Here is a 144,179-nt window from a genome sequence, read left to right as displayed (position 1 = left end):
GTGGTTGAGAGTCTGCCTGCCGATGCAGGGGACACGGGTTCGAGCCCTGGTCCGGGAAGATCCCACATGCCGCGGAGCGACTGGGCCCGTGAGCCACAACTACTGAGCCTGCGCGTCTGGAGCCTGTGCTCCGCAACAAGAGAGGCCGCGATGGTGAGAGGCCCGCGCACCGCGATGAGGAGTGGCCCCCGCTTGCCGCAACTAGAGAAAGCCCTCGCACAGAAACGAAGACCCAACACAGCCAAAAATAAATAAATTAATTAATAAAAAAAAAAAAAAGTGGTTTCTATTTTTCTGACTAGAGCCTCACTGATACAAACACTGTGGAGCTTCTTGCAGTATATTATGCTAAGCTTTCAGGTATGTGTCATTAGTCCAATCTGTAGACTAACATGTCAGTTTTATCTATGACCAGACATAAGTCATATTTTCTACCTACAGCAGCTATCCCCCCCAATGTTTATTATCCTGATCTGATGCCAAAGAATCCCATTTTGCAAACTTGTTGTGAGTTACCTATACTGCCTTCCTTTTAAAATTTCTTGGGAAGACAAAAGTTTAGTATTTGGTCATAAACCTGTATTTCAGCTAAATTAGAATACGATTCAGGAATTAAAATAGGTTTTTTGGCTTCACCCTGTGGCTTTCGGGATCTTAGTTCCCCGATCCCTTGACAGTGAAAGAAAGCGCAGAGTCCTAACCACTGGACTGCCAGGGAATTCCCTAAAATAGGTTTTATTTAGCCTGTAAACGTCATGGGGGAACTTCCCTGGTGGTCCAGTGGGTAAGAATCCACACTCCCAATGCAGGGGGCCCAGGTTCGATTCCTGTTCAGGGAACTAGATCCCATATGCATGCCGCAACTACAAGACCACATGCTGCAACTAAGAGCCCACATGCTGCAACTAAACATGCTGCAACAAAGATCCCATGTGCTGCAACTAAGACCTGGTGCAGCCTAAATAAATAAATAAATAAAATAAATAAATATTAAAAAAAAAATAAATAAAAGCCATGGGTATTGCTTCTTTACAAAAGGCTTCAAAGGGAAAAACCCTCTTATAGGCTTCAAAAACTTTTTTGTTTACATTTTCCCCCAACTTTTTATTTCAAATCTACAGAAAAAAAGGAAATAATAGTATAATAAATCTACATATATTCTTTGCCTGGATTCACCACTTGCTAGCATTTTACCAATTTGTTTTTTTCTCTCTCTCGCTTTCTGAACCATTTGAAAATAAGTTGCAGGCACCGTGACATTTCACTACTAAATAGTTCAGCATGTATTCTCCTACATGACCACAATGCCATATTTATGCCCAAGAAATGTAACAATATAGTCCATTCTAGTTTCCTGAATTGTCCAAAACATGCTGTTGATAGCATTTTTCTCCCAATAAATCTTTTAAAAAGGAAGTATTATGCTAATATAGCCAACCAACTGGATGACATAAAAAATGATGAACAAATGTGGGTGTTAGTCAGTTCTTGCTTATTTCATTACTTATTTGTATATCCAATGAGCAGACAGATAAAAATTAAATCTGCTCATTTTGCTTCTCTTAAGTAATTTTGACTACAAGTCTAAAAGTGAAGGTGTAGTTGATTATTCATTTAACACAGATTTGGAGATAATCTACTCATATGTACATACTACAAATCTGATCTAAACACTTTCAAAATAAAAACAAAAAAATGATTATGCTTTTCTTTCAGTTTATTACCTCCCTGATCCTTTCTATTTAGAATATTGAGCTAACATTGATTGGTTTATTAAATATAAATTTATTAGTAATGTTTTTTTTGCATCAGTGAACAAGGTTTCTTTTCTTCAGGGACATTAGATTTTTTTATCCCTTGTACATGACTCAGTATTAATTTCCCATCCCCTTATCTGTATGCCTGCTAAAAAATGGAGACCACAGAGATTGGAAATATTTTTTGAGCTCCTGCTTGAATTCCTTGAACTATTTGCTTTTTCCTGAGGAACAGTGTCCTAGAAGGCTAAAAGAAGCAGCCAAACACTCATCTAATTCAAACCAGTGGTGCTCGTCTTTGCCCAAGGACAGCTCTCTAGATTATGTGTTAGAGTGTATCTTAGACACAGCCTAACCTTGCTCTGTCCACATTTTCTAGTTCATGGGCTGTGCCTGACAGTTTCATTTATACTTCCAGCCTTTCCTATAAAATTCTATGAAATATAATTTTAAGCAGCGAATGCCAAATTTTGAGCTTAAATAGTAAATACAATCTTCAAAAAAATGAATTCAAAATCTAGCACCAAAGACATGCAAATTTTAGTTCTCATTTTCTTTCTACTATTTACTCTCACATCTTTTTTTTTTTTTTTTTAATAATGGAAAGGAACACAGCATGTAAATAAACGTAAAACCCTAAGTTATTTGACTTTTTAGTTTTCTAAGGCAATGGTCTCCAAAGTCTCGTGTGTGTCCTTCAGGGCTACACAAGACAATCCACTAGATATGGGAAGAAACAATTAAATAAATGTCGATTTATATTTTTATTTCACCCTTAAAAATGTCTATGTATTGCATAATATACATTATATATTAGTACAGTAATAACATATTTAATGTAGAAATAAATAATATGCAAAAAAGTTTGGAGACCACTTTTTAAAAATTATTACACTTTGATTTAATACATTTTGTTCATATTTTGAGAAAGCTCTGGAATAAACTTTCTTTTTCAAAAGAAATAAACAAATGCACAGCTACGTATAGAAGGTTAAATTATTGCATTTGGACTGCTAACCTTTACAACAGTCATTACATACTAGAAATCACCATACAGTTATATGAATATGTTAAAACAATGTCTTATTTAATTTCTGCAAATTGTAAAGATAATTATTGAGAATTTGAAAATGACATGAAAATAAAATGAAGGAAAAACACAAGGGACAATCGTTATCATTTTACATATTTTCTTCTAATCTTTTTTGTATACTTTACATAGATGAAATCATATGTATAGATAAATCTCCTGCATTTTTCATTTGTTGTAAAATACATAAATTCATAAGTATATAAAAATATTTGAATATACAAGATTCATAAATTCGTAAGTATAAATTTCAATGATTGTGTAAGAGCCCAGGTTGACATATATGGCCTCATAAACATTGAAATGAAACTAATGTGCAGAAAGAATTGTGGTGCTGATGACATTTCTAATAAATCCACCCCAGATGGTTTTATGAGACAAGTCTTTCTTTAACATGCTACTTAGATAGACATGATATTCTGTTGTGGGCTGGCACTAATTTGATTTGTGTGCTTTGTTGTGTGAAGATCTTATTTCACATCTATATTTCTGTTTTTATGATATATATATATATATTTGTATGTGGTATATACATGTAGACATATGTAGAGAGGTACATACATACACACACACACACACACACACACACACACGCCAAAGAGAGATTCTTTAGTTCTTTAGGGTCTCTTAGACCAGAGGCATTTACCAAAGGAACCTCTTTCCAGGAGGTCTGAAGGCACAATGATTGTAACCATGGAGTCATTGCAACTATATTTCTTCCACCAGTGCCCTCAAGCTGTTAGCTAGAATTTCTATTAAAAAAAAAAAAAATTTAGCTTTCCTGTGTGAGCAACAGAAAAAAGGATACATCAAAAGCCAGGTGGAGGTTAAAGGTAAGGAAAAGTTGGAATTATAAGAGAAATTAAACCAACAAAGTCTGAAAGAAAATAAAAGCAGATATCCAAAACAAAGAGGTGTTATCAACAGCAGTCGCTGAAAAAACATGTCAAACGAAATAAGCAGCTTAAGTTGTAAAGAATAAAAGAGGTTGAAAACACTCTTTGAAACATGAAACAACCATTTCTACCACCCTAATCCTTCTTTAAGCCATGTATTCCTTTCTTCGGTCATCTGCCCTACATTACTGAAAACAAATACTTGACAAGAGGTAGCTGAAGTGAATTAATCTTTTAGCTTTTGTCTAAACTGAGAGGAGGCTAGCAAGTTTATCAGCATTTAATTGATAAATCTTTGAATAGGTATGAGATTCAGCCCAACTATATTTAATATGCACAGTGACAGTCTTACTCCAATAAACATTAGGTTCATTGAACAAGCATTACTTTAAAAAATGATTCTTTTCAATCCACTAGAAGCAATATTCACTGGTCGGAGACACAACTAATATTTTCATCCTTTATAATTTCCAACATTTTCAATACCTGGATATTCCAATAATAACCTAAAATTTCCAATTTATAATGTTCAACACATGTGAAATACTAATGGAAAACCTTTAAAGTTATGACTAACTTTCAACTAGAATGTGACTGTATGTAACTAAAGGGGTAAAAGTAAAAGGAACACTTCACTTGTCAAGGTTCTTTTGTTAATGGCATCAGGAATGTTTCTAAAACTTTTTTTATAATAGATTCAGAATCATAAGAATATTGCAGTAAAATCTGGCACCTTTAGCAGCATATCTGTTTAAATTTACAGACAAAAAAGCATAAACATAGTGTAATATAGACTTGGGGCAGTATTTCTCAACTTAAAAGCACTTATCAATTCAATACAGAAAGTTTATCACACAGGTACCATATTCATGCACAACTCCAATTAAAAATATTCTTTAGTGTGGTAATAAAATATTTACAATTTTTATGTTTCCTTTCTTTTCATAATATCCCTTTCTTCACCTTTTTTCTTTTTCATAAAAATGTCGTGAAACACACTGCAACAATGATAAGGAAATCCAACCTAGGGTTCCTGTAAGTTTCTAAACTTTCACAGTTATGGTGGTCTATGTATTTTATAGTCAGATTGTCTCTTCTTGTATCGTATACTTAATAACCACCAATTTTAAATACCAACTCTAAACAAAACTGACTCGACAAATTCATTTTACTCTCTAAATCAGTTTTTCTTCAAGTGAGGTACTGCGTTATTTCAGGATCTTTCATTGTAGAAAGAAATTTCGTTTCAGTGACCAAAAGGTAGGAAACTAGAATAAAGGATAGGAGGAAATAGAAAACTTCAAAGCTACAATGAATACTTCAAAGGAAAAAAAATAGCAATTTTAGCACCTTGTAAAGAGAAGAGGATCAACAATAAGAACTACAATTTATTAAATGTTTCCTATATGCCGGGGAATGTGTTAAACTTTTTTCATAAATAACCTCATTTATTCTTTGCAAAATTCCTACGAGGTAAGCACTGTGATCTATTCCAAGACTACACAGCCAGCAAGTAACAGAGTTAGGAATTAAGCTTACTTTTACTTGTCTCTAAAGTTGATCTCCTAACCACCACACATACTGCCTTCAACACAACACACGTTGGACATCAAATTCTGCAAACATGATGAAATGGCTCTGACAACATGGGAGGTAGAGAATAAGAGTTTAATAGCTAACGAAGCAAAATGGAAAGCGGGAAGAAAACTGGGGAGGCAATGGACAAAACTGTCTCTAAATGAGTTCCAAAATCTAGTCAGAAATTCTTAGCACTTGTCTGGTATCTTGGGCAACAATACCTGCTTTAGACAAAGTAAAATAATTAGTCCATGAGCAAGCAATTAAGCCAAGAGAAAAGCTATTGGCATTGACGGTGTGGGGCCATTGGTTAAGATAATTTGTGAATCATTTTGCATAATTCATAAAATGTCACATTATGTATTGCTGTAATACATGACCTTCTTGAGAAATTCTAGAACTATAGAATTTTAATTTTAGGATAGAGCTAATCCTTGAACTATAATATTGTTGGATACTTGCCAGATCCATGTACTGAAATGGTTCATATACCATAAGAAGGATGATAATTTTTTGGAGTTGATTCCAAAGTTTAAGAATTTGAGACAGGAGTGCCTATTGAGGATCTGAAATTATTCTTGTGAGCAACAAACACATGATGCTGGACATGACAGGCCACCTTAGTATTGCCAGAGAATTATGATAGTTAGTCTTTTCTACCCAGTAGACATTTCCTCCCTGCTTTCTTGTGGGGACTCCATTTCTTGTGGGGCTGATTTCCTACCCCTCTCCATCAGGGGTACACTTCTGCATATACCACCACCACCACCATCACCTTAGGAAATAAACAGATGGTGCAGACCTAGCTAGATACTGCACATCTGTGGCAGCAGAGATTGATCACGTGGAGGGACCAAGCAGGGGTAATCACAGCCCTCTTTGGGACATTTGTGCTGAAGAAAAGGCATTCTTCTGCTGCTGTGAGGAAAATAAGTCTATAGTGGCAGATGGCCATCATTGCCACCATTTGGAGGAAGCTTGTAAGAGCATAAAGCCAAAAGCAGCGAGAAGAAAATGCTGAGAATTGTGGGTTTGTGACATTATTCCAATGACATCATCTGAGACTCTGAATCTAGCTGTAGTTGAAGCTGGAAGCAATCTTGCATTTCTCGGTTACACAGCCGATAGATACCCTTTTGTGTTTAAATTAATGTGAGTTTAGTTTCTGCCACTTGCAAATAAAAGTGAACCTTGACCAAAGGTACACTATAAATGTATGCTATAAGTACAGTAATACCCAGATATTGCTATAATCTCAGGTGCCTGTGTATTGGCCGTAATTTAAAAATTTTTGTTTTCATTCCTTTTTTTGAAAGGTATCTGCGCAGTTTAGAGAATCCTAATAAAAGGATCATCCACCCCAATTCAGAAATAGAAAGTCACTGGTACCTTAGAAGCTACTTCATGACCTTTCCCCATTGCCCAAGAGGTAACAACTATATATTACTGGGTCTGTGTTTCTTTGGTCTCTGTATAAATGAAATCATACTGTGTTTTTCCTCTGTGACTTGAAGTTTTCTCTCAACAATTTGTTCTTGAGAATCATCTATGTTGATATGTAGTGATGAAATAAAATTTATATTTTAAGGCAGGACAAGAAAAAATTAAACACAAAATTCTCTGTGTGTGTTTGTTTGGGCCTCTTCCCTCCCTAATGTGCACTGTGCATCTGCATTACACATTAACCAGAGCTCCTCAAAGATGCGAGTGCCTGCCCAACTGTAAAAATCAATTTTTTTTCTCTTTCTTCTATCTCTAGCATGTAACTTCTTAAAAGAATAGTGTTCCTTTCAACATTCATTTATGATAAAAATTCTCCAGAAAGTGGATATAGAGGGAACTTACCTCAACATAATAAATAAAGGCCATATATGACAAACCCACAGGTAACATCTTTCTCAATGGTGAAAAGCTGAAAATATTCCCTCTAAGACCAGGAACAAGACAAGGATGTCCACTGTCACCACTTTTATTCAAAATTGTTTTGGAAGTCCTAGCCACGGCAATGAGAGAAGAAAAAGAAATAAAAGGAATCCAAATTGAAAGAGAAGAAGTAAAACTGTCACTGTTTGCAGATGACATAATACTATACATAGAAAATCCTAAAGATGCTACCAGAAAACTACTAGAGCTCATCAATGAATTCGGTAAAGTTGCAGGATACAAAATTAATACATAGAAATCTCTTGCATTCCTATACACTACCAATGAAAGATCAGAAAGAGAAATTAAGGAAATGATCCCATTTACCACTGCATCAAAAAGAGTAAAATACCTAGGAATAAACCTACCTCAGGAGGCAAAAGACCTGTACTCTGAAAACTATAAGACACTGATGAAAGAAATTGAAGATGACACAAACAGATGGAAAGATATACCATGTACTTGGACTGGTAGAATCAATATTGTCAAAATGACTATACTACCTAAGGCAATCTACAGATTCAATGTAATCCTTCTCAAATTAACAGTGGCATTTTTCACAGAACTAGAACAAAAATTTTTAAAATTTGTATGAAAACACCAAAGACCCCCAAATAGCCAAAGCAATCCTGAGAAAGAAAAACAGAGCTGGAGGAATCAGGCTCCCTGACTTTAGACTACACTACAAAGCTACAGTAGTCAGAACAGTATGGTACTGGCACAAAAACAGAAATATAGAGCAGTGGAACTGGATAGAAAGTCCAGAGATAAACCCACGCACCTATGGTCAATTAATCTATGATAAAGGAGGCAAGAATATACAATGGAGAAAAGACAGTCTCTTCAATAAGTGGTGTTGGGAAAACTGGACAGCTACATGTAAAACAATGAAATTAGAACATTCTCTAACATCATACACAAAAATAAACTCAAAATGGATTAAAGACCTAAATGTAGAGACTTCCCTGGTGGCGCAGTGGTTAAGAATCCACCTGCCAGTGCAGGGACATGGGTTTGATCCCTGGTCTGGGAAGATCCCACATGCCACAGAGCAACTAAGCCTGTGCACCACAACTACTGAGCCTGCACCCTAGACCCCATGAGCCACAATTACTGAGCCTAACTTCCACAACTACTGAAGCCTGCATACCTAAAGGTCAAGCTCCGCAACAAGAGAAGCCACCACAGTAAGAAGCCCACGCACTGCAATGTAGAGTAGCCCCCTCTCGATGCAACTAGAGAAAGCCCACATGCAGCAACGAAGACCCAATGCAACCAAAAATAAATAAATAAAAATTAAAATTAAAAATAATAAAAATAAAAAAATAAAAATAAAAATAAAAATAAAATAAAATTTAAAAAGACCAAAATGTAAGGCTGGACACTATAAACTCTTAGAGGAGAACATAGGCAGAACACTCTCTGACATAAATTGTAGCAATATCTTTTTGGATCCACCTCCTAGAGTAATGAAAATAAAAACAAAAATAAACAAATGGGACCTAATGAAACTTAAACCTTTTTGCACAGCAAAGGAAACCATAAATAATATGAAAAGACAACCCTCAGAATGGGAGAAAGTATTTTCAAATGAAGCGACCGACAAGGGATTAATCTCCAAGATATACAAACAGCTCATGCAGCTCTATGTCAGAAAAACAAAAAACCCAATCAAAAAATGGGCAGAAGAGCTAAATAGACATTGCTCCAAAGAAGACATACAGATGGGCAAAAAGCACATGAAAAGATGCTCAATATCACTAATTATTAGAGAAATGCTAATCAAAACTATAATGAGGTATCACCTCACACCAGTCAGAATGGCCATCATCAAAAAATCTACAAACAATAAATGCTGGAGAGGGTGTGGAGAAAAGGGAACCCTCCTACACTATTGGTGGGAATGTAAATTGGTATAGCCACTATAGAGAACAGTATGGCGGTTCCTTAAAAACCTAAAAATAGAGCTACCATATGATCTAGCAATCCCACTCCTGGGCATATATCTGGAGAAAACCATAATTTGAAAAGATACATGCACCCCAATGTTCAGTGCAGCATTATTTACAATAGCCAGGACATGGAAGCAACCTAAAAGTCCATCAACAGATGAATGGATAAAGAATATGTGGTACATATATACAGTGGAATATTACTCAGCCATAAAAAAGAACAAAATAATGCCATCTGCAGCAACATGGATGGACCGAGAGATTGTCATACTGACTGAAGTAAGTCAGACAGAGAAAGACAAATGTCATATGATATTGCTTATATGTGGAATCTAAAAAAAGGTACAAATAAACTTATCTACAAAACAGAAATAGGGTTACAGATGTAGAAAACAAACTTATGGTTACCAGGGTGTAAGGGTGGAGGAAGAGATAAATTGGGAGATTGGGATTGACATATACACACTACTATATATAAAATAGGTAACTAATTAGGACCTACTGCATAGCACAGGGAACTCTACTCAATACTCTGTAATGACCTATATGGGGAAAGAATCTAAAAAAAGAGTTGATACATGTATATGTATAACTGATTCACTTTGCTGTACATCAGAAACTAACACAACACTGTAAATCAACTATTCCAAAAAATAGAAATAAAAAAAATTTTTTTGGAGGAGACCTTCAAGATGGCAGAAGAGTAAGACATGGAGATCATCTTCCTCCCCACAAATACATCAAAAATACATCTACATGTGGAATAACTCCTACAGAACACCTACTGAACTCTGGCAGAAGACCTCAGACTTCCCAAAAGTCAAGAAAATCCCCACGTACTTGGGTAGGGCAAAAGAAAAAAGAAAAAACAGAGACAAAAGAATAGGGACGGGACCTGCACTTCTGGGAGGGAGCTGTGAAGGAGGAAAACTTTCCACACACTAGGAAGCCCCTTCACTGGTGGGGACAGGTGGTGGGCAGGGGGGAAGCTTCAGAGCTATGGAGGAGAGCACAGCAACAGGGGTGCAGAAGGCAAAGCGGAGAGATTCCTGCACAGAGGATCGGTGCCCACCAGCACTCACCAGCCCAAGAGGCTTGTCTGCTCTCCTGCCGGGACGGGCGGGGGCTGGGAGCTGAGGCTCTGGCTTCGGAGGTCAGACCCCAGGGAGAGGACTGGGGTTGGCTGCATTGGCCCCTGATCCTGCAGGGGGCTAGTGCACAACAGCTAGCCAGTAGAGAGTCCGGGAAAAACTCTGGACCTGTCGGAGAGGCAAGAGACCATTGTTTCGGGGTGTGTGAGGAGAGGGGATTCCTGCTCCATGTGCCCACAGAAGGCAGAGCACTGCCTAAGTGAGCTCCAGAGATGGGTGCAAGCTGCGGCTATCAGCTCAGACCCCAGAGATGGGCATGAACCGCTAACACTGGTGACGCTGCCACCAAGAATCCTGTGTGCAAGTGCAGGTCACTACCCCCACCCCCACCCCGGAGGCTGTGCAGCCCACCACTGCCAGGGTCCCATGATCCAGGGACAACTTCCCCAGGAGAACACACAGCACACCTCAGGCTGTAGTAATGTCATGCCAGACTCTGACACCACAGGGTCGCCCTGCATTCCAATTATGACTGCCGTACCCATTCTCCTCCCTGGCCTGAGTGAGCAAGAGAGCCCTAATCAGCTGCTGCTTTAACCCCCTCCTGTCTGGGTGGGGAACAGATGCCTAAGGGTGGCCTACACGCAAAGGTGGGGCCAAAACCAAAGCTGAACCCCAGGAGCTGTGCGAACAAAGAAGAGAAAGGGAAATCTCTCCCAGCAGCCTCAGGAGCAGTGGATTAAATCCCCATAATCAACTTGATAAACCCTGCATCTGTAGAATACCCGAATAGACAACAAATGTTCCCAAATTTGAGGTGGACTTTGGGAGAAACTGAGATTTGGGGTTTGCTTTCTGTGTCTGATTTGTTTTTGGTTTTATGTTTATCTTACTTTAGTTTTTAGTGCTTGTTATCATTGGTGGATTTGTTTATTGATTTGGTTGTTCTCTTCCTTATTTTTTATTTTATTATTGTTTAAAATTTTATATTTTAATTTTTTTTTCCTTTTTTCTCTTTTTCTGAGTGTGTATGTGTATGTTTCTTTGTGTGATTTTACCTGTTTAGTTTTGCTTTTACCATTTGGATTGGGGTTCTATCTGTTTTTTGGTTTTTTTCTTCCTTTTCTTCTGAGCCATGTGGCTAGCAGGGTCTTGGTGCACAGTGGGTGTCGGGCCGGAGCCTCTGAGGTGGGAGAGTGGAGTGCAGGCCATTGGACTACCAGAGACTTCCTGGCCCCATGTAATATCAGTCAGCGAGAGCTCTCCCAGAGATATCCGTCTCAACACTAAGACCCAGATCCACCCAACGGCCAGCAAGCTCCAGTGCTGGATGCCCCATGCCAAACAACTAGCAAGACAGGAACACAAACCCACGCATTAGCAGAGAGGCTGCCTAAAGTCACACTAAGTTCACAGGCACCCCAAAACACACCACCGGATGTGGCCCTGCCCACCAGAAGGACAAGATCCAGCTCCACCCACCAGAGCACAGGCATCAGTCCCCTCCACCAGGAAGCCTACAGAAGTCACTGAATCAACCTTAACCACTGGGGGCAGACACCAAAAATAACAGGAATTACAAACCTGCAGCCTGCGAAAAGGAGACCCCAAACACAGTAAGTTAAGCAAAATGAGCAAAATGAGAAGACAGAGAAATATGCAACAGATGAAGAAGCAAGGTAAAAACCCAACAGACGAAACAAATGAAGAGGAAATAGGCAGCCTACCTGAGAAAGAATTCAGAGTAATGGTAGTAAAGATGATCCAAAATCTCAGAAATAGAATGGAGAAAATACAAGAAACATTTAACAAGGACCTAGAAGAAAGAGCAAACAAACAATGACGAACAACACAATAAATGAAATTAAAAATACTCTAGAAGGAATCAATAGCAGAATAACTGAGGCAGAAAAATGGATGTTACCTGGAAGATAAAATAGTAGAAATAAATGCCACAGAGCAGAATAAAGAAAAAAGAATGAAAAGAATTGAGGACAGTCTCAGAGACCTCTGGGACAAGGTTAAACGTACCAACATTCGAATTATAGGGGCCCCAGAGGAAGAAGAGAAAAAGAAAGGGTCTGAGAAAATATTTGAAGAGATTATAGTCAAAAACTTCCCTAACACGGGAAAGGAAATAGTCAGCCAAGTCCAGGAAGTGCAGAGAGTCCCATACAGGATAAATCCAAGGAGAAACATGACAAGACACATATTAATCAAACTATCAAAAATTAAATGCAAAGAAAAAATATTAAAAGCAGCAAGGGAAAAGCAACAAATAACATACAAGGGAATCCCCGTAAGCTTAACAGCTGATCTTTCAGCAGAAACTCTGCAAGCCAGAAGGGAGTGGCAGGACATATTTAAAGTGATGAAAGGGAAAAACCTACAACCAAGATTACTCTATCCAGCAAGGATCTCATTCAGATTTGATGGAGAAATTAAAACCTTTACAGACAAGCAAAAGTTAACAGAATTCAGCATCACCAAACTGCCTTTACAACAAATGCTAAAGGAACTTCTCTAGGTAGGAAACACAAGAGAAGGAAAAGACTTACAAAAACGAAGCCAAAACAATAAAGAAAATGGTAATAGGAACATACATATCGATAATTACCTTAAATGTGAATGGATTAAATGTTCCCACCAAAAGACACAGACTGGCTGAATGGATACAAACACAAGACCCATATATATGCTGTCTATAAGAGACCCACTTCAGACCTAGGGACACATACAGACTGAAAGGAGGGGATGGAAACAGATATTCCATGCAAATGGAAATCAAAAGAAAGCTGGAGTACCAATACACATATCAGACAAAGTAGACTTTAAAATAAAAACAAGAGACAAAGAAGGACACTACATAATGATCAAGGGATCAATCCAAGAAGAAGATATAACAATTGTAAATATTTATGCACCCAACATAGGAGCACCTCAATACATAAGGCAAATGCTAACAGCCATAAAAGGGGAAATCAACAGTAACAATTATAGTAGGGGACTTTAACACCCCACTTTCACCAATGGACAGATCATCCAAAATGAAAATAAATAAGGAAACAAAAGCTTTAAATGACACATTAGACCAGATGGACTTAACTGATATTTATAGGACATTCCATTAAAAAACAACAGAATACACTTTCTTTTCAAGTGCTCATGGAACATTCTCCAGGATAGATCATATCTTGTGTCACAAATCAAGACTTGGTAAATTTAAGAAAATTGAAATTGTGTCAAGTATCTTTTCCGACCACAACACTATGAGACTAGATATCAATTACAGGAAAAAACCTGTAAAAAATACAAACAAATGAGGTTAAACAATATGCTACTAAATAACAAAGAGATCACTGAAGAAATCAAAGAGGAAATCAAAAAATACCTAGAAACAAGTGACAATGAAAACACAATGCCCCAAAACCTATGGGATGCAGCAAAAGCAGTTCTAAGAGGGAAGTTTATAGCAATACAATCCTACCTCAAGAAACAAGAAACATCTCAAATAAACAACCTAATCTTATACCTAAAGCAATTAGAGAAAGAAGAACAAAAAAAAACCCAAAGTTAGCAGAAGGAAAGAAATCATAAAGATCAGATCAGAAATAAATAAAAAGAAATGAAGAAAACAATAACAAAGATCAATAAAACTAAAAGTTGGTTCTTTGAGAAGATAAACAAAATTGATAAACCACTAGCCAGACTCATCAAGAAAAAAAGGGAGAAGACTCATATCAACAGAATTAGAAAAGATAAAGGAGAAGTAACAACTGACACTGTAGAAATACAAAGGATCATGAGAGATTACTACAAGCAACTATAGGCCAATAAAATAGACAACCTGGAAGAAATGGACTAATTCTTAGAAAAGTAGAACCTTCCAAGACTGAACCAGGAAGAAATAGAAAATATGAACAGACCAGTCACAAGCACTGAAATTGAAACTGTGATTTAAAAATCTTCCAGCAGGGACTTCCCTGGTGGCACAGTGGTTAAGAATCCTCCTGCCAGTGCAGGGGACAAGGATTTGAGCCCTGGTCTGGGAAGATCCCACAAGCCACAGAGCAACTAAGCCTGTGCATCACAGCTACTGAGCCTGCGCTCTAGAGACCATGAGCCACAACTACTGAGCCCAAGTTACAACTACTGAGCCCGCCTGCCACTATTGAAGCCTGTGCGCCTAGAGCCTGTGCTATGCAACAAGAGAAGCCACTGCAATGAAGAGTAGCCCCCATTCGCCACAACTAGAGAAAGCCCGTGCGCAGCAACGAAGACCCAACGCAGTCAAAAACTTAAAAAAAAAGATAAATAAATAAATAAATGTATTTATTTTTTAAAGAAAGGGGGGCTTCCCTGGTGGCACAGTGGTTAAGAATCTGCCTGCCAATGCAGGGGACATGGATTCGACCCCTGGTCCAGGAAGATCCCACATGCTGTGGAGCCACTAAGCCCGTGTGCCACAGCTACTGAGCCTGCACTCTAGAGCCCACGAGCCACAACTACTGAGCCCATTTGCTGCCACTAGTGAAGCCCACGTGCCACAGCCCATGCTCCGCAACAAGAGAAGTCACTGCAATGAGAAGCTGCACACTGCATCGAAGAGTAGCCCCTGCTTGCCGCAACTAGAGAAAGCCAACACGCAGCAATGAAGACCCAATGCAGCCAAAAATAAATAAATAAAATAAATTTTTAAAAAAACCTGTCAGTTAAAAAAAAAAAATCTTCTAACAAACAAAAGCCCAGGACCAGATGGCTTCACAGGTGAATGCTATCAAACATTTAGAGAAGAGCTAACACCTATCCTTCTCAAACTATTCCAAAATATAGCAGAGGGAGGAACACTCCCAAACTCATTCTACGAGGTCACCATCACCCTAATACCAAAACCAGACAAAGATGTCACAGAAAAAGAAAACTACAGGCCAACATCACTGATGAACATAGATGCAAAAATCCTCAACAAGATACTAGCAAACAGAATCCAACAACACATTAAAAGGATCATACACCATGATCAAGTGGTGTTTATCCCAGGAATGCAAGGATTCTTCAATATACACAAATCAATGAATGTGATACACCATATTAACAAATTGAAGGATAAAAGCTATATGATAAGCTCAATAGATGCAGAAAAATCTTTTGATAAAATTCAACACCCATTTATGATAAAAACTCTCCAGAAAGTGGGCATAGAGGGAACCTACCTCAACATAATAAAGGCCATATATGACAAACCCACAGCCAACATCATTCTCAATGGTGAAAAACTGAAACCATTTCTTCTAAGGTCAGGAACAGGACAAGGTTGCCCACTCTCGCCACTATTATTCAACATAGTTTTGGAACTTTTAGCCATGGCAATCAGAGAAGAAAAAGAAATGAAAGGAATCCAAATCGGAAAAGAAGTAAAACTGTCACTGTTTGTAGATGACATGATACTATACATAGAGCATCCTAAAGATGCTACCAGAAAACTACTAGAGCTCATCAATGAATTTGGTAAAGTAGCAGGATACAAAATTAATGCACAGAAATCTTTTGCATTCCTATACACTAATGGTGAAAAATCTGAAAGAGAAATTAAGGAAACACTCCCATTTACCAATGCAACAAAAAGAATAAAATACCTAGGAATAAACCTACCTAAGGAGAGAAAAGACCTGTATGCAGAAAATTATAAGACACTGATGAAAGAAATTAAAGAGGATACAAACAGATCGAGAGATATACCATGTTCTTGGATTGGAAGAATTAACATGGTGAAAATGACTATACTATCCAAAGCAATCTACAGATTCAATGAAATCCCTATCAAACTACCAATGGCATTTTTCACAGAACTAGAACAAAAAATTTCACAATTTGTATGGAAACACAAAAGACCCCAAATAGCCAAAGCAATCTTGAGAAAGAAAATGGAGCTGGAGGAATCAGGCTCCCTGGCTTTCTGACTATACTACAAAGCTACAGTAATCAAGACAGTATGGTACTGGCACAAAAACAGAAATATAGATCAACGGAACAGGATAGAAAGCCCAGAGATAAACCCACACACATATGGTCACCTTATCCTTGATAAAGGAGCCAAGAATATACAATGGAGAAAAGACAGCCTCTTCAATAAGTGGTGCTGGGAAAACTGGACAGCTACATGCAAAAGAATGAAATTAGAACACTTCCTAACACCATACACAAAAATAAACTCAAAATGGATTAAAGACCTAAATGTAAGGCCAGACACTATAAAACTCTTAGTGGAAAACATAGGCAGAACACTCTATGACAAACATCACAGCAAGATCCTTCTTGACCCACCTCCTAGAGAAATGGAAATAAAAACAAAAATAAACAAATGGGACCTAATGAAACTTAAAAGCTTTTGCACAGCAAAGGAAACCATAATCAAGACGAAAAGACAACCCTCAGAATGGGAGAAAATATTTGCAAATGAAGCAACTGACAAAGGATTAATCTCCAAAATATACAAGCAGCTCATGCAGCTCAATATCAAAAAAACACACAACCCAATCCAAAAATGGGCTGAAGACCTAAATAGACATTTCTCCAAAGAAGATATACAGATCGCCAACAAACACATGAAAGGATGATCAACATCACTAATCATTAGAGAAATGCAAATCAAAACCACAATGAGGTATCACCTCACACCAGTCAGAATGGCTATCATCAAAAAATCTACAAACAATAAATGCTGGAGAGGGTGTGGAGAAAAGGGAACCTTCTTGCACTATTGGTGGGAATGTAAATTGATACAGCCACTATGGAGAATGGTATGGAGGTTCCTTAAAAAACTAAAAATAGAACTACCATATGACCCAATAATCCCACTCCTGGGCACATATCCAGAGAAAAACGTGGTTCGAAAGGATACATGCACCTCAATGTTCATTGCTGTGCTGTTTACAGTAACCAAGATATGGAAGCAACCTAAGTGTCCATCAATAGATGAATGGATAAAGAAGATGTGGTACATTTATACAATGGAATATTACTCAGCCATAAAAAGGAATGAATTTGAGTTATTTGCAGTGAGGTGGATGGACGTCAAGTCTGTCATACAGAGTGAAGTAAGTCAGAAAGAGAAAAACAAATACGTATGCTAACACATATATATATGGAATAAAAAAAAATGCTTCTAATGAACCTAGGGGCAGGACAGGAATAATGACACAGATGTAGAGAATGGACTTGAGGACAAGGGGTGGGGAAGGGTAAGCTGGGACGAAGTGAGAGAGTAGCATTGACATATATACTCTACCAAATGTAAAATAGATAGCTAGTGGGAAGCAGCTGCATAGCACAGGAAGATCAGCTCGGTGCTTTGTGACCACCTAGAGGGGTGGGATAGGGAGGGTGGGAGGGAGACGCAAGAGGGAGGGGATATGGGGATATATGTATACATATAGCTGATTCACTTTGTTTTACAGCAGAAAGTAACACAACATTGTAAAGCAATTATACTCCAATAAAGATGTTTAAAAAATATTTTTTAAATGCCTGAAAACATTTGCCAAAAATAAAAATGTGATATATATATACAATGGAATATTATTCAGGGATAAAAATGAATGAAATAATGCCATTTGCAGCAACATGGATGGACCTAGAGATTATCATACGAAGTGAAGTAAGTCAGAGAAAGACAAATATCATATGCTATCACTTATATGTGGAATCTAATTTTTAAAAAATGATACAAATGAATTTATTTACAAAACAGGAACAGACTCATAGATTTTAAAAACAAATTTATGGTTACCAAAGGGGAAACTTGTGGTGGGAGGGATAGATTAGGAGCTTGGGATTAACATACACACACTACTATATATAAAATAGATAACCAAGAAGACCTCCTGTACAGCACAGGGAACTCTATTCAGTATTCTGTAATAACCAATATGGGAAAAGAATCTGAAAGAGAATGAATATGTATATGTAAAACTGAATAACTTTGCTGTACACCTGAAACCAACAAAACATTGCAAATCAACTATATTCCAATAAAATTAAAAAATAAAATAAAATAAAACTCTTCAACTATTAAAAAAAAAAATAGTGTTCTTAGGACTTCCCTGCTGGCCCAGTGGTTTAGAATCCTCCTTCCAATGCAGGGGACGCAGGTTTCATCCCCAGTCCGGGAACTAAGACGCCCTGTGCTGCAACTACTGAGCACGCGTGCTCTGGAGCCCACGAGCCACAACTAGAGAGAAGCCCACACGCTGCAATGAAAGATCCCGAATGCCTCAAAGAAGATCCCATGTGCTGTAACTAAGACCCCATGAAGCCAAATAATTAATCAATTAAAAAATAAATAAGCAAAATAAATAAAATTAGCACAATCCAAATAAGATCTGTACCTGAGTTTATTAAAAAAAAAAAATATTGTTCTTTCCCATCTCTGTAGGGGGTCATGGTCGCTGTATGTGTTTACCTGGACTATGTATCCTTGGCGAATTTTGTATATCATTTTGATGTATAATCCTTTGTTTCAAAAATGTATATGACTATTCCTTCAACTTATAACAGGTGGAACAGATCTCAGAGCTTTCTGAGAATCTACTTTCGGGGTTATAATCCTCAGTTTGGCTCAAATAAAATTCCCTTTTTTCTTCTTAACTTGATAGTTAATTGAATTTTCATTGACAGTAGAAAAAAAGTTAATTTATTTTCACTGCTGTGTAGAGTATTCCATTGTGGGAACCTACAACAACTTATTTGTCTACTCTTCTGTTGGAGGACATTTGGGTTTCCCATTTTTTGCTATCACAAACATTGCTTCTATGAACATTCTTACATGTTCCTAAGTCACATGTGCAAGAGATGCCTTAAAGTGTACCTAGGATTGGAAACAGTGGGATGTTGGGTATGCTTGTGTTCTTTTTTTCCAGGAAATGCCAAATTATTTTCCGAAGTGGTTGTAGCAATTTCAGCTTCTACCAGCAATGTATCAGAGTTCTGATTACTCCACATATTCTTACCAATATCTGGTATTAATGCACTTTAAATTTTTGCCAGTCTGGTTGTCATGAAATAGTATCTCTGTTTGGTTTAAATTTTCATTTTACTGATTACTAAAGAGGTTGAGCATATTTTTATATGGTTATGAACCATTTGATTTCTTCTTTGGTGAAATGCCTGTGTCTTGCATGTATTTTTTTGTATTAGTTTGTCTTATTCTTATTAACTAACAGTCTTAGAATTATTCTGGATGCTAATCTTTTGTTAGTTTTATGTGTCACAGTATCTTCTCAGTTTATTACTCTTTTTGGTGTCTTGATGAATAGAAGTTCTTAATTTAAGTGTATTGAATTCATCCATATTTTCTTTCATGGTTTGTGGGTTTTGTGCTCAATTTAAGAATCGTTTCTCTACTCCTAATATAATAAAGATACCTTCCTACATATCATTTACGAGGTTTGAAGTTTTGCCTTTCACATTTACATCTCAATCCACCTGGAATTTTCTTTTGTATATTGTATGAGGAACGATCTGTTGCTTTCCCATAGGGATCCATAATGGCCTCGGCATTGTTTATTGAATGCTCACTCTTTCCTCCATGATCTGCAATGGTCATTATGCTGGTAGGTTGTTCTGCTTGTTTGTTTGGTCTTTGTTATGCTCTGTTGGTCTTTGCATACAAGTCCATGTCAATTACACTTTGCTTTCCTTACTATAGTTCTTTAATGTCTTGTTATCTGGTAGATCAAGTCCTCTCACCCTGTTCTCCTTCTTCAGGAGTTCTTCTTCTTGGTTAACCTTAGTCCTTTTTCTCGCATATGAATTTTAGAATTAGCTATCAGGTTCCACTAAAAATGTAAAAATCTGTCTAGTTTTAAATTATAACTTAATTGAATCTGTAGTTAAATTTAGGGAGAACTAAAACTATCAAATAGAGTCTTATCTAATAACCTGACATATTTATGTACTTAGGATTTTAATGTATTATATTGTATTTTCATAACATTTTATCATTTCCATCAAAAAGCGATATCTATTTTATTAAATTTATTACTGAGTACTTTTGGTTTTTCTGTTGCCATTGAAAATAGCATCTTTGGGGCTTCCCTGGTGGCACAGTGGTTAAGAATCCGCCTGCCAATGCAGGGGACATGTGTTCGAGCCCTGGGCCAGGAAGATCCCACATGCCGCGGAGCAACTAAGCCCGTGCACCACAACTACTGCGCCTGCGCTCTAGAGCCTGTGAGTCACAACTACTGAAGCCTGTGTGCCACAACTACTGAAGCCTGTGTGCCTAGAGCCCATGCTCCGCAACAAGAGAAGCCACCACAATGAGAAGCCCGCACACTGCAATGAAGAGTAGCACCCACGTGCCACAACTAGAGAAAGCCCGCGTGCAGCAACAAAGACCCAATGCAGCCAAAAATAAAAATAAATAAATAAATTTATAAAAAAAAGAAGAAAAGAAAATAGCATCTTTTAAAAAAATTACATCTTCTGGACTTCCCTGGTGGCGCAGTGGTTAAGAATCCGCCTACCAATGCAGGGAACATGGGTTCAAGCCCTGGTCTGGGAAGATCCCACATGCCTCGGAACAACTAAGCCCATGCACCACAACTACTGAGCTTGTGCTCTAGAGCCTGCGAGCCACAACTACTGAGCCCACGCGCTGCAACTACTGTAGCCGGCATGCCTAGAGCCCATGCTCCGCAACAAGAGAAGCCACCGCAATGAGAAGCCTGCGCACCGCAATGAAGAGTAGCTTCCAATCGTTGCAACACAGAAAGCCTGTGTGCAGCAACAAAGACCGAACACAGCCAAAAATTAATAAATAAATAAATTAATTAATTTTAAAAAATCATAAAAAAAATAAAAATTACGTCTTCTAATTGACATTTGCTGTTGATGTTTTACTGTTGAATTGCAGTTGACTTTTGCATATTGATTTTTAAAAACTATTTATTTATTTATTTATTTGGCTGTGCTGGGTCTTAGTTGCGGCACGTGGGATCTTTGTTGCAGCATGCAGGATCTTTAGTTGTGGCATGCAAACTCTTAGTTGTGGCATGTGGGATCTAGTTCCCTGACCAGGGATTGAACCCAGGCCCCCTGCATTGGGAGCACGGAGTCTTAGCCACTGGACCACCAGGGAAGTCCCTGTATATTGGTTTTTATACATTCTTGCCAGTTTCTCTTATCGATTTTAATAATTAATTTCTAGATTTTTAAATTTTATCATCTACAAATAATGACAGTTTTGTTTCTTCCATCCCTATCTTTGTCTTATTGAAGCAACTAAGATTTCCAATACAAGAAGAGAAGTGGTAATAATGGATATCTTTTACTTGCTCCTGATCTTAAAGACATGTTTAGTATTTTACTATTAAATAAAATATTTGGTATAGGTTTTTTGCAGATAACTTTTATCAAGTTAAGTAAGTTCCATTATAGTCCTAATTAAAAAAAAAGATTTTGTTGTGAATGGATGTTGAATTTTATTTAATGTTTTTCCTTCATCTATTGAGAAGATCATATGTTTTTCTCCTTAGATCTGTTAATGTGGTAAATTACATTAATCAATTGTCTACTATTAAACCAACCTTGTGTTCCCAGGATAAATCCGATATGCTAGCATTTTTAATGCATTGTTTGGTTTGATTTGCTAATGTTTTGTTTAGAATATCCACATCTTATTTCATGAGTGCAAGTAGCCAGCAATTTTCCTTTCTTGTTTTGTCCTTTTCTGGTTTTGGTTATCAAGGCCATGTTAGTCTGATTAAATATTACCCTATGCAACGGTACATCTAGAAACTATATCAGCTCTGGAATCCCCCAAATAATATATATAATATATATATTTAATAAATTAAGTTTTAGCATATAGCCTCAAACATTCATTCAATCATTTCCATTAATATACTTAAAAACTGTTCAGGAGTGCCATTTATCCATAGAAGAGAAATATATACATCTGTAGATACAAATATTATGCCTCTGTAAATGGCGATTTCTGAATTATGTTGAAGATGAACCAGTTAAAGAATGCAGGTAAGACAGATATATTCAAACTAAATGCTTTCATCTACACTATCATTCCTTTTAATTTAATCTTCTTTCACTCCTACATAGAATATTTCTCTGGCTATGTATTGTATAGGGCAGTGTAGTAAAAAGAAGACAGTATTCCACCAATACCCAGCAGACTTAATTCTCATTCCAGCTCTGCCACATTCTAAGTTGTCTCAACTATAGACTGGTGATAATAATTTATTATAGTATCACTGTTAGGGTCAAATGAAATAATGAAGCATCATTATTCTTTTGATATTCTGGTATTCTTGATAACTCAATGTATAAGAGTATTCCATTTAAATTCTTTTTCAGTTGAGTATATTTTTGGATGAAAATACCTATTTTTGAAAATCTAAAGCGGCTAAATTTAGTTGCAGAGTTAATATAAAAAGATTTTAAAAATGGAAATTATGAAGTCGAAAGATTGTTTTGTTCTCCTCAGACAGTAAGTGGGAGTGATATGGATTTATATACTCATAATTTATACATGAAACGAAATAATTTTGTGCACCAGACAATCAAAACAATATGAAAAAGAATAAAGTAACAGGGACCTGCTTCTGAAGTGATAGCCTACTTCTGGATATATATGTGAACTTGACCTTGTCAAAAAAATGTTCATGACATTTTTAAAGAGAGTAAGGAAGATTTCATTCAAGACAAACTACTGCAGCGAGGATTTTGCAGTAGGGCAGGTTGTGTGGGCTCAACTCTGAATACCGTAAGGACAAGTGGGGATTTACAGCCAAGGAGCAGGGTGGAGGTCAGTGAATAGAATATTACTAAGAGAAAACATCAGGGGTAAGGGAGATTCTTGCTGAAGGCTGGCCCACGGTAATAAGATATCTAAGATATCGAGAGTGCAGTATGAGGAATTTGATCTGATATTAAAGGTGATCAGATACCAAAGGTGGGGGATTTTCACTAAACCCACTCAGCAGGATTCTTGCTAAAACTAGACTAAGCGGCCAAGGACTGAGCCCAAGGCTGATTTAGGCTTGGTCAAGGGGAGTCTTTGTCAGAGGCTGTGATGTCTGCCTCTTGACTGGATGGTTGAAATGTCAGCTTTTTCTAGCCTCACATTGAGATAATCTAAGGTTGCTTCATGTCAACTCGCCTTGTTATCCTGAACTAGCAACAATTAAAACTACAGTGTTCAAATTACAGGTTTGAAGCCTAGGATCCAACGTTTGGACTTTACCTTTCAACAATAATTTTAGTATCTGGCAACCATTTCTGTTCTTAGTGACTAGCACTAAACTGTAATAAGAACAAGTTTGAAAACAGTGGAATGATTAAGCTCCAGATAAATTTTATAATACTGGAGTCTTTGTCCTGTTACTAGATGTGGGTGTGTTAGAATGAATGAGTATGCCTAGGTGTTGAAATGAAACTCAAACAGGTTTGAACTTGACATCCAAAGAATACTAACACTTTTGCTCCTCAACAGGAATCTGAGTATAAAGTAATGTCTTCTTATTTTATTTGACAACGTTGACCTTTATCTGAAGGTTAAGCAGTCCCCTCACCCTTCTTCCCCATAGGACTTGGATAAGATGCTTGCCTCGTTTGTCTATGACAGTGGCACACACAGACCCTCTAAATCCCCGTTCTTTGCCTCATAAATGATTAGCTGAACTGTTTTGTCCCCACTGATCAACAGGAACAAAATGACATTAACCAAACTTTGGTTAAGCTTCTTTCCTTCCCCCAGGACCCTGAACTCGGACCCACCCTGAGCCTGAGGCAGCATACAGCCCCTCCTTAAGGGCAGCTCTCTGAGAAGAGGCTGGCCTTGGGGTAAAACATGCCTGATTTACTCTCCCATCACACCACCCTTGCATCCCACATCCCCTCACCTGGTCCTTTCTAGCCTTGTTCACTCCTCTCTATAAACGAAAACCCCTTTTTGCACAACTGCTGAGATACTTGCACGTCTTCTGGTCACAGGTTCCCCCTTATTGCAACAGTCCCCCCACTTCCCCTGAACAATGCTTTCAGATTTGACATAGTCTGTCCTTGAATATGACACTTATTAAACTGATTTCATACTATTTCATCCTAAGTAGACATATTTTCTGAATATCTTACATCTGCCATCTTCTTTCCACAGCTACTGCTCTCATTCAGGCCCTTATTAACTTCATCCTTGCCCATTATTAACTGGTATCCTTAGCCTCCAATTTTATTTGATTTCTCACATGGCTAGCAAATTAATCTCCCTCAAGATCACTACTCCAGCCTCAGCATTCTTTGCACTCTTTTGGCTCTTTTTTGGCTCTCTGTTGCCTAAGAATAAAGTCCAAATTCCTTAGTGAAGCTTTTACATCTTTCCAAGAGGTCTAACCTCATCTCTTCTTCCTCCCGTTGAAAGCTTTCAGCTGTTTGTAAAACCTTTCTTGATATTTCCAGTCTTGTTGTGTTTGCCCATTTTATCTCCTGCGCCTTGAATGTTTTCCCTCCAAAATTCCCCCCTCTGAATTTCTATCCAACACACATGCTATTCTTTCCCTGTTTGGGAATTAATCTCTTCCACTATTATTCCTCTGACACTGTGTCTGTACCTGCATTAAAGTATTTAACAGTCATCTTTTACTACAGTAACTTTACATCTTTTCTCTCTCCTTCCAGATTATAAACTTCTTGAGGGCATGATTGTGCCCATTCCTCTGTGTATCTTCTTTGGCTCTTACTCTAATGCCTTGCATTTGGTAAACAACATTTGCTCTTGTAATTAAAATGAATGGAGATAAAATATGAGAGTTCAGGACTCAGAAGTCAATTGAATGTTGTTTACAATAAGGCAGAAGATGGAATTTCTTGACTAATAATGGTAATAAGAGAATAGCAAAGATTGAACTGGTTGTTTTACGACCTCCTGGGAGGCAATATAGATAATGTGTTAAGACTGCGGGCTCTGGTTTCAGGTGTTCAAAGCAGGCTCTACTACTTACCAACTCTGTGACCTCAGGCATATTCTTTAATGTTTCTATGCCTCAATTTTTCATGTGTAGAATGAAGATAGAAAGATTTACCTTACAGGGTTGTTGTGACGATTAAATTAGTTACTATTTGTAAAGCATATCAAATAGTACACATCATATAACAAGATCCAATAAATATTAACTTTAATATCAAAATTGGGTATCCAAAAAGGAAAAGCTTCACTTTACTGTTCCCTCTCGTGATCATTTAAGTCAAATAATTCCAAGGAATTTGTTACCAAATAGTTACTGGACACACTGGTTTGAACAGACCTGTGTCATCTCTAAGCATCATCAGGTCTCTCAAAGATTTGTATAGGAACAGACAAGGGAATGACCTCTTACAACCTACAGCTGTGCTGGGAATGAGCGAAAGCCAAATAATCAAGTTCATATACGTTTTAACAAACTCTTTAGGCTTCAGGATCTTTCTAGGAGAGTTCTGTAGGAATGGATTTCTAAAGCTCATTCACTCGTATATATATTCATTCAGTTATTCAGTAAACACTGTGGAAGGAAAATCAAAATAGAGTTGGTATTGCTAGGAGAGCTCTCTAAAATGGAGCCAGGAGACCACTGAGGAAATGTGACTTATGCATGTCTCTGCCTGGATGGAATCTGACCTTTTGACCACTTATTGTGCTGACAAAGGCATCTACAAAATCTGCCCAGAAGCTCAAAGTAATTGTTGGACCCTAACCTTAAAAAAAGTTGGGACAGCCTACCCCTTGAGGACAAATATTTCCTTTCTTATGTCAGAGTACAGCCTCATGGCTTTTGCCTTTATAAGCTCCTGACTCCTTCCCTTCCCCGAAACACTCTTTTGGTTTTACCCGAATCTGTATCTTCTGAATTGCAATTCTTAAGACCCCCAATACACCTTTTTCTTATTTGCAGCCTTCTATATTTTATTATACATACACACACACACACACATATATATATTTTTGGTTGACAACATTTAGGTGCTAGGTATATAGAAATCAAGGATATTATTCCTGTCTTCAACTAATTCATGTTCTCGTGTAGGAAACAGTCTTGAAGGACTCAGCCAGGTGAGAGATGGAAGGAAGTGAGTTCAAGACAGAAATAACATAAACTGACACAGAGAACGGACACAGAGCACTGACACAGAGGCACAAGGGAGAATGAAATATTCAGAGCAATTCATTTCAGAATAACTAAATATAGAGTGAGGGTGTCAGGGCAGTGGTAAGAGGAAGAGGCAGGAGCAGGATGACGACGACCTTGTATATGAGGCCTGAATAGCACCTGGCTTCCCTCACTCTGCCTGTTAACGTCCCCGTAGCTTGCATACCTCATGGGGGGAGAGGAGAAGACAACAAAAAGTCTGGTAGTAGCCAAACAGCCTCTGTAAAACCAAAGCTCTGGATAGACTAGACCTCAATCACCTGTTTTTCCTCTTGCATCCTGAGAGGTCTAACTTTAGCCCTTCGGGAATGCCAAAGTAAAATTTGAATTTTATCCTGAAGGCCATGGGGAAACACGGAAGGATTTTAAGCAGGATAGAACTGTGATCCAGTTTGCCTTTCAAAAAGCAGTTTTTGGGCTTCCCTGGTGGCGCAGTGGTTGAGAATCTGCCTGCCAATGCAGGGGACACAGGTTCGAGCCCTGGTCTGGGAAGATCCCACATGCCACGGAGCAGCTGGGCCCGTGAGCCACAATTACTGAGCCTGCGTGTCTGGAGCCTGTTCTCCGCAACAAGAGAGGCCGCGATAGTGAGAGGCCCGCGCACCGCGATGAAGAGTGAGTGGCCCCCGCTTGCCGCAACTAGAGAAAGCCCTCGCACAGAAACGAAGACCCAACACAGTCATAAATAAATAAATAAACAAATAAAATTTAAAAAAAAAAAAAAGCAGTTTTTAAAGCAGGGAAGAGATTTGAGGGGGTGGTGAATGGAGCCAGAGGTATGAAGAAGACAATGATTCTAACTGAATATGCTGAGTTTGAGATAATGATGGATATTTGTACGGTGATGTTAAAATGATAATATACCAGATTCAGTTCTTTAAATAAAATTTCCAAGGTATATTCTGTGATTAACTCACTTTAGAGTTAAAAAATTTCTTACCTATATAATGTCATTTTAGCCTTTCCATAATCCTATAAGGCTCTTGTTCTCTCCACTTTGCAATGAGGATTTGTACCTCTGAGGTTGTAAGTGATTTATTTGCCTAGGATCTTAGAATCTTAGAGGAAGTCAGTGGCAGATCCAAGCCCCAAATCTAGCTCTTCCGAATCAAGATAGTGTTCTTTGCATAACTGCATACGTTTATAGTAACTCATTAACTCTTTATTCAGTGTCAATTTTGCTCCCAGCATTTTGTTACAGGAAATAAAAAGGAATTAGAAGCTCAGCACAGGGCCTTGCCTCTGGGGGACAGCAAGAGGTTCTGCAGCAACAAAAAATTGTCAGCAAAGCTGTAGATTAGCAATCAGATCTGACTTCTAACTCTGCCTCTAACTACCTGCCTGATTATATTTGATTTGAAAATTGGAAAACCTACCTCAAACAAATTTAAATAGAAAGGGGAATTTATTGGCTCATGAAATCCAAGGAAGAACTGAACAGTCAAGCATGAAGAAAGGCAGGGCAGCAAAGGTAGCCTGAGGAACAACTGGGATGAGGGGCTCAAACCTTGGCAGGAGTCTTTGAAACCTTTTGTTTCTGCTGCTATCTGTGTCAGTTTCACTTTCTCTCACATGAACCTTGAATATGGGGCATGATATTGGTAGGTAGAAGGAAAGAAAGCCAGTGTTCCAGGTAGGCAAAGGAGGCTCTGAGTTAGTGATGTAGGTGGTCTATGAATGAAAGACAAGCCTGACTGGAATGGAGGCTTCATCCTTGTTCCTTGGAAATAACATTGGATTGCTAAGGTAGAAACTGATTATGTTGAACCTAAAAGATAAACACAGAATTTGTTATGGTTGAAGCAACCATTATAGATTTCCTGTAGAGTCAGCTGTGACTCTGAAACCCCACTTTACAATGTAAATCTTCAACCACTTCCTAGAATGCTCCTTCCTTCCCTGTCAACTGCACTTGGCTTAAGAATAAAGAATGGGTGAGAGAATTCAGAGAAGGAAACTCAAGACAACACCTAGTCATCTAATCTGCCAGCCCAAAAGAAGGATGATAGCACTCTCAGTGACTATATGAACATATGCATCTTTAAAGCAGGAGCTGTGTTTTAATAACATTGCATCTCTGGGAATCTAGCACAGTTGGTGCTTCATTTACCAGATGAATAGACTGAATGACTCTCAAAAATGAGGAAATTAATAAGGTGGCTTCTAAACCCCTTCCAGCTCTTCAATTCTATAAGTCCACCTCTAATCCTGATCTTAAAAGTCTTCAAAGTCCTCAAATAACCACACACAAAAAAGATAGGTTGTTAAAAAAGGTTAAGATAGTAAATTTTGTTGTGTATTATTGATCACAATAAAAAAATGCAAAAATACCCAGGTTGTTCTTTCTACTGTACTTTCAAAAATATAACAAACACATTTAATAAATATTGTCACCATGAGCAAAAGTTTATTAAAAAGTTTACCTTCTTTAGAAATTTAACCGGAATATTCCATTGGATATTTATTGGAGAATTTAATACATTACAAACATCAAAATATTAGGGACAAATTAACACCTACCAAAATGTCTGGAATGGTGAATGGCCAGATGTGGTTGGAGGTTTCATGTACTGAACTTAAAAAAAAAAACCTCTGAGTTGGTTGTACACCTGTATTTCCAATCATTTCTGGGAAGGTGGAGGTGGGGTGGGGGTGAGCCAGGAATCAGGTTTTGAGAATAAGAAAAGTACAGCTGCAAAGAGAGATGTTAACAAACAAACAAGAAAAATATTAGGGAGAAAAAAATGATTTAAAAAAAGTACTACAGAGTTGAGGTAAAATAAACCTGAGTGTAAACGGTCTGCACAGTAAGGAAAAAAATTCCATGGTGATCTCAGCCTATGTGCACCAGAAACAAAGTGGGTGAGAGGCCATTTATTTTGTTGACTGAGATATACTCAGACCATTTTTCTATAAGGTTTTTTTCCCGTAGAATCTTTCTTTGGGAGAAAGTGATTGAAAGGTTGTGGCATAGAAAATGTAGAGGATAAAAATTTCAACTGTTACTTATAAAATTTTATCTATATTTGTCATACATTTTCTTTACCTTTGTGGTATGATAGGTATCTTTTTGAGAATTCAAAGGAAATCCTATTTTTGAGAAATATAAAACTAATCAAAGATGCAGGATAAAACCATTAGGTTATATGTAAAGAAGTTAATAAACATGGGTTTAATCTTGCAAAAATATTCATAATGACCACTTATTGATGCCATAAGTGCTATGTAATGACATCTACATGTCAAAAATATTCTAGTAATAGTAATAATTTACGGTAAATAGTTTGCAACATATAAATTTTGTAGTTTAACGAATAAGAAATTAAGTTGAAACAGAAACAGGCTCACAGACATAGAAAACAAACTTATGGTTACAAAAGGGGTAAGGGCAGGGGGAGGGATAAATTAGGAGTTTGGGATTAACATATACACACTACTATATATGAAATAAACAACAAGGACCTACTGTATAGCACAGGGAACTAGACTCACTATCTTGTAATAACCTATAATGGAAAAGAATCTGAAAAAGAACATATATATAGACACACACACACATATATATGTAAATTATATATATATATGAAATCAGTTATATATATATATATATATATATATATATATATATATATAAACTGAATCACTTTGCTGTACACCTGAAACTAACACAACATTGTAAATCAACTATACTTCAATAAAGATTAAAAAAAAATTCTAAACAAAAAAAAAGAACGAAATTAATTTGGGTTCCTGGTAGACAAAAGAAAATAAATTAATTATAATGAATATTCAGTTTAAAATGAATATTATCATTTTCTTATTAAGTAACATAGTTTCCCCCACCCCCAGGGGGTTTTATGGAGATATAATTCACATTGAACATTGTATTAGTTTAAGGTGTACAACATAATGATTTGATATATGTATATATTGCAAAATCGTTACCACAATTTTAGTTAACATCCATCACTTGACATAGTTACAATTTTTTTTCTTGTGATGAGAACTTTTAAGATCTACTCTTTTAGCAACTTTCAAATATACAATACAGTATAACATAGTTTTGAACATAAATTACTTAGAAGGTGCATTTCTAATGATAAAGTTCTTTGAACTCATTGTAAAAGTAGCTGAATCAATGATTTATCGCAACTCAATATGATAAATTACCTGTTGAAGGTAAAATGACCAAGGCTAAGACTGTCTATTGTGTTTTCCCACTACTTTTAGGAAACTTCCATTAGAAATGACAGCAACATTTACCTTTATAGAACATGAGTCTTAAGAATGTTTCAGAGGAGGAACCAAGATAGCGGAGTAGAAGGACGTGCTCTCACTCCCTCTTGCGAGAACACCAGAATCACAACTAGCTGCTGGACAATCATCGACAGGAAGACACTGGAACTCACCAAAAAAGATACCCCACATCCAAAGACAAAGGAGAAGCCACAATGTGATGGTAGGAGGGGCACAATCACAATAAAATCAAATCCCATAACTGCTGGGTGGGTGACTCACAAACTGGAGAACACTTATACCACAGAATTCCACCCACTCAAGTGAAGGTTCTGAGCCCCACTTCAGTCTTCCCAAACTGGGGGTCCGGCAACAGGAGGAGGAATTCCTAGAGAATCAGACTTTGAAGGCTAGTGGGATTTGATTGCAGGACTTCGACAGGACTGGGGGAAACAGAGACTGCACTCTTGAAGGGCACACACAAAGTAGTGTGCGCATCGGGACCCAGGGGAAGGAGCAGTGACCCCAGGGGAGACTGAACCAGACCTACCTGCTAGTGTTGGAGGGTCTCCTGCAGAGGCGGGGGATGGCTGTGGCTCACCGTGTGGACACGGACACTGGCAGCAGAAGTTCTGGGAAGTACTCCTTGGTGTGAGCCCTCCCAGAGTCCACCATTAGCCCCACCAAAGAGCCCAGGTAGGCTCCAGTGTTGGGTCGCCTCAGGCCAAACAACCAACAGGGAGGGAACCCAGCCCCACCCATCAGCAGTCAAGCGGATTAAAGTTTTACTGAGATCTTCCCACCAGAGAAACAGTCACCTCTACCCACCTCCAATCCCTCCCATCAGGGAACTTGCACAAGCCTCTCAGATAGGCTCATCCATCAGAGGGCAGACAGCAGAAGCAAAAAGAACTACAATCCTGCAGCCTGTGGAACAAAAACCACATTCGCAGTAAGATAGACAAGATGAAAAGGCAGAGGGCTACGTACCAGATGAAGGAACAAGATAAAACCCCAGATAAACAACTAAATAAAGTGGAGATAGGCAACCTTCCAGAAAAAGAATTCAGAATAATGATAGTGAAGATGATCCAGGACCTCGGAAAAAGAATGGAGGCAAAGATCGAGAAGATGCAAGAAAGGTTTAACAATGACCTGGAAGAATTAAAGAACAAACAAATAGAGATGAACAATACAATAACTGAAATGAAAACCACACTAGAAGGAATCAATAGCAGAATAACTGAGGCAGAAGAACGGATAAGTGACCTGGAAGACAGAATGGTGGAATTCACTGCTGCAGAAGAGAATAAAGAAAAAAGAATGAAAAGAAATGAAGACAGCCTAAGAGACCTCTGGGACAACATTAAACGCAACAACATTCGCATTATAGGGGTCCCAGAAGGAGAAGAGAGAGAGAAAGGACCAGAGAAAATATTTGAAGAGATTATAGTCGAAAACTTCCCTAACATGGGAAAGGAAATAGCCACCCAAGTCCAGGAAGGGCAGGGAGTCCCATACAGGATAAACCCAAGGAGAAAAGAGCCGAGACACATAGTAATCAAACTGGCAAAAATTAAAGACAAAGAAAAATTATTGAAAGCAGCAAGGAAAAAATGACAAATAACATACAAGGGAACCCCCATAAGGTTAACAGCTGATTTCTCAGCAGAAACTCTACAAGCCAGAAGGGAGTGGCATGATATACTTAAAGTGATGAAAGGGAAAAAGCTACACCCAAGATTACTCTACCTGGCAAGGATCTCATTCAGATTCGATGGAGAAATCAAAAGCTTTACAGACAAGCAAAAGCTAAGAGAATTCAGCACCACCAAACCAGCTCTTCAACAAATGCTAAAGGAACTTCTCTAAGTGAGAAACACAAGAGAAGAAAAGGACCTACAAAAACAAACCCAAAACAATTAAGAAAATGGTCATAGGAACATACATATCGATAATTACCTTAAACGTGAATGGATTAAATGCTCCAACCAAAAGACACAGGCTTGCTGAATGGATACAAAAACAAGACCCACATATATGCTGTCTACAAGAGACCCACTTCAGACCTAGGGACACATAGAGACAAAGTGAGGGATGGAAAAAGATATTCCATGCAAATGGAAATCAAAAGAAAGCTGGAGTACCAATACTCATATCAGATAAAATAGACTTTAAAATAAAGAATGTTACAAGAGACAAGGAAGGACACTATATAATGATCAAGGGATCAATCCAAGAAGAAGATATAACAATTATAAATATATATGCACCTAACATAGGAGCACCTCAATACATAAGGCAATTGCTAACAGCTCTAAAAGAGGAAATTGACAGTAACACAATAATAGTGGGGGACTTCGACACCTCACGTACACCAATGGACAGATCATCCAAAATGAAAATAAATAAGAAAACAGAAGCTTTAAATGACACAGTAGACCAGATAGATTTAATTGATATTTATAGGATATTCCATCCAGAAACAGCAGATTACACTTTCTTCTCAACTGCGCATGGAACATTCTCCAGGATAGATCACATCCTGGGTCACAAATCAAGCCACAGTAAATTTAAGAAAACTGAAATCATATCAAGCATCTTTTCTGACCACGACACTATGAGATTAGAAATGAATTACAGGGAAAAAAACGTGAATAACACAAACACATGGAGGCTAAACAATACGTTACTAAACAACCAAGAGATCACTGAAGAAATCAAAGAGGAAATCAAAAAATACCTAGAGACAAATGACAATGAAAACACAACAATCCAAAACCTATGGGATAGAGCAAAAGCAGTTCTAAGAGGGAAGTTTATAGCTATACAAGCTTACCTCAAGAAACAAGAAAAATCTCAAATAAACAATCTAACCTTAAACCTAGAGGAACTAGAGAAAGCAGAACAAACAAAACCAAAGTTAGCAGAAGGAAAGAAATCATAAAGATCAGAGCAGAGATAAATGAAATAGAAAAAAAGAAAACAATAGCAAGGATCAATAAAACTAAAAGCTGGTTCTTTGAGAAGATAAACAAAATTGATAAACCATTAGCCAGACTCATCAAGAAACAGAGGGAGAGGACTCAAATCAATAAAATTAGAAATGAAAAAGGAGAAGTTACAACAGACACCGCAGAAATACAAAGCATCCTAAGAGACTACTACAAGCAACTCTATGCCAATAAAATGGACAACTTGGAAGAAATGGACAAATTCTTAGAAACATATAACCTTCCAAGACGGAACGAGGAAGAAATAGAAAATATGAACAGACCAATCACAAGTAATGAAATTGAAACTGTGATTAAAAATCTTCCAACAAACAAAAGTCCAGGACCAGATGGCTTCGCAGGTGAATTCTATCAAACATTTCGAGAAGAGCTAACACCCATCCTTCTCAAACTCTTCCAAAAAATTGCAGAGGAAGGAACATTCCCAAACTCATTCTATGAGGCCACCATCACCCTGATACCAAAACCAGACAAAGATACTACAATAAAAGAAAATTACCGACCAATATTACTTATGAATATAGATGCAAAAATCCTCAACAAAATACTAGCAAACAGAATCCAACAACACATTAAAAGGATCATACACCATGATCAAGTTGGATTTATCCCAGGGATGCAAGGATTCTTCAATATACGTAAATCAATCAATGTGATACACCATATTAAAAAAATTGAAGAATAAAAACCATATGATCATCTCAATAGATGCAGAAAAAGCTTTTGACAAAATTCAACACCCATTTATGATAAAAAACTCTCCAGAAAGTGGGCATAGAGGGAACCTACCTCAACATAATAAAGGCCATATACAACAAACCCACAGGAAACATCATTCTCAATGGTGAAAAACTGAAAGCATTTCCTCTAAGATCAGGAACAAGACAAGGATGTCCACTCTCACCACTATTATTCAATGTAGTTTTGGACGTCCTAGCCACGGCAATCAGAGAAGAAAAAGAAATAAAAGGAATACAAATTGGAAAAGAAGAAGTAAAACTGTCAGTGTTTGCAGATGACATGATACTATACACAGAGAATCCTAAAGATGCCACCAGAAAACTACTAGAGCTAATCAATGAATTTGGTAAAGTTGCAGGATACAAAATTAATGCACAGAAATCTCTTGCATTCCTATATACTAATGATGAAAAATCTGAAAGAGAAATTACGGAAACACTCCCATTTACCATTGCAGCAAAAAGAATAAAATACCTAGGAATAAACCTACCTAGGGAGACAAAAGAACTGTATGCAGAAAACTATAAGACACTGATGAAGGAAATTAAAGATGATACCAACAGATGGAGAGACATATCATCTTCTTGGATTGGAAGAATCAATATTGTGAAAATGATTCTACTACCCAAAGCAATCTACAGATTCAATGCAATCCCTATCAAATTACCAATGGCATTTTTTACAGAACTAGAACAAAAAATCTTAAAATTTGTATGGAGACACAAAAGACCCCGAATAGCCAAAGCAGTCTTGAGGGGAAAAAACAGAGCTGGAGGAATCATACTCCCTGACTTCAGACTATACTACAAAGTTACAGTAATCGAGACAATATGGTACTGGCACAAAAACAGAAACATAGATCAACGGAACAAGATAGAAAGCCCAGAGATAAACCCACGCACCTATGGTCAACTAATCTATGACAAAGGAGACAAAGATATACAGTGGAGAAAAGACAGTCTCTTCAATAAGTGGTGCTGGGAAAACTGGACAGCTACATGTAAAAGAATGAAATTAGAACACTCCCTAACACCATACACAAAAATAAACTCAAACTGGATTAGAGACCTAAATGTAAGACCTGACACTATAAAACTCTTAGAGGAAAACATAGGAAGAACACTCTTTGACATAAATCACAGCAAGATCTTTTTTGATTCACCTCTTAGAGTAATGGAAATAAAAACCAAAATAAACAAATGGGACCTAATGAAACTTCAAAGCTTTTGCACAGCAAAGGAAACCATAAACAAGACGAAAAGACAACCCTCAGAATGGGAGAAAATATTTGCAAACGAATCAACGGACGAAGGATTAATCTCCAAAATATATAAACAGCTCATGCAGCTCAATATCAAAAAAACAAACAACCCAATCCAAAAATGGGCAGAAGACCTAAATAGACATTTCTCCAAAGAAGACATACAGATGGCCAAGAAGCACATGAAAAGCTGCTCAACATCACTAATTATTTGAGAAATGCAAATCAAAACTACAATGAGGTATCACCTCACACCACTTAGAATGGGCATCATCAGAAAATCTACAAACAACAAATGCTGAGAGGGTTTGGAGAAAAGGGAACCCTCTTGCACTGTTGGTGGGAATGTAAATTGATACAGCCACTATGGAGAACAGTATGGAGGTTCCTTAAAAAACTAAAAATAGAATTACCGTATGATTCAGCAATCCCACTACTGGGCATATACCCTGAGAAAACCATAATTCAAAGAGACACATGCACCCCAATGTTCATTGCAGCACTATTTACAATAGCCAGGTCATGGAAGCAACCTAAATGCCCATCGACAGACGAATGGATAAAGAAGATGTGGTACATATATACAATGGAATATTACTCAGCCATAAAAAGGAATGAAATTGGGTCATATGTAGAGACGTGGATGGATCTAGAGACTGTCATACAGAGTGAAGTAAGTCAGAAAGAGAAAAACAAATATCGTATATTAATGCATATATGTGGAACCTAGAAAAATGGTACAGATGAACCGGTTTGCAGGGCAGAAATTGAGACACAGATGTAGAGAACAAACGTATGGACACCAAGGGGGGAAAGCGGCAGGCGGTGGTGGTGGTGGTGTGATGAATTGGGCAATTGGGATTGACATGTATACACTGATGTGTATAAAATTGATGACTAATAAGGATCTGCTGTATAAAAAAATAAATAAAATTAAATTTAAAAATGTTTCAATATTACATAAAGTTAAACTTAACTACAGAGAGAGGGATATAACAAAAGTTGTTTAACATGTCAATTGTGGGACATGGATTAAGACATTTTTGGCTTTGCAGGCAAGACACTGAATCACACCCATATAGTCATATCCTTACTTGGCAGCAATATTTTTTTCTTTTAAAAAATGTTTATGCTTTATTATAAAAATGCTTGCCACAGAATGTTTAAATTTGAATCTTTTGATATAGTTAAATTTCTGTTAAGTTTTAAGATATTCTATTATAAAAAGTTCAGAGTGAATGTGAATAGAATCCACCAAAACTACTGTTCTTTCCACTGTGGTGTTTTGGTTTACAGCTAAGGCTTTGTCCTTATCATTAACAGATTTATTGCACCAGCAGGACAGTGTTAGCCTCTTTAAGTTTGGTCAACTTGCATTCTTTTTCCTCTTTAGTGCAGTCATAGCCCAAATCCCCATTTCCCCATCATTTTTGTCTCCATTGCCTTTAAAGGGAATATTGCATTCTGGTAAAATCTGCCAGTGCTGAAGGAGTCATAATGTAGCCATGATTACACAGACAGTCCCCAGTATGTGATGGTTCGATTTAAGATTTTTTGACTTTATGATGGTGCAAAATATTACACATTCAGTAGACATCATATCTCAAATTTGAATTTGATCTTTTCCAGGGCTAGGGATATGCAGTACAAAAGGCTGGGCAGGGCAGGGAGCCGCAGCTCCCAGTCAGCCACTAGATCATAAGGGTAAACAGCTGAGACACTTATAACCATTCTGTATCCATACAGCCATTCTGTTTTTCACTTTCACTACAGTATACAATAAATTACATGAGATATTCAACACTTTATTATAAGATAGGCTTTGTGTTAGATGATTTTGGCCAACTGTAGGCTAATGTAAGTGTTCTGAGCACGTTTAAAGGTAGGCTAGGCTAAGCTAAGATGATGGGTAGGTTAGGTGTATTAAATGCATTTTTGACTTACGATATTTTCAATTTATGATGGGTTTATCAGGACCCCCACTGCAAATAGAGGCACATCTGTAAAGATCACCTTCTACTTTGTTTTATATATTTTCCTCTTTTTCTGCTATTTTTAGACTAATCCACAGAATAAAAATTTCTTGGATAAATCTGAATAATTCCCCTACAAACAAATTATTTTCACAGAAAAGCATGTGTAAAGTGCCTCACTGAGACTGTTCGACATTTCTTTCTACGAACAAAGTTGCTCCGTGACTTCATATGCCAGCTAACCATCTGTTTCACAGAACCAGTCACAGCTAACCCAATGCCACCTCTCTGCCTCTCACTCCACATAGTGATTGCTTGTATCGCACTTCCTAGAACTGTTTATTATGCCTGGCTTTACATCTTTGAATATACTTGCATGTTTTCTCATGTTTTGTCTTCCTCACTAGATTAGAAATGTCTCAATATTAGACACAATAATTTCCAATCAGGGATGGACTATTATTTGCCTGCAGATCTCTGAATTCAAATGAAATCCTTTCAAATCCCTTCCTGCCAATTCCCAGAACCCGATTCTAGTTCAGGCACTCATTCTCTCTCGCCTGATTACTGTAATCATCTTCTAATGATTTACCTGGCCTTTGGTCTCTAACCTCTGGCAATTCATCGCTGATTTCCTTCCTAGTCATCTTTCTAAAGCACAGTTCTGCTGGTGTCATTGCCTAGCTTAAAGGCCTTCGATGGCTCCCCACTGCTTACAAAATAAAATCCCCAGCCTTTACAATCTGGTCCTATCTTCCGTTTCTAACCCCATTCCAGCCACTTACCCTTCCTACTCTGTATTCTATGAGCTATTAATTGTCTACCAAATACATCTTTGCACATTTCCATCCCCTGTCTTTATTCATTTTCTCTCTTCCTCAGATGGACTTCTCCACTTATTCATATCTTGCTCTTCAATTATGATCCAGCTCAATTGGATCACCTCTTAACACCTTTCTTGCTGTCCCTAGTCAACTTGTTTCTTCTTTCCAGAGCATGTTGTTTATGACTCAGTTTTAGCACTTACCATCTGCTCTGTACTCCAGAGGTGGATCTATCTCTGTCTCCCATTTATACTGTGAGCAACTTGAGCGCACGGTTGATGATTTATTCATCTTTCCATGGCCACGGCCTGGCAAGTGGAGTGGGAGAAGGAGAATAATTCTCCCTGGGAAAGAAGAAAATATTTCTAATGACATAAGGGAGGGGAATTTTCCAGCCTGTTTCTTGGAAGAAGTTCAAATTTTAAAATTATAGACATTCACCGTACCTGAAATAACTTCCTGGAATTAGAGTTCAGAGCCCTTCTGATAAAAAACCATTCTTTCTAGAAGTCAAGTTTGTAACTTGTGAAACATGAAAGTTAAGTCTCTCAACCAGCCTTATCAAACTCAAAAATCTACACCCTGCATTCAGCCACCAATTGTGTATCATCTGTGCAACCCTGCTAGCTATTAGAATTTATTAAAAGTAAATTCTATATGTAAGTCAATAATAACTGTGATCTCTTAAAACCAAATAAAGGCCAGTCTTGAAAATTCCCTGGGCAGACAGAACCAATTTAGTCATTTCTTGCTTATGCCTTGGGAAATTATAAACAAAACTTGAACCGTTTCTCAAGGTTGATATGAGGTAACCACTGAAAATTCTACTATTTTAACCAATCACTATGAAGAAGAAACAGTCACTGCCTTCTCACTATATAAGCTGCTTTATAACAATATATCCCTGAGCCTCACTCCATGTTTTGGTTTGGGTGATTCCAGTTTGCAAACTGTTTTTCGGTGTGTGCACAATACCCTTTCACTAATTACTACTTCAGTGATTTATTGGTTTTACTTCGGCTATTTGTGAACTTTTGACAATCAATGACACGCTATTGTCCTGGGATCTATATCTACTCTTGTCACCACTAGTCAACTGGCACGTGGCTTTCAGGACACCAATCATCAGGGACAGCTCCGTAATTACTTGTTATTCCTTGAGTCCAGGCGCATGGTGGTTACTTAGCCTTCATTCACCATTTGATTCTGTGCCAGCAGGTCGTCCGGGTGCTTGGCCACTGCCACCGCCGAACCTGGCACCGGGATCGTGGCCTCTTCCAGTCAACGCTAGAGCGAGAGAAGCCAGCAACCCCAGCTGGCGGGGAACGAGGGCTGAAGTTGGAGAAGGAGGACGCGCAAAGTCCCGCTCGCCGAGCGCCGCGACGCCTGTTGGGTATTAATAAGAAGAACCTCAAGGCCGCGGCCCCGCCGAGCCTCAGGCGCCCTGACGCCGCCCGTGTGAGCTCGGGGCGGACCCAAGCGGCCGGGCCCCCTTCCATAGTGGCCATGGGGGCGGGGCGGGGCGCGGCGCGCGCCGGCGCGTGGAGGCCGCGGGCGGTGGAGGAGCGCTCGGCGAGGGAGGAGCGCGCGGGGCGGGGGCGCGCGGGGCGGGGGCGCGCGGGGCGGGGGCGCGCGGCGGCCGCTGAGGCCTGTGGCGCCGTCACCCGGCAGACCCGAGCGGGTGGAGGGAGGCGCTGCCGGCGAGGCGCGCGGAGACAGATCGGGGCTGCACCGTCGGCCGGTCCACCCTCCCGCCGCCGTCCTCCGGCCCGCGGACCGCGCGGTCCCGTTATCATGTCGTTGAGGCAGCGGCTGGTCCAGCTGATCGGCAGTTTGCAGGACCCGCAGAAAGTGGCTCGTTTCCAACGGCTGTGCGGGGTGGAAGCGCCGGTGAGCCGCACCGCCACAGCTGCCGCCGACCCGAGGGAGGATGAGAAGGCGGAGGCGCCCCTCGCCGGAGAATCCAGGCGCCGAGAGCGGCAGCTGGGGGCGTCCGGAGGCCCCCCGCCGCCCGAGAGCGACCGCAATCAGTGCCCAGCCAAGCCGGGCGGCGGCGGCGCCCCCAACGGCGTGCGGAACGGGCGGGCGACCGAGCTGGGCCCGGCCTCGCAGCGCCGCGCGGGGGTCCTGCGCCGCAACTCGCTGACGGGCGAGGAGGGCCAGCTGGCCCACGTGAGCAACATGCCTCTCTACTACCTGTTCTGCTTCGGCACGGAGCTGGGCAATGAACTCTTTTACATCCTGTTCTTCCCCTTCTGGATCTGGAACCTGGACGCCCTAGTGGGCCGGAGGCTCGTGGTCATCTGGGTGCTGGCCATGTACCTGGGCCAGTGCACCAAGGACATCATCCGCTGGCCGCGGCCCGCCTCGCCGCCCGTGGTCAAGCTGGAGGTTTTCTACAACTCAGAGTACAGCATGCCCTCCACCCATGCCATGTCCGGCACTGCCATCCCCATCTCCATGATCCTCCTCACCTATGGCCGCTGGCAGGTAAGGGTCCCTGTCCTCGCCCGGCTCAGCCTAGGGGAGTTAAAGGACTCCGAGCCGTTGTTGCTGTCTGCAGTTATTTGAATTTGGCCGTTCCCCTCCCAAACCTCTCTTCCCACAGGTTTTCACAGTACCCGCAAACAGGCCCTTTCTAGCTTTAAAAAAAATAATGAAACGATGGGGGGAACCTTCAGACTTAGTCGTCAAACTCTATTTTAATAGTAATACCTTTCTTGGAACCTAAAGTAAACACTATTCGTGGAGTAATACATTATCATCGGGCTTTGGTTGAGTTTCTAAGCGGTTTTAATTCTTGTGATGCACAGAATGTAATTATGATTACTTAATGTAATGTAATGTCCTTATAATTAATAGTTGGGTGACTAAGATTCACCCGTTTTATATGGTGCCTTTCCCCAGACTGATTTCTGTTTCAGGCGTAGGTAAAGTCATTGGCTTTATCCCGAGACAATGTTTATGAAACAAACATGGTTGTTCAGGCAATGAAGTAATGAATTTTAAATGAAAGCCACGCTTTGTGGAAGTTAATGGAGCACCGCCTGACTGCTCTTTTTAAGGGGTGTGGTTGCTAATTTGCTGATAGACACAGTTTAATTAGCTTTTGGATCACTGATCTGAACTATCACTTTGAGCTACAGTATTATTGTTGAATTAGCTTTACAAATGGTTTTAAAGTTATTCTTAAAGTTAGGGTTCTTGGTCAGACTAGTGGGTTTGTAAAAATGGTAAATATGACAGCAAGATCAGCCTGACAGCTGGGGATGAGTTTTTAACAGTAAACTTTTATATTTTGCCTACTTCTTCCGCCCTCCCATTTTTCAGTTTTTCATGGTCTGTAAATGTTACTTAGAATTAAAAGCTAATTCTTTTTTTTTATAGAAGAAAAATTTATTCTTAGACTGATTTTTTATGTCTTTCTAAAATTCTTATTTTAAAAAGTATAGTTGGTTTACAATGTTGTGTTAGTTATCTGCCTTTTAAATTGTAAGGAGGTTTGTTCATTCTGCAGACCAGTCTCTTAATTTAAGAATAAAGTTAATAACTATGAAGAATCTAAGGAATCAGACTTCCTTGATTTTTTTTCCATTACAGCACAAAGTCATCTCACACTGAGAAATACACATTCTGTATAAAACTCCATTATGGTAAGCTTACTTATCTCAGACTTAATTTCAGTATAGATAAACCCTTGTCCTCATGGACACTTCTGTGCAGTGCATCTCTCTTACAGGAACATGGAAAGTATGTAATGTGTATAGTAAGAATGGCAGAATTATGAGGGAAGAGTACCATCAGCAGTTTTTTTTTTTCCTGTTTAACCTAAGGAGATACACAGTAATATTCAGATTGTAAAGTAGTGCTGCCTGTTTTGCATAATAGATAAATATCTCAAGTTTATTTAATCTAAATGCTTCAGAATTTAAGATTGTCATTGACTTATAATATTAACTGGTTAGCTAATGATGTTTCTCTTATTTTTATGAGATTTTCCGGATTCCATAATGATAGAGCCTTTTGTAACTCCTCGTTGAGTAGCTATGTTGCAAGCTATTAATATTAGCAGTCCAAGAAAGAGAAAGTAGTTGTTGCTCATCATTCATTCAGAACACATGCTAACAGGAAGTCTGAAAACAGTACTGCTGGATTGTTTATGGGATGCAGCTATCAATATTTTGACACTTCAGGGTTATTTGAATTATCAGAATATGCTTACATTACAGTTTTTGAACAACCTAGTATATTTAATTCAAAGTTTGAGGAATTTATATATCATACAGTTTTAGAATTTGAGCTAGACAGGACTTTAAAAATCATCTAGTCTCAAACTGTCATTTTACAGATGTGGAAACTGACCAGTTACATTAGAATTAATCTTGGAAAATTAAGTTTCTTCTTTTACGTGTCCACTCTAAGTTTGAATAAACTTCCAAAATTTGAATGATTGTCTTTGGTTAGTTGTTTTGAAAGAAAGACTCCCGTACATGAAAGTTCTGTGTTCATAAATGTTTGGTTGTAATAATGCAGTACAAAAAACCAAAATGACTTTTTTAATTTTTTACTTTTTAAAAAAATCCTTGTTATGATTGAAAACAAAAGTACCTTCCTTTGCTTAAGGTGTTTTGGTCCTCTTCTCTGCCAATTAGTATTATAGTACTTAGGAGGCTTATATTTCCAGAGTGGGTAATGAAAAAAATATATATTGGAAAGTGGGATAAGAATTAAACAATGCAAGCCTAGTGTTTTTCTAATTAATAGCAGTTTTGGTTGACAGTTGTTTCCATCTGCTTGTGCTCCTACTGCTTATTCAGGACAGGTGTGTTTATTTCTAGTGCCTAGGATGCTGAAACTTCTCTGGAAACTGAGTTATCTCACATGCCATCCCTTTGGCTTGGAACAACTACTTCACTCACTCCTCACTTCATGTTCTTAACTTGAAATCTGGACAAGGTTCACTTACATGGAGCCTTTTCAATAAACCTTTTCTGTTTCATTATTCATTTGTTCTTAAAATGACAGTAAGCCAGAAAAATTACTTGGGGCTTCTGTAAAGTGCAGTTTCTGCACCTTACTCCCAGAGATTCTGATCCATTAGATAAGTGAGGGGTATTGCATTTTACTGAAATTCCCCAAATATTTTTGAGGAAAAAATGTACTTTCTTCAATCCCTTCAAAAATATCAAGGAAGGCTGATTCCTTAGATTCTTTTTTTTTTTTAATTTTATTTATTTATTTATTTTTGGCTGCATAGGGTCTTCAGTGCTGCGGGTGGGCTTTCTCTGGTTGGAGCGAGCAGGGGCTACTCTTCGTTGCGGTACGCGGGCTTCTCATTGCGGTGGCTTCTCTTGTTGCAGAGCACGGGCTCTAGGCATGCGGGCTTCAGTAGTTGTGGTGCGAGGGCTCAGTAGTGGTGGCTCGCAGGCTCTAGAGCACAGGCTCAGTAGTTGTGGCACATGGGCCTAGTTGCTCTGTGGCATGTGGGATCTTCCTGGACCAGGGATCGAACCTGTGTCCCCTGAACTGGCAGGCGGATTCCTAACCACTGCGCCACCAGGGAAGTCCCCTTAGATTCTTCATAGTTATTAACTTTTTTCTTTAATTAAGGGACTGGTCCGCAGAACGAACAAACCAACCTCCAGCCAGTAAAATCAACTCTTGATCCTTAGAATATATTTTATATTTCTCCAACATTGCTGTCTCAGTTCTTTTGCAGTTCGAGTCTTTGAATCTTTTAAAGATATGTTAATAATACAAAAAGGGAGATTGAAACAGTATGGCTCCAAACAATTATTTGATATGCTGGAAGAATTTTTTCCAGTAATGCAAGATAGAAAGTGTTATGGCATTTCTCCAGGTATTAAATAGCTTGATCCATTGGCCAAGATAATGATTATTGCTCTCATATTATTTGTTGGAATTTTTTGTAGCCTGAATTGGGAAAAAATAAGAAGTAAGGGACATCAGATATTAAGAACATAGTCTTTTGAAGAATAATCTAAAATAAAAAATAAAGCACTCCTTTTGTATTTATGTCTGCATGTTCTTTCCAGAAATAAAAAGTCTTAATTTTTAAATAATATGGCATATAATGAGTTCTAATTATATACTTAATTTAATAACATTAAACAAGTTTTAGATGAATTTCATTTTTAAAAAATTAGTGACATCTCACACTTTATAGGCTAACCCATTCCCAACTAGGGCATATGCTTTCACTACTTTTAATAATAATAATAGTTATATTATTATCTTTATTAACATTTATTAAGGTCTTACTATGGGTCAGACATTGTTTGAAATGTTTATTACCTCATTTAGTCTGCTCTTAAAACATCCCAATGTTTGGTCCTACTATTAATACAAGTTTACAGATTAGGAAACTGACATAGAGGAAGGATAAATGACTTACTCAGAGTAACATAGCTTGTGAGGCACGGGCTGTCTTTTTTTTTTTTAATAAATTTATTTATTTATTTATTTTTGGCTGCACTGGGTCTTCGTTGCTGCACGCGGGGTTCCTCTAGTTGCAGCGAGCGGGGGCTACTCATCATTGCGGTGTGCGGGCTTCTCTTGTTGTGGAGCATGGGCTCTAGGCGTGCGGGCTTCAGTAGTTGTGGCGCGAGGGCTCAGTAGTTGTGGCTCCTGGTCTCTAGAGCGCAGGCTCAGTAGTTGTGGCGCTCGGGCTTAGTTGTTCCGCGGCATGTGGGATCTTCCCGGACAAGGGCTCGAACCCGTGTCCCCTGCATTGGCAGGCGGATTCTTAACCACTGCTCCACCAGGGAAGTCCCACAAGCTGTCTTTAAACTTGTAGACAAACTCCAGAGCTTACAGAGAAAACTCTTTTCATATCATACTTTGTGATTTTTAAATGATCTTTGCAATAATAAAATTTTTGAAATAGATATGTGTGTTCTTAAAATACAAAAACAGCTTTTATATGCCTTGAGAATATAATGTGTACATACATGTGCAATAGTGACAAATATTTCTTTTAAACATTAAGTTGTTGACTGAAATCAAATGCTGATTTGATCACCTTTCCTTTCCTCTGTCTTCCTAATATAAATAAAAAATTAAGCATAATGAAGTCTTTGGGGAAAAAAAGAACATAAGATATTCCATCATAATGTAGTTTATTGTAGATTAAAAAGGAAGATATCTGTGAGATCATGAAACAATAAAAGAAAGGCAAGAAGTAAGAGTTAGAAAACTAGGTCACAAATGAGAGAGACCAGAAAAGGCTTCCAGAGCCAAGGAAACTGATCATTATAGTAATTCTCGGAAGAAACACAGTTTATTAAAAAATCAAATTGGTTTGCTACTTTATTTCTTTTTACCTAGTATGATACTTGTGTTTGAAATGCACATTTTCCTGATTTTATAAGTACTTATTATTAAATCTTCATTTTAAATTAATTTATTTGAATAGGTAATAGATTGTAGAAAATTCAATATTTACATAAAAATATGAAGAGGAGAGTACAGTTTGTCTTCTTTTTCTGTTCCACAGCTATGAGAATCTCATTTCCAGAGGGATTCATTGTTAGAAGCTTCTTATTTAGTCTTCTAGAGATAGTCTTTACTTTTGTAGGCATATATTTATATAGCTTATTTTTCATACAAATGGCAACATACCGTTCTGGACCTTGCTTTTTTAATGTAGAAATATATTGTGGAGATTTTCCTTTTCTTTTACCCAAAAATTAATGAATACTAAGTTTGTGCTTGCGATTGTCTAAATGCCTTACATGACTTTTAATCTCCATAAAATCCCATGAGTATTGTCACTGGTTTGCAGAAGAAACTGAGGCAGAGGGAAGATAAGTAACTAGCCCAAAATGACTCTGCAAGTACCTAACAGAGCCTGGATTCAGACCCAGGCTGTTCTGCTGTGAAGTGACACTATACTACTGTTATATTGCCTTTCCGTATTAGCATTTTCCATGTTTTATACAGAGAGCTATCTGATTTTTTTCACATGTGCATGATGTTCCAGTATATTAACAGCGTAATTTATTTAAAAGTTGACTATTCCAGTACTGCCAATTCAAAGACTTTCTCTATTTTTTTCCTATCAGATTGTTGGTATTTTACTAATTTTAAAAAACTATACCTCTTTGGTTTTCTTTTTTTTTTCTTTAAGTCCTTGCTCTACCTTCAAATAATGTTATACCATTTCAAGTATAGCAACAATATACTTCATTTTTCCCTTTTCCCTCCTTTGTATTATTGTTGTTGTACATTTTACATCTACATATGTTATAATACTCAGAATACATTATTATTTCTGTATAGTGTTCCAGCATTATTTCTAGAAGTATTTTTTTCTCCCTTCTTCTCTCACATCTGGAACTTCAATCTCATGTACGTTAGATTTGTTTAACACTGGTCACTTGTAAATCACTAATGCTATGATGATGATGATGATGATGAAGAAGATGATGATGATGATTGCAGTGTTTCTGCTCTCTGTGCTTCATTTTGGATAGTTTCTATTGCTACAACTTCAAATTCACTGGTCTTCTGCAATGTCTAGTTTTCTGGTAAACTCATGAAGTAGAATGAGATATGATTTTAGATACTATATAGTTTATATCTGGAAGTTCCTATTGGGTCTTTGGTCTAGTGTACAATTAAATTACTTGTCAGTTTAATCTTTTTAGGCTTGCTAGAGTGGGTCTAGGATAACCATAGTCTAGAGCTAATTTAGCCTCACTACTAAGGTGATAACCTTCCAAAGACTACCCAATTCCCTCAGCACTCTGCCTGGTGGGAAAGCAATTACAGGCCTGTGTAAGCTTTGGGAATTATTTGGCCTACTGCTTTCCAATAGTTTTTCCCCCAGCCTGGTGGATTTTCATCCCATGTGTGCACAGGTTAGAACTCAGCCAATGATTTGCAGAGACCCCTCCACCCCCATGGGGCTCTTTCTCTGTGCAGAGTCGTCTCTCCAGTACTCTCTTGAAAATTATTGCTGCTTTGACCTCTGGGAACTCCTGTTTCTCTCCCCTCAACTCAGTGAGACCGTTGGACTTTGTTTTGCTTCCTCCTCCTGCGCTACAGCCTGGAGACAGCCTCTAGCAGCAAGCCAGGGCAGTCATAGGGCTCATCTCATTTGTTTTCCCTTTTCTCATGAATCACAGTCCTGTGCTATTTGTTTTCCAGTATCTGAAAACAGTTCTTTCATATAATTTGTCTAGTTTTCTGGTTGCTTACAGTGGAACAGCTTTTTTTTTTTTTTACAACAGTTAATCATTTATGGGCAGAAACAGAAATTCTCTTACCTCTACTGTTTTTTTTTTTTTTTAAACATACAACAGCTTACTGAGATGTAATTCATATACCATACAATTCACCCATTAAAAATGTACAATTCAGTGGCTTTCAATGTATTCATAGTAGTATACAACCATCACCACAATCAACTTTGGAACATTTTCATCATCCCCCAGAGGAACCCCATACCCATAGCAGTTGTTCTCTATTTTCCCCCAATCCCTAGGCACCCCTAGGCAACCACTAATCCACTCTAGAGATTTGCCTACTGTTGTCATCTCATGCAAATGGAAGCATACATATGTAGTCTATTGTGAATAGCTTCTTTCACTTAGCATAATGTGTTAAGGTTCATCCATATTTATAGCATGTATCTTCATTCCTTTTTATTGCGGAGTAATATTCCATTGGATGGATATACCACATTTTATTTATGCTTTCATCTATTGTTGGACATTTGAGTTCACTTTTTAGTTATTCTCAACAATGTTGCCATGGATATTTTTGCGTAAGTTTTTGTGTGGACATATTTTTTTCCCCTCTTGGGTTACTTACTAGTTTTTGAAGCCTTTTATGTTGTGGTGAAATTTGCCTTTTGACTGTGGTGTGATTTGGAAGTATGTTTCCCTAATCATTACTTCTCTTCTGACTTTTTTTCCAAGGAGAAATTTTTCTTTTTATGTATCAATCTTTTATTTCATAGTTTCGCGGTTTTGTGTAATATTAGGATGGCTTTCTACCATGGTTTCTTTTTTTTTTTTTTTAATTAATTAATTAATTAATTAATTTTTGGCTGTGTTGGGTCTTTGTTTCTGTGAGAGGGCTTTCTCTAGTTGTGGCGAGCGGGGGCCACTCTTCATCGCGGTGCGCGGGCCTCTCACTATCACAGCCTCTCTTGTTGCGGAGCACAGGCTCCAAACGCGCAGGCTCAGTAGTTGTGGCGCACGGGCCCAGCTGCTCCGCGGCATGTGGGATCTTCCCAGACCAGGGCTCGAACCCGTGTCCCCTGCATTGGCAGGCAGATTCTCAACCACTGCGCCACCAGGGAAGCCCCCTCTACCATGGTTTCTTATAGTACTTTTATGGTTTCATTTTTTATGCTTAAATTTTTGAATCATCTCTTGTTTTGAGAAAGGAATCCAACTTGATATTTCCCAATGGCACCATTTATTGAATAATCCATTTTTCCCTACTGACTTGAACTGTCACTTTTATCATATATTAAGTATAGGTATATATTTGGGTCTATGTCCATAATTTGATTTAGAATTGATATATCTAATATTTTGTGCAAGTACTATACTATTATATTTATTGTAGTTTTATAAATATTTTTTCAGAATTCTTGCTGTTTTTATTTATCTGTCTTCGTGTACTTTCGATTTTGTCTAGTTCTAAAAGAAAAATCCTTTTGTGGTTTTTTTTTAATTGGAAAGATAAAGTTGTCCTTTCACATTTAAGTTTTTGATCCACCTTCAGTTGCCTTGTATGTGCTGTGAGGTATGGATCTGATGTAATGTTTTATATAAATAATTAACTGACCTTGTGCCATTTTTGAATAGTTTATCCTTTCTCCACTTATCTATAATGCCACTTATGTTACATATCAAGTTCCCGTATATGTATGGGTCTAATTCTGGGTTCTCTGTTTTGTTTCACTGGCCTGTTTGTCTATCTCCTTAGCAATATTATCGCCTTTCTTAATTGGTATAGTTGCTTTAGAATAAGTCTTGGTATCTGTTTATGAAAGTTCTCTATCATATTCTTCAAGACTGTGTTGGCTATTTTTGAATATTTGTTTTCAATATACAATTTAGAATCAGCCCTTTAATTTCCATGTAAAAACCTGTCTGGACTTTCACTGAAGTTGCAATGAATTTATAAATTAATACGGAGAGAATTGATAGCCTGACAATATTGAATTTTCTTATGTTTGAATATGGTAAATCTTATTTATTTATGTTTTCTTAAATGCATTTCAGTGAAGTTTTATAATTTTCTCCATATGGATCAAGCATATCTTTTGTTGGATTTATTTCTAGTTACTTTATTTATTTATTTTTGTTACTGTTGTAAATGATATCTTGTTAAAATTCAAATATTCTAACTTTTTGTAGCTGGAATATAGAAATACCCTTGGTTTTTATACATTGATCACATATAAACTTTGTTCAACTCTCCATTAATTTAATAATTTGTAGGATAATCTCATCTGTTCTCTATAGGGAAAATCATCTCAGCTGAGAATAATGACAAGTATATTTGTTCTGTTGTAGTTGTACACCTTTTTTCCTTCTCATTGACTGAAAAGCTTTAATCAAGGTAATGACATTCAATTCCACAAATATGATCTCTTCACATTTCTAATAAGTACTAGGCAATAACATAAGCCCTCCAGATATCAGAGTGACTAAAACAAATATGGTCTGTTTGCTCAAGGAGATTAGATTGGTGTTTTAGAAATACTCTTGTGTCTGTAGGATGGAAAATGGACTGGAGAGAAGCAAGACTGGAGGCAGGTAAGCCAGGCCTAGTAAGATGTTACTCTGCCAGTGTAAGGGAGAGATGATAGGGACCTAGATCAAGAGACTGCAGACAGGCCTGCTGCCTGATTTTATATGACTTGTGAACTGTGAATGGTTTTCACATTTTTAAATAGTTGAATAAAGTTGAAAGAAGAATGATATTTTGTGACACGTGTACATTATATTATTCAAAATTTTAGGGGCTATACAGTAAAGCTTTATTGGAACACAGCCGTGTTCATTCATTGCATAATTGTCTGTGGTGCTTCTGTGCTACAATAGCAGAGTTGAGTAATTGTGACCCTGATTGTATAGTCCACAAAGCCCAAGATAGTTACTTTCTGGCTCTTTACAGAAAAAGACTTTGCTGGCCCCTGACCTTTAGGTGGCAGTAGAGAGAAATGGTGAATTTGAGAGTTATTAGGAGGTAGACTGACAAGGCATGGTGATTAACTGGGTGTGGCTGTAAAGAGGAAAAAGTGGAATAAAGGATTATTCCCAAATTTCCAGATATTTGGAAAGGTGAGAACTATTAGTTTGATTTATAGAGATAGAAAATATTGAAATTAGGTCAGATTTGTGGAAAGGAGCAGGAGCATGGCGGAGATGAATTCTGTTTTAGATATGTTGAATTTGACGTGTAAGACAGCCATTTGGAACTATCTAGGAGGCAGCTGTATACATGAAAGAGACCTGGACAGGTTTGGTGTCAACAACATAGACGTGCAGAACAAAGTGATTAGAGTGGATGATATTGCCCTCAGTGAGGATACAGAATAAGAAGAACAGAGGGTCTATAGGAAAAAAAAATTTAAAGACATCAATATTTAAGGAATGGATAGAGTAAAAAGAACCTGGAACAGAATCTGACAAGTAGCAGTTCAAGAGGTTAAGAGGATATCTTAGGGATTGTCTAACTAAGGCAGCGTGTGTGTGAGTGTGAGTGTGTGTGTGTGTGTGTGTGTGTGTGTGTGTGTGTTGGGGGGGTGCAGTGTTCTAGTAACCCATTTGAACTAGCTTAAGCAAACAAACAAACAAACAAAAAAAACAGAAAACGTTATTTGAAGGCTAGAGGTGGGGTGTCTCGTGGAAGTCAAGGATAAGAAAGTGCTACCAGGCCTCCTGAGGGATTGGAGCTAGGCTCTGGAACGCTATCAGAACTAAAGGCATGCCATCCATCTTTGTTTCTTGAGGTTGCATGGTCTCTCATTTCTGCTTCTTTCTTTTCTATCTCTGCTTTGGCATGTGTATGTCAGCCCCTCCCCTAGTTCTATGTCATTTCCAAATTCAAGCACGTAACAGAGACTGACTGACTTTCTGACTTTATTACTATTAGGAAAAAGAATCTAATCGGCTCAGCCCAGTCAATGGATTTGCTTCCCTAGAGCCAAGTGTCCGTGTCTGATTCAGGGGCTGTGGCCAAGAGAGCAGGATCACACAGTATGAGCATGTCTCCAGGGCCACACTGCTGGGTCTAAGTGGGGATGTTTGCAGAAGAGAGGGATATAGATTGGACAGTATCATAAAAAGAATATACTATAAACTACAAGTGAAAGAAAGAGAGGGTATTCTGGAAAAGGAAAGTAGTTAATATTGTTAAATGCTACTAAGAGGATAAGCAGGATAAGTACTGAACCTTATAGAAGGCTTGGAAAATACAAGAGTAGGAAAAAGCTAGCGTTAACTTTATTTCCTTACAATTTTGAAATAATTGGGACCATATTGTATACGGACTTTATTCTTTTTTTATTTAATATAAAGTGTGATGGTAAATTTTATGAGTCAACTTGGCTAGGCCACAGTACCCAGATTTTTGGTCAAACACTATTCTAGATGTTTCTGTGAGGATATTTTTAGATGACACTAACATTTAAATCAGTAGATTTTGGATAAAGTAGATTACCTTCCATAATGTGGGTGGAGCTTTATCCAATCAGTTGAAGGCCTTAAGACAAAAAAGACTGTCCTCCCCCAAGGAAGAGGGGATTCTGCCAGCAGACTGCCTTTGGACTTGAGCTACATCAAGTCTTCCCTGGGTGTCCAGGCTGCTTTCCTACCCTGAAGATTTTGGATTTGCCAACCTCCATAATCTTTAAAATAAATCCAATAATAAAGCCAATTCTTTATAATAAATCTCTCAATATATATGTATACATATACATCCTATTGGTTCTTTTTCTCTAAAGAATTCTGACTAATACATTATGTCATAAATTTTCTATCAGTAAAAATTCCTAGAAAACATTATTAATGAATGAAATATTTTCATATTCCTGCAAAATACTTTTTATACTATAGGGTTGTCCTTACTGTTGATATTATTATCTTTATAAACGAGGAAACTGCATTGCAAAGAGACTATAAAACAAGCCCACGGTCCCACACCTGAAGAAGTAGGCACCTTTTGGAGAGTCTGCCTAGTTCCCAACCCTCTAAAGGTTCCCTCACCTATAGGGCTGCCATATTTTCTCTACGTGTTCTTGCCTATCGGGAACTGAGAAGAGTACTGTTTGGGCAGGTTCCTCAATGAAGAAGTAGTGAATTCAGAAATCTTTATCTACCATGTGGACTGAAGAACAGAGAAACTAGTCTGCAGAAAAAGAAGAATGAAGTGGATATGTAAAGAGAAGAGATGGTCCTGTGACTGTCCAGTTTATAATTCCAGTTTCTTCTTGAAGCTTAGCCTCATTCTGCCCTAGGGTTCTGTGAGATGCTCTGTATCTTTAGAGATACATCTCTTTTTTTCCCCTCAAGATAATTTAATATCTGTTATTTACATTTTTAGAGTCCCAATAAATGCATGTAGTAAGTGGCTAGATCCAGGTCTGTGTAGCTCCAAAAACTGATATTTTATTTTATTTTTTTGGCTTCACTGCATGGCTTATGGGATCTTAGTTCCCCGACCAGGGATTGAACCAGGCCCTCGGCAGTGAAAGTGCCGAGTCCTAACCACTGGACTGCCAGGGAATTCCAAAAACTGATATTTTTAAGCATTACTTTATTATCAATAAATGTTGATTTATTCATTGTTGTATGGTATATATAATTTTATGATAAACATATTTATATATAATCCTTGCCCTCATTTCTATTTCTTTAGTGAAGAATTCTAGGAGAGAGGTTACTGATTCAATGTATATGAACATTTACAGCTCTTTTATGTATTGACAAAATGCTTTCCAGACAGGTTGCCTCAATTTTTACTCCACTAGCAGTGTATGAGAACAGTGCAAGATATATCATTAATGTGTTCTTCCTGTCCTTTGTTGTTCATATGAACACTGTCCATTCCTCAAATTGAAAATATAATTTTTTTTCTTGGTGCTTGCCTTTGTCCCATGCTTAAGTTACTTTAAAAATTTTTGAATTCTACTAAGGACAGTCTTTGTAACTGCTTTTTAAAAAAAAAATTTTTTTTTTTTGGCTGCGTTGGGTCTTTGGTGCTGCACAGGGTCTCCCCCTACCTGCGGCGAGTGGGGGCTACTCTTTGTTGCGGTGCGCGGGATTTTCACCGCGGTGGCTTCTCCTGTCGCGGAGCATGGGCTCTGGGCGCGTGGGCCTCAGCAGTTGTGGCTCGCAGGCTCAGTAGTTGTGGCTCACAGGCTCTAGAGCGCAGGCTAAGTAGTTGTGGTGCACGGGCTTAGTTGCTCCGCGGCATGTGGGAATCTTCCCAGACCACGGTTCGAACCCGTGTCCCCTGCAATGGCAGGCGCATTCTTAACCACTGTGCCAGCAGGGCAGTCCTGTAACTGCTTTATTTGTAAGTAATTTTATTGACTTACTGACTTAAGTGAGTGTGAATGGAAAATGTCCTAATATAAAAAATAATTCCAATTATGAGTGATAAATATTTAAGGAAAGCATATCAGTAGGAGTAAAAACATTTGGTAGAATAACTGAAGGAAATGTTTAGATAAGTGTTCTGTGATAGGATTCGCAATGAAAAGATTAGATAGTGGCATGAAATTAAAAACATCTAGGAGGTCATATAATCTGTTTTGGGTTTGGTAATTTTTTATTGATTTGAAAACAGGAAGGATTTGTACATTTTTCTTTCATCTTTTTGCTGTTGTTGTTGTCATTTTGCTTTTTTCTTTGGCTGCCCAGCTTGCAGGATCCCCAACCAGGGATCGAACCCGCACTCTCCGCAGTGAAAGTGAGGAGTCCTAACCACTAGACTGCCAGGGAATTCCCTCTTTCATCTCTTTTGATAAGATCTAAAGACTTAAGTAAAAACATTCTTTTTAGAGGAAATAACATAAATTCAGCAGATAAAGCTCAACATTCTCTAAGAAAAAGAAAATAGAAGCTAGCAACCCCTACCAAACTCAAAATTATAACCTATTTGTGTAGTGATAAAAGTGTAAAGTAATAAGCATGGTAAATTGGAAAAGTCATCAGAATAGGCCACTAGAATATAATACTAAATGTTATTTAGCATTGCTGGGTCTGTTTCTTATTTTGTAAAGAGAGGGGAGAGGAATTAGTGTAAGATCCTTTGTACTTGTAATTAAGTGAAATTTGTGCCTAGCCTCCATTCTAAGAAAAACTAAGTAAAATGTATCTGTGGTATTTTTGATCCTAGGGATACAAGGAATTAAACAAACAATACACTTTATACAGCTTAGTATAGTGGTTAAGAGCTCAGACTTGTGAATCAGACTTCCAGTGTTTGAATCTCATCTCTGTAACTTAATACCTGTTTGATTTTGGGCCTCTCTCTGCCTGTTTCATTTAAATTAGAACACCTACCCCTTAGGGTTGTTCTGATGATTAAATGAGCTAATATTTGTAAAGCTGTTAGAATAGTGCCTGGTACATGGTAAATTGTACGTTAAATTATTTAATCTATTAACATCTCAGTAAAAAACAAACCCACACACATTTCTTCTAACATCTGCCTAGAATTGAATTTGGGGTATAAAAAAATCCAGTTTGAGTTTTCTATTGCAATGCCTTTTGCATTTTGAAAATTACTGTACTTAATTGCCTTTATTCCACTTACTCTCCCAAGTGCTGAGGCAGCTCCAGAAGAGCTGTCGTCATCCCAGACTAGATTTGCTCCCAACCCTAGAGATTTGAGTTAGGAATTAAAAAAAAAAAAATCTCTACAGAATCTGTACTAGACACTGGAGAAATTTTCTGGGACCTTGTGAGCAAATAAGCTATATTATCCAAGAGACAATTAGATTAAAAATTATTTGACAGGTTAAAATCATAATGAATTAATGAACTGGATACTGCCTGGAAGACGGGATTTACTAAATTTCTTTTGTTTCTACTCTGGTTTCTGCAGAGGGAATTAAGAATTTGTTGTTCATCTTAACTATCTGGAAAGCTGTGGGCTTTAGAGCTTCCTTTAGCAGCTCTAAAATGATGCAATCTATATAATATTACATGTAGCCCTTATCTTTTTTCGTCACAAATCCCTTCCCTATAATAGGAATTGGGAAATGGACTTATTTTGTTAACATAAGGCCACATCAACTAGTTTGCTAATAAATAGTATTTCCTTATTGTGGTTTGTAATATAAAAGACATTTAAAATTATAATTAAGTTCTATTGATGAGTTCTTTTGCTAAATTGTGATATAAAAGTTTGACAGTGAAACAGTAACTAAGATGACAACAAATGTGTATAGGTCAAAACAGTAGATTGAGTTGAAAATATTTTAGTACACATTTTTATTAATATGTACATTAAATGACTGTATATGGGTCAGATTTTGTTTTACCTTTTTGAACCAACATATTACTCTACATTAGTCTACCAGTGTGGAAAGTACCATGAAGGAAAACATGCTATTTTGATTAAATTTTTTTGATTATTTATTTTTGCTTTTAGTATAGAAAATATAGTTCATATTGTGTTGTTGAATGAAGTGGCTTTTATATTTCTATGCAACTTGAGTTACTTTGTTTTAGAAAGTGTATATTACTTTTAAAAGCTTAAGCTACAGAATCCTTACCTAATAATGTGTATTCTAAAACAAGTATTGGAAGTTCCCTTTCCTAATTTACTCAACAGGATTTTCAGATTGCAGTTTATCATGGTGAATTCTAGAGATGCTCTTAGAACTAAAGTTTAACATAGCCCAAGTTTGAGGCCAGGAATTGAATGATACCGTGGCTTTTGACCCCAAGTTATCTTGAATGAGATACTGTAAGACGGATGTTCTTAGTGGCTAAAGGCTTACATTTACTTCATTCAACAAGTATTTATTGACTGCCTACTATATGCAGACACTAGACAATAATTAAAATAAATACTATCATTTTAAGGACATATAAGTATTTGTAATATATATGTATACATAGAATATACATAAAATATATCCTAATGCATAAATATATCCTGTCAAAGATAAGGGTGTTTAATTTCTTTTATTAATGTTTTGTAGTTTTCAGTATACCGTTCTTTTATTTATCTGGCTAAATTTTTTCCTAGGTATTTTATTCTTTTGGGTGCTATTGTAAATTGAATTGTTTTCTTAATTTCCTTTTCAGATTACTCATCACTGGTGTATAGAAACAAAACTTATTTTTGTGCATTGATCCTGTACCCTGCAACTTGCTGAATTCATTTCTTAACTCTAGTAGTTTTTTGTGGATTCTTTGGGATTTTCTGTTTTTAAGATCATGTCATCTGTGAATAGAGATAGTTTTACTTCCTAATTTAGATGTTTTTTATTTCTTTTCCTTGCCTAATTGCTCTGGCTAGAACTTACAATACAGTGTTAGATAGCAATGGTAAGAGGTAGACATCCTTGTCTTGTTCCTAATCTTGGCAGGCAGGGTGGGAGGGACCTTTCAATCTTTCAACCATTGAACATAATAGTATCTGTAGATATTTCATAAATGCCCTTTATCACGTTAAGGAAGTTCCCTTCTATTCCAAGGTTTTGAGGGCTTTTATTAGGAAGGAGTGTTGGATTTTGTCAAATGCTTTTTCTGCACCAATTGAGATGATCATGTGTTTTTTGTTTTGTTTTTACTTCATTCTATTAATGTGGTGTATTACATTGATTGATTTTTCTTTGTTGAACCACCCTTGTATTCCTGGGATAAATACCACTTGATCGTGGTGTATAATACTTTTAATGTGCTGTTGGATTTTGTTTGCTAATACTTTGTAGAAGATTTTTGCATCAGTATTCACAAGGGATATTGGCCTATAGTTTTCTTGTGATGTCTTTGTCTGGTTTTGATATCAGGGTAATAACGGCCTCACAGAATGAGTTAGGAAGTGTTCCCTCTGCTTCTGTTTTTTGGAAGAGCTTGGGAAATACTGACATTAAATCTTCCTTAAATGTTTGGTGGAATTCACCAGTGAAGCTGTCTGTACTCAGGTTTTTCTTTGGAGGTTTTTGATTACTTATTCACTTTCTTTACTTGTTGTAAGTCTGTTTAGACTATATTTCTTCTTGAGTCAGTTTTGGTAATTTGTGTTTTTCCAGGAATTTGTGTATTTCATCTAGGTTATCTAATTTGTTAGCATATAATTGTTCATAGTTTTCTCTTATAATCCTTTTCTTAAAAAATAAATTTATTTATTTATTTTTGGCTGCGTTGGGTTTTCGTTGCTGCGTGCGGGCTTTCTCTAGTTGTGGCGAGCAGGGGCTACTCTTCATTGTGGTGCCTGGCCTTCTCATTGCGGTGGCTTCTCTTGTTGTGGAGCACAGGCTCTAGGCGTGAGGGCTTCAATAGTTGTGGCACGTGGGTTCAGTAGTTGTGGCTTGCGGGCTCTAGAGCGCAAGCTCAGTAGTTGTGGCGAACGGGCTTAGTTGCTCCGCAGCATGTGGGATCTTCCCGGACCAGGGCTCGAACCTGTGTCCCCTGCATTGGCAGGCGGATTCTTAACCACTGCACCACCAGGGAAGTCCGTCTTATAATCCTTTTTATTTCTGTAAGATCAATAGTAATCTTTCCACTTTCATTTCTGGTTTTAGTTATTTGCATCTTCTTCTTTTTTTGTCAGCCAGGCTATAGATTTATTAGTCTTGTTGTTCTTTTTAAAGAAATAACTTTTAGTTGTGTTGCTTCTCTTGTTTTTCTATTCTGTATTTCATTTTTCTCTACTCTTATCATTTTATTATTTCCCTCAGTTGCTAGCTTTGCATTTAGTTTGCTCTTCTTTTTCTGGTCCTCAAGGTGCAGAGTTGTGACTGATTTCCTTCTTTTTAATGTAGGGCTCCACTGCTATACACTTCCCTCTGAGTGCTGCTTTTATTGTATTACATGATTTTTAGTATGTTGTGTTTAGTTTTTATTTGTCTCTATTTTATAACTTCCCTGTGATTTCATCTTTGGCCTATGGTTATTTAAGGGTAGTTTAATTTCAGGACCTCCCTGGTGGTCCAGTGGTTAAGAATCTGTCTTCTGATGCAGGGGACACGGGTTCGATCCCTGGTCAGGGAACTAAGATCCCACATGCCATGGGGCAGCGAAGGCTGCACCACAACTACTGAACCCTTCCACTCTAGAGCCTGCAGGCCACAACTAGAGAGAAGCCCGTGGGCTGCAACTAGAGAAGCCCCTGCACCGCAAGAAAGAGCCCTTGAGTTGCAACGCATGCCGCAACTAAGACCCAACACAGCCAAACAACAATTAAAAAAAAAAAGAGTAGTTTAATTTCTACATACAATTGATCCTCATTATTCATGGATTGCTTGTTTGTAAGTTTACCTACGCAGTAGAATTTGTTACTCGAGAATCAGTACATTCAGACCTGTGCAGAGTGGTGAAAAATTTGAGTCACCTGGCGTACATGTTCCCAGCCAAGGCTGAACAAGGCAATAAACTGCTTTCTTGTTTCAGCTGTTATACTGTAAACAAGAGTCCTTTTTGCAGTCTGTTCAGTACCACGTTTGTCATGTCTTTGTGCTTTTTTTTGATGGCTTTGCTGTTTAAAATGGTCCCCAAGCTGCAGTGTTGTTTAGTGTTCCTACATACAAGAAGGCTGTGATATGCTTTACAAAGGAAATATACATGTGTGAGGTAAGATTCATTCAGGCACCAGTTATAGTTCTTTTGGCCATGAGTTCAATATTAATGCATCATCAATATAGTACATCCAGAAAAGGGAAGAGGAAATGCACTGATGTGTATGTAAGGCCACTCTGGAAATGCTGAAGTAGTATCTGTAGTGCCTGATGAAGCTATGGAAAAGATGGAAAAGTGGCTGACTTTGTGGATTCATGAGGTGATAACGAATTAAAAAAAAGAAAGCATAGTGGACAGCATCGTTATGAAGCTGAAAGCCAATGAAATCATGTTACCCAGAGTAAGGAAAATATTAAATTCTTCTCTTGTAGTACTGACTGGCCTGCACATTTCAAAAGACTATACAGCATGAAAAATGTTAAACTTGCAATAATCCTGAGTCAAGATCAAGAGGCTGTGGGAGAATCTTTAGATTGTCTGCTAAGTGTTATTTAGGAAAAAGGCTATGTGGAAAAGCAGGTTTTCAATGCTGATGAGACTGGCTTGTAGAACTATTTCTCCAATTCTGTCAATGTTTGCTTCAGTTATTTTGGGGCTTTGTTTGGTGCAAATGTGTTTACAATCATTATATCTTCTTAATGAATTGATCCTTTTATCAATAAATATTGTCCTTTGTCTTTGGTAACAGTTTTTTTTTCCACACACACACACACACACACACACACACACTGTATTTTATTTTTACAAGAGATAAATAGACTGACACCAAGCATTGTATATGGATGACCACAACAAAAGCAACAATGATTGTAATTTTTGGTAACAATTTTTGACCTGAAGTCTGTTTTGTCTTATTTTAGTAGTGCCACATAGTTCTCTCTTTTGGTTACTATTTGCATGAAATATGTTTTTCCATTTGTTCACATTCAACCTATTTGTGTCTTTGGATCCAAAGTGAGTCTCTTTAGGCAGCATATAGTTGGATCGTGTTTTCTTATCCATTCTACCAATCTCTGCCTTTCATTGGAGAGTTTAAACCATTTCCATCTAAAGTAACTACTGATAAGGAATGACTTTAGACATTTTGCTGTTTGTTTTCTGTGTGTCTTACGCCATTTTTTACTTCTAATTTCCTACATTACTGTTTTCTTTTGTGTTTGAGTTTTTTATAGCGTACCTTTTTTTTTTTTTACCTTGTTTTAAACTAGTCCACATGCTATATAGCAGACACTATGAGCACAGCTTCAGTACTACTATTCCTCCTTTTATGACCACCGAGACCAGGGTTCAAATCCAATGGGAAAGGGAACTGGAGGGTTATAGTGTACCATTTTGATTCCCTTCTTATTTCCTTTTGTGTATATTTTTTAGATACTTTCTTTGTGGTTACCATGGGGATTATAATTAATAACTAGATATATTTTGAAGGTATAACTGACACTTTTAATGGATTGGATGATAGGTATGAATGAGGAAGTCAATGTTAACAACAAGGTATTTGGCCTGAGGAATGGAACAGTGGAGAAGTCATTTATTAGGAAGGAGATAACCATAGGAATTTAAGCTGGTCAGATGTGGAGATGGCAGAGAAATCAGGAGTTCAGATTTAGTCATGTTACATTTGAGATGCCTGTTAGACATTGATCACGTAGGCAGTTGGATATAAAAGTCTGAGATTCAGGAGAGGTGTCCTGGCTAGAGATGGAAATTTGAGTCATGAACATGTGGATTGTATATAAATCCGTGGGACTGGATGAGATCACTAAGGGAGTGAGTGTAGATTGGGAAATGGGCACACTAATACTAAAGAGCTGTGAATAAAGGGGGGAACTAACAAAAATGACTGAAAAGGAGTAGTCTATGTATATTTTATATATTTGTAATAGATTCTGTCATTTCTTAGGAAAGGATAATTCCACATAAATCTGTTTTCTTTCCAGCAATATCTAAATGAGAACAGTGGTCCTAAATATTAGTGGTCCTAAATTTTAGAGACAGATTAACATAAAATAAAAAGGTAGTTATAATTTGGATATTCTTAAATATAAAATAAGTGTGCCAGATGAATTGGTTATTATGCATAATCTTCCTCCCCCAACATGATCCCACTTTAGGAATATTACTTTATCTAGTTTTTCTAGGTGGTTTTACTTTTTATAGTCATTAAGATCTGTGATCTTTTTTATCTGCTTAAAAGATTGCTTGATAAAATACTTCTTTGTTGATACTGTAATTATACTGAATTCTGTTCTGTGGGGAGCAAATGTGAAAGTTATGTAGTCAGAACTGAATCAGGTCTTCCCCCAAATGTGTTTCTTTCCACAAAAAAAATCTAGGGAAAATATTGTGAAGGTAGAGACTAATAGCTTAAAAAAATCAACCATCAGTGAAAAAAAAAGTGACTTGTTCTTTTCCCAAGTAGTCATCTTACCCCAGTGAGGTCTAAAGGTGCTCTGGAATAGGGGAAAAGCCTCCGCATCTAGCTTGTTTGCATTCCTAACTCTCCCATTTAAACACCTTGGAGTTAGTAAGCCTGAATAAAGGTGGATTAAGTTAAGTTAAATTCAGTTAACTTAAAATGCTTCTTTTTGCCTGCCTTTAGTCCTAGCTTTTGAGACTTAATAAATAAATTTTTCTTCTATCTATTGTGTAAGAGAATTCCCACCAATAACTTTGTACTTTTTTACTTCCTTATGGGGTCTAAGTGAAAAAAGAGAAAGAAGAAAGACGCATAGGAGACTTTTTTGGTGGTGTTGGTAGTTTTTACTTCTTTGCCTCTCCCTTGCTATTAACAGTTTAAAAAAAAAATTAACAGAAAAATTGAAAAAACCTGAGTGCCTGCTACAGCGACAAAAGCCACTGTTATCATCTCTCACCTAGATTGTAACAGCAGCCTCCTAACTGGTCTTCCTGCTTCCACCCTTGCTCCCTTGTTGTCTAATCCCACGACACTGCTGTGCTCAAAACCCTGCAATGGCTCCCCATTTGATTCCCCCCAAAATCAGATTTCTTACAGAGGGCTCTCAGGCTCTGGTTGCCATGACCTCTCTCACCTCTCTTCCTACCTGCTCTCTCTGTTCCAGCCACACTAGCTTCCTTGCCAGTCGCATTTCCTCAAGACTTTGCTCTACCTGATCCCACTCCCTCGTATATGTTCTTTCCTCAGATACCTGGTTGGCTAATTCTCTCACTTCCATCCAGTCTTGCCTTAAATCTCAGCTTGTCAATATAAAGCCTACACTGACTATCTTTTAATACTTTAACCTGCCCCACTCACACTCCCATACTCCTGATCCTATTTCTGTTACAGTTTTAATTATGATAGGTGTGGTTATGCTCTGGTAATGACAACCCTGAGAACAGCTTAACAACAAAAGCTTATTTCTCATTTGTGTTTCACATCCATTACGGGTTAGCAAACAACTCTGTTCCACTTAGAACCTCAGGGACCCAGGCTGATGGAAGTTTGCCCATCTTGTGATGCATCTCAACATGCAGCTTCCAGCATCACATCTGTAGGGAAGAGAGAGTTCATAGAATGATTGAAAGGGGCAGAAGTCACCTTTTTCCCAGTTCATTGTCAAAACCAGTCACATGGCCCCAATCTAACTGCAAAAGGAGCACAAGGAATATTTGGTGAACATTACTGTTTCAACACCTGTTCTCTTTTTATTTCTCCATAGTACTTATCATGTTTTATTGTATAATTTGTATATTTTATATAAAATGTCATTTATATATTTACATATTGTATAATTTGCATATTTTGTGTTTATTATTTAGTGCCTTTCCTCAGCAAGAATTTAAAACTTATTCTCCTAGAAAACCTCACTACTTACAGCTTCTTGGACACAAGCATTTCTTCATTTGCTCCTGCTGTTTGTAATGTCCTCTATCTTTTTTGCCCTGTGCTCCTTTTTCCTCTAAAGAGTAAATCCTCCTTATCTTTTGGGACAATTTGAATCTTAATCTGGGAGACTCAACTAACATCCTTAAACTAAGTTAAAAGCCCATCCCTTAGACTCCCTCTGAATTTTTATTATACTCCTATCATAGCCCTTAACCTCCTTATAGGGTTACATGTCTGTCTGCCCCATTAAGCAAGTTCCTCATGCATATGGAAGAATGCCTGAAGAAATACATGGAGCCTAGAAAAGAAACTATGAGGATCTGAATAAGGACAGTGTAAGTAGGGTGAAGAGATGACAGAATCAAGAAATATTTAGAAAGTAAAATCAGCAAGACTTGCTTATTGGTTGAATATGAGGGATAAGGGAGAAATCAAGGATAATTCATACTTCTCATTTAGATTATGATACTTCCAAATGAAATAGGGAATATGAGAGGAGGAACAAGTCTAGGTGGTAGGATGATGAGTTGGGTTTGAGGTATAGTAGGTTTAACTCCATAAGGATCTCAAGATTGGAGATATGTGCAGGGGTTGGCTAAATGGTTCTTAATCCAAGGGCATGGATAGGTCTTCAGCATGCTAAGTAGTAGTTAAAAAATAAGAAAAGGTGAGACTGCCAGTAACTACTAAGGGCAGAACCCTTAGTTAAACTAACGTTTAAGGAACAATTAGAGGAATACATGCTCTTGTGCAGAAAACACAGAAAAAAATAGGTGGTGAAAGGGGAACCACGAGAGTGTGATGCTGTAGAAATCAAGGTATTTAGACTTTCAGGAAGAAATGTGTGGGCCATGTTAAAAGCAGTAGAGAAGTCAAATCAAAACAACAGTGAACTAAATCTTGACCACTCTTCTTGCAACCTTACTTAACTCTTTCAACTCCACTTCTTATTGAACCACCTTGAATTCTTATTGAATTGAACTATCTTGGCTTCAATTTCACTGAGAAATTTGAAGTTATCAGGCACATGCCCATCCATCAGTCATTTCCTCCTTCCCTTTAATATCAGGAGCTTCAAAGCCAAGTCTAATACCAGTGCCATTAATACTAAGAGTTGTCTACATTTTAAGTTTTTTCCCAATTTATGGCTTTCTGCTCCCAGTATCCCACCAAAATTTTTTGCAATAAGGTTGCCATTTGAAATTTTAGTGGAGGGGCAAAAATGGGCAACAAATTACGTGATGCTGAATATCAAAAGGAAGATGGGGAAATGGCAAATAGCAGTCAGTCACTGATGGAAGTGAGAGGGAGGTAATGCCTCCTCCCCAAGGGAGCAATGATATTCACCTGGACCAGATTCAGGCGTTATTCCAGAGGCACTTTCATTTTGAAGCTACAGTAAAAGTATGTCTCTTACCTGTTTTTCTTCTGTAGCATACCAGTGATTGAATCTTTACTGTAGAAGCAAAAATGAGCCAATTCCCACAACGAAGACTGTAGAAACATTCCATTTGATTCATTTGTTCATTCATGTAAAAGGATTTCCTGAATGTTTGCTATGTGCCATGCTTAGGGTTAGGTGCTGGGAATACAACGGAGAGTAAAAAACACATAGTTCTTGTTCTCCTGGAGTTTTGTAGTATAGTGATTTTTTATTTGCTTGTTTATATTTAACCTAATTTATTTAACTAATTTTACTTTTTTTTCCCTTTAGTATCCTCTTATATATGGACTGATTCTTATTCCCTGCTGGTGTTCTCTAGTTTGCCTAAGTAGAATTTACATGGGCATGCACTCCATTCTGGTAAGGAAAACATTGTATTCATAGAGCTTTATTTTTTTCTAAAATCGACAGGCAATTGTATAATTTTTAATCATTTTCAAACTTACTGGAAACCTAAATGAGAAAATATAGTTAGTTACTGTAAATCTTCTTTGTTTTGCAAAAATAGAAACAGGATGCTTTGTAAAGTTTTAATGTAGTTATCACGTATTTCGTACAAACAGTTCCCACAATAACCAAGTATTATACTCAGGATAACATTTCTCCCTCCTTCCAGTTTCACTTTTATTTTCTCATTCTCTTCTATGCCTTTCCTACCACTGAGTCAAAACCAACAATGTAAATACAGACACCAAGGAGCTCTACTTATAAGTGAGGACCCCGTGACTAGAAGCTAAATGAACTTAAACTGTCCTGGTGCCACTTGTATTTGAATATTAAACTCTAGTTTTCTCCTCTTTCCTGACAGTATTTTAGAGCTTACATCAGGTATTTTATTTTGAGAATGCAATTCAGTTTCAAAAGCAGCAGCACAGAGACCCTGTACTCTTTCAGCCAGACACACCTACTCGCTTCCCTTCCCCTCTATCCCACTGACATTTCCTAGTTCTGGCCTGCACCATCTCTTAACCGGATTACTGCAGCAGCTTCTTAATTAGCAGCCCCACTTCCAATAAGACACTGCTCCGAACAGTGTTTAGCCTCCTGTTGTAGTTTACTGCCCAACACACAAGTATGATGCCATACTGAATGACTTATGTTTCCTCAAATGCAAAGGGTGTTTCATATCCCAACACCATTAGGAATGCCTTAACCTCCACATGGAATGCCCTTTTCCTTTTCTTTGCCTAACGGACTATCCTCTCCTGTTCTTCACGACTCACAAAAAAACATTATCTCCTAAAGCCTCATTACCTTCCCCATCTTTCCTTTCTCAAGACTGGTTAGGTAGCCTTTCTCCCAGAGCATCTTGAACATAATTCTGGCATAACACTTATGCTAAATTGCTATTGCTTTTTTCTTTATCTCTCATCCCCACTAGATAATAAGCAACATGAGAAAAGTAACTCTCTATCCCTTGCATTTAGTGTGGTGTCTCTTAGGACACTGTGAATGTATTATGTATTATCTTGTAGATAAAGGATCAGAAGAAAGGTGGAGAGATAGAAATGAATTCATGGAATCCAAAAGTTTATAATGGGTTAAATAAAATTTTTCTTGTCCTTAAGAAGTTCACATTTTTAGACTTTTCGACTCATAAAAGTGTCTCATTAGCTTATCTCGTAGCTGTAGAAGTACTGGGTTTCTACTTCTTCCTCAGATTGCTTGCTTCCAGCAGCTGCCCCTTCACTAGTAAATTTCCAGAAGTCCCAAATGCTATGTTAAGAAGCAAACTATTTGTGTTTTATTTTTTATAATTATTTATATTAATGCAAATTATGAATTGGCATATAATTCTATCTTTCTGACTAATCTCTACTAATTTTATAATAGACTAAGTATCACATTTTTATATCAAATCTAATATTAGTCACAAGAAAATGTTTTCCATCTCTGTGCCATGTTACAGTTATTCCCTTCCACTACCAATTAGCAATATCACACCTAAAAAACTAACAAAAGGTTATGCATCTATGAATGATAATATTATCCCTAGATTCATTATCATCATAAAAGAGGAATAAGAATCTTAATATATTGAATATGTAATCTCAACCATGCTGTTCTTAATAAAAAGGAAATGTATAGTGAATTGATTAAATATTCAAGCTGAGTTCAGTTCATGTTTAGATACTGGATAACATCTGTTCTTGAATCAGCTGAAGTAAAAACAATATTGATGTATTCTTTTTCATATCATGAGTCTGACAACCAAATCGTGAGTCCGATAACCCTTGGTCTTTTTTTTTGGCTGCACTGTGAGGCTTGTGGGATCTTAGTTCCCAGACCAGGGATTGAACCCGGGCCCCAGCAGTGAGAACACCAAGTCCTAACCACTGGACCACCAGGGAATTCCCCAGCCCGTCTTTTAATTATTCAAAAATGATCTTGTCCCATAAAATGTCTTTATCAGTTTTATTCTGACTAGCTACTGAATTTTATTATGTATAGCATTGCAAGTTGTTTTTCTTTTAAAAGTAAAATCACAGATGACTTGCCAGCATTGTAAATTATGTTTCTGTGTTATAAGCACAATTATTCCTAATCAATGTTATATTGGTTTTATCATTTGATAATTGATATATGAAATTATAGTCCTAATGAACCCCCCCTTTTTACATTATGGATCTAATATATTCCCACAATTTTCACTTTTTCCTATAGTTTAATGCTTCAGTAATTACCCGCATTTTGAACTATTTTCTTAATCATAATTTGTATCTTCATTGTTTATTGTGAAATTACTATGGAACTATAGGCAGAGTATGGCCTAGAAGTTACTAATAGGTGCTTAGATGCCATATTATCTAGGCAGATGTCTTTATTAACATTAAGAAGAAAGTTCTAATAATGTAGTCTAAATAATTTATAATGAGCACTTTGTTGAGTATTTTCCATATGCTTTGTTTTTATTGTTATAACACAAAGAGCAACACTTAAGTTTATTTTTAACATTTGCCTACCTTCCTAAATAGATTTTCTTAATCCCCAGAAAAGTAGAGGAGTTACTACATCCATTTCTCCTCTATTTATGTATGTATGTATGTATGTATGTATGTATGTATTTATGTATTTGTTTGTTTGTTTATTTTTTTGGCCGTGCCATGCGGCATGCGGGATCTTAGTTCCCCAACCGGGATCGAACCCATTGGGAGTGCAGAGTCTTAACTTAATGGGGAAGTCCCCATTTTTCCTTTATTCATTATCAAACCTAGCTCTAAAAATTTCTTGAAACACAAGCCATTTTTAAATAACTAGATTAAGTACTTGACAAATTACTATTTTGTTTCTACATTAGTAAAATTATGAATATGTTATAATTACATTTACCCAAAATTGTACTAAAAGTTTATTTTTCTATATGTGGAAAGTCTTTTTCGAAAGGTATTATGAGATCATAAAGTAGAATGTACTTCTCAAACCCATTTTTATAACAAGACATAAAAATCAAACTAACCAAACAACAGGAAAAATCCTGAAAACATGTTATAGAGAAAGATCCAGAACAGTAAACACTAAGAGTTTTAATAGTAGTTATTTCTGGGTAATAATTACTTGTTATTGTTTATCCCTATTTTCTAGTTTTTCTGTACTGAACATGTATTAAATTTGAATTTTAATTAAAGATAAAAATTTCAAAATCCATCCCTAATAATGCCTTTATAATCAAGGATTGCATTCCAATAATACATTTTGTTGTTAGAAACCCTGTTGGCATCAACTGACATGTTGAATTAGAAGCAGAACACCTGAAATATGTTACAATTAAAAAAAAAACAAACCCCTAGGAGCCAGCAGAAGTCTTGAATTCTAGCCTCAGTGAATCACCAGCCTCTCTAGTTTTATTTACTGATTGGAAGAAATGAAAAGGAGACAATTTCAAATTTAATACATAATAAATCTTTATTGAATTTATGGTATTTGATATCTTCTACTGTAAATTTGATAACCAGGAACATTCCATTCAAATGTGTAATTATTAACTTTTACAGCATATATGTTATCTATAATTAATAAGTATCTAAAATTATTTGCTAAGCTTCTTTTTGGAAAATTTCCTACTTTGAGTTCTTTATGCTACCTTTAACATCAGCTTTTCTTTATTGAATACTTTGTGCTGTAATGCTTAAAACCACTTTGTTACACATTTTAATATTGTACATTAAATTGATATTACAATGATAGCCACCATGTTTATGTCCTGAATTCAATCATTCTTCCTTCTGGTTCTGTAGCATGGAAATTAAATGTGCCTTTTTATCCAGGATAATATTATAAGTAATTAATAATTCAATCAGAAAAGGAGGCAGATTTGTATAGAGACTTGTAGCAATCTAAGTTTATTGTTCATAGAGCTATAAAAGAAAAGCAGAGGACAACAAATATTGGATGTTTTATGTCATACTGAAATATACATCTAAAAATATAATTGATGTGTTATCATATATATGTATATAATCATGTAAATCAGCAAGTAAAAGAAAATCCAAAGGAATAGTTGCCCTAAAGACACAAATATACATTGTATAGAAAAGGAATAGTCCATAAACATATGAAATAATGCTTAATTAATTATCAGGGAAATGCAAATTAAACATCAAGAAATACCAACAACTGATGGGATGTAAATTTCTATAAACATTTTGGAAATTTTTTATTGTCTTGTAAAATTGAACATGCACATATACTATGATTCTGCCATTGCATTCCTAGGCATATGTCCTGGAGAAACTTTCATAGACCCATACAGGGAACATAAAAAGAAAGAACATAGAGGCATTGTTTATAATGCTGGTTGGTTTAAGAATATATACCAATTAAGAAAGCATTCAAGCTCAACCATAACCAATGAACTAATCCAAAAGCTGAAAACATCCTAAGTGACCATCAGTGGGAAAATAGTTAAATTGTATAACCACACAATAAAATATTATATAGTTGTGGGAGTGAATGACCTATAACTAACTACATATGATGAATGAATCTTAAAAACTTAATGTTAAGTGTAAAAAGCAAATCAAAGGAGACTGCATACTGCCTAACATTTTTATAAAGCTCAGAAAGAAGCAAAACTAGGTAATGTTTTATTTGGAGATATGTGATAAAACAGTTTTTAAAAGCAGGTATTTATTCAGCTAATACTCAGGCTTATGCAGAGTGATAGAACTAGGAAACAGCATACCAATAGATTCAAAGTACTGGTAATATTATAGTTCTTTTTTGGGGCAGTGATTTCATAGATACTCTTTTTGTAATTTCACATGTACTTTACGTATCTTATTCTATGTACTAACTATTACATAATAAAAATCTTAGGACAGAAAAACATTAAGCAACTACTCTGTTGCTTAACTGTATTGAATGCTGTTGAGAAGTAACCATTGTTTTGGGCAGCATAAAGGTCACTAGTATCCATGAAAAGAGTGGTTTCAATGCAGTGATGAGTTTAGGAAAAAATAGGAAGTGAGAAAGTGGAGGCAGTGAATATAAGCAACTCTTCTGATAAATTTTTCAGTGATACTAGATCCCAGGATTTCGTTTTGTTTGTTTTAAGGTGGAAATTCTGAAACAGTTTTGTTCATGTCAGGAATGATTCAGAAAGGAAAGTTCTTTAATAATAGTGTTATTTCCTCCAATAAACCATCTTCTATTTTCTACCCGGTTGTTTGTACCTAAAAGGAGGAGTCATTTTTGACCCCTTTTTCTTTTGCTTCTCTCTTACATTCAGATCATCACCAGGCTGAAGTTCGTCACCTCTAATTTTAAAATATTTTACTAAATCCATCTATGTACGTCTCTTTATATGGACCATATCTAGAGTGAACCACTACAGTAGCCTCCCACTAGTGTCTCCTGTCTTCCGTACTTTACCCCTATAATATATTCTCTACACAGCAGATGGAGTGTTCTTCTATAAATATCCATCAGATTTTATTACACTCCTACTTGGGAATCTTTCAGGCTCCCTATCACTTTTGAAATAAAATCTGAACTTCTTACTTAGCCTACAGGGGCCCTCTCTACATGATTTGACATGTGTCTGTCTCTTGGATCTCATATCACATCACTCTTCTCACTATTTGAGCCACACGGAATTTCTCTCAGTTCCTTGAACTCACTAGGTTCTTTTCTGCCTCAAGGCCTTGGCACTTGGTATTCCCTCTACCTGGGACACTTCTCCTTAGATCTAAAGATAGGGCTGACTCTTTTTTGGAATCAGATTTCTGCTCAAGGGTCACCTCCTCAGACAGGTTTCCCTAATCACTCTAATAGGGTCTTTCATCATTCTATCCCATTGTCTTGTTTTAATTTCTTTATAACAATCTGAAATTGTAATATTTATCTATTTTTTACTCACATGGTTATTGTCAGTCATCCCCACTAAAATGTAGGCTCTATGGCAGTAGGAATCTTTTCATTTATTAAGCAGTGTATCCTCAGCCCCTAAAATAGTGTCAGGCACATGTAGGTACTCAATAAGTATTTGTTCAGTGAATAAATGAATGAATGGGAAAAGGAAAAATAGGCTTTGTATCCTCTTTAGTCATGGAAATAATTATGTATTTAAATGTGTGATTATTATAGTAAATGCATGAAGATGAAGTCTTTGAAAAATAAGTACAGTTGATCCTTGGACAACGTGGAGGTCAGCACAATCAAAAATCCACCTATAATTACAGAGTGCCCTTCATAAACTTGGTTCCTCTGTATCTGCAGTTCCTTTGTATCAGGGGTTCTGCATCCTCAGATTCAACCAACTGGGGATCATGTAGTACTGTACTACTGTTTACTATTGAAAAAAATCAGCCGTTAAGTGGATCCACACAATTCAAACTCATGTTGTTTAAGGGTCAGCTGTATATTGTTTTTCCCAGAAATCACAACTACGTACGTTAAGCATAGTTTATTGTTCATTTGAATATACATTTGTGTATAGCATATATGTATTAATTTGTAAAAGGGCAGAACTATAAAAGTATAATCATTTTATTATCATCAATGAATCTTTTTAGTATTATTAAAACAGCTTTTAGTACCTATTATATAAAGTTTACTTTAAGAATGTGACATATTTAAAAAATGTACATTTATTAACATTGAAATGTGAAATATATATATATACATATTTCCTTAAATGCCAAAAAATTATTATACTAAACAACTCTACCTTCTTCTTTTCTCAGGATGTTATTGCTGGATTCGTATATACCATTTTAATCTTAGCTATCTTCTATCCATTTGTGGACCTGATTGACAACTTCAACCAAACTCACAAATATGCTCCATTAATCATCATCGGGCTTCATTTAGCCTTGGGGATCTTTTCTTTCACTCTAGACACTTGGAGTACATCCCGGGGAGACACAGCTGAGATTCTAGGAAGTGGTGCTGGGATTGCATGTGGATCTCATTTTACCTATAAAATGGGTCTAATATTAGATCCTCCTCTGGATATATTACCTTTACCTAGGCACCCCATTTCAGTGACTCTGTTTGGAAAAGCCATATTGCGGATTCTCGTAGGGATGTTGTTTGTACTAGTAGTCAGAGATATAATGAAAAGGATCACTATTCCTTTAGCCTGTAAAATCTTCAATATACCGTGTGATGATGTTCGAAAAGCAAGACAGCACATGGAAGTTGAACTTCCTTATCGGTATCTTACCTATGGAATGGTTGGTTTCTCTATCACATTTTTTGTTCCTTACGTATTTTTCTTTATTGGTATCTCTTGATGGAGAAATATTATTTACAATAAGAAAGGAGGGTATCAGTTACTGATATCTAAAACCATATTCTAGTTAAAAGCCAAATCAGAGTTAGGCTTTTGCAGGAATTTAACTTAAATAATTATTTAAGTAAATTCATAAGAGTCAGGGCATTTTATCATTGCACATCCAGTTATTGTTTTAGGTGAGCTGAGCTATTTCAACATTGAGAAAATGATAAGTATCCATTTGGAATGTTCATGTAATATTTGGAGAGTTTTGTGCTGTTATGGATTCAAGTTATATATAATATATATTAAGGAACATAATATACAATTATGTATCTAATATATGTTATATATAAAATAATATACCTAAGTTTTTTTTTAAACCATGGGGGTGTATTATAAAATCAATAATAATATGCAAACAGTTGTGCCTGTGTATTTGGACTTAATACAGGTATGTTGTTATTAACAGATATATTTAATGTTTATTTACTATGGGAGCCATTTCCTGATCAAATTGCATAATTACTAGACCAGAATTCGTATGCTACCACATATTGATTTACTGCCTCTTTTTATACTGCCATCACCTTTCATGTTACTCATGATGTTGAACATAGGAGGCATTTTTAATGGACCAAATTTTCAGAAAAATTAGTTTTTGGATTCCTTTTTTTGTTTCCCAGTTCTGTACACTGTGTTGAATGTACTTTATTTGCACTTGTTCTGGACATTAGTTTAATAATTCAGGTACTGAATTTTATTGCTTGCTAATTGTGCCTTTCTGTTGCTGAATTAAGAAATGCCATGTATACTGTGATATAAAAATAAGACTAACTTTATCTTAAGTTACATATAATCAGACAAATATTTTAAAAAATATCTGTCAAGCTAACAGGGCTAGCAGTAAACCACCTTCAGTTCTTTAGCCTTTGTTTAGAAAGAAATGTGGAATGGACTAAACTTTCTCACTAATTTATTGGGAACCTAAATGGATAAATATTTCCATTTTTGTAGGTATTTTTCTGTGCATTGTAAGTTATAGGAACAAGATATATTTTTTGTACATTGTCTTGATCGTTTATACTACAGGTAGATATTTCCAATGAATGGAACTGTAATTGAACTTTATAGATGGGACAATGCACGTTTCATATGTAAACAAACCATGTTTCTAAATTATTTGGAAATGATTGGGTTTAGCAGTGTTAACTTTTAATACCATTTATTAGCTACTACGGTAAATTATAAAATTTTAAAGTATCAGTATTTTAGGCCCTATTTTTTTTTTCAACCTTTTATTATTTCCATGGTGGAATATTTGAGTATAAATATTAAACTATTCTTTATTCTGTTCGTGCCTTTATATTTTGAAGTGTAATTGTAATTAGGTTAACATTAAGTTTATTTGTAGTAAGTTTTTCATAAAGAAGAGAATTAACTTTCCATGTAAATGAGCATCAGGTATGGAATTACTGACTTAGTGCAATATCTGTCTGATTATCCAGAGGTATCAACTTAAGATGTTTCTATTTTGGGCAGCAAAACTATTTGAGCTCATATTTTTATAATTCTGATTGAGAATTTAGGGACATGGTAATTTTTGCCAATAGTGAATCTGATAATTGTAAGTAAAGCAACTAAATTTTCGACATTTACCTATTAACAGAAAACCAAGGCACTTAGGAACATATCGGTACGTTGGAAAATGTGCAAAGAACTTTTCTTTCAAAATGTGTTCACTGAATCAAATTTTAGGGACTGTTTCCCATAATTTGAGTATATGCTGTCTTATTAATTTTTATATCTAGCTTAAAAGGTGTTTGAAAATATTCCATTTCTTTGTGATTTATTATTTTCTGTCCTATGATAGTTCCATGCTAAATGTATTTTAAAATAAAAGCCAAATTCAAGATTGGAGGGTGTTTTGTTTGCCTTCTATGCATTTGTTTCTGTATTGTCTGGTAGAGATTTGTAAAATCTATCTAGTATTTTCATTCTAGCAGTCTTTTCCTGTGAAGCATTTTATTCAATATAAGTACTGTTTTTAGAAATAGAAGACATTGAAGAAATTCTTTAAGGTTCAAACTGCTTTGGGCTCTATATATGATCATTCTGACACTGTACTTTTAGTGAAAAGTTTCATAACTTTATTTTTAAAACTTATGCATAAAACATGTTTCAGTAAAATCCACGACTAAGTATTGTAGGTAGTTGACTGTTAATCCATTAATTCAGGAACTAATTATAATACAAGGAACAGGTACTTTTACAAGCAAAATAAACATATGGACATTTCATTTTGTAATTATAAAGTGCCATGACATGTGAACTGCAAAAACTAGGGCTTCCCGAAAGTCATTATAAGACCTAATATAAAGCAATGCCACTATAGTAGACTTATGTAATTTAATTTTATCTACTAGCTTTCTTTACAAGTAATGTTTATTAAATGTGTCTTTCAAAGACAACAAAAATTAATTCAGTGATATGAGTATAATTTAAAGGCAGATTTTCATAAAATGTTTGATAAAGATGCGTAAATGTTAAAATGTTTTTATTTTGAGTAAAGTTGTATATAATCACACAATTTTATACGGCAAAGATTTTTTATTGCCAAAGCAATTTCATTCTTGTTAATGAAGAATGTTTACTCTAGATTTAAAACCAAACTGTTTAATCTGGACATCAATAAGGCCCAGTTTTTAAAATGCAACTTTATAGCTGAATTAGTTTTTCTGAAGGGAGTTTTTGTTGCTTGCTGTGGAGATTATTTTGAGAAAGGGAAGAGGCAATAGTTTGAGAAAGTAGTTTTGATGTAGTGGATGTTACTATGCTATTATTTTGTCAAATTTTGGTCATGTTCTTCCAGCTTTTGCTGTTATATACATAAGTTAAAAAGAAAACTTTTAAACTTGAATGTTAAATAACTTTTACACTTGGATTTTAATGGTGGTTACATAGGCTATAAATAGCACAATAAAAATAAGTTTTAACATGCGAATTACAAAGGACATTTTAGAAAGCTCTTCATTTTTAAGCACACCAGACCACTACAAATCTTTATGAACAAAGCATGCCGCGCCTTCCTTGTGAGACACACAGGAGGGAAAATTCAAAGCAAAATAAGTATTTTTTTAAAATAAAAATGTTTACAGAAATAAACACTAGCTTTTTAACCTCAACTATCTGGTATCTGCTAATTTGTCCTTCTTTTTTCCTTTCATCATGCTTAGTCTTGGTGCACTTTCCATGGATGTCTAAAAAGCCTAGCTCCTAGTACTGTAAGCAACAGGATATGACAGAAATCTAAAGTGTGTTTTTAAAGGGTATTTTCCTGTCATTTTCTAAAAGCCAAGTGAATTTTAAAATAGCTTTATGACCTATACTAACAGCTTGTATCATGATGTCTACAACATCATTGGGTCTATTTCAACCTTAAATGTCATAAAGTCCATTATCTCAGGTTTTAAAAGTTCATACACTTACCTATTATGCTGTTTGCAATATTTGTTTGATTTAATACATATTTTTAAAGTTTCCTTTGTTACATAATGACATTTTCTTATGAGATGTAAAATGGATTCTCTTTTTAAAAAATAGTTACTACAGTAATATTACCCCTTCAGATTTGAGGTTTGTCCCTTGTCCTAAATTAGGGGTTCTCATAATTGAAATCCATTGTAGCACATATCACAACCTGTAATTATTTATGTATTATTTTCTTAAATTTTCTATCTTCATCTCCATGATGTAAGCTCTATGAGGAAAAGTGGCTTGTGCCTCTATTTACTTCTGGATCCCTGGGACAGAGCACGCATAATAATATATATTGGATGACTACCCAGTCTCTAGACAGGCTTCAGTATGTGTGTTTATCTGGGTGAAAAATTCTACAATTTTCATCAGCTTCTTAGAGAGACCGGTGATCTAAAAAAGTTTAAAATTATGTAATAGTCTACATTTTACTTCTTGTTCTAGCTGTTTTAAAGGTTTAGGTTGTAAGTAAATGCATCCAATTCATCTAGTAAAAATTTTGTCACTTTTCATGCAAATATTTAAAGGATAATCATTTAGATTCTTGAAATGTTTTACATGTAATTACTATAATACCCCATTGTATAGAATGTGATTTGTATCCAAATAAGTTTTAAGATGTTATTTTCTTTGGAATTAAAATAAAATCTGAGAAGAAAATATTCTGCATATATGGGGATAGAACTTTAGTTTCTAGTAATAAGCTATATAAATATGTTCTTGAGAATATTACTTTGTACAGTTTGATCTTTAATCTTTCACATAACCAACTACTTCACAATCTGTGATTTTTATAATTAAAGTGATATTTATAATTAAAATGTAGATGAGATATAGTCAGGGCTTAAATATCAATTTTTTTACTTAAGCACAAAGACTCCCCTGGATTCCAAATGTCTCCAGGCCCAGACTTACGGAACTCAACTGGGGTTGGTGACAATAAAGTGGATTCTAATTCCCCTAATATTTAAAGTTCCCGCAGTGTCCGCCTCCCTGCTTTTATCTGGGCTGACTTAAGGGATAAAATTCACCAAACTCATTTTAATGGTGGTGTTACTTTTGCTAATTTCTGATTGAAATGCTGTGATGACAAACTTGAAAAAGTAAAAGAAAAAAAAGTAGTCCCTCAACATTTCCACTCTGCAAAATGTTTCAAATAGCTGTACAAAATAAATATTTTAAAAATATTTCTTTCTCTTGGCAGTATATTCCCAAAATCTTATTTAAATTATTCATGGACACAAGCTGTAAATTTTTTAAATTAACATATAACTTAATTTATAAATATCATTAATTAATTACAAACCCAAACATGACATTTATGTCTGAAATATTTTTCTTCCTTTTCTAAAAATAAGTTGTCTACATTTTCCAACTATGTTATATATGTTAAGGGTAATCATAGATTTACAAAACACTTTATTTTTTTAATCTATTTTTTATTGAAGTATAGTTGAATTACAATGTTGTGTTAATTGCTGTACAGCAAAGTGACTCAGTTTTATATATATATATATATATATACACACATACATACACATTCTTTTTCATATTCTTTTCCATTATGGTTTATCACAGGGTACTGAATATAGTTCCCTGTGCTATACAGTAGGACCTTATTGTTTATCCATTCTATATATACCAATTTGCACTGCTAATCCCAAACTCCCACTCCTACCCTCTCCCACCCCCCTCCCCCTTGGCAACCACCAATCTATTCAAATGTCCCTGATTTTGTTTCTGTTTCATAGATAGGTTCATTTGTGTCATATTTTAGACTCCACATATAAGTGATATATGGTATTTGTCTTTGTCTTTCTGACTTCACTTAGTATGATAATCTCTAGTTGCATCCATGTTGCTGCAAATGGCATTATTTTGTTCTCTTTTTTATGGCTGAATAGTATTCTATTGTATATATGTACCACATCGTCTTTACCCATTCATCTGTCAATGGACATTTAGGTGGTTTCCATGTCTTGGCTATTGTGAATAGTACTGCTATGAACATAGGGGTGCATGTATCTCTTTGAATCATAGTTTTGTCTGGATAATATGCCCAGGAGTCGGATTGCTGGGTCATATGGTAAGAATTACAAAATACTTTAGATGTATCTGGCATCTTAGAGCTCATATATGGCAATTTCTTACCAAGTGCATAAATCTATTCTATAATATTGTTAGCAGATAATCACGTGCAGTCTTCTTAAATACTTAGGCAGACTGTAACTTTATGATGCATTATTGAAATAGATGAATGAATGAAATAAGTGAAATAAAATTTCAATGGGCTAAGAGCAGTGTGGTGAGACAGAGGATACATTTTAGGTAGAAGTAATCGGATGAACCAAAACATGGAAATGGGATGTATTAGACTTGTTTGGCAAACAAATGGATTGCAGTTTGTCTGGAGCATCAAGGTACCTGGAAGGGAGTGGTAGAATGTAAAGCTGAGAAGTTTGTTAAATTGTTCAGTAAACAATGGTAATAGTGGATGTTGCCTTTCTTTACCAGTAGAAGAGCTGCACTATTTATTGCTTGTGGATGAAATTACACCCAACTTGAAGGTAATCAAAACTATTGTCTGGGGCTTCCCTGGTGGCACAGTGGTTGAGAATCTGCCTGCCAATGCAGGGGACACGGGTTCGAGCCCTGGTCTGGGAAGATCCCACATGCCACGGAGCAACTGGGCCCGTGAGCCACAATTACTGAGCCTGCGCGTCTGGAGCCTGTGCTCCGCAACAAGAGAGGCCGCTATAGTGAGAGGCCCGCGCACCGCGATGAAGAGTGGCCCCCGCTCGCCGCAACTAGAGAAAGCCCTCGCACAGAAACGAAGACCCAACACAGCCATAAATAAATAAATAAAGTTTTTAAAGAAAAGTTATATTCTGAAGAAACGTAAAAAAGAAAATAACAACAACAGAAGGGTGTTAACAAGTAGCTAATAAAATGAAAGACACTAAGTAGGACAGAAGCATTAAAAAAAAAAGTTTAAAAAAAAAAACTATTGTTTGTTCAATAAATAAGGATATATTTTTAATCTGTGATAACGGAAGAGATAACGGAAGGCAATTTTTTATTATTAATCCTGGATTTTATATGAAGAAGCCCAAGGCCTTGAACTTTGGTGACATGAGATCATGACTGCTACAGTTGCAGTTATTTAGAGGAGCCCCAAGTGACTTAGGAGAACTTTGAATGTGAAGTTATACTCCCCCAACCTTCCACCCTCACTAGGGGGTTGTAAAGCAAATAATGGCACACCAAGAACCCCGCAAACAACCCTAAGGAATGCAGCATGAGGACTGCAGAGTTTGCAGACCTTCATGTGTTCCACAACAAGGACTCCCTCCCAGGGGATGCACTGGGATTTCGAGACATGCTCTGGGAGTAATGTTGGTGTTCTTCAATTTATCTCCTATCCCACCATACTTGAGACTGAACTTTCTTCTTTGGTTTGAAGTCAGAACCTATCACACATCTGATCAACCCCAACTGCTTGAGACATGGATTGTGGGGTGAGTGTAGGAAGGATGTTTGCTAGTAGAATCACAGAGACACCATAAATATGTTCTATATATGTCAGGTAATCCACAATACACCCATGAGCACCTGATTTTTCTGATTCAACATTATTGTTCAGGAGGGCTCTTAGCTTCCTTGTTAGAAGTGTGTATGTGTGTCTATTACCTATTTTAAAAGGACATAATAACTATATTGTCTTATATTTACCTTCTGGTTAGCCCTCAAACATGTTACTAGACAGTGCAGACCTGCAAGTACAGCCATTCCATATCATTCACTTGAAACTCTCATTCAAAGAACCCTTTGGCGACTTTTCCATGAGATGGTTTTGTAAGTAGAACAGAAAGATCATAGAATTTTGTTTTGGGGGACTTTAAGGTGTTCCATGTCATAATATGTTACATTCTTATTCTTGCCCTTGCAAGTCTATCATAAAGCTGACTTCAGATTCCCAGCTTGCAAGCAGTGGTTTCTCTCAAATCCTGACCCTGATAAAGAACTCTTCATTTTTTACAGAACTCTTGTTCATCCTTGTGAAAATTTTTGTGTATGAATTCCAGTCTGCATGAAGATGCTGGTCAAACTGGTATTGACTTTTATGTTCCCATTCTGTGTCTGTTTTCTCCAGTAAATACGACAAAACAAGTATGTTGAATAAAAGAAACAGACTCAAGCCAGTATGTTACAGATGATGTCAGAAGAGCAGAATTTTTGTTTTGACTTTGTTTTGTGTTTGACTATAATTTGCTGTATACCTTTAGGCACTAGCTCCGTCTTCGTGAAACACCATGTCCTCACATATAAAATGAAGACGTTGGACTTGATGTTCTCTAAGATCCCTTTCAACACTAAAATTTAATAAACTGTACTAGACGAAGCATGCAAAAACAAAGGGAATATTTCTACTGGTTTTATGAGGATACTGAAATTTAACAGAAAAAATTTTACTCCTTTTTCACTGAGGGAATAGAGTCGAAGGAGCCTATCTTGTCCTGTCCGTAAAAGGTTTGTAGACACCCATCTAAGAAAGTTTCAAGTTTCTCCAAAGAGAAACAATGAGTTAATAGCTTTAGAAGGGTCATAATAGGAGGTTATAAGTCTCGGTCATAATTCTTGTTTGAATCACAAGGTTTAAAGTGACCACTAGGCATTACCTAATCCAGCCTACTATCCAAATAGCTCTGAACTGTAATCCCTAAACAGATGGTTCTTTAAAAAATAAAGGGAGGGGGGCAAGGACAGGGTAGATGCCAAAGACCTCAGTAATTCTATAATTCATTCAACAAATCTTGCTAGCTATGGAGATGAACATGTAAATGAAAAAGAGAGAGAGAAAGAGAAAGAAGAAAATTCCCTTTGGGAATCTCAATCAGAACTAAAAGAAAAAACAGAGAAGAGAATGCTTGATAAAGAATGTAAAACTACCTCATTACAAGCATAAATCTCATATGAACATTGAAAATTCATGTTGTATTTTAGAAAATAAGACCCTTGTAATAAATTCAAGACATTTAAAAATTGCAGAGCACATTATCAAGTTATATTTTTTAAAAATAAAATAAGCAGAACATAAAATCACTACCTTTGTTCATTAGAACATTTCTAAAATTTCAACAGTGCTCATTGCAGTAAGGCATTTAAAAAATGTTTCAAAAGTTCTGTTAGAAAACATGAGATTATTGAATGTCAGTCAGCTGTTTTCTTACAGTGAAATTTTTTCACAGAAATGAGAAGTTAACTTGCCACAAAAAATTACATGAGATATATATGGATACATTGGTGGTGTAAAAAAATTCAAATACAAGAAAAGCAGAAGTCCTATTTGACCATTATAACAATGCATTCTCCTCCCAGAAGTAACCAGTGTTGCCATTTGGAGGGTTTTTTTTTTTCTTTTGTATGTATATTTCACACATGTTGAAATACATAATTGTGTTTTATAAAAGTTGGGTTTTCTAAACAAAAGCAGGATGTTGTACATATTGTTCTGCAAATTGCTCCCCTCTTTTTTTTTTTCCAATTAATGATATATATTGGAGTTCATAGAGAATTTCTCTCCTGGAGTTATCTTTTTTATCCTGAAACATGGACTTTTTCCCTATCTACTAAATTGCTGCCAAGAGCACACAAACATGGTCTGCCTCATGTCTCTGTTCTCAGCTTCTTGCGAATTGTCTGTATATTGTCTCCACTTCCTCACCACCCATTCCCTGTTTTATTTGAGAATTTATAACAATTACAGAAAAGTGAAAAGAATATAATAAATATCTATATTCCCATTACCTAGAATGAACTACCCTTGGTATTTTGTCATATTTGCTTCCAGTCTATTGTATTTTACTTTTTAAAATTGAGATATAATTGACAAATAACATTATATTAGTTTTGAGTGTACACATGATTTGATATATGTATATATTATGAAATGATCACCATAATATGCCTAGTTAACATCCATCACTACACATAGTTACAATTCTTTTCTTATGATAATATCTTTTAAGATTTACTGTCTTAGCAACTTTCAAGTATATAATACAGTATTATTAACCATAGTCACCATACTGTATGTTACATCCCCATGACTTATTTATTTTATAACTGGAAGTTTGTACCTTTTGGCCACCTTCACCCATTTTGCCCCCTCTTCTCCCCCCACCTCTGGCAACCACCAATCTATTCTCTGTATCCATGAGTTTGTACTTTTGTTTTTTAGATTCCACATATAAATGAGATCGTATGGTATTCATCTTTCTCTGTCTGACTTATTTCACTTAGCGTAATGCCTTTAAGCTCCATCCATGTTGTCGCAAATGCAAGATTTCATTCTTTTATATGGCTAAATAATATTCCATTGTGTGTGTACATATGTGTATTTATTTTCTTTATCCATTCATCCATTGATGGGCTTTTAGGTTGCTTCATGTCTTAACTATTATCAGTAATGCTACAATGAACATGGGGGTGCAGATACCTTTTCAAGTTAGTGTTTTTGCCTTCTTCGGGTAAATACCCAGAAGTAAAATTGCTGGATCATACAGTAATCCTTTTTAAAATTCTTGAGCAACTAACATACTGTTTTCTATAGTGGCTACACCAATTTACAGTGCCACCAACAGTGTACAGGATTCCCTTTTCTGCATATCTTTATTTGTCTTTTTGATAATAGCCATTCTAACAGGTGTGAGACGATATCTCATTGTGCTTTTGATTTGCATTTCCCTGATGATTAGTGATTTAGTTTATTTTTAAAAAGAAGTAAAACGTTACAGAAGCATCTTTTCATCATTGCCCTATTCCCATCTCCTCTAATGGTTTGCAGAGGCAATTGTTATGAGTCCTTCCAGTCCATTGTTTACTTTTACGCACATATTTGTATATCCATAACCACTGTACAATATTTTATGTGTTCTTTTAAATATACATCAATGGTATCATTCAACAATTGCTTTTCTTTGATTCAGCATTATGTTTTTGAGATATATCCCTGTTTATAATTTATAGATCTAATTCATTTGTTATCTAATGTATAGTATTTCATTATATAATTATACCACAATTTATTTATTCCTCTAGAAGGGACAGTTAAATTATCAATATGGTTCATTAAAAAATGTTTTAGTTTCACAGTAAAATTGAGCAAAAAGTATAGAGGGTTCTCACATTCCCCCACCTCTCCTCTCCCCAAACCTTACATAGCCTCTACCACCATCAACATCCTGCACCTGTGCAGTGCATTTGTTACAATAGCTGAACCAACACTGATGCATCATTATTAATCAAAACCCATAGTTTACATTAGAGTTCACTCTTTGTGTTGTATACTCTATGGGCTTGACAAATATATAATGATGTGTATCCACAATTATAGCATCATACAAAATAATTTCAATGCCCTAAAAATCCCCTTGCTCTACCTATGCCTCCCTCCTTCCCCCTAAGGCCCTGGCAACCACTGATCTTTTCACTGTCTCCACAGTTTTGCCCTTTCCAGAATGTCATATGGTTGGAATCATACAGTAATAGCCTTTTCAGATTGGCTTCTTTCACATATTAATATGCAATTTTATATTAAAATAACATGCTTTGATGTACAACACAAAGAGTGAGCCCTAATGTAAACTATGGATTTTAGTTAATAATAATGTATCAATGTTGGCTCCTCAATTGTAACAAATATCACACTAATGCAAAAATTAATAGGGGGGGTTGGGGAGGGGATTAGGGGGCATATCTTTATTTTTCCCCCAGTTTTTCTGTAAACCTAAACTTACTCAAAAAAATATCTCAAGGTAAAAAAAAAAAATAGACTTACAAAACTTAACTCAAAGTGGATAAATTAAGAGCTAAAATTATAAAATTCTTGGAAGGAAACATAGGAATAAATCTTTGTGACTTTGGATTAGGCAATGATTTCTTATATATGACACCAAAAGCACAAACAATAAAAGAAAAAATAGATAAAATGGACTTCATCAAAATCAAAAACTTTTGTGCCTCAAAGGATACCATCAAAAAAGGAAACAGACAATCCACAGAATGGGACGAAAATATCTGATAAGGGTCTAGTATCTAGAATATATAGAGATCTCTTCCAACTTAATAACAAAAGATTAATGACTCAATTTTTAAAATAGGCAAAGGATTTGAATGACCTTTCTCCAAAAAAAATATACAAGTGACCAAGAAGCATATGAAAAGATGCTCAACATCCTTTGTCATTAGAGAACTGCAAATCAAAACCACAATGCGATATCACTTCACACACTAGGATGACTATGATAAAAAAGACGAACAATAACAAGTGTTGGTGAGGATATGGAGAAATTGGAATTCTCAAACATTGCTGATGGGAATGTAAAATAGTGCAGTGTCTTTGGAAAACAGTTTGGCACTTCCTCAAAATATAAGCAGAGTAATTATATGACCCCGCAATTTCACTCTTAGGTATTTACCCAAGAGAATTAAAAATATATGTCCAGGGCTTCCCTGGTGGCGCAGTGGTTGAGAATCTGCCTGCCAATGCACGGGACACGGGTTCGAGCCCTGGTCTGGGAAGATCCCACGTGCCGCGGAGCAACTAAGCCCGTGAGCCACAGCTACTGAGCCTGCGCGTCTGGAGCTTGTGCTCTGCAACGAGAGAGGCCGCGATAGTGAGAGGCCCGCACACCGCGATGAAGAGTGGCCCCTGCTTGCCGCAACTAGAGAAAGCCCTCGCACAAAAAAAAAAGACCCAACACAGCCAAAAATAAATAAATAAATTTAAAAAATAAATAAAAAATAAAAACTAAAATGAAAAATAAAAAGTTCTATAAAAACCTTTGTGACAATTTCCTTGTGGAATTATGCAAGAGTTTCTCTTGGGTACATATCCAAAGTGGAAGTACTGGGTTGTGAATTATGCACATTTATAATTTTAGTAGCTACAAACAAATTGCTCTCCAAAGCAATAGTACCAATTACAATCCCAATAACAGTACTTTTTTGCTTCACATCATTGCCAACATATCCTATTTTATGCTTTTTAGTTTTCGCTAATATATGAGTATGAAATGGTATCTTGTTGCTTTTATTTGCGTTTCTACTCCTCAGTGCAATTGAATGCTTTTCCCTCTATGACCATTCGAGTTTCCTTTTGTGGTTTGCCTACTCCAGTGTTTTACCCATTTTTCTACTGGATTGCCTTTAAAAAATTGATTTGTAGGAATTCTTTAATCTTTATCTGCATCACTTATTGAGCCTTGTTTGTTATATCTTTTGCAGTATGGAGTTTTTTTCTAGTTTAAGATAGTAAACTTATTAACCTTTTGCTTTATGGCTTATGCTTTTTTTTTTTTTTTTGGCTACGCTGAGTGGCTTGTGGGATCTTAGTTCCCCAACCAGGGATTAAACCCGGGCCCTCGGCAGTGAAAGTGCTGAGTCCTAACCATTGGACCGCCAGGGAATTCCTGGCTTATGCTTTTTAAGTTTTATTTATGAAAGCTTTCCCTACCTTGTAGCCAGAGGATATTTCCCCATGTTCTCTTCTAGTATTTATAGAATTTGTGTCCCCCACTCCCATCTGTATATAGTTACTCCATCTGGCTTTTACTACCTACTTCTTTGACTTAAACTTCATCCCAGTCACAATGGCCTTTTTCTCTAAGTCAAGCATCACAGCCTTTGCCATTGCCATCTCTCCCTATGTCTTCATATGCATGGCTTCCCCTCATCATCATTCAGATCTCAGCTTAAATAGCACCTCTTCAATGAAGCTTTCCTTGGTCATCTTATCTAATGGGCCCCCATCTCCTACATGTTTTTCTTTATCACATTATCCTGTTGTATTTTTTTCATAGCACTGAAATTAAGTTGTTTATTTGTTTGCTTGTTATATTCTTTCCCCACTAGCCTGGAAGCTCCATGAGGGCAGGAACTATATCTATCATGTTCTCTGCATTATTCCCAGCACCAACTCAATAAATGACTGAATAGAGCCTATGAATGACTGAATAGATCTACCTTATTATTTTACGGTGCTGCATGGTATAATTACATAAATCTACCAGAGTTTACCTAATGATTACTATATTAATGGACTTTCAGATTGCTGCTAATTTTTTGCTATAACAATGCTACTCTAAAGATTCTTGTATGTGTCTTTATTATTATTATTATTATTTTGTAATTGCATGTGACTGCAAATAGGCAGGGAGCCAACAGAGATGAATAAGACTATATCCTGTCCTCTTTCCTAACAGCATTTCTATTTCCTTTTTCCACAGAGATTTAAAGAGCCCTCATACCCAAAGTAATTTTGAAACATAAAGCAAGTTTGTTTCTTTTAATAGCTAGATCCAAAGAGAAAGTTTTTGCTTTATCATCAAGAATGTATTCTCTGTCCCAGTCTAGTTAGATCTGAAATTCTCTTATGTCTCAGAAATCACCATGGGATTGTAAGAAGATAGATAGAAGACCCTTAAAATTACCTCTACAAATAATTTTAAGTTTGATCTTTCATCATCATCATCTTATTCATCTCTGTTGGCTCCCTGCCTGTACATGTCTTCAGCAAGTAATACTAGAATGTTTAAAAGTCCAGTACCGAACATTTTGTAACTATCATTTTTAATGGATATTTATTGCTATTTGTATTCCCTTTATATTTAATAGCTGTTGGTATACTGACATATATCAAAAATGTATAATTTATTTTAAGAAAATTAGTACTTAAAATCTGCTTCTGGAGGGAGTCTTTACAACACATGTTTCACCTCAAGGACAAAAACCGATCAACTAAGAGTGTTTAAGGGCTGTGTTGTGAAGAATTATTCAAATTCTGTCGATAGGAGTGCTACAAGCAATTAATGATGTCTGCCAAGGGCAAGAGAAAGGGGGTGGAAGATAAGAAGTCAATGAAAAGGACCCTAAAATCCAGACTGAAAGGATGGAAAGAGTTCCCAGAAGAACAAAGAGATCAATAGTGTCAAATGCTAGTGGAAGGATTCAGGATAAGGGTAGAGAAAAGCCATGGGTTTCTTGTTTAACTTTAAAGAGAGCAAATTCAATAATATATGTGGTAGGATTAGTAGTCAGATTATAATGAGTTAGAGGGGGAACAAAAGAATTGGGGAATGAGGCAGTAAGTATTTTCTGAAGTTTATAAATTTGTGAAATTAGTAGGTACTACACGCTAGAGCTAATTTTATTATATACAGTTTTAAATCTACATTAAATCTAAGAGTAGACTGCGTATGAATCGGAAAGAATGTAAAACCTAAAGCTCAGAATATCCATCAAATGACTTTGTAGCACCTGATCTTAAGCAATAAATTTCAGTACCTTTAATCTAGCTTTTATCTCACATTTGTCAAACAAAGAGAAAACATCAGGGAACCACATCTAGGGGATTAGCTAAACTACCTGGAGCAGTGATTCTCAGTGTGCATTTCCCTGACCGCCAGCGTCAGCATCACCTGGGAACTTGTTAGAAATGCACATTCCCAGGCCCCGTCTAGGACTTACTGAATCAAAAAAGATTTGGAGCCTGGAACCAGCAATGTTTTTAACAAGCCCAACAGGTAATTTGGATGCACACTTGAGTTATTATATTGTAACATATTATAATGGTACTTTCTTATTAAATAAGCCACATAGTTATTAAGTTACTAATCTACTTGGTGGGCTTGGCCTAGATGCTATACTGCCAAACCCTTTCAAGGCCTCAGAGCCAACTGAAAGTCTTTTAAGGGTATTGTGGTCTATTGGCCAGTTGTGATATATTAAGAAACCTCAGAGCTGGAGGAAAAATGATTACTCACATTGGGCACCAGCGATCCCACAAGTGAGAGAAGCTCCTCTCCTTAAGTCCCTGGGGCTTGAACTCAGAAGTCTCAGGTACCCAGAGCCAATTCCTGACACATCAAAACTACATACAGTCATTTTTGACATATTTGTCTGTGAAGAACATAACTATTTGTTGAATTTTTGCCTCACTACCCATTTGTAACATATGCCTTGCAAAAATTCTTCCTCCCCTTTTTTACAAGTTTATTTGTACATCTATTACATTGCTGTATTACATATAATATTACATAATAATATATTGTACTGCATTTCAAAATAATCAGATCCTTTAAAAAGATCCCTTCATCTAGAAAGTGTGCTTCTCCTACTGAGTTCTCCTTTCAGCCTTGCAATTATTGAAGGTCTTTACCTAAAGAAATTAAAAGCTCGTTTCTTTGTATAATGTCAACCCAGTGTCAGAAAATAGACTATCTAGCCAGTATTTACAGGCATAGTGTTGACTCTGCTGAACCTGTGCTCACTACCCAAGGCCCTCTCTTACTTTCCCTGACTCTGGTTTGGTCCTAGTTACTTCCATTGGTCAGTCTGTGCTATGGGCATGAGGCTTGAAGTGGCATCCTCACATCTGCCAGTGCTGTGTATGCCAGGGAAGGTCTAAGACAGAACCCCACCATTGAGATCAATAATTGTGTGATTCATATTTGTAAAACTGAGAACATTTATTTTCAGTGTTTTTTTTAAATAAAAATTGAAAATGCCCTTTACTAATCAACATTTTATTTATAGTGAAAATTATAGTATGGGTTTAATGGATATCTACATCATCAGATTCAAAGCATTTTTTAACAATAACCTTAAGAGTGACATCTTTGTTTCTCCTTCTGAACTTTGTCCTTAATTTATCTTGTAACTATATGAATGTCTAGACAATCTGTGCTTCAGAATTATCATGTAACCTTGAAATGATTGATAGTGATTATGATTGTTTTAAGTTCATGTATTCAACATATTTACAATTCATTAAAAAATTTTCCAAATTGTTTTGAATTCATTGCTACCAATCAAATGCAGGTGCATTATTTTCCTCTCTTTATTAAATCCACATTTCAATTAGTACAATGAAAAATCACACATCACTGTTTATTAATAATCATGCAATAGCATAAACTACCATGTTTCAAATACCTTCTAAACATTTATCAACATTTAAATTGACAGTATTTTGTTGAAAAACTGTCAATATAAAAATAATTTCTCCTGCCTCAAAAATAATAATCCTTATAAATTGTGGTTTGGTTTGAAAGAAAAGAGGAAGAACGTTTATGAAAGTTCCTATAAAAATACATCTAGTACATTCAATAATGTGTATTTAATAAACTCAGTTTCTTCTAGAGTAAGTTGAACTGAAATTTCTGACTATTGCCCTAAATTTATGCAGATTATCAAATCAGCATTTTATTTTCTGCTATGCAAACTTTCCTTAAAATCCCAAATTTGAAATACTGCACTTAAAGACATTTCTATTGCAAGGAGAAAAAAAACCCCATAAGTTAGTACCATAATAATTATAAAAGTGTAAAACAGCTGCAAGAAACCCATACCTCTCATGCTATTGGAGTCCTTAACAGATGACAAAGAATGAAGACTTCCCAATTGTTAATAATTTAACTACCAGTTCAAACTATAAAAGGCTAATATGTATTATTACCAGATTGGAAATGAGTCTTTGTTGCCAGACTTACATAGCTCTTCCTCTCCACTATGTTCAAAGGAGAGCAAGATGGTGATTTCCAATATTACATACCTACTAATGTATCATTAATAATATTGGTGGGACCTTAACCTACATATGCTACATTTTTCAAGGTTCTCAATATACAAATGTTTCAAATAAGTGTTCAATACAAATTCTGGTGATATAGGTTGGCATTTCTTTAAAAGATTCTATTTCTGTATGTGGTATTTCAAGAATAGTATTCACAATATTTTTATCTTATGAAGAGAGTGTTCCCTCGAGAATCAACATTTATATTTCAAAATTTAGAAATATGTATAACCACAGAAGAGTGGAACAGTAGTTGTGTTTTCAAGAGAAAGAACTTCTCTATTTCTTGTAGCTATTCAAAGCATATATTGGAGTTTTGCAAAATCAGGAAGTAACATTAACAACTTACTTTCGCTGTCTTTGATAGAGAAATAGTGATAAAGTGTATTGTTTTATAGCTAAACGTCAGTTAAAAAGAAATTGACCTGAATGCTTTGAGATGAACTATTTAATTTTTTAAAAATTAGTTGTTTAAAAGAAAGCCCTTTTTAATGAAAGTCTTTGAAAATTTACAAATAAATTACTCCCATAACTTTGTAACTACAATTTAATTCTCCTTTAACAATGGAGAGCCTAATTTTCTCCTACAGTCAATATCTGGAAGAACAAATTTTCATGTGCTATTGCAGTCTGTATAGAGACCCTGTTCTTAGAGCTTAGAGGCTGCTTTTTTCTAGAAGGGGGATTGCAGCAAAGATTTCTGAATGGGTACATGACATTTTATTTTTTATAAATTTATTTATTTATTTATTGGCTGCATTGGGTCTTCGTTGGTACGCGTGGTCTTTCTCCAGTTGCGGCGAACGGGGGCTACTCTTCGTTGCCGTGTGCGGGCTTCTCATTGCATGGCTTCTCTCGTTGCGGAGCATGGGCTCTAAGCGCACAGGCTTCAGTAGTTGTGGCTCGCGGGCTCTAGAGTGCAGGCTCAGTAGTTGTGGCGCACAGGCTTAACTGCCCCGGGGCATGTGGAATCTTCCCGGACCAGAGCTCGAACCCATGTCCCCTGCATTGGCAGGCAGATTCTTAACCACTGCGCCACCAGGGAAGCCTGGTACATGACATTTTAATGTAGCTATTTTATGCGGCCATTTCGGTCCATTGATATTTTTTAAAGTTTATCACAAGTTAATAAAACTTGCTCATAGTTACATAAAAAATTAAAATATAACTGAGATATAAAGGGGAGAACAAAAGTCTTCCTTTTACTCCTCAGAAGTAACCACTGTTGACCCTGTAGACTCTTTTAAAATGTATACACTAGCATAAAAATCCCTTTGAAAGTTAAATAAAAATGAGCTATATATATGGTTCCGTACATTTAAAAATTGTATGAAGGATCTACCTAATTTTAATGGCTGCATATTATTGTATTCTTGTAGCATAGTTTAACCAGTATTCTATTTATAAATTTAAGATATTGCTAGGTTTTTAAAAATTACAGTGATACAGAGTCTATCCTTGTATATACATTTTAATGCATTTATGCAAAGTAACTGACAAGTCAAAGTTTTTGTGGATTTTATTATTGATAGATGTCAAATTGCCCTCCAGATAGGTTATATCAATTTATAGCACCACTAATGGTATATGAAAGTACCTGCTTCCCTATTCACTTTTTAGTGTATACACTTCTGTGCTGTTTCAAGGTTTTTTGTTTTATCATGAATGCAAATCACCTTTTCAAAGTTCATAATTTTTCTAAAGTGGTGAGATAATTTAAATTCAGTCTTTTTCTTTTATGGCTATCCTATTTTTCCAAAACTATTGTTGAATCAGCCATCTTTTACTCAATATTCTGAAATATCATCTTTATCATACACTAAATTCCCATATAAATATTAGTCTTTTTCTGGATTCTTTATTCAGCTTCGTTGATTTGTTTATCTGGTTGCAAAGTTTCAAGTACTGTAGCTATATAAGTTTAAAATTCTTATAAGACTAATTAATCCTCCATAAATGCTCTTTTTTAAAAAAGTTTTTTTCCATCTATTCTCATATTTCTAGAAGAATTTTTTTGGCCAGTCAGATTTTTTTTATTGTGGTAAAATATACATAAAATTCAGCATTTTTACCATTTTTAAGTGTACAGTTGTGCACATTCACACTGTTGTGCAACTATCACCACCACTCATCCCCAGAATCTAGATGAATTCTAATAACACTTTGTCAAGTTCCAAAACATAATGCTGTTGATATTCTGATTGTTGTTATATTCAGTGTAGAGACTTACATAGAAATAACACTTTTACATTATTAAGTGTTTCTAACCAAGCACAATATATGTCTTTCCATCTCATTCATTCATCACTAACTTAAGAAATATCTGTTGAGTGCCTATTATACCGAGAACTCTGCTAGGCACTGGAGATATAAATGTAACTAAAGTAATGTATCTGTTATCATAGATTTTATGAAATCCAGTAGGGGAAATAGAGATTAAGCAAACAATTGTACATATAAACATAAAATTGTGAAGCTTTAAGGGAGAGATACATGCTGGGCCTATATTAAGTGATTTGATCTAACCTTGGGGGTCTGGGCAGTCTTCCCTGAAGAAGTGACAACCAAGCTCACTCAAATTCTACTCAAATCTACTCAAATCGTCTTCAGTATCCTCCAATTGGCTTCATACAGGCCCAGAACATTTCTTAGGTTTTTCCCTGAGTATACAATCTTTGAAATAGTATATGGGATCTTTTATTCATTTTATTTTCTAACTGGGTCTTTTCTCTTTATGGGACAGTGATTGAACTTTGTATTAAATTTGTAAACAGCTGCCTTTAGGATTTTTAAACTGTTTTTGAGGGAACTCATTCTCTTATTCTTGTACATTTTCCCTCAGCCAGTAAGACAGGAATGTCTGCCAAAACTTGCATTCTTTGGGAAATTTTAGGGAGATGCTGCTTTCTCCACCTCTGTGAATGCAAGAGGGATTTATCTATTTGGTGAAATGGTGACAATATGACATCTGTATTGAGCAGAATTAATGTGTGAAAGGTGGCCCATCTCTCTTGGCTCTTGATAGTCAACAAGTAAGGCAGACCCCAATCCACTCTGCAGCAGGCTGGTTCACATGTTTGCTCTCTTGACATAGCTCTCCTGTTATAGGAAGGATGCTTGAGTTCCACACACTACGTTACTTCATGTAAAATTGTTTGGCCAAGAAAAAATTGGAAATTATATTTTTATCCTTATATCTTGGATTTTCACCTATTTCAGAATGAAATTAAAATATTTAATTATATCAGCTTGGAGAGTTTGATTAAAGAGCATTCTGTCAATGAAGTACTTACTATTCACTAGACCAGTGGTCACCAAGCTTTGTTGATTGCACATTATCACAAAAAAATTTTTAAGCATCTATCCCTAAACTTTACTTAATAAATTACCCACATGTACTATAATAATGTTCTTTGTATTATAAAATATACATGGAATCAAAATTGTTAAAGGATGAGATTTCTAAAATAATTTTTACTTATTAATGATTCTCAAATGTTTTGCTCTCAGCAATAATAATAATTATTATAATTTCATTATGTTTTAAAATCTTGGTTTAACATTTTGGACATAAAGTTTCTTGAAAGTCTGATTCTACGTTCAATTTATTTCACTTCTCGGTTTTAATGTCTATAATGTATGAAAAACATACTTCAAAAAGGTACTAAGGTTCAAAGGGAAGTGGTGCAAAATCAGGATACTCAGTTTTTATCATCTATATCCTAATTATGGAAATTTCTGTTGAAAATTCCACTAGAAAAGTGGAAGTTTTTGTTGAAATTCCACTAGAAATCTTCCCTAATGTCAATCAGATGGTGTATATTTATATCTAACATATGGATTAAATATCTACTGTAACTCTTCATTGGAAAACTTTCAAACAAGTTTGACAATTCTGTTTCCCAATTTCAGCAGACTTGATTTTTTATAGATGACAAAACATCATTTTCAGCAATAAAATCACAGAATGATAGAAACATTTCCAAACGTGTTTTCAAATTGTACTTGCTTTTTTTTAAAAAAAATATGATAGCTACTCCGTGAATCACCTTTTTTTTTTAAATAAAAAATTATATTTATTTAATTTATTTATTTGGCTGCGTCGGGTCTTTGTTGCAGCACGTGGGCTCTTACATGCGGCGTGTGGGCTTCTCTCTAGTTGTGATGTGCGGATTTTCTCTCTCTAGTTGTGGTGTGCAGGCTCCAGGGTGTGTGGGCTCTGTAGTTGTGGCACACAGGCTCTCTCTCTTTAAGTTACCCGAGCTCAGTAGTTGTGGCGTGCGGGCTTAGTTGCCCCGTGTGATGTGGGATCTTAGTTCCCCGACTAGGGATCAAACCCAGGTCTCCTGCATTGGAAGGCAGATTCTTTACCACTGGACCACCAGGGAAGTCCCTGTACTTGCTTTTGATAAACAATTACTTTTCCATTCATTGTTAAAAGGTCGCTATTACCTTGAAGGAACAGATAAAGTGTTCCTTTTTTCTGTTCCCCAAAATATCTGCCAACATTGCATTTGCAGAGAGCCACTTGTCAGCACAGGAAATCTGAAACACTTTCTTTTTTGTAAAGGGAAAATGTGAAACTCATCTTCACTTTGGCAGCTCTTTTAAGTACTCTGCCACAAAATATCAGTAAACCTCTCTCTGTTGTATAAAAAAATTTTATGCCCATTCTACGGATAATTAAAAAGTATTGTAAAGAGTCTACACTAAAATTTTAAAGTCTTGTTTCTATTAAAATAGATGATATTCTGTAGAATTTCATACAGTCTGGCTCCAACTTTCCTGTCATTGTAACTTACCAATGAAGAATCCAGTGATTTGATTTCATGTGTTATTAGCACTGTAACCATGTTCCAGAGAATTCATTTATTCTAGTGAAACCAGTTGCTCCACTAAAAAAAAATCAGTTTTGTTTTCCCATGCAAAATTGTTTTTATTAGCAAAGTCATTTATTACTGAAAACATAACCTCTCTGGGATATCTTTCTTTTAATGGCTCAAGAAAAATAGTTCTTCCTGTACTTCATTCTTAACTCACAATTTAACAAATACCATAAGCTGAAACAGATGAGAAACACACGTTCATCCAAATGAATAGGAACCTCCCACACTGCATAATTTGTTTTAATACTTGTCTCTTCAACTTTGCACAGTATTTTCTATGCATATTCCCTTTAGAATGTTACCTAAAGAATGTATTTTAGTTTGTCTCTTTTTAAAAATTCTTTATTTTAGCTATTTTAACTGTTGCAGGAAAGAAATATTTCCCCAGTGGCGTATGAATTGATTTTTTTTTTTAGTTATTGCTATTTTTGTTTTCTTTTGTCTTTCACTTTTAAGAAACCTCAGAAGTAAGAAATCTTAGAATTCTAAACATTTATCACTTAGTTTAGTGAAACTGTATAAAGTGTTGCATGTCACATAATTTTAAATATTGCTCAGGGCTTCCCTGGTGGCGCAGTGGTTGAGAGTCTGCCTGCTAATGCAGGGGACACGGGTTCGCGCCCTGGTCTGGGAGGATCCCACATGCCGTGGAGCGGCTGGGCCCGTGAGCCACAACTGCTGAGCCTGCGCATCTGGAGCCTGTGCTCCGCAGCAAGAGAGGCCGCGATAGTGAGAGGCCCGCGCACCGCGATGAAGAGCGGTCCCCGCACCGCAATGAAGAGTGGCCCCCGCTTGCCGCAACTAGAGAAAGCCCTAGCACAGAAACGAAGACCCAACATAGCAATCAATCAATCAATAAATAAATCTTTAAAAAAAAAAATAAATAAATAAATAAATAAATAAATAAATAAATATTGCTCAAAAGATTGTTAAAATTTAGCTTCATATTCTGGATGCATAGATTTTAAATACCTTGCTAATAGTGTTTTTATAGTATTATTAGCTAATACCTCAATCCATTATAGTCACTAAGGCAAGATTCATTTGCTGGAAAAGTATATAGAAATCCATATTTCAAATAGTCTTCTTTTTGGTTTTTAGCTGACTTGTTAGATCTCATTACACTGTCATTTTTATCACACATTTTGGCTAAGAAGAGATTGTCCTGAAAGTAGGAAAAATCTAGTTCTGCCATTTGGTTGTTGCTTTTGCTTTTATTATTGGTCTTTTCAATTCTTGTCTTCTTTGCGTGACTGTTTTAACATCAGATGTGTATTACCTTAGGTCAGGTTCTCAAGAAGCAGAGTCTGAGATGAGGATTCTTGTGCCAGTGATTTTTGGAGAAAGTGAGTGATGTCAGATGAAACCTGTAAGGCAGTGCAGGAAACAGAACAGGGTAGGAGAAGGGGCTAGGCAAAGACGCGGGTTCAGCTGAAGTTTATCCTCAGTCTGATCCTACAAGGAGCTCTGGAGTATGGATGGCACCATGGAGTTGTGTGTGTCACCTCCAAGAAAGGAGGCAAGCCTTTTATACCCCTTTATCATTCAGTCATTGGGTTGGGTGAGAGGGTGGTGGTAGCGTATAACCTCCCTGATTAGGTAGCTCCCATCATTTAAGAGCAATTCTCCCAAGCAGAAGGATACATCTATGAGCTGTTAGCAGCCAAGAGTCACAACATATGAGGAATGGGTGCAATGACCAGTAAGGAGGATCTTGGCAGTTTAGTTTACATAGTCTCCATCAAAACTTCTCAGAATACTTTTTTTTCTTCCTTTATCATCATAGCAAACATGTACCTGGCAAGTGTCAAGCTCTGGACTAGACAGTGGTGACAAAAGTAAAGTCAAACACAGTCCCTGTCCTTCTCAGGAATGTATTCAAGAGGGGAGACTGACATGACCATAATAAATACTATGTTCTATGCATAATATGCATGTAATCCTCAACACAACCCTATTATGTCAGTTGCCTTACTTTCTCGTCTAAGAAATGAAGCAAGTAGAAGCTAAATGGATATGTCGCCTGCTCTGTCACACATCCAGGAAGTGCTAGAGTCTTCTCAACTCCAGAGCTGGAGCTTTTAGTTATTATCTTATGATGCTTCCTGAGTGAAACAGAATCAGAGCATAAAGCACAAAGTGATTGGGGAGCAAGGAAGAAAAAGCCTTTGTTTCTGAGAGGAGAGGTTGGGTAGGAACCGTAAGAGAAGGTTTCATGATGTCCTTCCATATGGCCACAAAGAGCCCAAACACACAGAGGAGCATGACCAGGGGCATGGAGCTATGCGTGAAGGACAAACTTGGGCAACTTGTTGCTCCCTCTTTTGGATTCTCATAAAATAGGTCACTGTCTATACTTTCATTTACGAGTCAAACTCACTGAAGTGAGTTTACTTTTTATGCATCTGTTTCTGCCATTAGGCAGTGCAGTGAGGAGGGGGAAGGTATCTTATTCATCTTTTTATACCCACTTGCTCACGTAGTTGCTCAACACATGTTCTTAAAGGAATGAGTGACTGGTGTGCAGGATGTGTGAGGCTGGGGAGAGACGGCTGATAAATGAGATCAGAAGGTAGGGGGAGGCCTGGTTTTAAAAAGCATGCTGTGAAGATTTAAGGCTTATTTGTAGGCAAAGGGGAGCAGGGAAGCTAGAAAGGTTTTTTGTTAATAGTACTTGCATTTTTCCAAAGTAATACAAGTCTATAGTTTTAAAAAGACATCATATTGCCATAAAAAAGAATGAAATACTGTCATTTGCAGCAACGTGGATGGACCGAGAGATTATCATACTAAGTGAAGTAAGTCAGACAGAGAAAGACAAATATCATATGATATCACTTATATGTGGAATCTAAAAAAATGATATGAATGAACTTATTTACAAAACAGAAATATACACACAGACATAGAAAACAAACTTATGGTTACCAAAGGGAAAAGGGGGGGAGGGATAAATTAGGAATTTGGGATTAACAGATATACACTACTATATATAAAATTTGTATATAAACAACAAGGACCAACTGTATAGCACAGAGAACTATACTGAATATCCTGTAATAACCTATAATGGAAAAGAATCTGAAAAAGAATATATATATGTATGTATGTATATATATCACTTTGCTGTACACCTGAAACATCATAAATCAACTATACTTCAATTTTTTTAAAAAAGGCATAGTACTAAAAGGCTTACAATTATAAGAGTAGTTCTCTGCTCTACTCCCAGTCCTGTTCACCAGGTAACTGTCCTCAATTCTTCTGTTTACTCAAATTTACAGCCATTTTTTTTTTTTTTTAAACATTGATGAGATGAGATCTTCTGCATCCTTTTTCTTTCTCATCCTAAGACTTTTCTTTTTTTTTTGGCTGTGTTGGGTCTTCGTTTCTGTGCGAGGGCTTTCTGTAGTTGTGGCAAGCAGGGGCCACTCTTCATCGCGGTGCATGGGCCTCTCACTATCGCGGCCTCTCTTGTTGTGGAGCACAGGCTCCAGACGCGCAGGCTCACTAGTTGTGGCTCATGGGCCCAGTTGCTCCGCAGCATGTGGGATCTTCCCAGACCAGGGCTCGAACCCATGTCCCCTGCATTGGCAGGCAGATTCTCAACCACTGTGCCACCAGGGAAGCCCAACAGCCATATTTCTAATCAGTATTCTTAAAGGGTTATTTTTTATTAATTTTTAGATATTGACTTCCCAGCATGGTGGATGAGGACATCATTCTGCCATGGCCCACCCCCTCATTATTGTGGATGCCCTTCAGATCTTCTCTGTAGGTGTCACAATAACGTGCCTTAGTGTGGGTTCACATTCACTGTTTTGGGGACACAGTGCAGATGCATGTCCTTCTGTTCTAGGACACATTTTTGTATTATTTCTTTGATAAATGCCTCTCCTCCATTTCCTCTCTTCTCTCTTTCTGTACCTCATATTAACTGCACCTCCTGAATTGATTCTTTCTTTAAAAAATTTTTTTCTTCTATTTTCTACCTCTTTGCTTTTTATTCTATTTTCTGTGAGATGTTTTTTAGATTCCAAGAGCTCTTTCTTGTTAACTAACATTTAGATTCCAAGAGCTCTTTCTTGTTAACTAATATATATAACTAATATATAATATATATATCTTGTTAACTAATATGTATATATAAAATGTATATCAAGCTCTTTCTTGTTAACTGATATATAATTAGATATTATACATAATTACATATATAATTAGTATATGTCAGTTAATAAGAAAGATTATATATTACATATGTTATACAACATATACATACATACACATATCTGTTATTCTTTTATGGATGCAAACTTATTTTTATGAGTATAATAATAATTATTTTAAAGTTTTTCCCTACATTGACCCTGTTTTCTCCAGGTCCTCTTTGTTTTATGTTAGATCTTTGGCTGTCTGTTCATTTTTAGAGGTGAGGATCTGTGGGACAGGAAAGGGGAACTGGGATTCCAATGACAGACTTTTGGTCCTAGGTCTAAAGCCATCTTGTGGGGTTGGTGCCTATAAGCACTGAGCCTCTGAGGGGTTCTTCAGAGCTAATTACCTGGCTTTTCATTAACATTTACATATTTTGTTCCTTAAATGGTTACTTCCTCCACCCTGCTAAATCAATTACCATCTTCTACTCAATTTCCATCTTCTAAAAATCCATTAAAATCTCTTTTCTTCCCTCTTGTTTGCTTGGTCCTTCTGGATTATTAACTTTTTTTCATTCCTTTATGATAATTTTAGAAAATAGGAGGAAGTAGAGAGAAACTGTTGTTACTCTACCTTTTAAAACCAAAAATCCACAGAAGGTTTAAGCAGGAGAGTCAAGGATTTGCTCTGTCTCTCTACAAGGTAAAGCACTGGTGACTTTATGGAGAAGAGGCTGAAGGAGGGAGAAAGTAGAGGCAAAGCTGGTTTAAAGCTATTGCAAAGTCCAAGCAAACAGTAAAGACGGTCTGAGTTAGGAAGGTAGCAGTGGGGAAAGCAGGGGTACGTGAGAATGTTTTTTTCTTCTTCCAGATGCTATAATTTGTGACTGAATGAAAAGGGTTAAGTTGAGGGTCAAAAATTATGTAAAGGGCTTTCGTGTATGTGGTTGGCTAGGATAAGGAAGCCACAGAGAGGGGCAACACTGAAGGTGCAGACAAATTTTTGTGGGACTTTGGGGACATTACATTTAGGAGGAGGCAGAGGGACTGAAGGAGGACTAGGATGAAGGAAAATCAGAAGCCAATGGTATTTCACAAGATGCAGGGGTCAACATTTTCAAATGTAGGTAGGTCCTGTCAGACAAAGTAGAGAAAACCCTTGGATTTGGCAATTAAGAGTTGATTTGTGACCTCTGAGAGAAGTTTTCATGGAAGCCTAGAGATGAAAGCTATATTCTAGCCAATCGAAGAATGAGGGTGAGATGATGAAATAGAGGCAGCAGATAAGATATAGAAAATGGAATAAATCAATGGGTTCTCAGGGTCACAGGAAAGGTTTTTATAGAATGGAACAGACTTACATATGTGTAGGAAGAAGGAAAAGGTAGAACTGAGGAAAAGGTTGAAAATAAAGTGAGGACACAATTGATGATTCAAGGCCTCAGAGGACATGTGATTAAGTGCATGGGCAGACATCAGCCTCAGAAAGAAGGGCACCCCTGAGGTTCCTAGGATTTCCTTCTTGCAACCTCTGCTCCCCTTAAAACACACACAGAATACACCCACCTACAAAATTGTCTTGTACTCGGATCTGTCTCTATCATACCAGTTCAGTCTATAGGAAACAATTTGTCGTTGTAATATATATCCCAAAATATGAATTATTCAGTCCAGGACAACACAAAGGAGGCACTATCAGAAGAGTCTAAGGTTGTCTTTGGCACTCCTAGTTCTTGTTCCCACTGAAGTCTCCCCATCAGTGTGTGGTAAACAGATCTCCCATGCTCTCTGGTTATCCAACAGATAACTTTGTATAAAATATCCACACACACACACCTCCCAAAGACTCTATACTTCTCAGGAAGAATACAGAGTTAATACACAGCTATTTTATAACTCTCCACCCTCTTAGCTTGCTTTATTTTTCTTCATAGGAGCAGGGCTGATTTTCAGCCAATTTACTTTAGCAGGGCTACATCAATTGTTATAATATTGAGATACGCTACTTCTATGCTGGCAAGCAGATAGCTGCTGCCCCACATCCTGAGTGCATCCCCTGTTCTTGCTATCCTAGCATCTCCCAGACTTTCCCATGATCTGGCAACTAAAGGCATAACACCAGTCACAACTAGTCTAAGGCCGGCCCATGTTCTGAGGGGTTAGGGTGGGAGTAGGAAGGGGTATGTGGGAACATAGTTACAAGCGAAAGCTTAAATACTAACACATTATTGGGAAGTTCAATGTCAAGGAAGTTGGAGTGAGCAGGAAAGGGAAGTGAGGCAGGGAAGGAAGGGAGCAAATACAGAGGAGTACAAGGGAATATGAACCCATACCAAGTATCACAAAGCTGGCCATACCAATGTTAAATATTTGAATATTCCACCCTGCATAGTACTTGTCATTAGCTGAAATTATATTATATACTTTTTAAATATACATTATATTTATATTTCTAGTGTCTTCCCACTAGAAAGTATGCTGCATGAAGGCAGGAACTTTGTTTTGTTTAACATTGTAATTCCAGGATGTAAAATATACTGAGTACATAACAGGTGATAGATAATATTTGTTGAATGAATGAATCAACTCATATTAAGGAGAAACATTTTCTAAATAAAGCACATTTTATGTAAATTACTGGCCATAATACATGTAGTACTTTATATTATTTTTGCAGAGCGGTTTCCATTTCTCATTTTTTATTCTCCAGCTTCCTAATCATGCCCAGAGGCCTTCTTGTACATAAGAAATGACCATATGGTAACCATTTCATGTTACAGTCATCTACCTCTGGTTCCACCATCTATCTACTCAAAGACCTGGTAAAACTTTGAAGTCCTTGCTTTCCCTTATCTTAGTCCACCAAATAGGTAGTCAAGGCATCTACAAGGGAAAAGAGGGAGATTTGTTTTCTCCTGCACAGAGCATTCTCTCAAGGGTGGGGGACAAAGGTTACAATTTAGCTCACTTAGACTTGGTATTTATGACTTCGCTCTTTGAAACAGTTCTCTTTCCTTCACTGCTCATGCTGCTCTAACTAGTACTCAAATATGTTTTTTGAAATATACATTTTCTTAGTGTGGAAGTTTTATAGGAAAAATTATTACATGCTACAAGTTTAAGTGGGAAATGATTATCAAAAGTAGTCAGTTTTATAGTACACCCAACAACTACCATGTTTAGATTTTCAATTTGGGAATTTAAGGGTAAGAAAATGTTAATTAATTAGATTAATATATTCATGACTGAGACAATCTACTTAATGTTCCTTTCCTCTTCTAACCTTTCACTTCATCAGCCTAAGAGCAATCATCTGTAATCATTTATAATCATCTGATTACAAACTTATTCAAGCTGCTGACTCTCACTGTGACCCTATATTTTATCTCCATCATCCCAACGTATTTTTTTAAAATTTTCTTTTATTTATTTATTTTTCTATACACAACGTATTTCTCTAAATGAAAGAAAACATGGTTTCGTTGCAATGTGATATTATTATTTCTCAGATATCAAGATGCTGGCAATCATGATCAGATTCATCTTTATAATGCTCGGCACGACTTAGGATATTGTGTCATCTGGCAAGGAAATTTATTTAATATAATGCTTAGAAAATTAAATCCAACCTCCTACTAAATATTTTTCTAGAATAGAGGTGAGAGAGAATCAAACAATATGTAAATCCAAAAAGATGTAGACAATAAGTGGGGATACCAGTGGTATTTGAGTCTGGGGGCTAAAAGTTCCAGAAATCCTACAAAAGAAAACAGGAAGGTTTCATATTTCTTTTATAGCTCAGATGAATAGTTTTGTATTATACCATCATATAGATCAACTGGAGATCACATGAAAAAAGAAAAACCCTAAGGATATGAGATTAGTCAACGAGTGTATTTCACATAAGTTCGTATCAATTATCTTATTACTGGGCTCTACTCTACTTTGCCTATAACTTTGATCTACTTCATTTAAACTTCTTAGATTCCACTTCCTGGCTGTTGTACACTCCTAGTGCTATCATTAAAGTTTTTTTCTTTTTTCAAGGATAATTTTCAACAACTAAAGGGCTCAGCAAACATCTTGTTTTTGGTCATCCTTCCTATAATCTCTCAGAGCAAGTGGTGAAAGTAGACCAAATCTTGGAATCTGAACCAATAGTTCCTGAACGTCTGCACTGTGGCATGCACTGTGCTGGGCACTTTATTTACACTGTGTTAATCTTCATAACCCCATTGAGAGGACTATATGGTCACCTGATGAGTAATTTGAGGTTTAGAGAGATTAAACAGCTTGCTCAAAATCACACACCTAGTTTTGAGTAATAGTCCTTATTAAAATATCTGCCTATTGTAGTTACATTTGGGGGGAAAAGTCCTTATTTAGAGTTATAAAGAGTACTATTTACAAATGAAATGATGCTGGGATTTTCTTATAAAAAATCAGATAGGAGATGTGGTGGGAATGTGGGTGAGAACATAGATATAAGTAAGTTTAGCCATCAGTTAAAGTTGGGTGATAGGGTCATATACATAAGGGTTCATGATTTTTTTTTCTGCTTTTGTATACGATGGAACTTTTCCACACTGAACAGATTTTAAAAGTAAGTAAACTGGAAAGTAGAATTACGATAAAAAAGAAAGTGTAAATGTGTAGTAGTGTTCATCTTAGCAATTCAATAACTCTTTCAGCTATATCCTTTTAGAGCTGATCTTGAGGAAGGACCCTGGATCAATTTCACATGCATGGGTAAATGGGCACTTTCATAACTTATTTAATAAAAAAGTGATGGGAATTCCCTGGTGGTACAGTGGTTAGGACTGGGCGCTTTCACTGCCAGGGCCCGGGTTCAATCCCTGGTCAGGCAACTAAGACCCCACAAGCCACGCAGCACCGCCGAAAAAGAAAAAAAGAAAAAAATGAATTTTCATAGCAATTATTAAGATCTTAAGCTGCTCCTATTGATCCTAACCACACCTCTCTCTTTAAAATAAACTATGGTCCTAATTCTTAATTAAATAGAAGACCCAAAGACCAGTTTGTCAGATAGCCTGGTCTTTCTTCTCCTCTTGACTCCATTTAGTGTGCTATTTTACTGTTTGTTCATTCTTTTTAACTTCAAAGTGGCAGGAAGAGAACAAACAGCTTAATGCAGTTGATTCCCCACTTTTGAGCAGCCCTATGGAGAGGTTTTCTGGAGGTAGGTAGTGTTTTCGATCAACATAATTATCAGTTTCAGTACTAGCTCTGCCTCTTCCTCAACTTTCAGCTGTCTAAATTAAAAGGGGTAATAGGAAAGTCCATCTTAAAACTGAAGTAGTTAAAATACCACCACTATCTTGAAAAAATTTTGGCATGGTGACTGGTATAAACCAGCTGGCACCTGTTACAGGATGTTTTAGCCACCACTCCACCTTCTGGCTTCAAGGGCAGTGTTGCTGACATTTTCAAAAGCTTTAGAGCTGGTAGCTTACCAGCAAGTACTCCTCATAGAGTAGAGGCCGGCTTGCCTACAAGTGGGCCTTATTTACTGGGAAACCTCTGTGATTGAAGAGTTGGGCAAAGTATTCCTGGTGCTAAAGAATGGAGCCAAAGACTTCAAATGTAGGCTGTCAGGCCAAGATCTCAAGGACTAGCCGGCCAAAAGAGATAGGGAGTTAGAGAGGTAGGCTGGAATAGAGTTTGAAGGTAGAGCTGTTCCTTTTAGATGTATTTTACCAGAGAGTGGAAAATGTAATTGGTTTGTACATCCTATATGCTTATACTAACCCACTCCCCCCAAATACAAGACACAGTTTCAAACATGGTTCTTTGGAATGAGTTCCAAGCCTGAAACTGGACTCTCAAACGAATGATCTGAAGTTCTTCATCTATGTGTTGCTGTGAAGGTATTTTGTAGATGTAATTAATGTTCATAATCAGTAGACTTTAAATAAAGATTATCCTGGATAACCTGGGTAGGCCTGATTCAATCAGTGGAAGGGCCTTAAGAGCAGAACTGAGGTACTCAGAAGAAATTCTGCCTGTGGATTGCAACTTCAGCTCATGCCTGAGAGTTCCAGCCTGCCTCTCCTGACACCCTGCTCTACAGATTTCAGACTTATCCCCTAGCCAGCCCCTACAACTGTGTAAGTCAATTCCTCGCAAAAAATTCCTTAATATATGTCTCCTACTGATTCTGTTTCTCTGGTTGAGCCCTGGTATAGTGATTGAGCCTGAGTATTTCCAAGCAGTTATTACGTGTAATTCAGACTTCATATTTTAACAATAGCAAATACAAATATTTTTATGTATATATAGGAGTAAGAGTATGTGTGGGCTGTATATATATGTGTGCTCTTTTGACTAGGCTTGACCTTCAGCTCCCGTGTCCTTCCTTGTAGTGTTTAAGAATCCTGTAGCAAGAATCCTGCTAAGGCAGCTTAACCAGAATCACCCTCCCTCAATATCTGATTGAGTGCCTCATCCTTCATTATCCCCCAGTTGATGTCTGATTACACCCACCTACTTTCAGTAAGAATACTGTTGAGTGATGTAGCAATAATCCCCCCATGCCTGATGTTTCTTCATAGTAATTTTCCATCCACTGACCCCCCTATCCCCTACTCCTTGGCTATAAATTCCCACTTTTCCTGTTGTATTCAGAGTTGAGTCCAATCTCTCTCCGTTATTACAAAACCCTACCACAGTAGCCCCCGTTGAATAAAGTCTGCCTAACCATCTTAAAAAGTGTCATGAATAATCTTTTCTTTAACACCTCCACACCTTTTTTGATCACATATTTCTCAATAATTTTTTTAACCATTCATATATATATAAACATATATACATACATATGGTTAGATTTCAAAGTTTATACTTTTATTATCATGTTCACTATTTTTAAAAATACAGATATAAAAAGAAAAAGAAAAATGTTGATATTAAAAAGTAAATATTACAAACAGGGATTGTACTATTCTCTTCCTGTATCTCAAAAGTCATCTTGCATTTATCTCACCTTGAGGTCATTCCTTAAACTTTCCCAACAGATGGTGTACCAAGGTGATTCCTGGGTTCACATCTTAAAAAGCAGTTATGGTGCCTGTTGCAATTTCTACTTTTAAATTCTCAGTTAAACAAAAAATAACTACTAAAGTTTTTTTCTCTTTAAAATGGAACACTTTGAGAGTGACCAAAAGTGAGCACTTAGACAGTTAATACAGATCAGCCAAATGTGTCTAGGAGTCAGTCACTCAGTTGATTTATCACTCTGCTGAACCCTGCTAACGACAGTAGCAGTCTTGATACCTGCAGTTTTTAATGGTTTTTATTCTTAGTCAAACGAATTTAATTAACATCCCAAATGGACCACTGATTTAAAATAGGAGTCAAAAGGAAAATTCTTTCAAAATGTTAGTTAATGGAAAGCATTAGAACTAATAAATCTGCATTTTTGTCTCAGGGTGATTTTCGTATCCATATATGTCACTTAGTACATCATATCAAATATTTAAAGGAGAAATATAGTGGTGATTACACCCAATTTGGCTATTTATTGAGAATTATAAAAAAGTTATGTTTCTCATGTTTCATTTGCAAATAAAACCTGAAACCCTCTCTCATCATCTACAAACAAGACACAAAAAATTATTAAAATAATTTGATTTTTTTAAACATAAAAGCAGTTATTCCAACCATCAGTCAAAAAAGCGGTTTCTGCTTGGCTTAAATCCTCTAAAAGTGTACTTAATTTTTAGTCCAGCAACAAGCCCTTTTCTTACATATATGAAAGTTTGTATTACATATTAAATAGAAAAAAATTTGTTGGAAGGAAAAATTCCACTCAGGAAGTTTTGGTATTTATACATTGATTTTTACTTTTGCTAAACACAAAGTGATGAAATATTACTAAATGTGCTCACAGAAGTGAAAGGAGTTCATGATTCAATAAAGGCAGGGAAATTCTGCCTTAAACTAACATGTTTCCAATAAGACTGAAAATGGACGTGATAATACAATCTCGAATAATATACAATGTGCGTGCCTCCTGAAACTGGTCACGTTTGACATTTTAATTACAGCACTATTTTTGTCAAGACAGAAGCCAGTTCTGCTTCATGTCGTATCAACACTTGATTTATATAAGCAGCGACAAAACAGTATAGATAGCTGTTAAGTTTAGGGCACTTTTCAAATATCCTCGAATGGACACTAATATGCAAATCAAAGACCATTTTGTTGTAAAGGCAAAAAGCCAAGACTTAGTATCCGCTTAGTACGTTAATTACGAACATCTAGCAGAGAGCCAGGCACAGTAGTGGAATGTTTGAAACACTAGCATTTATCTTTACAAACATACATGAAGTCTTTCCAGTTTTCCTAAGTGTCCTTTGGCTTTAATGGTGCTGATAAATGAAAGGATAACAAAGCACAACGGAACACATGAAAACCACAATAAATGTCAGCGGTTGTTAGCAACGAAGAGCTCAGCGACAACCACATTTAAAGCCATAGGATCTTTGCGCCCGGTACTACAAATCCCAGGGTTCCCTGGGGGTGGAGGCGGAGTTACATTCAAATTGACAGCTTTTTTAGCCAATGACACAGCCAAGCAAAAACCGCGAGAAGGCCTGATTCTTCCACATTACAACGCTGAAATCATACGAGTTCTGAGCGTATGTGGGTGTTTCAGGGCCCGATTCGAACTACTAAGTATTTCTCACACGCAGTTACTATCTGGTCAACATAGCAATTCCCTACCCGAGTCTGGCTCTGCGGGAGTTCTGGCCTCTAAACGCTGAAAGGAACTCACGTCACCCTATGTCGACGGAAGGACCCCTTCGTCCGAGGAAGAGGCGGAACTCGTTTTATTCTTGCCCTTTATTGGCCACGCAGCAAGGAGACCTAAGCTTTCAACACAAACGATAAGTCATTAAAACTTCCGCTAACGTAACGTAAAGGGCAGTGCTGTGCAGCGCTATACGGAAGCTGGGTCTACGCAGGCGCAGATATCTTGCATTCGTCCAATCCGGAGAGAGACCACCCCCTGGCGCTTCTTCGCTCTCCCGCCCAACCTCTTTCCCTTCCCCTGGGCTATGGCCCGCCTCTCTGCTGCTGACCAATACTCCGCATCCTCCTTTGTGCGTTTATCCAATCAGAGAGGTGGAGGGTGGAGTTCCGGTCGACCGGTCCGCGCAGAGGCTGTGCTGCGAGTTCTCTCCTGCAGCAGGTTTGGGCTCTCCGATGAGGTATATTTCCAAGACCTGCGTTGGGCAGGTTCCTGGGATGGGCAGCTCTCTAGACGGGCAACGACAGTGCCGGTTGACTGTAGAAAGCCGAAGCCGCTGAGCCTGTAGCACGAGGAGCAGAGGGAAATGGGGAGGAGCTGGGAGGAGAGAACCACGTGTTGGGGCTTCTGGTGCAGTTGTCGGAGCCCCTGGGTCATGCCCATGCTGTCCCTGCCCCACGGACCTTCCAAGGGTTAGGTTGGTGTCGCCGAAGCCGCCCCCAGCACTTCTCTGGGTTATTCTTGGGTAAAAATAAAGCGCCTATTCGTCAAGTGTTCAAGGAGAGGTAGCCAGGACCTATTTTTCCCCTACCCTCATTCCCTTCCCTCGCATTCTTAAATTACGCACCTCCTGGGTTGGTTAATTTTCGGGGTCAGAAAGCAGATTTTCCTTTGGGAAGAGACGTGCTGGAGTGTATAGTACGAACTCTGAGACTAGCTACTATGATAAGCACTTTACGTGTATTATCTCATTTAATCCATACAGCAACATCTAAAGGGTTAGGTACTGTTAACGGTTCTCATTTTCATGCGAAGAAACAGATATGTTAAGTTACTCGTCCACGTGTTCTCTTCAGCTTTTCTCTGACCACTTAATTGAGTGTGACATTCGGCTTCCATGCACGTAAAATTTAAATATGGTATTGCTTGTAAAATGTTGGTCTTGTTTTCCTTCCTAACTTGAAGTTATTTTAGAAGTTAATACAACATACGTAGAAGTAAATCAATTGATGTTATCGAGGTAAAATGATCTAGTAGAAACACATCAGAGTAGGAGCCATTTACTAACCTTTGGGCAAGTCACCTGCTCAGCCGCCGCTTCCTCCACTGAAGAATTGAAATCAATTCCAGAGTTGTCTACTTCCTGGAGTCGTGAGGATCAAATGATATAATATGTATAAATTACTGATGTTAACTACATATGACAGTTTTCTGCTTTTCAAATTCTTTCCTGTGGAAGCTGGACTATCATTAATATGCAATATATATTATAATTAAAATATTATATATATACACACATACAGTGGATAGCATGCAGCCTAGTACCACTTGAGTGTGAAATACCTCTTAAGCGTATGTGGCCCACTTATCTGCTTATCCAGGGTTCAGGATAGTATTCCCTGTGAATGCAGAAGTGGTACTTGTCTGGTTTGTATTCTTTCCTCAGACTGCTGTAGATAGCATAAAGCAAAAGTAGATCAGCTCATTTAACTGCTTTTCTGAGTTCTGATTACTTTGGGAGACTCTGAAGGGAGGTCCCATTTCCTTGCCTTTTTCAGCTTCTGGTAGCCTCTTACATTCCTTGGCTTGTGGCTCCTTCATTTTAAAAGCACATCACTTCAATCCCTGCTTCCGTAATCATATCACCTTCTCTTCCGTAGTCAAATCCGTCTGCTTTCATCTTAGTGGGGGCACTTGTGTTTATACTTAGGTCCCATCTAGATAATCCAGAATAATCTCTCCATCTCAAGATCCTTAGCTTAATTACAAATTCCCTTTTGATGTATAAGGAAACATTCATAGGTTCTGGGAATTAGAGCTTGGATGTTTTGGGGGTGCATTATTTAGCTTGCCACAAAGGGTATAAAGAAGGGTAAAACATATCCTATCCTAGTGCAGCTTAAAGTCTAGTAGGATATGCTGTAAGAGGAAAAAAAAAAAAGACTTCTGGATTGCTGTGAAAAGACCCTTCTAAGTTACCATAGGTTGGTACTTCAGCTTTTCCCCTGGAAAACAGAAGAGGTAAATGAATATTCCTGTGATAATGTGGATACAAAGCCTGAATTAACCCCTTAGAAGAGTGAAATTTCTTTATATTCTAATCTTCTACCTTAAAAATTCATATGAGTATTGCATTCAATTTCATAATATTTGTGTTTGATACTATTTTGAACTATTACCACATCATAACATTGCTGTTCTACGGAGATAGACAGTTTATTTTGTGACTTCTTATAATAGCCAGTTTACTATGGTCATAGGTGTGTCCCCTAGTTTAGAAGCATGACCTCAGATGATGGGGATTTATTATAAGGAAGCCATTTATGCAACTAAATACGCTGAGTCTCATTGCTCCTAAGGCTAGAATATGCACTAGGCTTCATGGAGAACTGGACTGATAGTCCCTCACGATTGATATCCTCTAGTCCCCCCAGCAAGGAGATAGTAGCTCTGATGACTTCAGTTTTTTGTTGTATCTTCAGAAGAAGGTAATAATCTGTTGCTCTCATGTCTGGCTGGAATTAATAATTCTCAGGAGACAGAATCTGATGAGTTGGGTTTGTTACCATCCCACCCAGTACAGATATGTTGGAATAAGATAAAATACGAAAGAACCCAGCTTCAAGTAGGCATTCAGTATATAAGAACTACTCTGTAACAGTCTCTGTGCTTTTTGCATGGAGATGGAAGGGTAAAGGGCAAGGAGAAGCACATGTGGGACATTTCTGTGGGCCAGGCCTAGAAGTGACCTACATTGCTTTTTCTCAGGTTCTTTTGGCTAAAACTCTGTCACATAGCCACACCTAACCAGTCTAGTTGTGTGCCTACGCTAGTGATCTGCTGATGAGTTAGCAGTCTGCTACAATGGGCAATACCTGTAGCCAACTTGTTAAGACGTCCTCAACCCTTAGTTTCCAGCCTTTAGTTTCTTCACCCTGTGAACTCTGTTGGTGTCCAAATGCCTCTAGACAAACCTATTACACAAATTTCTTTTTTTGCTGGCTCCATACCTTTGCCATCATCAGGTCCACAAGAAAAAGTCTCACATCCTTTGCTCTATAAATAACAATGCAGTGCGATGCACCCATTTGTCCTTGTTCTGTTTGAGCAGGTATCCAGCCACAGTATCTTGGACTTTTCCAGGCATGGCTCCTGTATCAGCAGTCTACAGGGTACCAGATCAAGGTCTGAGTTTGACTGTAATGGCCTATATGGGAAAAGAATCTAAAAAAGAGTGGATATATGTGAACAGATTCACTTTGCTGTACAGCATGAAGTAACACAACATTGTAAATCAACTCTACTCCAATAAAAAATAATAATTTTAAAAAAGAAATTTTAAAAAAAGGTCTGAGTTTGAACCACTGTCGTGCATGGTAAAGTGGGCCCAAGGAAAACATTCTGTAATATTTTTCCACAAATAACTTATTCCAAAAAAATTCTTTATCAGCTTCTTTAGTGCTTTTATTCCCTCAAAGTGGTGTCAAGCTAATGATTACAAGACTAGTTTTAGGCCGTCTTCTTTACAAGTCCAATGTGGGTGGTCCACCACCTAACTTAGGGCTGTGAGGGTATAGTACACAGTTTATAGCTACAACATTTTAATTTTTGTGCACTTAAGGTACAGTTTATTAGGTGTTTTCTTGATAATTAATTACATAACTGATAATCCAAACCTAAGCTATTTCACTTATTTGTTAAATGTTCCTATTTGGTTCACCAGCCTTCTCTGTTCCTTGGCTGGGTAGTAATTCAGGTGAAATAGATACAGAGGAATGAACATTTAAAAATTTTTTTTAAATAAATTTATTTATTTATTTTTGGCTGTGTTGGGTCTTTGTTGCTGCACACGGGCTTTCTCTAGTTGCGGCGAGCGGGGGCTACTCTTGTTGTGGTGCGTGGGCTTCTCATTGTGGTGGCTTCTCTTGTTGTGTAGCACGGGCTCTAGGCGCGCGGGCTTCAGTAGTTGTGGCACGCGGGCTCTAGAGCGCAGGCTCAGTAGTTGTGGCATACGGGCTCTAGAGCGCAGGCTTAGTAGTTGTGGCTCACGGGCTCTAGAGTGCAGGCTCAGTAGTTGTGGTGCACGGGCTTAGTTGCTCCGTGGCATGTGGGATCTTCCCGGACCAGGGCTCGAACCCCTGTCCCCTGCATTGGCAGGTGGATTCTTAACCACTGCACCACCAGGGAAGTCCTAGAGGAATGAACATTTTAATTTTATTTATTTATTTATTCATTTATTTTATTTATTTATTGGCTGTGTTGGGTCTTCATTGCTGCGTGCAGGCTTTCTCTAGTTGCGGCAAGTGGGGGCTACTCTTCCTTGTGGTGCACAGGCTTCTCATTGAGGTGGCTTCTCTTGTTGCAGAGCACGGGCTCTAGGCGCACGGGCTTCAGTAGTTGTGGCTCGCGGGCTCTAGAGCGCAGGCTCAGTAGTTGTGGCGCATGAGCTTAGTTGCTCTGTGGCATGTGAGATCTTCCCGGACGAGGGCTTGAACCCATGTCCCCTGCATTGGCAGGCGGATTCCTAACCCCTGCGCCGCCAGGGATGTCCTGGAATGAACAATTTTAAAAACTATCTTTGAAACAGATAATCTCTGGGAAGCTAGCATTTAAGTGATTGAGATGTATGGTAGTTAGAAGTGATTTTTTTTTTTACTTCCTGAAAAATAGTATTATTATAGGGTTACGTTATTTCACATTTATGCATTTAAAATTGGATTCAGTTACCTTGTTTTGTGTGTGTGTGTGTGTGTGTGTGTGTGTGTGTGTAAGTAACTCCCTATCACTTAGCTTTAAATGCAGATTTTTCTTGGGTTCCAAGTTCATTTTGGCTGAATTAACTTGTTCATCATTTCAGCTAGATAACTTGTACATCATACAATAATGAGATTTTTAGCAAATCTCGTTACATTTTAACGACCATAAAACTTCATTATGTTTTCTACTGTATATTTTCCAAATGTTCTTGGCTGTGAAACAACTTGAAAAGTATAAAGCTTAAAATTGTGGCAGCATGATGTAATAGAAGAAGCACTTGGAGTCAGAAGGTATATCTAGACCATGCACAATATTTAACTTTTCTGAGCTTAAGTTTCATATTTGTAAAATAAGAATAATAGTACTTCTCCTACTTTACTCGGAGTTGTGAGAAACAGACGAAATAACATACTATAGTCCTTTGAAAAATGTAATTCTTTCATAAACAAAATATAAGGTTATATTAAGTATCTGTTATACCTTAAAAGGTTCAAGTTTAGCATGAATTCTATTGTGAAATCCACTTGTTCAAGTGATTTTTTTTTTTTAAGTTTTTTGCTGCTTCATAAGATGACTGGACCAAAAAATGATAAAAATCCTTTCTATCAAGTCTTTTAAATTAATATTAGTGTTAATTAATATTATTTTCCCAATTTCATTCCTTTGGTGTGCTAACAGTACAATTTCATAGGAAAATTAAAAGAAACCTCTTCTTCCAAAGACTAATAACTTTTCCTGATAGTGTAGATTAGTTTACCATATCAGTTAATATATTTCTTTTGCATGTTCCTTTGTATTAGTATGTATGCTGAGGTAAGTGATGGCTCCATTCTCTTTGTGGACATTCATCCTGATCATTAGTACTTTTTATTGGCCTAAAAAAAAAAGAATTTCACCATTCCTTGAATTGCAATGGAGCTAGTGGTTAAGAGCACAGATCCTTAAACCTGATGACCTGAGTTGAATACTGGCTCCAATTATAACTACTTTGTAGGCTGTTAGGATTAAATGAGTAAATATTTGTGAAGTGCTTAAAACAGTGCCTGACAAACACTATTAAATAAATTCCTTCCTTAATGATTTTATTCAATATCATTCATCAAGTATTAATGTGAAATAATAGCTAAAAGAGAAAAAGCTCTAGGGGATGGCTTATATTTTAAATTATATCTTGTAGCTGATATTTTAAGTCTCTAAGCCTATAAATACTTGGAAATTTACACATCCATTCAACTAAAATTTGCACTGGATTTCACATCATTGATATTACCACTGTCTTAAAAAACTTTGTTAAGGCCTTCCACATATTTATGCTTTAAATATTTTAACTTTATGTTGCTTGGTTGTATGAAGTCATTTTGATTAGTGCAAATAAGAATTATAACAGGACTTCACATTTGAATGGCCATTTAAGAATGCTTTGTAAAATATTTCCTTTATATCATTTGAGAGGCAGTATAAGAAAGTATTTAAGAGTGTGGGCTCTGAAACCAGTTTTGAGTTCCAATCCCTGCTATGCATTTGTGAGCAAAGTGACCTCTGGCATATCACCTACCTTTTCTAAGCTTTACTTCCTAATTATAAAATGGGAGAAGTAAGTGTACCTACTTTGTAGGGCTGTCTGGAAGGTTAAATGAGATATAATGCATATAAGGCATTTAGAACAGTGCCTGGATTATAACAAAAGTTCAGTATGTCTTAGTTGCTGTTAATGTCACTGATGCATACAAAAGTATCAGTAAACAGAACAAGTGGAAATGTGAGGCAACCAAGATTCAGATTGGATCTGTAATTTACTGAAGGTCACATGCAAAAAAAAAAAGTAAGCCTCCTTACTTCTAGTGCAGATCTTTTCCCATAAAAATACTGCCTTCATTTCCACCTTTAACACCTTTCAGCTCACTCATATTGACTAGGTCCATCTCAGAGACATGTTTCATTTTCCATTGTGTTTCCAATTCTTGGCTGCTTGCTAGAGTATTTTTATCTTGGTTCTAATTCTGTCAGACTGCTTCCCTTTCTTCATGAATCCTTCAGCCCTGTATTACTCAGACCTAAAGTTGTTAGCATGCATGACAGGCATCTATTTTCAAGAAAGGAAGAAAGAATAGATACTGAAGCTAAATTTTCCATAGTGGTTAGTTTTTGTTGTTGTTGTTTTTTAATTAATTAATTATTTAATTTTTGGCTGTGTTGGGTCTTCGTTGCTGTGCGCGGGCTTTCTCTAGTTGCAGTGAGCGGGGGTTACTCTTCATTGCGGTGCGCGGGCTTCTCACTGTGGTGGCTTCTCTTGTTGTGGTGCTTAGGCTCTAGGCACGCGGGCTTCAGTAGTTGTGACGCGCGGGCTCTAGAGCGCAGGCTCAGTAGTCATGGCGCACGGACTTAGTTGTTCCGCGGCATGTGGGATCTTCCCGGACCAGGGCTCGAACCTCTGTCCCCTGCATTGGCAGGCGGATTCTTAACAACTGCGCCACTGTGATTTCATTAGCCTATCATTAATTTGTATTTAATGTAGCACTGAATTATTTTTGCAGAGCTATTTTATTCTTTCCAAACTTTCCCTTCCCCTGCCCCCACCCCCCACCCTGAGGTTGTAAAGTCAAATTGAAGTTATTTCTTAGGAACTAAGAAGGGAGCCTGCAAATCACACAAATACCCTGAGCCATTCTAAAAATAGGAAGAATACAATTTTATGAATCATTGGGTTATTTTTTTAAATCTTGAAAGATTATAATGTGGATGTATCTTTTTGGCATCAAAAGCATGTTTATATCATATAAGCAAAGCACATAGTATTTAGTGCATTATACTGGAATTTTGAGTTAGTTTGATCCCGTAAAGTATTTTGTGAAAGAAGAGTTGCATTTTGAACATACTGGTCTGAAATTTGGGTTTGTAGATCTAGTTATTAAATTGCATTCAAACCATCAGGTGTTTGCTGAATACTTTCTGCCTATAGGGTACTGTGTAAGATGGTAAGGTGATGTTCCCAAATCCTAGCCCTTTCCTTAGCTTCCTCAGTTATGCCTTCCTGGTGCTTTCTATGATGTTAGGAGGTTGAGTGAATTTACCTCTAAACTGTGGTTATGGATGTTTTATCAATAGTGATAATATTATTACTATCTAATTTCTCTACAAAAGGGATAGCTGCTTCTAAAGCTTGGTCTGTGTGTGTGTGTGTGTGTGTGTGTGTGTGTGTTTCCTGTCTTTGTCATTGTTTTACATCTATGTGTAGTTCCTTATCTTTGCCTCCTGCCTGCCTCTATTGAGTGTGTTATGTGTGTGTTTATATTTTTATACTCCTCTCATGGGAAGTAGCATTTCGTGAGGTAAGCTGTGGAGTTAGTCTCAGGCTGGTGGAGGATTGATATTAGAGAATTGGAAAATATGGTTCCTGTCCTTAAGAAGTTTATACTTTATACTGGAGAAAGAAGCAAATATAAATATATAAAACATATAACTAGAGATAAATAACACTTTAGTATATTTGGTATATGCTTGCTAAATGAGTAACAGTTGATATTTTGGCATTCAGAGGGAGTAGAAACTCACTTTAGGCTGAGTTAAGAAAGATTTTGTAGTACTGGTAGAATTTGAGCTATATCTTGAAGCATGGGTATTATCTAGATAACTCAAGAAAATGATGTAGGATTCTTGGAGAGAGTAGCAACTCTTTTTGCAGTTGTATTGTGGGGAAAATATTTTGCCTAGCCTATTAAAGTATTGATGAGTCTGGGCTTGCTATAAAATATAGTGTGTAATTCACATGTTCAAACATCTGCAGTTCATGCAGAAACAACAAAAGAATGTATGTCAGACTTTATAAAAATTAAGTGTTTCGTTTTATGTACTTAAGAAATGTTTGTGAAATCTATATTTGCTTTTATTTCTGATATACTGTCAATATTTTTTACAACATGAAGTTGGCTTCTAAGAATAAAACTCTCACGTGATATTTCTCGTGTGGGAAGTAAGAATTTTTCCCGTTCTTGACATCTTTGGCCAGGAATCAGATGTTAAGTCAAGTGTTTCCTGTCATGCTCTGTATCAGGCACAGTGGAGGTTATTGCAGTTGCAGGCGAGAGGTAATGGAAAACAGGAGGATAGTGGCAGGACAAACAGTGAGGAGATGGATGTAAAGGGCGATTTTCAAGGTAGGCTTTATTAGCTAGGGGAGTCTTGTCGTTTGCCTCCCTTTAATGAAAGGTAATTCTGAGATTTTGAGCCTTGGTGACTGAGAAGATTGTGCAGTTAACAGAGATGAAGAGTATATGTTTGAGTTACATTTTGAGTATATTTAATTTGAAGTTTTGGCAGCACGTTCAGGGGTAGAGGTCTAGGCAGACATTAGAAATATAGGATTGGAATTTTGAAGAGAGACCAGGGTTGAGGATAAAATCTAGGAGTTCACATAGAGGTAGGAATTTATATTGCCAGGTGAAGAGGAAAAAACAACTTAAGAAAATCTCAGTTATCCTGGGTGACAGTGGAAATTTATTCTGTTTAGAGACTTTGTAATTAAGTCCTGAATGATGTTTTTTGTCATTCTCTAATTTTTGCACCTGTTGCTTGATGGCGGTAGTCATCAGTGCCATGAACAAAGAAGGCAAGTATTAAAAAAGAATTTGGTAGCTTAAGTCTTCATGTTTAGTAAAGTTAAACTTGACGGTACATTATTTCCAGTCCTTTTTATCCTTCACATCAGATCTATACAGTAAGCGTGGAATTTTTTTTTCCTCTTAATATCCGGCTTTTGTAGCATGGTTCAAGAATTATGCCTTTTGTTGGTTATTTCTCTAATATCAGGATCTTTCACTGTGTTCAGAGGAAAGGAAATGAGTTTAGAACTTAACTAGATTCTGATCTTCCCGTGATATGGCACAAAGTGGTTAAGAGAACTGGTCTGTCCTATTGAATCTTTACACGAATATAAAGCTATAAATATTTATGTTTAAGGGTTTTTACCACTGTTTTGATTTCTATTTCAATAGATCCCTTTTGGATACTCACCTAATTTGGAGTAATAAATAGTGAATCTGTACTTCAAAATGTAAAAGAAGATATCTTTAACTATCAATTTATAAATATTTATAAACTGTTGCCTTTTGTATGAGAGATATGTGGACATGATTATAAGCTCTCCAGTATTAGGAAGCCTCATTCTGGCTTAACCTTATTTCAGGCACTGGTTAACAGTGGAAATTAAAAGAATTATTAGTATGTTAAAGTGTTAAAGCATCTTTCTGTTTGGTGACTTTTGGGGAGAACATTTCATACTGTGAATTCACCGTAGAAGTATCTAGTCTGCTTGTCTCCCTGCCCCCCTCCCCCCCAGTGTATATATTCAGTTTGGTGTCAGTTATCATGGTTAACAGCATGGGGGATATGTATATATATATATGTAAAATCTAATAGGTTATTCTTCAAGTTTATCGTTTGACACTTGCATTTCTTTGAAGTTCTCTGTGCTGGCACTTCTTGGTCTTTCGGGCCAGGCATCATTCTGAGCACTTAACATGTAGTAATTAGTTTATATCTTATAACAACCCTGTTAGGTTGGAACTGTTAACCTCTGTTTAAAGAATAGGAAGCTGAAACACATAGCTAGTGAAGACCAGAATTTTTTTTTTTAACATCTTTATTGGACTATAATTGCTTTACAATGGTGTGTTAGTTTCTGCTTTATAACAAAGGGAATCAGCTATACATATACATATATCCCCATATCCCCTCCCTCTTGCGTCTCCCTCCCATCCTCCCTATCCCACCCCTCTAGGTGGTCACAAAGCACAGAGCTGATCTCCCTGTGCTATGCAGCTGGTGAAGCCAGAATTTGAACCCTGACAGTCTGGCGGTATACCCATTCTCTTAACTACTGTGCAATACCTATTTCTCTAAGCCTCAGTTTCCTCACCTAAACAGCAATAATAAAAAGATTATCTTTTAGGGTTATTGGTAGGGTTAAATGAAGCAATGCATGTGAAGAGACTGATACAGGAACCTAGTTATTAATGATCAGTTAATACTAGCTGTCTATTGTTTGGTCACTTTTCTGAGGTTCTTCGGGTTCTTTTTTTTTCTTTGTCTCCTTTATAGTTTTTAGTTTTCCTCTGCCCATTCCTTTAACTGGTGTTTCAGGGTTCTATTTTTTTTTTTTTCCTAATTTATATTTATTTATTTATGTATGCATATATGTATGTATGTATGGCGGCATTGGGTCTTCATTTCTCCGCGTGTGCTTTCTCTAGCTGCGGCGAGCGGGGACTACTCTTTGCTGCGGTGCATGGGCTTCTCATTGCGGTGGCCTCTCTTGTTGTGGAGCATGGGCTCTAGGGCCTGCAGGCTTCAGTAGTTGTGGCTCGCAGGCTCTAGAGTGCAGGCTCAGTAGTTGTGGCGCACGGGCTTAGTTGCTCCGCGGCATGTGGGATCTTCCCAGACCAGGGCTCGAACCCGTGTCCCCTGCATTGGCAGGCGGATTCTTAACCACTGCGCCACCAGGGAAGCCCTCAGGATTCCATTCTTGACCTGTTGTTTTATATCATTCTGTATAATTCCCCTTCAGGAGTTTCATCCAATTCCCTAGTTTTTAACTACTGCCTATTTCCTATAGTCTGATGACCCAGTTTTATACTTTCCTCCTGAGCTGTAAACTTATGTATCCAAATGTCTATTTTACATCCTCCCTTGGCTACCCCCATATGTCCCTCCAGCCTGATGTGGATAAAACTGTAAAAGGATTTTAATCTAAAATGGAATTGAAGGATATGGAATGGAGAATCTCACACTTGTCCTCTCAGAACAATGAAACTTAAAGACTGAGAGACTGATTTCCCATAAATGCCTGATTTACAAAAGAGTGAAACTTAACCTCTGACCAATGAATCTCTCCCTGTCTTTGAGCCAGTGAACCCTCTGCATGGCTCCTAGTTGGACCCTCCCCTTTTGCACTCCTTGCCCATAAATGCAACCCAACCTAAACCTTCAGTGGACTCACCTGTAGCTTACTGCAGCATGCGTGTCCCGAACTGCAGTATCTCTGCTACTCCAGGATAAACTCGATTTTCAGTAACTCGAGTTTGCCTCAGCTTACCTCTTTTCTTTTAGGTTGACATTACATGGTGTCATAAGTGATCTGAAGGCGCCAACCACTTGAACTTCCGGGATCAAGTGAGGTTCCTGCACTTGAGTCCTTTGCACTGTTTGCTTCTGTGAGTCGCTGTAACTTTCAGTTTGGTAAGTCTCCTCTTAGATCTCAAGCTACCTCCTTTTGGTTGAGCTGTCTTATTTTATTCAAAATCTAGATAAAGACAGATTGTCTTTCTGGTAAGTACTCTTTTGTTTCTGATAATTTTATCTAGTCATCTGAATGTACTAAAGGTGGCCTCCCCCTTGGGGAATCCTAGCCAGTTTTATGTTAAAAAAATTATGGTCCTTCCTCATGTGCATGTTTGACTAAATAGACCAATCTTACAAAGGATAACATAGAACTCCAATTGTCATTTTGTGGAACCTTTGATCTCCCCAAACTTGTTTTCTTTGAACTAAGTTAGAAGACCATGGCTACAATATTAAGCAATCTGAGTGGGATTGTTATTTTAATTGGTATCTAGAGGCTACTAAACATTCAGGATTCTAAAATTGCCTCCTTATTGTTTCTACATTAACTGAAGCAAATAAACAACCAAAGATGGATAAAAAAGTTCCAGAGCCCTTTTCCTCAGTGCTAACCGAGGTCCTTTCTAACCCCACTGTTCCACCTCCTCTGTATCCCTCCTTGCCCCTTCCTGAGTCTCTCCTCTGTCTGAATTTACTTTCGTTCCTCACCAAACTGAGCCCATTAAGATCTTCTTTTTCAAAATGAGACCTTCTGAGCATCCTACTAAAAACTGCCCTAGATTTCCTACGCCCCATGGACAAAGACCAAAATTAGGGCTGTAATTAAGGATTTCCCCAAGGTAACTGAGGATCCCCATACATATGCTGAGGAATTCAGTATTGTAACCCCAGCCTACCAACGTAGTCTCTCTGGTCTCTATTAATTAGTTCATTTGCTTGTTGGAGAATGTCAGGCCCCACAATGGATTAAAACTGCAGGTTGGGGAAACCCTGAACAACTTCTAGGGTGTAAGCTAAACCAACCAGTAGTCCTTTTATATGGTAACCTCATCGTATAGCCAAAAGGCTGCACAGAACAATCCCTAGAGCCTTCCCCAAACCTGTGGACTGGAATAAAACTCAGGTATGCATCCAAAAGCCTGCCGAATCCTTCCATGACTATTACAACAAACTCCAAATTGTTTTCAAAGAAAATTCTGGACTCCCCATAGATGTTGAGTCCACTCAGGTGGCTTTTTTTTTTTAAAAAAAACGGTATTTTTTTTTTTTTAACTAATTTATTTATTTTATTTATTTTTGGCTGTGTTGGGTCTTCGTTGCTGTGCGCAGGCTTTCTCTAGTTGCGGCGAGCGGGGGATACTCTTCGTTGCGGTGCGCGGGCTTCTCATTGCGGTGGCTTCTCTTGTTGTGAAGCATGGGCTCTAGGCGCGCGGGCTTCAGTAGCTGTGGCTCACGGGCTCAGTAGTTGTGGCTCTCGGGCTCTAGAGCGCAGGCTCAGTGGTTGTGGCGCAGGGGCTTAGTTGCTCCACGGTATGTGGGATCTTCCCGGACCAGGGCTCGAACCCATGTCCCCTGCATTGGCAGGCTGATTCTTAACCACTGTGCCACCAGAGAAGTCCCCACTCAGGTGGCTTTTAATTCCATGTGTATAGATGGCCTGCACAAGAACTTATCCTTGTTGGTCAAAAGAACCTGTATAGAATGGGAGACAGTGTTCACCCCTGACCTTGTCAATCTGGCTAATAAATTAGCTCACATCATAGAAGGTGACTCTAGAAAAAAGACAACTAAGATTTTGAATCTACAACACCAATGGATAGAAACTCCAAAGCAAATCCATCCTACAGGACTATGTCATTATTATAAAAAACCTGACCATGGAAAAAGGATCGCTACAAATTGAAATCCAAATAGTCACAACCTTCTAAGAACCCATGGCCAAACCCACCCCCAGTGATGGGACTCCAAGGACACACAGGGACTGTTCCTTGTTCTGCCATTAAATAGACTGGAGGAAACTACTCATACAGATGAGGGACAAATTCCTTACAGTTTAAAAAAAAAAAAAAAATTTATTTATTTGTTTGTTTATTTATTTATTGCTGCGTTGGGTCTTCATTGCTGTGCGCGGGCTTTCTCTAGTTGCGGCAAGCTGGGGCTACTCTTTGTTGCCATGCGCGAGCTTTTCATTGTGGTGGCTTCTCTTGTTGTGGACCATGGGCTGTAGGTACACAGGCTTCAGTAGTTGTGGCGCACGGGCTTAGATGCTCTGTGGCATGTGGAATCTTCCCAGACCAGGGCTCGAACCCGTGTCCCCTGCATTGGCAGGCAGATTCTTAACCACTGCGCCACCAGGAAAGTCCCTCCTTACAGTATTAATTGACACAGGAGCTACTCTTACAAGTGCTGAACCCCACTACAATTAAACAGTCCCTTTCTTGGAGTAATATGTATGTTCAAATAGTGGGAGTCTTAAAAAAACTGCAATGTGTCCTTATTTCTCAGCCCATATTTTTTTGTCTGGACCTTTGCAAGATAAATGCCTGCTCCCAAACATTTACTGGGATGAGATTTTCTGGAGAAATACAATGCTGCCTTTTTTTTTCTCTCTCTCTCTCAAAAGGCAGAAATATCCCTTGAGTTTGAATTCAACACTTAGGAAAATTTAACCCCTTTTGCAATTATTTGCACTCTACAAACCAAGGCAGTCCAAACTTTGTACTCATCCGCCCTATTAAACCTGGTATTCCCTAATCTTTGGACAAAATTCTTAACAGAAAAAGGCACAATTCATGGTGCCCCTCCCATTATGATCCAGATTGACCGCACAAAACCCCTCCTAAGAATAAACAAATATCCTGTGAATAAGGAAGGTTTACAGGGCATAAGGCCCATTATAGAGGACCATAAGGCCCAAGGACCTATTATCCTTTGTGCGAGTCCTTGTAATACCCTTACTTTGCCTGTTAAAAAAACAGGATGAGGATGGAGATTTGTCCAAGATTGTAGGGCAATAAATAACATTGTAATTCTTTGCCATCCTGTCTTTTCTAATCCCCATATGCTGTTGGTATCCATCCATACTGGAAGCAACTTTTACATTCTAGTCAACTTATACAGTGGGCTTTTAGTATCCCTGTTGAAAGGGGTAGTCAGTGTCTCTTTGCCTTTACCTGAGAAGGACAACAGTACATCTGGACAGTCATGCCTCAAGGCTTTACTGAGGCCTTCTTACTTCTCACAAGTTTGAAAGGCTGATTTAAATGACATAAAATTCTCTGGAGGCTTTCTTGGGCTAGCTGGTCATTGTCATAATTGGATCCCAAATTTCTCCTTAGTGGTTCAGCCCCTATATGCCTTACTAAAGAACACCAACCTGACCCCATTGTTTGGATGATCAATATAGCTTGGCCTTTAAGATCTTGAAGGAAAGCCTAATAAATCCACCTGCCTTTGGACACCTAAATTATCAGCTACCCTTTTTCCTTTTTGTATATGAGAAGGAAGGGAATGCCCTCAGATTACTTACCCAAAAACATGGGGGCTATCACCGACCTTTAGGTTTCTACAGCCAACAGTGAGATCCAGTGGCCTGAGAATACTCCACCCCCACCCCTTGGAGCTATGCCTGCTTCCACTCTTTTAGTAAAGGCTACTGAAGAGATTGTTATAGGATCCTCCTTGATCATCTTTGTACCTTAGCCTGTTGAGCCTTTCTTAAATTTTGCACCACACTCAACACCTTTCAGCGAGACGTCTTACCACCTATGAAATCCTCTTACTAACCTCCCCTCATATGACCCTTATTCATTATAACAGTCTCAACCCTGCTATCCCTCTTCCCTCTTGCACTGATGAAATTCCCCATGTCTGTTTGACTTTGATGGATCACCTCTTGACCCCTCATGATGACTTAACAAGAAACCCCCTTGGTGAATGCTGATCTGGTTAATTGATGGTTCTTGCCTAAAAAGTGAGAATGGCAAATTCTGTGCCAGGTATGCAAGGTCATTGAGGCTGCACCCTTGCCTTCGACCACTTCAGCCCAACATGCGGAGTTACATGCTCTCATTCAAACATATGTTTTAGCCAAAGGCAAGACGGCAAATGTCTGTACAGATAGTTGACATGCCTTTGGGATAGCCCATGACTTTGGAATGTTATGGAAGCAGTGGGGTTTCCTTACTTCTAGTGGAGTTAAAATTAAGAATGGCCCTTATGTCCAAAATTTGTTGGATGCTGTACTGCTGCCAGCAGCTCTAGCTATCATTAAAGTCCCTGGGCATTCCAAGTCTGATTTTCTGGAAGCCAAAGGAAACCACCTCACCAGTATTCCTGCAAAAAATGCCACCCTTCTGAGATCTATAAACCAAACCTCTGTCATGGTCCAGAAGGCTACTCCCTCTGGCGAGGACCTAAGGGAACTAGCCAGGGGAGTACAACAATTGGCCTCTGAAAGAGAAAAACAGAATTGGAAAGTCAAAGGCTGTTGGTACCGTGAAGTAAAGGGACTCTAGTTTGGACCCAGTAATAAATTGGTCCTGCCAAAAAAAAATCTAAAATTTCCCTTTTTAACTACCATATATGACTTAAACCATTGGTCCAGTGAGAAAATGGTAACATTTATGAATCAATATTGGTGGAGAAACGTCGGCAAGGCCACAAAAAACACATATCTTGTCCTAAATTCAACCCAGAGAAGACTATCTACACTGCCTGGGGACATTTTGATTTACCCAATAGACCATTTGAGGTCCGGCAGATGGATTTCATACAATCGTTCCTGTCTCATGGATATAAATATATTAGGCTAGTAATGGTGTGCATGTTTTCACATGGACTGAAGCATTTCCATGTAGAAAGGCAGCTGCCTCTTCTGTAGCTAAAGTCCTTTTAGAAAAGATTACTTCCATTTGAGGAACCTCCTTGGAACTCCATAGTGACTGGAGAACCCACTTTACTGGACAAGTACTTTCACAAATCTGTGCCATCTGGCCAGTTCTACAACATTTTCATTTTGCTTATCATCCTCACTCTTCAGGACTGGTTGAACATACAAATGGAATTATCAAGAACCATTGGCTGAATTAGTTAAAAATCTCCAAATACCTCAACCAAAAATATTTCTGCTGGTTCTTCTAAATCTTGGACCCGTTCCATTCAGGATTCATAAGCTCTCACCCTTTGAAATAATTATAGGACAGCCAACGCATTTAGTCCCTGCTTCCTTTGACCTACAAATAATAAAAGGGGATATATTTCAGTTTTGCAAAGGTCTAATTAAATCCATTGACAATAATAATGCTTTGGAGGAATAATCTTTCCACAGCATGCTCCCAGGAGACAAAGATGTCAAACACCACACTTTGCAGCCTGGTGACTTCGTCTGTTGGAGAAGGCATATCCATAAAGTTTCCCTCCAACCTTGTTGCAAGGGCCCCTACCAGCTGTTGCTGACTAACCCCTGTGTCGCTAAGCTCCAAGGGATGGACTCCTGGATTCATGCGTCTCTTCTATAAAAGGGCCCCCAAACTTGAGTGGATCTGCAACCTAACTGGTGATTCAAAGCTAAAATTTTCTACTGAAGCAGATGACATCAGAAGTAGACAGCTTTCCCAAGATATCCAGACCAGGCCTGTGTCATGCTGCCTAAAGTTCTAATTGCCCTTTCTTTGGCTTTCTTGCTGCTCTCTTTAGCTTTAGCGCATCCCTTGGTGCACCTTACCAAAACTCCCTGACTCTGCCAGCCTTACTGATTGTTTGATTTGTGCCAGAGCTAATAACATTCATGATGAACCTGAACTGGTAACCTGGCCATTAGCCTTAGAAGGATGGCGAAATCTGTCTGGCAGAGATGTAGGCTTTTCCTTTGGTACCTTTGAAGAGGTGCATGTTTTTCCTTGCAGCAAATTGGCACCAGACATTACAGCATTCCATTGGGTGCCCCCTGCCCATAAAGGAATACCCCTTAACCAAGTCTGGACTCTTATCCAAATTCTTTCTTTGTGTTTCGAAAACATTTATGGTACTGGCAAAACTGTGGCCTCCCTCCCACTAAACGCTTGTAACTATACAATTCTGTATGATTCAGATGATCGTGAATTCACTCCCTGCTGGAATCAAGAAGACTAAATGTCTCCTCTATTAATGTATCTCTGTGGTGGGATAATGAAAATTATAATGGTACCAGGGAATGGGAAGCGGATGTGCTTCCTTTCAATGGTACTTAATGGGGAATTGACCAAAAATCTGGTGAATGGTGGGAACTTAATTCAGCTTACCTTCTCCCTGGAGATTCCCCAGACCTCCATGAGAAACTCACCCGCAGTAATCAAACTCACCTATTATTCCAAATGTACAGAAATTTAAAATGTTCTTATAGCCATTCCCACCATGCTGACTGTCATGTGCTATGTGTAAATGACCATGTTTTTGATCCTGAGAGCTCTTCTTTTATACCAGGAAAAAAAAGGGGGCCCACTTACACCCTGTCTTTAGAAAACACTGGTTATTTCTTTCTGTGCAGAAACACTCCTCCTTAAATGGAAGGGACGTTGTGGAGTTGTTGCCCTTCCACTGCCTATGTACCCAGTCTGGGTTCTTTCTCCTAACAACTGAAAAGAGCGCGTCAGAGCTGGGACGGATATAATTTTGGATGGATGCCCACAAATAACCCCATAGTAGATGGAAAGGGGTTTGGGCGTGCCTTTGCCTGAGTCTTTTTCCCCGTGGGTTGGAGTAACGGACTTGAAAAAGCAATTTGAAACCTCTCCATAGTCATGGCAGCTACCCTTAATGCTTCTCTTAGAGCCTTTGAACATCAGCAAACCCAGACAGACGGCCTAGCAGAAGTCGTCTCACAAAACCACAGAGCACTACACCGCCTTACTGCACACTAGGGAGGAACCTGTGTCCTGCTCGGGGAAGAAGGCTGTTTTTATGTTAACAAATGGGGAAAAATAATGCAAGAAATAAACATGATGGACAGTATCAATCTGTTAACTGAAATAGGCCAAGCTCCAGGACTTGGGACATTCTCAACCTATTAAATATAGGTAGCTGGGGAAACTGGTTGAGAAGTTTGTTCCACTCAGTAACCATAAGTGGACTTCTGACCCTGGGTGTCATCCTCCTAATGAAATTTCTACTGTCTTATTTCAGTAGGCAAATGTCTTTCTCTCAGATGTATGTACAGAATAAAGTTCCTGAGGCTTATCATGAGGCTCAATTGACTGTGGAAACCAACCTGACCACCTTAGAGGAGTATGACTGAGATTCCCCGTGTTGTTCAAATGAAGCCAAAAATCCACTTGCCATTTCCCTCTTCGGTGGAACAGAACATCTTAGAATGGTCCTCTGCAGCTCCAAGGGACACACAGCCCAACATCTAACAACATCTCTGACTAAACAAACACCCATGCAATAAGGTTGATCGGCGATACTGTCTGTGAAAGATCTTGCTCAAGCGAGGGAAGAGTGAAAGGATTTTAATCTAAAATGGAACCAAAGGATATGAAATGTAGACCCATTCATGTGCCCTCAGAAAAACAAAACTTAAAGACTGAGAGACTGATTTCCCATGAATACCCGATTTAGAGAATTATCACATTTACAGATTTATCGAAACTTAACCTGTGACTAATGAGCATCCGCCAAGAATCTCTTCCCATCTTCGAACCAGTGACTTGCTGCATGGCTCCCAACTGGACTCTCCTTTTTTGCACTGCTTGCCCATAAAAGCAACCCATCCTAAACCTTCAACAGACTTGCCTGTAACTCGTCGCAGCTTGGCTGTCACGAATTGCAATTCCTCTGCTGTTCCCAAATAAACTTGATTTCTGGTAACTTAAGCTTCACCTCTTTTCTTTTAGATTGACTTTTTTTTTTTTTTGGCTGCACTGCAGCGGCATGTGGGATCTTAGTTCCCCGACCAGGAATTGAACCCGCGCCCTCTGCATTGGAAGCACAGAGTCTTAACCACTGGACTGCCAGGGAAGTCCCAGAGATTGACATTTTATTTTCCTAACTGATTTTCAAAAAGCAGAGAAGTTTAAAATTTTAATTAATTCAAGTTTTTCTTTGCTGGTTTGTACTTTTGGATTCTAAGAAATCTTCACCTAACCCAGGGTCATAACTTCTCTGCTTCTTTCCTAGAAGTTTTGTAGTTCTTGCCCTCACATTTAGGTCTATGATAATTTTGAGTGAATTAATAGTGCTTGTTCAGACCTCTCCTTTGTCTGATGTTAATAAGCCACTGCGCGTTGGGCCTGGGATGCTGGAGGGCTTTCCTCATTGTCCTTCTCCACTCGCAACTTTTAGCAGGCACTGCTGGCATGTGCCAGATAGGGGATTTCTCACCATGCTGTTTCTCCTCCAGCAGTAGACTGTTGATGCTTTTCACGCAGTGTGAGAATCGTGATGGAGGCAGAGGGTCATTCTCCTCCGTGATGATTTGGTTTTTTTTTTCAAATGTATACATATGTGCATAATCATGACTCACAGAGTTCTCTTGCTTTCTTCCCCAGTCCGGATTCCCCCAAAAGATAACCAGTATTCCGATTGCCACCATTGTAGATTTGTTTTACCTGTTCTTAAACTTTGTATACGTGAAATCCTGTAGCAACCTTTTGTGTCGGGCTTCTGTCACTAAACAATTCTGAGATTTATCTACCTTGTTGCATGTACCAGTGGTGTGTGGGTTTTTGTTTTGTTTTTTGCTGTGTATAATAATATACCACAGTTTATAAAGACTATTTAAACAATTGGATAATTGTCTAATTATCTAATTAATCATCTTGTAATTATCCTGAAAGCTTGTAATTATCCTAAAAGTAACATGCCAGTGGTCTATTCACTTTGTGGCTGAGGCCAGAAACCTAAGAATCATCTTTGACACTTCTTCTCATACCGCTCTTGAAGTCTAATGAGAAAATACTGTTTCTTCCTCTTTCATAATTGTGGCCTGAATCCAGCCACTTCTCCCTACTTTCGTATCTCTTGCCCCAAATTGTGCACAAGCCTCTTTACTACTTTCATTCTTGCCCTAGGTCTGTTCTCCAGTCAGCAGCTGGAGGAATCTCTTCACGGACGTTTCTCACCTGCTGTCAACCTGCAGTGGCTTGCTTTCTCACTTGAGAATAAAATCTGAAGTCCTTACCGTGGCCTGCAAAGCTCTTATCTGACTGCAGCTACCTCTTCAACCTTATTTCCTACACCACTTTCTTTCTCTGACTCAGTGTTAGCTGCACTGGCCCACTTGCTATTTTTCTCTGCCCAGGAGAGAAAATTATCTTCTGCCCATTTTTGGATTGGGTTGTATGTTTTTTTTGATATTGAACTGCATGAGCCATTTATGTATTTTTGAGATTAATCCCTTGTCGGTTGCTTCGTTTGCAAATATTTTCTCTCATTCCAAGGGTTGAATTTTTGTTTTGTTTATGGTTTCTTTTGCTGTGCAAAAGCTTTTAAGTTTAATTAGCTCCCATTTGTGTATTTTTGTTTTTATTTTCATTTCATTATTTTTCCCTTGGTTCACACGGTCCAATACTTTGCTCCCTCACTTTATTCTGGTCTCGGCTCAAATCTCACCTCATGAGAGAGGCTTGCCTTTAATGACCAAATCTAAAAGGCTATTCTTGCCCCATTTCTTGCCTTACCCAATATTATTTTTTATAATACTTATCACTATTTTCATTATGATAATTAGTTATTTGTCTATATATCTGTCTGTCTCCCCACTGCTCTTTGTTGAGAGCGGGGACTTTGCTAAATCCAGTGTGTTTTAGGCCTGTCATGTTAGCCATTCGAGAATCGTTTCTGAATTATTGAATAGGGATTTAATGATTTTTAAAAATATTTATTTATTTGGCTGTGCCAGGTGTTAGTTGTGGTATGCGAGATCTTTAGTTGCTGCATGTGGGATCTAGTTCCCTGACCGGGGATCAAACCTGGGCCCCCTGCATTGGGAGCATGGAGTCTTAGCCACTGGACCATCAGGGAAGTCCCAGGGATTTAATGATAATGCTTATCAGTTTCTAACTATAACATAATATTCAAGTGGATTGTTCTTTGATAATGTTAACATCATTCTATTATAGGTCATTACTCTTTTAATTCCCCCTCCCCCTTCCTTTTTTTTGCAGTTATTACAGAGAGCGTTTGCTTAATTTTTAAAAGCATCTATTGAGAATTAGAAAAAGAAGTAGTAAACATAGAGTACCAATTCAAGAATTGGATTATTCCACATTGCTACTATCTGTTCCAAATTAAGACATCTGGTGACTGAAGAAGTTTGGTTTCTTCTCTGTTTGGTTAACCAGCTGGTTGTTTCGGAAAGGCAAAGACAGTTCATTGTTCTTGTTGAAAGAAGCTGGGTATTCATAGACTTACTATAAAGGGTGACTTTGGGGTGAAAGATTTACTTGAGAAACTGGATATCTCAAGATGTTATTGAGAAAAATGTCTTTGTTTTTTAAGAGATACTTTGAATGTTATATCTGGAACCTGAAGGATAATCTCATACTGCATGAGAGAGTGTGTGTGTGTCATTCCTTCCCACTCCCTCCCTCTTTTCCTTGGTAACAATTTCCTGTACTTTAAAAACTGTGCTCTCCCTAAGAATTTTAGTGTATTTTAATGCATGAAATGCCATATGTTGCTGCAACCAGTATCTTGAACATTCGTGTGAACAAGAATAGCATATTCAGGCTCGCTAACCAGGATTAATTTACAAAGACATTGTCTCAGTCATTAATGAATATGATATTTAAAATTGCATTGAAATTGTAGCAGATGTCAGTTTAGCATACCTTCCACTAAATATGCAGCACTTCTGCCCAGTTTAAAACAAATGGTTCTTTGATAGATTATTTTAAGGCCAATTATGTGTCAGTTTAAAATATACACACAAATTTCTCTAAATTTTTGATATAAAAGTTTTCTTAGAAATGTTCTGCTGAAGTTAAACCAATGCATGCTTTTTATCCCAAGGTATTGATTTCTCTAGGACATGTTGGTAGTGCATATGAGGGACTGTTCTTTAATGTCCAGTATAGAACTTTTGTAGCTAACATTAGATTTTTCCCATTTGCCACTGACCTTGCCACTAGCACATGACATTAGACATTAGCAGCTACTGCTTCCAAATGCTCTGCTAACACGACTTTGAAACTTGAAGAGTACTAGCCAGGTATTTGTAGATTGTCCCTCAACTGAAGTTGTTTGACGTTTTCTCAAGATTAGGCTGGGGTTATGAATTTTTGAGACGAATGCCACAGAAGTAAACTATCTTTCTCATCACATCACATCGGAGGGCAAGTGACATCAACATGACTTACCACCAAAGATGCTGACCTTGATCAGTTGGTTAAGGAGGTGTCTTCTGATTTTCTCTAGTTGAATTTACTATCTTTTACTCTTTCAATACTCTGTTCTTTGGAAGCAAGTAATTAAGTCCAGCCTATACTCCAGAAGAGGAGAACTGAGCTCCACCTCCTGGAGGAGGTTGTTTCTGCTTATATTAGTTGGAATTTTTCTGTAAGGAAGATATGTCCCTTCTCCCTCATTTATTTACTTACTCAGTCATTTATTTTTATCAGTATGGATTCATGGGTGTTTATTTTATTGTTTGGTTGCTTTTTTGCTCAAACTGGTCTAGAGTGACCAGTGGGAGATCTTGGCTCCTGTGTCAAGGGTATTTTTAATAGGGTAGATCTTAAGCCTTTCTGATCGGTACCTAACTAAAAGATAAGAATTTTGGAGAAGTTCACTGAGAACTTGTTTCACTTCAGTGAAACTATATCATCTTCTAAAACATACTGAAGTTCATTTGCTCTTTAGAAATGTATTTTTCATTAAAAAATGAAAAATGAGGGCTTCCCTGGTGGTGCAGTGGTTGGGAGTCTGCCTGCCAATGCAGGGGACACGGGTTCGAGCCCTGGTCTGGGAAGATCCCACATGCTGCGGAGCGGCTGGGCCCGTGAGCCACAATTGCTGAGCCTGCGCGTCTGGAGTCTGTGCTCCGCAACAGCAACAAGAGAGGCCGCGATGGTGAGAGGCCCGCGCACCGCGATGAAGAGTGGCCCCCACTTGCCGCGGCTAGAGAAAGCCCTCGCGCAGAAACGAAGACCCAACACAGCCATAAATTAATTAATTAATTAAAAAAAAAAAATGAAAAATGAAATCTTAAAAAGCACCCACACAATTTGATATGTCAGTGGTTTATTCAGAATTGAGAGTTGCTGGTTTGATATTCATGTTCATGAAATTTTGCATATTGGTTCATTTTTTTAAAATAGTTTTAATATAAAAGTAACAGAATGCTTTCATTTTTTAAAAGCTGTAGAATGGTATTTTTTAAAATGTGAATGTGAAATGAAATAAGGCAAATCAAATGAAGTTATTAGAAAGAAAGGAAATCAATATTTGCTTATTTTCTTTATGCCAAGAATTATGCCCACTACATCCTTCTGCTTTGTGTTCCTGTGTCATCCTGTGATTATCTCTGTCCTTGTACCATCACCCTATAGTGTAATTGTTTACTGGTCTTTCTCCTAACTTCTTGAAGACAACAAGTATGTTTCTCATCTGAATCTCCAGCATTTAGCACTGTACTTGGCTATAAAAGGCGCTCAATATCAAGTATGTCCATTTCTATCCCCATTTTAAAGATGAAGAAGCTGAGGCTTACAGAGGTTAGGTTAATTTGTACAAAGATGACTTTGCTAGTTTGTGGTAGAACAAGGGCTTGAAATTAGTATGTTTTATTCTTAAACGTATTGCTTTTTTATTGTACCACACTGACAGATTATTGACAAGCTGAAAATTACTTCACTGCATTATTTCCAAATTGACAATCTCTGAAAATATAAGAAACTGGTAACATTTGACGCCTGCTGGGAGAAGAAAGGGGCTTGAGGACAGAAATGTTCTAAGACATTAGTTTTGGAACCTTTTGAATTTTGAGCCATGGGACTATTTTAGAAATTCAAAAATATAGATAAATTTGTAAAATACACAGAAACTTACCAGATAGAGTTTTATATTAAGTTTTAAAATATTGTATCATTTCACAGGTTTGTTTGTTTTTTTGTTTTGTTGATGTCTTTAGAATCAGGGATCCTACCATTATTACTGAGCATAGGTTTTTTTATAGTCTTCTGACAATTCCTTTGTGTATCCTATTTTTTGGAATAGGTGGGAAAGGGGAGAGGATAGAATGTTCTAAAGGGAACAAAAGATCAAAGTCCCCATCTTTAATATGAATGAAATTTGACTTTTTAAAGTATGTTCCCTAAATCTTTATTTGTAGGAGCCTCTTACATTAAGTCAGTACTTGGTGATAACACCCAAGACTTTATTTGATTATCTCTGATTAGTTAGGCTGGTTCTGGCTGCATTAACAAAAACTCCACTGCAAATTGACTTAAATAGTCAGAAAATGTTGAATCTCATACACATGGAATTAAAGTTCTTTCCATCAGTCGGATTGGGTACCCTTTAGAATTAGCGTTCTACATGTGAACAAATTGTAGTTAGGAGGGGAATACATGCGTGGACTGGCAAAAATGTATGGTTTCTGAACCAATTACTGGTTAAAAAGGATGGCATTACTGTGATTAGGTTAATCAGGATCCATCCCTGGTGCTACAGGCAACTGAAACAATGTTGATGCCACATGGAGGGGGAAGAGGGGTGAGTTGGAGGGGTTCCATCATACTAGATGTCCTCTACGGTTTCGTAATTACCCTTCAAATAAAATATGATATATGTTTGACACCTCCACTGTTAATAATAACTTTTGAGGAATGTAATTGTTCGTGGTGGATAATGGGTTGCATAGGGGTTTCTTTTACTATTCTTTATTCCATACAAACTCCATAATAAAAAATGGGACACCAAAAAATTAAAAGTGATGGCTGCTTACTGTAACCTTTTTCTGTGTTTGTGTGTTTTTTCAATCATCCTGCTCCCTTTTTTTTTTTTTTTAATAAACTTATTTATTTTATTTATTTATTTTTGGCTGCATTGGGTCTTCGTTGCTGTGCGCGGGCTTTCTCTAGTTGTGGCGAGTGGGGGCTACTCTTCGTTGCGGTGCATGGGGCTTCTCTTTGTGGTGGCTTCTCTTGTTGCGGAGCATGGGCTCTAGGCACGTAGGCTCCAGTAGTTGTGGCACGCAGGCTCAGTAGTTGTGGCGCACGGGCTTAGTTACTCGGCGGCATGTGGGATCTTCCTGGACCAGGGCTCGAACCTCTGTCCCCTGCATTGGCAGGCGGATTCTTAACCACTGTGCCACCAGGGAAGCCCCCATCCTGCTCCCTTTCTTTCTCCTCTGCTTATATGTAGAATTAATATGTAATTCTTCCTCTCAAAGCCTAATAGGCATATTCCTTAATTAAAGTTGACAATAATATTTTAGTACTTAAGTGGAAGAGGAATAGCATAGAATTGAAATGAACATAGGTTCACAGGTTTTAAAGTTACAATTTGGGTTTCAAATCAAACTCCCTCTGTTATTACCTAGGAGAGCATTGGCAAGTTACTCAGTTTCTCTGAACTTCAATTTCCTCTGTAAAATGGTGATAATAATACCTGTCTGATAGGGTTAAATGATTAGGGTAAAAAAATTAGACGTATCAATAAGTTTCTAGCATACCGCCTAGCATTTGTTGAACTCCAGTTATGAGTTTTTCTTCTTTGTGAGACTCAATCATCCTAGCCCAGTTTGATAGATATGTTAGCGTTATTGTATTGTGAAGTTATTAGAGCCCATTCCTGAATGACTTTTCCCATTTAGCTTCTCCCTGCATTGGGGACATTAGCCGAATCTCTGCATTGTGCAATCATCAGAGCTAGTTCCTTGCGGTCAGTGGGCAGTATTAAGTTTCAGCTGTGGGGAATTAGTTTTTCTGACCCAAGTCTGATAAATTGTTTCGAAAGAAAACTAGTCCTTTATCCAACATACAGTTCAAATACAACTCTTATTCTTTAGTAGTGAAAATGTAATAGTGTTTGTTGCTTATGCTGTCAGATCTTTCAAGTATGATGAAATTTCTTCATACCTGAAAGATAGAAATATATTTCTAAGGATACTGCTCATTTCTGACTTCCTACAAAGTAATATGCCAAAGACTTTTAGTACAGTGCCTTTTGTAATCAATAGTTTCTAAATAGGTATAAAATGTGTGTTTTCGTTTGATACCTTTTTTCATCTTGTTTAAATGAGAAAGAAAGCTACTTCCTCTTCCATCGTGGAATGATTTAAGCTACCTAGGCTGTCCTTCAGATTTCATATTCAAACTTGGCCAATGCAGGAATAAGAGCAACACCTAGTTGCAGCTAGATGTATTTAAGATGTACTTTATATAGAGAAATAACATTTTTATTGGGTTTATTTTAATAGGAAGTAAAATGAAAGAATATTTTGATTGATAAAGATAACTTAAATTTTACTAAGGCAAAAGCCACAAAAGAAATACTTATGTTTAGGGATTTTGTTATCAAGTAACTAACTCTTAATTACCTAAGGGCAGTTCTTCAGATTAGAGATGAGTCAGCATTTCCCTTCTAATGTGTTTCAAGATGGCAGTTCACCAAGAAGTTAATATTTTCACCCCCTTGAAGCTTACCCTAAGGTGTTTGTTTTAGGGTGTCTTTCTTTTTTTTTTTTTTTAATTTATTTATTTATGGCTGTGTTGTGTCTTCGTTTCTGTGCGAGGGCTTTCTCTAGTTGCGGCAAGCGGGGGCCACTCTTCATCGCGGTGCGCGGGCCTCTCACTATCGCGGCCTCTCTTGTTGCGGAGCACAGGCTCCAGACGCGCAGGCTCAGTAATTGTGGCTCACGGGCCCAGTTGCTCCGCGGCATGTGGTATCTTCCCAGACCACGGCTCGAACCCGTGTCCCCTGCATTGGCAGGCAGATTCTCAACCACTGCGCCACCAGGGAAGCCCCTAGGGTGTCTTTCTAAACATCTTCCAGCTACTGCATTATATTCAGACACGAGAATTCTGTATCCCAGTAAAGACCACAACAGCAGTGGTGGCTCAATGCCAGGGCACTGCTGGGGGTCTGCTATTTCCTGATCTGTACCAGGTGGGTCAAGATGAGATATTAGTAATTTTTTCAGAACAGTTAGGCCAGTATTTAAATTGGGTTATGGTTGCTTGCTACATCTACTAACTCAAGGACAAGGAATTTTTTTTAATGAAAACTCTTTAACCAAGTGAACCAACATAGCTTTAGACTCTACTAAACTTCCTTTATCTGGACCTCTTCTCCTTGTCTCATGTCAGTGTTGGGAAAGTAAGAACTGCAATATGATCCAACAGGTAGTGGCGGTAACTCCATCCATTCCTTTCTCTTTTCTCTGCTGTTCTCTTTTGGCTTATCTTCATTTCTCTTCTTTTCTCCTCCCTACTGTTTGCTTTAGTACTCTTTTCTGTCCCTCTCTTTTTGTCCCCTCTTTCATTTGTGTGTGTGTGTGTGTGTGTGTGTGTGTATTGATATAAGAAAGGCTCACTCTACATCCTCAGCTCTCACTAGCCTGTTGAGATCTAGAATGCTAACTAAGCTTCCTTTTATGCATCTAACAGAAATAAATAGAGAAAAGATTAAAATTATGGATAATCTTATTTGTTCTCTTTATATGTTTTTGTTAGGTTGAACTATATGAAGTTGTCAGTATTGTTTTGATCTACAGAAATAGATTGAACCTTATAGTTCAGTATGCCCTTAGTAGCCTTCAGCAAAAGTGAGATTTAGAAATGGATTGGAAGGGAGATAAGCTCGGTGCTTTGTGACCACCGAGAGTGGTGGGATAGGGAGGGTGGGAGGGAGATGCAAGAGGGAGGAGATATGAGGATATATGTATACGTATAGCTGATTCACTTTGTTATAAAGCAGAAACTAACACTCCATTGTAAAGCAATTATACTCCAATAAAGATGTTAAAAAAAAAAAAAAAAGAAAAAAGAAATGGATTGGAAGAGAGCCCTGAGTAGGAGAGCTGGATATTCCCCAGAGGTTCTGGCTTAGATAACTGGGTGGATCAGAGTGTTGTCATGGTGCCAATACCATTGACCAACATGGAGAACATTGAGAAGCATATTTTCATTTTGTTTTTAAGGAGAAGGTTGGTGGGGGCATAAATAATCAGTTTTACTTTGAGGTGTAGTGGGACATGTTCAAGGAGAAATGGCTAGTAGATACTTGGAAATATGGACTTGTAAATAGATGAGCTCATTGGCACTTAGGTGGCACTTGAAAACATGAATGTCAATGAGGTTGCCTTGTGAGAGTGTCAAGTGAGAAGAAAAGAGAGCCTATGGCTTATCTTGAGGACTGGGAAGTGGGTCATACAAAGAAAACACAGAGAAGGGCATACATAGAAGTAAAAGGGTTTATTCATCATTTTAGAATGATCCATTAGTATATAAAATTAAAATTAACTATGTAGCCTTGGAAGTTCTATTTCAAATACGATTCACTTGCATAGTAATGTGTTAAAGCATAAGCCAGAGATTTTCATCTTTTCCCTAAGAGATTAAACTATTTTACTATTTGTATCTATGGACGAATGAATATAAACTCTATAGCATGAGAGTGTTATAGGAGCTACCTACCTTCTAACATCTATCTTTCTTTTTTTTGAAGTACTATGCTGCATTTAAACAGTGTGTCAGGTGGACAACCATTGAGATTGTTACCATTACTGCTGTTTTAAAAGTGTTAGTTTGTTGTAGCGTTCCATCTGGGCCCACTCTGCCTGCCTCATCAATCCCCAGAATCCTCGCAGGGGACTGTTCCACTGTGAAACGGACTCTCCAGGCAACACTGGAGGGAAGGAGTACCGCACTACTCTCCTGCTTGGGGGTAGCAGTGCATAGTCATAGTCCTATAACTTACGATTAGCTTAAAAGTCACATTAAACTTCCTTATTGTTTAAAACCTGATATTTCATATGCAGAGATCAATATGAAGCCGTAGCAAAGAATTGTTTCTTTTGTAATCTCATTAACACTTTGACTAGTATTTCAAGAATGGGCAGTTGTTTTTATCTGGAATTAAAAAGGATTTTTCCTTGAAGTGTATAGGCAGTACACTCTTAAGTGAACACACATTTTAGGATGTATTTGAAGAGCTTGTAGTAAAAAAAAATTGAGTTAAATAATTTTTTTTTCACAAATATAAAGTCTTTTTCTATATTTCCTTTTTGTACTTTATTTAAAGTACTGCTAAAGAATGCCATTATTTTACTAATTTCCATAAGCACAGCTCCCCCTGCAGACACACAGACACATGCAATATCATTTTAGATTTATTCTGTTTCTCCTGGAACTCTTCAGCTCTTAATGCATGAAAGTTGAATCAATTATTCACTCATTTATTCAATAATCATATTGATAACAAAAAAGCAAGAAAGAGTCAGGTAATAAGTTTACCTCACCAGTAAAATCAGGTTTTTAAAAAATACTGAGTGAAAAGAGCAAATTGCAACAAAGATACATACAATTGTGATGCCATTTAAAAAATTTCTTAATCATAGGAGTTGTGTCTATAAGGTTTCATTTCTTTAAATAAAAAACTGAGGTTGGGCTTCCCTGGTGGCACAGTGGTTGAGAATCTGCCTGCCAATGCAGGGGACACGGGTTCGAGCCCTGGTCTGGGAAGATCCCACATGCCACGGAGCAGCTGGGCCCGTGAGCCACAACTACTGAGCCTGCGCGTCTGGAGCCTGTGCTCCGCAACAAGAGAGGCCGCGATAGTGAAAGGCCCGCGCACCGCGATGAAGAGTGGCCCCCGCTTGCCACAACTAGAGAAAGCCCTCGCACAGAAACGAAGACCCAACACAGCCATAAATAAATAAATAAATAAAATTAAAAAAAAATAGTAAAATATTAAAAAAAAAAACAGGCAAATATGGCAGAATGTTAAATGTGGGTAATATGTACAGTACTTGGGTGTCTGTTTCCTTTTTTCTACACTTCTTTGTATATTTGAAATATTTCATAATTAAACATTTTTAATTTTTTAATTAATAAAATAGGCAGTATGATAGGGGGGTGACAGGCTACTTTAGGTTGGTTGATCAGGGAAGGTCTCTCTGGGGAGGTAACATATTGAGACCTGAATAACAGGAAGGAGTTACTCACACAAAAAAGGTACAGAAAGTATTCCAGGCAGAGAAGCAGCTATTGCTACAGTCCTGAGACAGAAGCAAGCATGACATGTTTAAGGAGAGAAGGCCGTTTTAGCCTATCTGGTTGTAAAACCGACAGTTATGCTGTGGAGATAAATGGTCATTTAGTCTCTGAATACTTGAAGGATGCTCACCATTTTCAGACTTATTCTTATACAGAGTTGTTCCATTTAGGGCTTACATACTAATTGTGATAATGACAAATCAAAAGCACACAGAAGCTGGCTGCCTGAGGAGTTTCTCAGTGGTCAAGTTGGGGACAGTTTGAGCAACAAGAAGAATTTAAGTAAGTGATCAAACTTGTTATTCTGAGTCTCTATGATGTGATGCAATAAGAAGTACCCAGGGCTTCCCTGGTGGCACAGTGGTTAAGAATCCGCCTGCCAATGCAGGGGACACGGGTTCAGTCCCTGGCCCGGGAAGATCCCACATGCTGCAGAGCAACTAAGCCCATGCGCCACAATTTGAGCCTGCGCTCTAGAACCCATGAGCCACAACTACTGAGCCCACGTGCTGCAACTACTGAAGCCCACATGCCTAGAGCCTGTGCAGTGCAACAAGAGAACCCACCGCAATGAGAAGCCCACACACCGCAACGAAGAGTAGCCCCCGCTCGCTGCAACTAGAGAAAGCCCGCACGCAGCAATGAAGACCCAATGCAGCCAAAAAAAAAAGTACCCAGCGTCACCTAAATTTTATCCCTGATAACAATATTAAACTGGAATCCAATCATGAGGAGGAAACAATTAGAAAAATCCGGAATATGGGACATATTACCAAACAACTGGCCTGGACTTTTAAAAAAATTCAGTGTTAAGAAAACAAAAGATTGGGGAGGTGCTCTGTGTTAAAGTATTTAGAAATGAAGTGATATTTTGTCTGCAGTTAACTTTCAAATAGTTCATCAAAAAATGTGTGTGTGTGTGCTTATAGAGATAGAAGAAAGCAAGTTGTTGAACCTCGGAGGTGAAAGGCTATGTGTGTGTGTATTCATTGTACTATTCTTTCAACTTTTGTAAGTTTTTAAATAGTCAAAATTTAAAGTTGGAGAGGATGCTTATTCTTTTTTTGAACCCCAATGCAACTTTTTAATATTTTTTGCCTTTTGGTTTAGTTGTTTTGTTTGGAGCCACTCTGATAGATCCAAATTCTCCCCCATGTGGTGTTAGTGGTATTGATAATGGTAATACTGGTCATTTTTACATAACATTTGTTGAATGTGTGTCATGGTATGCCAGACACGTTATTTCAGTTAATCCTTCTAACAACTCTTGAATTAGTATTCATTTCTCCTTGTAAAGATGAAAAGACAGGCGGTTAAAAAGCTATCACTAAAGCAACAGAAAGAAAAGCAGTTCATCTTAATGAAAATGTGAATTTGTGAGGCAGGCTAGAATATTCATTGGTGAAAGCAAGATAGAAAAGTTTGTGATAAAGTCACTAGGCATGCATATTTTTCTGGCCTTGAACTTGTTCTGTATACAACCTACCATTGAGAGGCAGTCTAGCGTGGTAGTTAAGAGCACAGTCCCTGAAGCCAGAATGCCTAAGTTCAAATTGCATCTCCAACATTTACAAGCTGCTACTGCCTGAGAAGCACATCTCCAGAACTCCTACTGGGTATCTCTATTAGTTTTTTATCGCTGCTGTAACAAATAACTGCAAACTTGGTGGCTCAAAACAACATAAATTTATTATAACTCTAGAGGTCAGAAGTCCAAAATGGGTCTCAATGGGCTAAAATCAGGGGGTTAGCAGGGCTGCACTTTCACGTGGAAGCTCTAAAGGAGGCTGTTTCCTTGCCTTTTCCGCTTTCTAGAGGCCACCCAATTACTGGCCTCCTTTGCCCAAACCAGCACTGTATCTCTCTGAACCTTTCTTCCATAGTAACATCTCCCTCTGACTCTCATATTCTGCCTGCTTCTTCTATCAGTACTTTTAAGGGCACTGGTGATTACTTTGGGCCCACCCAGATAATCTAGAATAATCTCCCTATTTTAAGGTCAACTGATTAGGAACCTTAATTCCATTTACAACCTCAATTCCTCTTTGCCATGTGACCTAACATATTCATAGGTTCCTGGGATTAAGGCATGAACATCTTTTTTTTTTTTATGAATTTATTTATTTTTGGCTGTGTTGGGTCTTTGTTGCTGCGCGTGGGCTTTCTCTAGTTGTGGCGAGCGGGGGCTACTCTTCGTTGCAGTGCGTGGGCTTCTCATTGCAGTGGTCTCTCTCGTTGTGGAGCACGGGCTCTAGGTGCGCGGGCTTCAGTAGTTGCAGAACACGGGCTCAGTAATTGTGGCTCACGGGCTCTAGAGCGCAGGCTCAGTAGTTGTGGTGCACGGGCTTAGTTGCTCCACGGCATGTGGGATCTTCCCGGACCAGGGATCGAACCTGTGTCCCCTGTATTGGCAGGCAGATTCTCAACCACTGTGCCACCGGGGAAGCCCCATGGCCTGAACATCTTTGAGGGACCATTTTTCTGCTAACACATCTATGTTTAGATTCTATAGTTGTTAGGGCAGCTGGGGCCAGGTGAAGATCTCAAAGTGGAGATCCTGGCTAATGCTGAGGACTGTGCGTAGGACCAATTATTAGGTTTGAGCTGAAAGGAATTACTAAGCAAGGTATGTACATGTTTTAAAATTCTCTTACTGGCAGTAGATTCAGTACATAAAAAGTGATTGAATTAGAAGTAGGCAACTGAGTTTTAGTTACATCATGGTAGGGAAATGATTAAAATATTAGATTTTAGTTCTGTTGTTTTGTGCCAGCTCTCAGAGGGAAATGTTCTTGATTTAATCACAATGTAGAGACGCTTTGGGTTTAATTTTAATTTTTGTTTTTATTACAGATTTTTACTACCCTTGGATGCACTCCTGATATGGAGAAGATTGAGGAACAATTTGCTAATTTGAACATTGTTAAACGTTCCTCAGAAACTAAAGAGCCTACTTATCTGCTTGGCATAGACACATCAAAGACTGTACAAGCAGAAAAAGGAAGCTTGGTTGCTGTCTTATGTTCTAATGGATCAATCAGAATATATGATAAAGAAAGATTAAATGTACTACGAGAATTTAGAGGATATCCTGGACTTAATGGAGTCAAGTTTGCAAATTCCTGTGACAGCGTGTATTCCTCATGCACTGATGGCACTGTAAAATGTTGGGATGCTCGATTAGCCAGTGAGAAACCTGTCCAGCTGTTCAAGGGTTACCCTTCCAATATTTTTATCAGTTTTGATATCAGCTGTAATGATCATGTCATTTGTGCTGGTACAGAAAAAGTTGATGATGATGCATTGTTGGTATTTTGGGATGCAAGAATTAATTCTCAGGATTTGTCTACTACTAAAGACCCACTTGGTGCATATTCAGAGACACATAGTGATGATATCACTCAAGTATGTTTCCATCCCAGCAATCCCAACATGGTAGTCTCAGGTTCAACTGACGGCCTGGTAAATGTATTTGATATTACTGTTGATAACGAAGAAGATGCAGTGGTTACAACCTATAACTCAGTTTCATCAGTAAGCTATATTGGTTGGTCTGGGAAAGATTATAAACAGATTTACTGCATGACACATGATGAAGGATTTTGTTGGTGGGATCTTAATCATCTGGATACTGATGAACCAATTACATGTTTGAACATCCCGGATGTCAGAGAAGTAATTAATGTGAAAGAAGGGATTTTGGACTATTTGATTGGCGGCCTATATCATGAAAAGACGGACAAATTGTTTGTAGTTGGAGGAACAAACACAGGAATTATTCACATAATGAGCTGTACTACATCAGGATTGGTCCATGTGACCAGCCTTCAGGGAGGGCATGCTGCTACAGTCCGGTCTTTCTGTTGGAATATGCAGGATGATTCTTTGCTAACTGGAGGAGAAGATGCACAGCTGTTACTTTGGAAACCTGGAGCAGTAGAGAAGAGGCTTACAAAGAAAGACAGCATGAAAATAGCATCCTCTGTGTACCAGCGAGTCCGAGTTCATAGTAATGATTCTTACAAGAGAAGGAAAAAGCAGTGATGTTACATTGGGAGTTTACTTGACAGGTTTTATAGTTGCAAATAATTATTTCTGTGTACTACCTGTTGTAGACGTGTTTAAAGCTCATATGTAAATAAAAGCAAGCCAGTTAGCAAACAGTCCTGAAAAAATGTTGAGAATGGTTTAATTCAGGTCTTTGTGTATTCTAAAATTATTTTTTTTAAGCCGCCATTTGAGTATATAATCAGTGAGTTGAAAGTAAAATTACATTCCTCATTTTAAAAACCCATCTGTTGAATTAGTAAATGTTGAGTTTGAAGAAATAGCTTTGATAAGGGCTTTTTAGAAGTAGATGGCTGGTGTGACTTTAAAAAACAGGTGGTTTGGGCTGTGTTTTTTAAGCTCAAGTTTTTACATTTTAAATCATCTTCATTATTTATAAAACCAAGTCAGACTGTTTCTTCATTCGAGAAGCTCCTACTTGCTTAATACGTATAGATTACACTGGCATATTTAAATATAAATATTCTAATGAGTTTAAATAGAATTAAACCTTTTCAGAAATAGTGATTTGCATTTATTTGAGAAAAGTATATTTAGTAAATATTTGCATCCACACTTTAATATTGTTGGTTAAACAGTAAACAGGTGTTTCACTGATGAAAAGGAAATTACCTTGCAAAATTCTTTTTGAGACTCAAAGTGAATATACAAAAACAAAAGTATTTATAATAGTAGAATGACTTTTTATTTCAAAATATTCCAATATTTTGTGATAAAATTTTCTTCTATAGTGTTTTATCCATCCATAATTTTAAACTTGAATTTTTGTTTACTGCTAATTTATCCATCCTTCCTTTTAAATATTTCTCTAAAGAATCTTAATTAAAAAGTTGATCCCTCTAAAGGTTTGGTATCTTATCTCTGAGACTGTAGCACTGGGGGAAATTTTTATTTTTCTATAGAACATTTGTAACTTATATTTAGATATGATTTAGCTTAACTCAAATGAGACTGAACAACAGGTAAGTTGTTGTTATATTAAATATATTAAAAATACATGTTTCTTATTTGGAGAAATTCAGCTATTCTTGGTATTGTCCAAACCATAAACCTGAGGGTAATATAGTACTTTTCCTTTTTCCCTTAACCAGTCAATCACCAAGTCCTGTGCCATTCCACCTCCTAAAATCTGTCAGCCTGTTCGTTTGCCTTTACCCCCCGCCACTACTGCCTTAGATAAGACTTTCATCATTTCTCTGCGAGATTACAGACTCTGTCTCTAATCTGCTCCAGTTCATTCTCCCTACTACTTCTAGACTGAACATCGAAAACACAGATTTGATAATGCCTCATGCTGCTTAAAATCTTTGATACATTTTGAACTTTTGATAGAGGACTGTTTAAAATGAAAAACCATGTTTTCAAGATATTTAGGATATGAGACAATGCTGACTATGTTGTAAGTGGGAAAAGTTGGTAAAAAAAGACTTTCAGAGACACTGCATTTATGCAATAACAGGAAATGCAACAGGAGTTATAAAACAGCAGGGCTCTTAAAAATATTTCAAATTCAAAAGTAATTATTAGAGCTGTAAGATGCAAG

The 144,179-nt window shown here is 37.4% G+C and overlaps 2 protein-coding genes, 1 long non-coding RNA gene and 1 other non-coding gene across 10 annotated transcripts; 2 read left to right on the top strand and 2 right to left on the bottom strand.

The window, feature by feature from the left end:
• The first annotated feature begins 40,182 nt into the window (after positions 1-40,182).
• SGPP1 (sphingosine-1-phosphate phosphatase 1) lies at positions 40,183-73,689 on the top strand. 2 transcript variants are annotated; one of them, XM_059915747.1, is made up of 3 exons: positions 40,183-41,022; positions 64,847-64,936; positions 71,761-73,689. In XM_059915747.1, exons 1-3 carry the CDS (start codon positions 40,327-40,329, stop codon positions 72,310-72,312), a joined length of 1,338 nt encoding a protein of 445 aa, XP_059771730.1. In that variant the 5' UTR covers positions 40,183-40,326; the 3' UTR covers positions 72,313-73,689. The 2 variants fall into 2 exon arrangements, with proteins under 2 accessions (XP_059771730.1, XP_059771731.1); XM_059915748.1 differs by lacking the exon at positions 64,847-64,936.
• Positions 60,475-60,600, bottom strand: LOC132361452 (small nucleolar RNA SNORA61). Its single transcript, XR_009501740.1, has one exon. It is a non-coding gene; the product is annotated as a small nucleolar RNA SNORA61 (small nucleolar RNA).
• Positions 62,023-107,392, bottom strand: LOC132360666 (uncharacterized). Its single transcript, XR_009501154.1, has 3 exons — positions 107,249-107,392; positions 64,550-64,714; positions 62,023-62,795 (listed from the first exon to the last, which is right to left on the bottom strand). It is a non-coding gene; the product is annotated as an uncharacterized LOC132360666 (long non-coding RNA).
• A 262-nt stretch (positions 107,393-107,654) lies between these two features.
• On the top strand, positions 107,655-142,968 carry WDR89 (WD repeat domain 89). Of its 6 annotated transcripts, none has more exons than XR_009501153.1 (3): positions 107,655-107,736; positions 119,358-119,486; positions 126,553-127,214. XR_009501153.1 is itself a non-coding variant. In XM_059915743.1 (3 exons), exon 3 carries the CDS (start codon positions 141,452-141,454, stop codon positions 142,610-142,612), a length of 1,161 nt encoding a protein of 386 aa, XP_059771726.1. In that variant the 5' UTR covers positions 107,655-107,736; positions 119,358-119,486; positions 141,422-141,451; the 3' UTR covers positions 142,613-142,968. The 6 variants fall into 6 exon arrangements, 3 of the variants coding, with proteins under 3 accessions (XP_059771726.1, XP_059771729.1, XP_059771727.1); XR_009501151.1 differs by having other exon boundaries at positions 126,531-127,214; XR_009501152.1 differs by lacking the exon at positions 126,553-127,214 and adding an exon at positions 124,699-124,747.
• Positions 142,969-144,179: the final 1,211 nt, after the last annotated feature.

The sequence above is a fragment of the Balaenoptera ricei genome, chromosome 2 (genome assembly GCF_028023285.1).
Source record: "Balaenoptera ricei isolate mBalRic1 chromosome 2, mBalRic1.hap2, whole genome shotgun sequence".
In the NCBI taxonomy this organism is placed as follows: Eukaryota; Metazoa; Chordata; class Mammalia; order Artiodactyla; family Balaenopteridae; genus Balaenoptera; species Balaenoptera ricei.
The sequence above is the reverse complement of the archived record's forward strand: the minus strand, read 5'-3'. Positions and strand labels throughout refer to the sequence as shown.

What these genes read in the sequence shown, in the direction of transcription:
- WDR89 (XM_059915743.1), top strand. Translation starts at nt 141,452, where the DNA reads ATGGAGAAGATTGAGGAACAATTTGCTAATTTGAACATTGTTAAACGT.
- SGPP1 (XM_059915747.1), top strand. Translation starts at nt 40,327, where the DNA reads ATGTCGTTGAGGCAGCGGCTGGTCCAGCTGATCGGCAGTTTGCAGGAC. An exon ending in TCACCTATGGCCGCTGGCAG is followed by an intron (nt 41,023 to 64,846) that starts GTAAGGGTCCCT and finishes TTTTCCCTTTAG; the next exon opens with TATCCTCTTATATATGGACT. An exon ending in TGGGCATGCACTCCATTCTG is followed by an intron (nt 64,937 to 71,760) that starts GTAAGGAAAACA and finishes TTCTTTTCTCAG; the next exon opens with GATGTTATTGCTGGATTCGT.